Source organism: Coptis chinensis, chromosome 2, assembly GCF_015680905.1.
Source record: "Coptis chinensis isolate HL-2020 chromosome 2, ASM1568090v1, whole genome shotgun sequence".
Classification (NCBI taxonomy): domain Eukaryota; kingdom Viridiplantae; phylum Streptophyta; class Magnoliopsida; order Ranunculales; family Ranunculaceae; genus Coptis; species Coptis chinensis.
This window is the reverse complement of record NC_141457.1, coordinates 80,124,953-80,269,131: the sequence shown is the minus strand read 5'-3', so window position 1 is coordinate 80,269,131 and position 144,179 is coordinate 80,124,953. Positions and strand designations below refer to the sequence as shown.

At 36.7% G+C, this 144,179-nt stretch overlaps 1 protein-coding gene, 1 long non-coding RNA gene and 3 pseudogenes across 4 annotated transcripts; 3 read left to right on the top strand and 2 right to left on the bottom strand.

Moving 5' to 3' along the window:
- The first annotated feature begins 28,425 nt into the window (after window positions 1-28,425).
- Window positions 28,426-28,519, top strand: LOC147518144 (small nucleolar RNA R71; annotated as a pseudogene).
- A 22,590-nt stretch (window positions 28,520-51,109) lies between these two features.
- On the bottom strand, window positions 51,110-125,026 carry LOC147518143 (uncharacterized; annotated as a pseudogene).
- An 893-nt stretch (window positions 125,027-125,919) lies between these two features.
- Window positions 125,920-134,934, bottom strand: LOC147518140 (uncharacterized; annotated as a pseudogene).
- Window positions 127,239-129,535, top strand: LOC147518142 (uncharacterized). The gene is made up of 4 exons (XR_015214006.1): window positions 127,239-127,394; window positions 128,667-128,795; window positions 129,252-129,349; window positions 129,509-129,535. It is a non-coding gene; the product is annotated as an uncharacterized LOC147518142 (long non-coding RNA).
- Window positions 130,133-133,373, top strand: LOC147518141 (shaggy-related protein kinase epsilon-like). Of its 3 annotated transcripts, XM_086594735.1 has the most exons (8): window positions 130,139-130,526; window positions 131,043-131,209; window positions 131,298-131,339; window positions 131,514-131,646; window positions 131,968-132,042; window positions 132,166-132,222; window positions 132,303-132,443; window positions 133,072-133,373. In XM_086594735.1, the coding sequence occupies exons 4-8, from the start codon at window positions 131,644-131,646 to the stop codon at window positions 133,234-133,236; spliced, it is 441 nt and encodes a 146-aa protein (XP_086450861.1). In that variant the 5' UTR covers window positions 130,139-130,526; window positions 131,043-131,209; window positions 131,298-131,339; window positions 131,514-131,643; the 3' UTR covers window positions 133,237-133,373. The 3 variants fall into 3 exon arrangements, with proteins under 3 accessions (XP_086450860.1, XP_086450861.1, XP_086450859.1); XM_086594734.1 differs by lacking the exons at window positions 131,298-131,339; window positions 131,514-131,646 and having other exon boundaries at window positions 130,133-130,195; window positions 130,473-130,526; XM_086594733.1 differs by lacking the exons at window positions 131,298-131,339; window positions 131,514-131,646.
- Window positions 134,935-144,179: the final 9,245 nt, after the last annotated feature.

The following is a 144,179-nucleotide window of genomic DNA, read 5'->3' as shown; positions in this document are numbered from 1 at the left end:
ATTTTGCTAGAGATAAATCATCTTTGTCATTGGGAGATATTACTTCCTTTTACAGTCGTGAGTATGGGCTTAAGATTTCTAAATATATAAGTTATGTAGGCAAGAAGTTGGTATTGACAGAGTTGTATGGTGATGTTGCTTTATCCTATAATGAACTTTTGTGGTATACGAAATAGTTGAAGAGAAGAGATCATGGGAATTGTGTTGATCTTCAGTTGAATGAAGAGAGTGGGAAGTTTGAGAGGGTGTTTGTTATTTTTGAATCGAGTATTAATGGTTTTAAATACTCTTAAGCGATGGTGTATTTAGATGGAACCGTCTCGAGATCAGAGTATAAAAGGTGCTTGTTGGCTGATACTTCCAAATATGGAGATCAAGGTGTCCCCCTAATATTACTTGTATGTTTTTCCATTGAACATGTATTGTCCATATCTGCTTAAAGGTATGAACAATGAGTGTTCATACTCCAATAGGTATGAACAGTCATTATTCATATCTGTTGTGGGTATGAACAGTCATTGTTCATATTTATTTTAAGTATGAACATGTACTGTTCATACCTTTTCAGCTATCTTATATTTTGTTATTTTCTATTATTTTGTAGGATTATTCCATCTTGCTGTTAGTGTTGTTTATATTGAAAATGAATCCAATTGGTTTTGGTTTCTCGATATGTTTAAGAAGGCTTTTGGGTATGAGAGAAGGTATACCTTTTTGAGTGATAGACATCATGGTTTGCTTGTGAACATTCATCTTGTATTTCCTGGTTCATATCATAGTTTCTGCTTGTGGCACATAGAGAATGACCTTAGAACAGCTCAAAGACATGTGGTGTGTTCGAAAGTGTTGGTGGGCTTATTCAAGAAATGTGCTTATGCTTCCACGCATGAGGAGTTTCAGGAGCACATGGTTGAATTGTTGGATATAGGTGGAGGTGCGTTATCTAATTTTCTATCTAGGGCACCTTATGATAATTAGGCTAATGCATACTTCTGTGGCGCCCGGTATGGTGAGATGTGCTCTTCTTTGGCGGAGTATTTCAATAGCTGGTTAGACAAAGAGTGTCATCTGCCCATCATAGCCATGTTAGATGAAATTCACATGAAGATGATGAAAATGGCATCAGACCGGAGGATGGAGTGCAAGAATTGGAAAACTATTCTTTGTCCTAAAATGGAAATGAAATTGGCTGAGAGGTGTCACACCCTGAATTTCGACAGAATTCAGAAAAACATTATTTGTTCCCGACTCTTCGATCTCGAGGTGTGACGCACTCTCCACTTCCAAAAACCCATAAACAGTTTTAAATATGCGGATAATTAAAAACCAATAAAAATTTTATCTTAAACAAAAGTCATCTTTATTACAAAAATTAACAAATGAAAATACAAATAACCTTATCTCAACTGAAAATCTATATCACCTCAAAGGAAAACAAAGCCTATCTTGAAATGCGATGCTAACGCAATCCACAAGCAGCAACCAATCTTCTTCCACACTAAACCTGTCAAGACTTATCGGCTATGTTCATTTAATGAACACACCGATAAGCAAACTTGCAAATCGGGTCAGCATTATAAAAATGCTGGTGTGAGTAGCTCTAAAATAAAACATATACGTATACATATATATACACAATCTATAAGGCAGTTAGTTCCTCCACGAGGCGCCTTAACTTTCCACGACTAATACATCATCTTTAAGTACAATAATCTAGGCAGGTAGTTCCTCCACTGAGGCGCCTTAACTTCCCACTAACCACACCACAAACTATACGCATCATAAATAAGGCATGTAGTTCCTCCATCGAGGCGCCTTAGGTTATAACTAAACAAATAACCAACATATTACCATAATTATATTATTTAAGGTTTTCTTTATGTGTCTCTAAAATTCACGTCGTATCTATGTCTTACCTAGTTTCCCTGGCTACCCCAATCGCTTTCCAACGCCGAACATGTACATCCACATGCCTCCCCTTACATAATGAACCACTCCGTGCGTAACTACCCTGAGCGAGATGCCGCACACCAGGTAACCCTCACATGGAAGCCATTATGCAAGTACTGCCACTATTCGGCATAAAATATCGCGCGTCTCGTTCCAATATTTGCGAACGGAATAATCAAACCACTATTCGGCTACGCCAGAAGGGTCATTCAGATTTACTGAAACGCCAGAAGGGCCAATCACATTATTTACGCCCGAAGGCCATTCAGATTCACTGAAACGCCAGAAGGGCCAATCACATTACTTACACCCAAAGGCCATTCAGATTCACTGAAACGCCAGAAGGGCCAAATCACATGAGTTGTGGTAGCTAGGTTTTAGGATTTTCGTTACGAAATTTATTCAAGTGTCATACATTTATGACTCATAATCATTCCACTATATCACGTGCATGTCAATTACCGTATTGCACTAAGCCACAATATTTAGAAATATCTCAATATATCTCATAACCATTTTCATTCTTTCGCGTGCCAATATATTATTGCACTAAGCCATAATCCCGTGGGAAAAAATCCACACATACTATATGACCTCATAGTAGAATCTCACATATAAAATAATGGAGCATTTATACATTTATTTCTCCAAAACTATTGCATTTAATATATATATCCCAACATATTATATAATGTCACAATATCAACGTCAAATCTTAATTAGATAATGACAAACAACGTTATATAATGTTCGACAATATTTTATTACTACATTTGTCCATATTCTTAAATATGTGAAAAACTGGAAAAAGTCAACATTCTACAGTCAACGGTCAAAGGTCAAAAAATCAAAGTCAACAGTTAACGGTCAATGGTCAAAGTCAAAGTCAACACATCATGGTCAAAGTCAAAGTCAAAGTCAACACATCATGGTCAAAGTCAACGATCAAAGTCAAACTGTCGTTTCCATGTTCGACAGGTTCAGGGTCATAGCCATGGTTCATGGCTAAGGTCAAAGGTGCATGGCTCATGGGCTCATGACCAAGGTAATGGTTCGGACCCAACTGGCCAAGCCCAAACCTTAAAACCCGGCCCCAAAAGTCTAAACCAACTTATTATTCAACCTGACCCAATTGGGGTCATAAGGACCAACCCACATAAAATTAGAAACCGGCCCAAAGAAAACTAATTAGTTTTGGCCCATACAACCTAAATTAAACTGGCCCAAAAACTTTAAACCAAACCGGACCAAACAAAACAAATAGAACTGGCCCAAAACAGTTTAAACTAATATGGACCGGCCCAAGCAAAACAAAATAAGATCGGGCCCAAACAAAATAACCAAGGCCCAAAAACTAAAACAAAAAAAACTGGCCCAAGTAGCTAATTGGTTCGGCCCAAGGCCCAACCACAGCTACAGTGTCATCTCCTTCACCAACAGCCAAAATCGACCACCACCAACCACCACTAATCCACCTATTCCAAGCCCATGGTTTTGAACCCCGCAACAACCCCTACCACTTTACTAAAAGCTAAAACCCCAACTCTTAAACCCCCATGTTCTCCAAAACTAGATCTGGGAAACAATTCCCGCCGCCATTAATGGCTGCTACAAGCTTTCAACAGCCCCCACCACTCTACAACACTCAAACCAACATCCACAACCAACAATATCAACTAAAAACCGTTCAAACTGCTTTACTGCAGGGTTTGGGCAAGCCGCCATTAACAGTGAGCCGGCTCCCATCCATCCCCACACCCTACACCGACCCCATCACCAACAACTTAATCCAACCACAATTCCATCTGCCTCCAGCCAACAAACCAATCAACCAAATAAAATGAAATTCGAGTTTAAGCTGCCATTAGCGATTTCTCCAAGCTCGGACAGAGCTTCAACAGCCCCGACATCAAACCAACAACTCGAAACAACACAGTATACCTATTATACAGGTTCAAAACAATATATCCATACCATAACAAGTAAAGAAAGTTCAACAAGGCAATTGATAAGAGCCCAAAACTGTAGTTTTAACCCTGTAACAGTCATACTTTTAGACCAATTATGTGAGTAATAATTAAGAGTTAATACTGATTACGTGCTTTTATGCATTTCAGGCTTCAAAGTCCATTATGTGCAGAAATGTGCCACTTTAGCAAGATAAAGGAGCAAAGGTTGGTTGCTAAGGAGTTCTGTGATTAAAGGCCAAGATTCAAGAAGACAAAGCCTTTCTAAAGCCCGGTCAAAAGCTGAAAAGTCGACGCGGGCAAAAACAACACTTAAAGTCAGCAGAACTTCCGAAGGCCGTATCTTTGGACTCAGACCTCGGAATTGGGCCTACCTTATGTCAAAACGACCGGATCGGAAAGAGCTTTCCAATGGTCTAAGCCTTGACCCAATAAGAGGAGCAGAATTGGACGAAAAGTTGGTTCAAGCTAACTACAGCTGAAGAGCCCATTTTGGATTGAAAGAATTGGGTTTTGGGCCTGATTCTCTGGCCCAAAACGTGGATCCAAGCCCATTCACGATTTTTGGATCTGAACATATAAAAACCAAAGCTTAGCTCTTTGTTAATGGTAGCTAGTTAGACCTAAAACAATAAATAATTTTAGATCTAGTTTTCATTAATTAAATTAAGTTTAGTTTAAATTCAATTCTTGTTTTAGATTAAACTCTTAGAATCATTGTTCTTCATTAGTATTGATAAATAAAATAGCTAGTTTGTTAATTTCGATTTTTGTCATTTCAATTTATAGATCTAATTTTAATTCTTGTTAAGTATCATTTCTGAGTTGTTAAATTAGATTGAAGTATTGTTAGTTAAATTAGCCGAGTAGAATTTTGGTATGATGTTTAGTTTTAAATCAATGGGAAATGATAGTGGTATGAATCAAGGCTAAACCTCCATTAGAGGGGTTGAAGAAGCCTTGATGACGCTTGATCTTTGTTAAACTTAGGAATCGTCGTGATAATTATTCCACTCTAGAAACGATTAATTCACCATGAGAATGGGTTTAATCGCTCAGATGCTAGTTATGAATTGGTAGAAATGCCATGTATAATTAGGGATTAGGATTACTATTTTGATATGCTAAGCATTCAATTTGGATCACGACGAGTCTTTGTTAGTAGGATTAAGTCGCGTTAAGGTGGATTCAATTCCCTATAATTCTTTATCTAGATTCAAACCCTTAGCATTCTCTCTTTTCATTATTCGTAACTTGTTAATTTAATTCACCTCGTAGAATAGAATTCCCCTCGTAAAACTCTCATTAGACTTAAGACCGATTAGCTAACTATGAAATCATTCCATGCTAGAGAACTAGGAGTGGAACGAATTTGTTAATCCACTCTATTTCGATAGAATTGAGAGTAGAAAACTTGATAAACATAGACTCGTATAAGTTTAGGTTTACTTGCGTTTTGAGTTTCATCGTTCATTTTGTAGGTAAACTATCATTTTTACCATTTATCAAATGGCGTCGCTGGCATCTTAGTTACCTCATAGTATTGTTTTCATAGTATAATTAGTCATTTTTAAGTCCCATTAAACCCACCCACCCTTGTTTGATTCATACTGTGGTTGTCCTTTTCAGTATTGAAAAGTTCTGCGAAAAACTACACTGAGCGCGACCTGCGCCCAAACGCCTGGAACCTTGAGCGCGACCCGCGCCTAAAGTGAGCGCGACCCACCCTAAAACACTATAACTTGAGTTACACGGAGCGACCAGCTTCAAAAAGTGACCAGCGCAAAAGCTGAATTTTGCCGGATTTCAACAAGTTTGTTTCGAACTTCGAGTTTTTAAGTTTTTCAGTGTTCTAACTTGTTATATACACTGAACACGCGTAAACAAGACGCTATTCATAAGCGAAGCAAGGACGCAATCAGGTATTCCTTTCTTCCATACCTCGCATCTCCAGTTAGAGGTTTATACTGATAAATTAAGATTGTTTGGAGGGTTGTCGTGTTTAGACTTAGACTTGTATGAGATTAAGGTTTGGTCGGAGAAAAACACCGAACGTAATTAACTGTCAACGTCAACAAACAAGTCTATCGAGTATACCAATCACTACACCTCTAGCTATTATCCAACCCACCACACCTGACATAATGGCTGAAGAAAAAGAGACTCCTCTCTCCGACTTTTACAAAGCCTTGAGCGATAGCCCAAAATCTTGCATCGTTCTAGCAGACCCAGTGGGGGATTTTCGAATTCCCCCAAACATATTTAATTTATTACCCGTTTTCCATGGTTTAGATCATGAAAAACCTTATCAAGACATACGTAGGATTGAACAAGTCCTTACAACATTCCATCATCCTACGGTTGGTGCGGAACAAATTAAACTGAGGGTATTTCCCTTCACCTTAGCCGATAAGGCAGTGTCTTGGTTAACTGCCCAAGCGCCTAACTCTGTGGACTCGTGGGCTAAACTTGTTCAGCTGTTTATGGAACATTTTTACCCACCCCTAAAGACGAATGAGATGCTTTCCAAGATTCATTTTTTTTCGACAGAATCCTCATGAATCATTTTCTGAGGCTTGGAATCATTTCACCGATCTGCTTATAGAGTGTCCACACCATCACCTAGCAAAAGACACGTTAGTTCGTGCCTTTTCCAAAGGACTTCTACACCACCATAAAGAAGTCCTTGACATAATGAATGGGGGTAGTTTCCTAAGTAAGGGAGCCTCGGAGGCTTACAAATTTTTAGAAGATCAAACTAAGCGCAATAATAATTGGGGGGGTAGTGATGATATCCCCCGCTCTGCTAGTTCTTCTTCAACAGTTAAGGCCGCCGGCATGTTTGAGATGAAACCCGATCTAGAACTTAAAAATTTAATCGAATCTCTAACTAAAAAGGTAGAGGCTATTTCTGTTCAACAAAAGCCTATCCCCGTCATGAATGTCAACTCTAACCCATGTAATTTCTGTTTGAGTCCTGAGCACCCTGACTCCAATTGTCCTCTCGCCTATGAACAACAACAATTAGAGCAAGATAATGTTTGCTCCATTAATAGCTATCCTATTCCTAATGCCCCATGGAGACAACATCCCAACTTTAGTTGGCGAAACAATCAACAAGTTACACCTCCAGGGTTTAATAACCAAAATGTTAGGCAAGCAAACAATTATAACCAAGCTCCACCTAGACAAGGACAAGGTCAAGGGAATTATAATAATTATAACAACCAAGCGCAACCACGACAAGGTCTAGCACAAGGTCAGGGTAATTATAATAGTTATAATACCAATAGAGGTATCGTTCCGGTTAACAATAGTAACTATCACAACCCACCCATAAATAATCAACGTGAGATAGTTCCAGTCGCACCACCTGTGACTACTACACCTACACAACCGGATCGTATCGACGCCTTTATCCAGGTTACCCAACAACTTTTCCAATCAATGACTCAATCAAACCAACAGATCTTACAATCCATAAATCAGGGCATACAACAGTTAGCCCAAGAGAAAGCCCAACCAAAAGGCGTGTTTCCAGGACAAGCGATACCAAATCCTAAAATAGCAAACACAGCCTTTGAGGTAAACGGTAATACTAGTACGGAAACTACAATCGTAGGTGACCTAAATGCCATCACCACTCTCCGTTCTGGAAGAGTGGTTGATAACAAAGTAACTATGCCTATAGTTACCCCATCAGTACTCCCTACACCGGATACCGAACTAGATACCAAAATAGAAACTAAAGAGCCTACCACTATAGAGGTACCAGTTAAACAACAAACTAAGAAACAGAAAGCCAAGGTTACACATCAAGTCGAGCCATACGTTAAATATAGAGCGAAACCACCGTTCCCTCAGAAATTAGCCATGCTAACCAGGGATACAAACTTTGAGGAGATTAGGAACGTTTTCAAGAATCTAACGATAAACCTTCCTTTTCTCGAAGCTATTAAAAAGCTACCTAACCATGCTAACTTTCTTAAAGAGTTGTGCACTACTAGGCGTAAGACCAACATACCTAAAGACGCCTTTCTAACCTGAGCAGGTTCCCAACTTTATCCGAAAAATAATGGAATTGTTAAATACAAGGACCCCGGTCGCCCCATCGTAAAAATGCACCTTAGGAGATTCCCACACGACGACGCTTTTTATTAGACACGGGCGAAGTGTTAACTTACTCCCGTATTATTTGTATAAGCAAATAGGTCTACAGGAAATGCAACCTACAAGAATAACGTTGTAGTTAGCCGACAGGTCAATTAAGTATCCTAAGGGTGTAGTGGAAAATGTGCTTGTTAAGGTTCAGGATTTCTACTATCCTGCTGATTTTGTTATCCTCGATACAGAAGTCACTAACGACTCTGTACCGATCATCTTAGGGCGCCCCTTCTTGGCAACTGCAAACACACTTATAAATTGCCACGATGGTAAGATGTCCTTATCTTTTGGCCATCTTTATGTTGAAGTAAATGTTTTTAAAATGATGAAACAGTTACCAGAATCTTCTATAGATGGGGAGGTTAGCATGATTGAGAGCTTAGCTCAAGATTATTTTAACAACACTTTTCCAGAAAACAATATGTATAAATTCCTTTCTTTCGGAACTTTAGATTTTGTAAATGACTCCTACTTAGAGGAAGTCAACAGCATCCTTGAGTCCACACCAATTGTAGACCCTTTGGTTGCTCCATATACTGAGTATGAAGACTTGCTACCTAAGCAAGTATTCATTATGCAAAATGGGGACCCTGGTGAAACATCTATTGATTTTCCTTCCACTTTAGTGCTTAAACCTCTTCCCCCGGAGTTAAAATATATTCAACTTGATCCAGATGGTAGTCATCTGGTAATTATATCTTCTCAGTTAACTAAGGGTGAAGAGACACGTTTAATCCGGGTGATTAGGGAACATCGGTCTGCGATTGGTTGGTCCCTAGCCGACATTAAGGGAATTGACCCTAATGTTTGCACTCATCGCATCCATTTGGAGGATAACGCCAAGACTTCTCATGAACCTCGGCGTCGTCCGAACCCCGCCATGAAAGAGGTGGTTAGGGAAGAAGTCTTTACGATTACTTTCGACGGGTATCATATACCCAATCTCGATAGCGAATGGGTAAGCCCCATTCATGTAGTTCCTAAGAAATCGGGGAGTTACCATGGTATGAAACGAAAAAGGTGACTATGTTGTCACACAAGGTCCTATGAAATGGAGAATCTGTATTGATTACAGACGTTTAAATGCTATGACATGAAAGGATCACTTTCCGTTACCTTTTATAGATCAAATGCTCGAACGCCTAGCTGGTCATGCTTTTTATTGTTTTCTGGATGGCTACTCAGGCTATTTTCAGATTATTATTGATATTGATGACCAAGAAAAGACTACCTTCACATGTCCCTTTGGAACGTATGCCTATAAACGAATGCCTTTTGGCCTTTGCAATGCTCCTAGTACCTTCCAGCGGTGTATGCTTCATATATTTAGTGACATGGTAGAGCGCTTTATGGAAGTTTTCATGGATGATTTTTCTATCTATGGAGATTCCTTCATAGACTGCTTGTCTAACCTGTCTAAGGTTTTGACACGGTGTGAAGAAAAGAGCCTCGTTTTAAATTGGGAAAAGTGTCATTTCATGGTGAAAAAGGGCATAGTACTAGGTCACATTGTATCTAGCGATGGCATCGAAGTAGATAAGGCCAAACTAGATAAGATAGCGACTCTACCTAAACCACGGACTGTCCGTGATATTAGAGCTTTTCTAGGCCATGCAGGTTTTTATAGGCGATTTATTAAAGATTTCTCGAAAATAGCTAGGCCTTTAACTAATCTGCTTTTAAAAGATGCAATCTTTGATTTTAATTTTAACCGTAAGCAGGCTTTTGAAACTTTAAAAGCGCCATAACCTCTGCACCAATTATCTGACCTCCCGATTGGTCTAAACCTTCGAACTTATGTGTGATGCTAGTGATTATGCAGTTGGTCTTTGTCTCTTGGGACGTAAACTAGATAATAAGTCCATTGTTATTTATTATGCTAGTAAAACCTTAAACGATGCTCAACGGAATTATTCAACTACTGAAAAAGAATTCCTAGCTGTCATTTATGCTTTAGATAAGTTTCGCCCTTATTTGGTTGGTTCTAAAACTTTAGTTTACACGGACCATGCAACCTTTAAGTACCTTCTTGCAAAGAAGGATGCTAAGCAGAGATTAATCCGATGGATCCTTCTCCTGCAAGAGTTCACATTAGAAATAAATGACAAAAGAGGGGTTGAAAACGTAGTTGCCGACCACTTATCTAGACTTACAAACGACGATAATAGTGATTATGAGTCCATACGGACTCTTTCCTCGATGAGCATCTCAGATGCTATTTTTTCAACACCATGGTATGCCGACATTGTAAATTATTTAGCGGGCGGATGTTATGCCTTATAATTTGTCAAGAAATGAACGTAAGAAGTTCTTGGCCGAGTTAAGTTATACTCTTGGGATGAGCCCTACATTTTTAAGTATTGTGCGGTCAGATTATTCGTCGCGTTGCATTTCAAAGTGGGAATATAATGAAGTTCTATCATTCTGCCATGACAAAAAGTGTGGTGGCCATTTTAGTGGAATTAAAACAGCCGCTAAAGTTCTTCAATGTGGATTTTATTAGCCTACCCTTTTTAAGGATGCCCAAGTGCATTGCAAGACGTGTATTCGTTGCCAACAACTTGGGCGAATCACGAAGCGTAATATGATGCCATTAAATCCACTCCTGATAGTAGAAATTTTTGACATTTAGGGCATTGATTTCATGGGTCCCTTCTCTGTTTCCCACGGTTTCATTTATATTCTAGTTGCCGTAGACTACATGTCTAAATGGATAGAGGACATGGCTTGCCATAACAATGACCATAAGACAGTGGTATTTTTTATTAAGGAGTATATTTTATGTCGTTTTGGCATTTCTAAAGCTATCATTAGTGATGGTGGAACACATTTTTACAACAGAGTTGTTGCTTCCCTAGTGAAAAAGTATGGAGTTACACACAAAGTAGCAACTCCTTATCATCCACAAACTAGCGGACAAGTAGAAGTTTCTAATAGGGAAATCAAAAAGATTTTAGAAACAACTGTAAACCCTGATAGGAAAGACTGGTCGAAGCGTCTATCGGATGCCTTATGGGTGTATAGGATGTCTTTCAAAACTCCTATAGGTATGTCTCCCTTTAGACTTGTATTTGGGAAACCATGTCATTTGCCCATTGAATTAGAGCACCGTGCTCTGTGGGCTATAAAAAGCCTTAACTTCAATATTGATGAGGCGGGTGTCAAACGCAAGTTGCAATTGAATGAGCTTGAAGAAATCCGTAGAGATTCTTACGATCTCGCGAAGGATTATAAAGCTAACATGAAACGTGCTCATGATAAGCAAATCTTGCACAAAGAGTTTGTGGTTGGTCAAAAGGTTTTGCTTTACAACTCCCGTTTACATATTTTCCCAGGGAAACTAAAAACCCGTTGGTCTGGTCCTTTTCTGGTTACTGAAGTCACCCCTTACGGGGCAATTACCTTGGTAAATCCCAAGGACAATAGTACCTTTCAAGTTAATGGTCAACGGTTAAAATATTTTCAGGAACTTTTGTCCCCTGATGTAGAGGAAGTCCTTTTACAGGACCCTGTCTATGAGGATTGACCTTTGTCATTTGGTGTACTTCCTTTCACTTCCATATAGTGGTAAGTGCACCATTCAGGTAACCGGACCCTCCCTATGGAGTGTGTGGCTGTAAGTACCGGATCCTAAGTCCACGGTTAACATAGTTCACGTTTTCCACTTTTGCATGTTTTCTCGGTTTTTGAGTCATGCTCCTCTATGGGGTGAATTATGTATTTATTGTTTTTCGTTTTTCTTATAATAAACTAATAAAAAAATAAAAAAATTCTAAATCGTAGTAATAGCAATCCAACAAGTCTTGGGAATCTGACTTTAAACTACCCACGTTAAAACAAATTTTGTGTTTAGAAATTTGTTTGGGGGTGGGCAGTCGGTCTTTCCATCTGGATTGCTCGAACTTTCCATTCGTGTTGCTTATGCCCATTAGTTGTAGTTCAATTGGGTTGACGTTATCAAAAACTTAGATTTCCTTCGTTCGCATAACTTACATCACACACGCACTTCGAGGCATTTTTCCACCTTCTTATACATCACTTATGGTTGGAATTGAGTCTTTTATAGATCATTGGATTGGAAATTCTCTACTGATCATTTCCATAACTCATTCGCCAAAATCGGACCAGTAACGAAGCGGCAAATTGAATTTGAAATTGCGTGAAATATCGAAAAAGTTTGGAATTCAAATTGGGCTTGGGCCCAAACTCGCGCGCACTAGCAGTGCACTGCGCCCCCCCCCTTTGTTTTCACGAACAGTATCGCGTTCTAACCCACCACCGCCATTAACAAAGTTTCAACAAAAAAAAGGAAGGAAACCTAACTAAACCCACGCCAAGCAGTTAAACCAAACTGACATCTTCTCCAAACCATTACTACCACCAACCCCAACAATTTTAAAACTCGAAAACAGCCACCAATTCAAGCTTCAACCTACCACCGTACCCACCATCGCCACCACCGTTGTTTTTAGTTGTTTTACATCAAACTTCGCCTCCTTCACCGTCTACAAAACCATTGGTTGTTTCAAAAACTTCAATGGCGCTACGACGAAGAATTGTGCCGGAGCACGCGTTTGCGGCCGACCATTTCCCATCATTTTAGGACGCGGAGATGATTAGGAGAAATTGGAATGGACTGTGGTACTCGACTGAGGAGTTCTATCACTACGATTTGGTAGAACAGTTTTATAAGAAGCGAGAATTGGAGGGGGATAGGATTTTCATTAAGGTAGCAGGAACAAGGAGGGAAGTAACGAGACAGTTGTTGGCTGAGCTGTTAGGAATTACGCCTAAAAGCAACCTAGAAATTACCATTCAGGAATCCCAGTATACTGGAGTTCCTGCTTTGATGAAAGATACTATCGTGGAGGGTGAATACAATACGAGTTCTCATTGCGTTCGCCAGTCAACCCTGAGAACCAATCAACTGGCTGTAGCTCAGTGGATTGGTAGGAATGTCCTCGGGAAAGACAAAGTCAGCGATATCGGTCTGCAATGTCTGCACGTTCTCTGGATTTTGCAAACGAATAAGTATAATTTCTGCATCCTCGATTTAATTTTTAATGTGATTAGAGGAGTGGGAAAGAGCATGGCGCCTCTTCCCATATTGATCACTAAGATAATGCTGTCATTTAGAGCTATCACAAAATCTGCTCCTATTAAGATCAAATTGCATTCTAATGCAAGTATCTATACGGATTGCATTCAAGAGACTTGGCCGTTGTCCGAAGGAAATGTGGTTGAGTCGGAGGATGAAAGGGAGGATATGACATGTCTGGATGACGATGCATTAGATAGTTGTAGTTCTAATTTAGAAAGCATGCAAGTGTTGCAAACTGGCTTGCGTTGCATTTATGGTATTTGTGAAAATATCCGAGATAAACAGATTGTAGTTCGAAATAAGCAAACGAACCTTCAGACGAGACTTGAAATGCTCGAACAGGGTTAGGACGATATCTTGTCTAACTTGGAGACTATCCACCAGCATCACCAAGCCCAGTATGCAGTACTCAGGACTGAGATGGAAGCACAGCGGTTGTTCCAAATAGAGATGCTACGACGCATGCCACCCGTGGAGGATTCTGTTTTAGCCGAAGTCTAAGAGGCATGAGCGTCGCCGCCGAAGGACAGATGGCTCAAGCCATTCTTCATCCCAGGACCAATCTCCATCTCAGGGTCCATCTTCATCACATGGCTAGGTGTGCACCAGTAGTTTGTGTTCGCTGTTATTTCATTGTTTTGATTGTTTTATTAGTTGGATTTTAATTCAGTTGTTAAATTTAAATATTAATGTGTTTGTTTTATGTTGTTTGGATTTAAAATTTTAATATAAATAGTTATTTTCGAATTGTACGTGTTTTTATCATTAATCCCACCTTCTCGAATTGTTTGAAGGTGGTAATATTTATACCAAGCATAATTCGTTATATGATCATCTTCTGTAAGGTTGTCTTGGAGTAAAGGTTGAGAATTTGGCCGATATCGGCATATCTATGAATATGTATGGTGGTAGCATGAAACCTAGGAGAGTTTAGAAGTTACTATCTAAATCCAGTATAAAAGATACCAGGGTTGTTAGAAAATCAAGAATATGGTTTGTTTCCGTTTTCGGGTTTGGAATTTTTCTATTTCCGGAAATTGCCTTAAAACAATTTGGCAACTTGCCGATTCGTTTTGGAAGCTCAGAATCTATTTAAACTCCCTCCATTCTACACTCACAAACCACACTATACCCCACCATCATCCCTCACCTTTCACTCCAAGCTTTTCCTTCTTTTTCATCTTAAAACTTCGCCAAGACTTACGAGCTTACTCGCTACCGCATACACTTCCGAAATTTTACTTTCGAGTGCCACCCAAGTTGAGCACGACCCGGGCCCAAGTTGAGCGCGACTCGCGCCCAAACACTGTAATTCCAAAAACGCTGAGTGACCGACCGCCCTCCGCCTTACACATGAAAATTTCCAATTTTAGGGTCGTTCCAGGATTTTGGAAGCTGTTTCAAAAAGAGTAGTTGAGATGACATCTCCTATAGTCATACCTGAACCGTCTTTTCGAAGGCGTGTTGGGAACCGAGACCTATGGACATTGGTTCCGGCTACGGGATCCCGCGATTAGGATGGCGCCATCCATCGGGTAAGTGATGATGATTCATATTCAAAGCGACACTTTCGCTTATTTCTACGACCACGTTAGATTCTATTGTAATCGGGATGGAGAACAAGAATTCTCCGTAAGAGTCGATGACACGACACTAGAATTCAATAAAAATGTGGTCGCTTTAGTTTCGTGGATTACCAATACCGATCCTATTCACACATGGGCATATATGACCGATAATGCATGCCTTTATAATTATACATATTTCCATGAGTATTATGGAGGAGGGTATTTCGAGTAATGGACCGGGGCTTATATAGCATTGCCCCTTGGTAGCCTGTCCCTAAATGTAGGCACCACCATGTTATTCATCCCGATGAATATTTTGGGGAATGGCGGTTCATTTTCGCAAAACAGTATTCTTTGGTGACATTTTCCTCGCTTTAGCTGAGGGACGTCGCTAATATGACATTCCCCGAGTTTTAGTCGCTAGTCTTAAGAGAGCCCAAAGCATGAGGCGTAAGTATCTTCTTATGCCTGTTTTGGTAAGCCGCATCATGCGTAGTTGTTTACCTGTATTTTGTGCCCAATTCACAAATTGGAAAAGGGTTGAAGTTATGAGACCCACCAATTGGGTGGTTCGCTCATTGTGAATTATGACTTGGCCGGGATGGCAGGTGCAGCCTCAATTGGTCGCCCCGTACATCCCATCAGACATAATAACACTTAACAGGTTAGCATTAGTAGATGATAAATGTCGGCAAGCTTGGCAAGTTATAATGGCCTGGCAGGATGTGAAGGAACCTCATCTCTTTGATGAGGAGGAGGATGCTTAAGCGGGAGATAAGGTAAGTTTTTAGTTTTGTTATTGTCTGCTTATGTCCCAAGCAATTTAATTGCGTTAACCCCATAATGGGTGGAACTCTTATAGAGTTCGTCAAGATTTTTATTTCCTATATTAGTATGTTCTAACCTTGTTTTTGCAGATGTTCGAATTTCACGCAGCGTTTCCATGGTATTTTCCTACCCTCTTTATTTAAATGCTTTGAGGACAAAACATGCTTCTTATTTGGGGGCCTTAGAAACACGTGTAATTAAGGCATCTGTTAGGATATAGATATGTATAACATGCATTTGTTTTCAAGTTAAAAATTTCAAAAATATAAATAAATAAGTTTATGCTATACACTTAGGAATATTGGTGTTGTTTTCTTTCTCTATGCTCTTAACAATCTAGAAGTCTCAATGAGCTTTTTGCATCAGAATAATTGTTAGAAACTTAGGTTAATATGTAGGTAATAATCTTTGCATCTATCTATAAATATATTACATGAGTATCTATGATTGTTAGCAGTAAGTTTTTGAAATCTAGGCTAGAGTACTTAGGCTAGAGTACTTATTCTACAAATCCTGTGAGAATATATCCTAAAGCCTTATATGAGCGAAACATTTGAGAAATGACACAAGGGAGAAGTAAAATCCGGATAGAGAAATCACACGTCCACTTGCTTGATCACTATGCCATATCCTAAGCGAGAATTTAGGCCCTCTTTGGATCGATATAGCCAGAAATTCAAACCTATGAATTATTTTCCGCTAGTCGCCTCTCTGAGCCTTTCTCTAGCCTTTCATAAACCACAAATCCTTTACCCTATTACAAAAACAAAACAAAATAAAAAATAAATAAAAAATCAACCTACCCAATCTAGAATAAGTCTGAGAATAGAATGAGGAAGAAAGAAGAAGAGAAAAACCTGTGTAAACAAAAGTTAGTTAATTGCTTCAGAAAATAAAGAAAAGAAAAATAAAAATAGAAATAAAATAAAAACTCCAAAAAAAAAAAATAGAATAAAAGGAGTCAAAAGCGAAAGAAAAAGAAAAAAAATTGGCTAAGGATGGAAACAAAGTGTAGAAGCAAAAGTAAATAACAAGGTTTTCTCTAGTTACATAATATGAAGACTCTATTATCTCAGACTTGTCCTTTTGAATATCCATTTCCTTCCTTTTAAACCATCTCCTAATCCCGTAACACCTAATAAATACCTCTAGCTCAATTAGGAATAGGTTAGTGTGATAGTAAGTGGCAGATGTGTTTGATCGACTCGCTTCCTTGTTGTCATTGAGATTGTAAGGTAAAGTGTGCCCACTGCGCATTAATCGGAGTAAATAAAAACTTGAGTGGAAAAATTAGAGTGGTTTTCGATCTTGACATTTATGTGAGGACCTACTTAAGGATGCTATTCGAAGTTTTCATAAACGAACCTCGCTAGGCATTTCATAGTATTACTCATAGTATTTATATTTGTATCATAGATGATTGATTATTATGCATATATTAGCTTAGGTTTTTGACTTGGTTATTCTTATTCATTTGCTAGTGAGATGTATAGATAGTTGAGACATGAATGAGGAAACAATAGTTTTATTTCTTAGTCGTTGTAGTATAGAAGAAGTTTGTGAGTACCTTCACTGGAAAACTCTCACGAGGCTATAACTCATCCACTAGGGAATTCCTAGTGGTTTAAGGCCTTGTTGCATTTGGTCAATGTAATCGCACTCAGCGAAACGAGAGTAGATAGAACTCCATTTTTGGTCACTTATTCTAATTTCTCATATTTGCTTGAGGACAAGCAAAATGCTGTTTGGGGGTGGTTTCATAAGAGCCCAAAACTGTAGTTTTAACCCTGTAACAGTCATACTTTTAGACCAATTATGTGAGTAATAATTAAAAGTTAATACTGATTACGTGTTTTTATGCATTTTAGGCTTCAAAGTCCATTATGTGCAGAAATGTGCCACTTTAGCGAGATAAAGGAGCAAAGGTCGGTTGCTGAAGAGTTCTGTGATTAAAGGCCAAGATTCAAGAAGACAAAACCTTTCTAAAGCCCGGTCAAAAGCTGAAAAGTCGACGCGGGCAGAAACAGCACTTAAAGTCAGCAGAACTTCCGAAGGCCATATCTTTGGACTCAGACCTCGGAATTGGGCCTACCTTATGTCAAAACAACCGGCTCGGAAAGAGCTTTCCAATGGTCTAAGCCTTGACCCAATCAGAGGAGCTGAAACGGACGAAAAGTCTGTTGAAGCCAACTGCAGCTGAAGATGCCTTTTTGGACTGAAAGAATTGGGTTTTGGGCCTGATTCTCTTGCCCAAAACGTGGATCCAAGCCCATGCACGATTTTTGGATCTGAACATATAAAAACCAAAGCTTAGCTCTTTGTTAATGGTAGCTAGTTAGACCTAAAATAATAGATAATTCTAGATCTAGTTTTCATTAATTAAATTAAGTTTAGTTTAAATTCAATTCTTGTTTTAGATTAAACTCTTAGAATCATTGTTCTTCATTAGTGTTGAGAAATAAAATAGCTAGTTTGTTAATTTCAATTTTTATCATTTCAATTTATAGATCTAATTTTAATTCTTGTTGAGTATCATTTCTGAGTTGTTAAATTAGATTGAAGTATTGTTAGTTAAATTAGCCGAGTAGAATTTTGGTATGATGTTTAGTTTTAAATCAATGGGAAATGATAGTGGTATGAATCAAGGCTAAACCTCCATTAGAGGGGTTGAAGAAGCCTTGATGACGCTTGATCTTTGTTAAACTTAGGAATCGTCGTGATAATTATTCCACTCTAGAAACGATTAATTCACCATGAGAATGGGTTTAATCGCTCAGATGCTAGTTATGAATTGGTAGAAATGCCATGTATAATTAGGGATTAGGATTACAATTTTGATATGTGATAAACGTAAAATGAATAGTTTACCTACGAAATGAACGATGAACTCAAAACGTAAGTAAACTAAAACTATCGTAAGATCGTATAAGTTTATCAAAGATTCTACTCTCAATCCTATGAGATATAGTGGAGTAGAGTGATTCGTTCCACTCCTAGTCCTTCCGCATGCTGTGTTATCACGTGTAATTACTCTACTTAAGGTCTAATGAGAGATTTACGAAAAGGCAACTAGACTACGATGCAACTACCCACAAGATGCAACTAGTCAGTTATCAAAATAACTAAGGGAATGCTACGTTGATTCGATGATAAGGAGTTAGAGGGGATTGATTCCACCTTAACTCGACTTAATCCTATTAACCATTTAATCGTCAGTAATCCGAATTGAATCGCCATGAGAACAATTGGTTCTTCCTAATCCCTAATTACACATGGCATTCCTACCAATTCATAACTAGCATGTGAACGATTAAACCCATTCTCATGGTGAACTAATCATTTCTGGAGTGGAAAGGAAATTACGACGATTCTACGATAATCGGAATCAAGCTTTCATCAAGGCTTCTCACCCCCTCTAATGGAGGTTTAGCGAGAATCATTACGTAATCATTTCGATTAAAGTTAAACTAAACATGATATAAAGAATTGAAATTTACTAATCTAAATTAAACAATAATTAAAATCTAATTAATAACTAAGAATTGAATAACAAGTAGTAAATGAATCAGATCTAACACAAATGTAAATGACAAGAATCGAAATTTAACAACTAGCTATTTTATTAATCAAAATAATTAAGAGTAATGATTCTAATAGTTTAATCTAAAACAAGAATTGGATTTGAAATTAAACTTAATTAAAACAATTAAATCTAGATCTAGAAGCTATTCTAATGGCTACTTTCTATTCTAAGCTCCTTTATTTTCTAACCTAAAAATCTACTATTCTCTACTAAAAAATCTACCATTAACAAAGAGCTAAGCTTTTGTTTTTATACTTTCAGATTCAAAAATCGTGCATGGGCTTGGAGCCATGTTTTGGGCCAGAGAATCAGGCCCAAAACCTAATTCTTTCAGTCCAAAAAGGCCTCTTTAGCTGCAGTTGGCTTCAACAGACTTTTTGTCCACTTCTGCTCCTCTGATTATATCAATGCTTAGACCATTGGAAAGCTCTTTCCGAGCCGGTCGTTTTGACATAAGGTAGGCCCCATTCTGAGGTCTGAGTCCAAAGATATGTCCTTCGGAAGTTCTGCTGACTTTGTGTGCTGTTTCTGCCCGCGTCGACTTTTCAGCTTTTGACCGGGCTTTAGAAAGGCTTTGTCTTCTTGAATCTTGGCCTTTAATCACGGAACTCCTTAGTAACCGACCTTTGCTCCTTTATCTCGCTAAAGTGGCACATTTCTGCACATAATGGACTTTGAAGCCTGAAATGCATAAAAACACGTAATCAGTGTTAACTCTTAATTATTACTCACATAATTGGTCTAAAAGTATGTCTGTTACAGGGTTAAAACTACAGTTTTGGGCTCTTATCAAACCACCCCCAAATAGCATTTTGCTTGTCCTCAAGCAAAGATGAGAAATTAGAATAAGTGACCAAAAATGGAGTTCTAACTACTCTCGTTTCGCTGAGTGCGATTGCATTGACCATATGCAACAAGGCCTTAAACCACTAGGAATTCCCTAGTGGACGAGTTATAGCCTCGTGAGAGTTTTCCAATGAAGGTACTCACAAACTTCATCTATACTACAACGACTAAGAAATAAAACTATTGTTTCCTTATTCATGCTCCAAATTATCTATACCTCTCATTAGCAATGTATATAGAGTAATCAAGTCGAAACCTAAGCTAATATATGCATAATAATAAATCATCTACAATAAACATATATACAATGAGTAATACTATGAAATGCAATAGCAGGTCCGTTTCTGAAACTCGGAATAGTGTCCTTAAGTAGGTTCTCACAATAATAGTCAAGATACAACACTCTGATTTTTCCACTCAAGTTTCGCTACTCTAGTGCGCAGTGGGCACACTTTACCTTACAATCTCAATGACAACAAGGAAGTCGGAGTCGATCAAACACATCTGCCACTTACTATCACACTAACCTATTCCTAATTGAGCTAGATGTCTTTATTAGGTGTTGCGGGGATTAGGAGATGGTTTAAGAAGGAAGGAAATGGATATTCAAAAGGACAAGTCTGAGATAATAGAGTCTTCATATTATGTAACTTAGAGAAAACCTTGTTATTTTCTTTTGCTTCTATACTTTGTTTCCATCGTTAGCCATATTTTTTCCTTTTTCTTTACTTTGGCTTTTGACTCCCTTTTATTCTTTTTTTTGGAGTTTTTATTTTATTTCTATTTTTATTTTTCTTTTCTTTGGATGGAAACTTCTTTTCTTTATTTTCTGAAGCAATTAACTAACTTTTGTTTACACAGGTTTTTCTCTTCTTCTTTCTTCCTCATTCTATTCTCAGACTTATCTTAATTGGGTAGGTTGAATATTATTATTATTTTTTTTTATTTTGTAACAGGGTAAAGGATTTGTGGTTTATGAAAGGCTAAAGAAAGGCTCAGAGGGGCGACTAGCGGAAAATAATTCATAGGTTTGAATTTCTGGCTATATCGATCCAAAGAGGGCCTAAATTCTCGCTTAGGATATGGTTTAGTGATCAAGCAAGTGGACGTGTGATATCTCTATCCGGATTTTACTTCTCCCTTGTGTCATTTCTCAAATGTTTCGCTCATATAAGGCTTTAGGCTATATTCTCACGAGGATTTGTAGAAAAAGTACTCTAGCCTAGATTTGAAACTTTATTGCTAACAATCATCGATACTCATGTAATATATTTATAAATAGATGCAAAGATTATTACCTACATATTAACCTATGTTTCTAAAAATTATTCTGATGCAAAAGCTACGTGAGATTTCTATATTGTTAAGAGCATAGAGAAGGAAAACAATACCACTATTCCTAAGTGTATAGCATGAACTTATTTATTTATATTTTTGAATTTTTAAAATTTTAACTAGAAAACAAATGCATATTAACTCCATCTATATCCTAACAGATGCCTTAATTACACGTGTTTCTATGCCCCCCCAAACAAGAAGCATGCGTTGTCCTCAAAGCATTTAAATAAAGAGGGTAGGAAAAATACCATTGAAACGCGTGAAATTCAGGGATATCTGCAAAACAAAGTTAGAATGTACTAATATATGAAATAAAAACTGACGCAACTCTATACGAGTTCTACCCATTATGGGGTTAACAAGAATGAAATTGCTTGGGACATAAGCAGACACTAACTAGAATGAAAACTTACCTTATCTCCCCGCGATTCATCATCATCTTACTCATCCTCTTCTTCCATAAAGAAGTGAGGTTCTTTTAGCGATCTGCCATGCCTTGATAATTTGCCAGGCTTCCCGCCATTTATCATCTATTATTGCTAACCTATTAAGAGCCACTTGGTCTGATGGGGTGTAGGGTGCAACCTGATGAGGTTGTATCCTCCACCCTTGCCAAGTCATTGCACGGAAGGATCGATTAATACTATTGGTGGGTCGCACGCGGTCGGCCGTAATCCAATCCTAAAAGCGTGTACAAAAATAGGAAAGAAACATAGCATAATACGGGAAACTAGAATGGGCATAAGAAGGAACTTATGCCTCATGCTATAGGATCGAGCTAAACTAGACATCAAGGTTCGGGGAAGGTCATGACACATACGTCCCGTGGCTAAAGAAAGGAAAACGCGGCTGCAAGTGGCATCATTCACGTAAGAAAAACGCCATTCCCCTAAAATGTTTAGCATGATCCAAAACATAACAGTTCCTATGTTCATGGACGGGCTACCAAAAGTTTACATTATAGTCCCCTTGGTCCTCGATACGGAAAATGCCTGCGCCTGCATCGACTCATGTAAGAACTTCGTAAGTGTAGACATACATATTATCTACCCAATAGCACCATGGGTCTTGTATTTCAGCCGGGCATAGCAAGTCCAAGAACAAATGCTAGCAAGAACACGGTAATTTCCATTGGTTCATTATCAATGTTGATGGAGAACACTTGTTCTCCATCCGGTCTTTCAAAGAAAATGCAGTTATCGTAAAAATAAGATGCTAGTGTTGGAGAATAAAGGGCATCGGGTCTTACCATAAGCGGCTCCGGCCCAATGTATGTGATAAGCCTCCAAAACCAAGCACCATAAGTAGTGCTTTGGAACAAATCTTTGAAAGATTGTTCGGTATCAATGTTGGAGATGTCATCTCAAACTTACGCTCTGGAATAGCTGCGAATGATCGGATACTTCGTGAGAAAACTGGAAATTTTTTACGTCCACGGAAGTCGGTGAAAGTCTTTCGATAGGGAGCAATTGTGCTCTGAATAGTTGGAATTTCCAGTGTTTGAGCGTGGGTCGGGCTCAGCTTGGGCACGAGTGTGCTCTGACAAAAATTCAGAAAAAATATGCATGCGTGTGCGCTCTCTGTAGGGCTTGAGTCGCCCGAGTTCTTGAAACTTCGGAAAATGAGCCAAACGTGGGAATCGTGGGGAGTGAAAGGTGAGTGATGGAGTTTAGGTGTAGTGTGAGTTGTGAGTGTAGAATGTATGAAGTTTATATAGGTTTTAAGTTGCTAAAACAGATCGGGAAGTTGCCAAAACTAATTACGGCAGTTTCGAAATCCTAAAATTTCCAAACCGAAACCGAAACAACTCATTATCTTGATTCTAATTCAAACCTAGTATCTTTTAGGTTGAATTTATGATAGAATCTACCTATTTAATCTAGATTTCATCCTACCCTTATACTTATTCACGGATATGCCTAAACGGCCATATTTTCACCTTGACTCATAATAAATTCTAACACGAGGGTTATATAAAAATCATCTTTGGAATAGATAAAACCACCCCCAAACAATTTGGGAAGGTGGGATTAATATGAGACAACCACGCATAATAAAAATAACCGCATTATATTAAAATTTTCATTCGGAGTACATTTCACTACAAAATTCAAATTATGGAAATAAAACTTACATTAAAATAAATAACAATAATGAAACTACAAATAAACATAAAAACATCAAACGATGTTATCCCTAACTACTCGATCGGTAGCGGAGGGCACACGGTCCGAGATCGCTCACGGGCTCACGATGGGCCGGCACCATTAGCCCCTTGGCGGCGGCGCATTTCGTGCCTCGATGGTGTGTCCTCGGAAGGAGAGTCCCCGTGAGGTGGGAATCGTGTAAGCATCTCTTCCGGGCGGCGCCGAGCTTCTAGCTCGGCCCTTATCTGTTCCTACCTCTCATCCTCTCTGCGGTATGCGGATCTCGAAGTTATGATGCATCGTTGCTCGCCGAGTCCGAAGGTCTTCAGATGGTGAGCTTAACGCATGCCACGATGAATCACAGCCATGCGTTTCTGCGTCGACCAACACCTCTCCAAGGCATCCGTGATCAAAACAAGTCAAATCCTCCTCATCCTCCGAGGCATTCTGATTTCCCCCAGCCTCCTCGGCATTCTGATCTCCACCATCCTCTTCTTCTTCTTCTCTATCCTCAGCCAACCTCCAAACTCGTTGGACACACTCCTTATAGATCACGAGGGTTACGGTGTAGGGTGATGTAAGTCCTATCGCCTCGCTGAGCTGCTCTCAACTTCAACATGATCTTGGTTATCAACACGGGGAGAGGGCAAACGGACTTCCCTACTCCCCTAATCATGCTAAGTAAAAACTCCAAGATGCAGAACTCATACTTCTGCTCCTGGAGTATCCATAAGATGTGGAGGCAGTTCAGGCCGATGTCGCTGACCTTCTCCTTCCCCGGGGCGTTGACCAATCCATCGAAGTTACAAAATTTGGTTGGTCCTAAGGGAAGCTCGACGAACACAATCGACCTCGCATTGTAGTTCCCTTTCGAATCTTGTCTCGTTCATCAATGGCTCTACCCCATTATGTTGGGACTCCTGCAACGTGACATCAATTGGATTCTAGGCGGGATGCCTAGAATCTCAACCAACAACCGGTCGTCACTTCCTTCCTCCTCTTCGCCACCCACAACAAAGTCCTCGCCCCTTCCAACTCCCTCGTATTGTAGAACCGTCGGACTAAGTCCTCGTGGTAATAGGCTTCAGTCGAAAGTACCACAAGCTATTCCGATCTCGACGTGATCATTTTAAATCACCAGTAAAATGGCGAAGTGGTCGCCTATAAAAGCTTGCTCCGGCAAAATTCGGCGTTGTTGAGCCATTGGTGTTTGGAATGTAGTGGGGGTTTAATATGGGATGTGGTGGTGGGTTGTTAATCGACCAACTGAAACAAACAGTGGTGGTGGTGGAGTGGTGGTGCGGCAGCAACAAAATTTGGAATTTCCGGTGGTTTTTGCTTATTTAATTTGGTGGAGGTGGTGGTAGGGCGCGTTTGGAGTCGATTTGGGTTGGGTATTGATTGTGGGCGTGGGTTAATTTAGGTTTTCTTTTATTTTATTTTTATTATTATTATTTTTTTTGGTTTTGTTTTAAGCTTTGGGCGTTAATGGCAGATTGTGGAAGATGATCGCGACTGTTGGTGAAGGTAAGGGCGCGGGTTGGGCCCAAGCCCAAATCAAAATTTGTGATTTTTTTTCGATTTTTTGCGAAACTTCAAATCAAAATTGCCGCTTCGTTACCGGTCCGATTTTTGCGAATGAGTTATGGAAATGATCAGGAGAGAATTTCCAATCCAATGATCCATAAAACACTCTATTCCGACCGTGGATGACATATAAGATAGTGGAAAATGCCTCGAAGTGCGTGCATGAAGTACGTTATGCGAACAATTGGACTCTAAAATCATGGATTATGTCAACCCGAATCGTAATACAATTAAATGGCCTAAGCAACTGTAATGGGACATAAACATTCTAGGACGGAAACACGAACACCCCACCCCCAAACAAATTTTTTACAAGGGAGCTTAGAAAATTTGTTTTAGCGATGGGTCTTTTAAAGTCGATTCGAGACTTCCTATATTACTATGTTTATTCTTTATATATATATATATATATATATATATATATATATATATATATATATATATATATAAGAAAAAAGAAAACAATAAACAAGAAGGACATAATTCACCCCATAGAGAAACATGACTCAAAAAATGAGAGAAAACATGCAAGAGTGGAAAACGTGAATTATGTTTAAACGTGGACTTAGGATCCGGTACTTACAGCCACACACTCCGTAGGGAGGGCCCGGTTACCTTAATGGTGCACTCACCAATATATGGAAATGAAAGAAAATGCACCAAACACAAAAGTTGAGTCGTTTATAGTCAGATACTCGAGACTTATCTAAACATATGTATGAACATTCAGTTTATCATATATCAACAACTGAAATAGTTGTGGATCATTCCATAAATAAATATCACAGAAAACATATCCAAACACAATCAAGCACCAAGATTTCCTATGACGCAACCTAGTAAAATGAAAGCGAAGTCGGATAACCATATTACTTAACCTAGCGTGCACCTTTTTTTCATTTTTGAACGAGAGGGTGTCCTAGTGAATAAGTGTGGAAGAGTGAATGGTTAAGGAGAATATGGTGGATATGGGTAAGTTGTAGAAGGAAAGCATGGAAAAAATGAGGATGTGGGTTTAGCACAAAACTCATTCATAGTGTAGGTAGGGACTGTCTCAAGTCTGAAAATGAAGGTGTCACACGCTTTTGTCTTCTGAAGTATTTGTTTACTAGGTGAATTTAAAAAATTATGAAGCACAGAAGAAATAATAGGATCGAATGCAAACTCGAGATTCCTTTGAAAGGGTGGAAGGAGGGGAGATGAGGTGGATGTTGTGGAAAGTAGTTCTTGATAGGGTGAATTATCACCTGCTCTAAGAAACTCATCGAATTGCTCATCTAGATTGGTCATATCCTCGTTACTATGATAGTCCTCTACATCTTTGAGAAAGTCATCTATCTCATCCTCATCCGTAATATGTGTATCGACTAGTGTAGGGATGGAAATGTTGGAGTCTGAACTTCCAAAGGAAAGAAATTTGGGCATATGATTATCCGTGAACGTGTTGTTGAAATAATCTCGAGCAAAGCTCTCGATCATGCTAACCTCTCCATCCATAGACGAATCTGGTAACTGTGTCTTTGTTTTAAAAACATTGACTTCAACAGCAAGATGGCCAAAAGACATGGACATTGAACCATCGCGGAAATTAATGAGCGCATTGGCAGTTGCCAGGAAAGGACGCCCTAAGATGATCGGGACAGAGTCGTTAACGACTTCTGTGTCGAGGATGACAAAATCAGCCGGATAGTAAAAATCCTGAATTTTTACCAGAACATTTTCGACGACACCTTGAAGATACTTAATAGACCGATCAGCTAATTGCAACGTCATTTTAGTGGGTTGCATCTCGTCTAGACCTATTCTCTCTATACAAATAAAACGGGAGTAAGTTAACGCTAGCCCCCAAGTCTAATAACGCGGTCATCGTATAAGAATCTCCTAAGGTGCATTGTGCGATGGGGCGACCGAGGGTCCTTGTACTTAACAATTCCATTATGTTCGGGATAAAGTTGGGAATTGTTTCGTTAAAAAGCGTCTTTTGGTATATTGGTCTTCGCCTAGTAGTACACAATTCCTTAAGAAACTTAGCATGGTGTGGTAGCTTTTTATAGCTTCGAGGAAGGGAAGGTTTATAGTTAGATTCTTGAAAACATCCCTAATCTCCTCATAATTTGTATCCCTAGTTAACACGCTAATTTTTGTGGAAATGGCGGTTTTTACATTTTATATTTAGCAATGGTATCACCGGATGTTTAACCGTGGCTTTCTGTTTCTTAGGTTGTGTTGTAACTAGTACCTCTACATTGGTAGGCTCTTCGGTTTCTATTTCGGTATCTAGTAAAATAGCAGGTGTAGGGGCGACTGGTAGGGTAACTATAGGCATAATTACTTTGTTATCAACCACTCTGCCCGAGCGGAGTGGTGATGGCCTTTAGCTCACCTACATTTTCATATTCATTACTAGTATTATCGGTTACCTCAAAGGCTGTATTTGTTGTTTTAGTATTAGGTATTGCGTGACACGGAAACACACCTCTGGGTTGGGCTTTATCTTGAGCCAACTGTTGGGTTAAATTATTAACGGTTGTAGAAGTTTGTTGGTTAGATTGAGCCATGGTTTGGAAAAAGTTTTGGCTCACTTGTATGAAGGTGTCAAGGCGATCCGGTTGTGTGGGTGTAGTAGTCACGGGTGGGTGTGTTTGGAACTATTTCACGTGAATTATTTATGGGTGGATTTTGATAGTTATTATTTATCGGAACGATACCTCTATTAGCATTATAATTATTATAACTACCTTGACTTTGTGCTTGACCTTGTCGAGGTTGCACTTGGTTGTTATAATTATTGAAATTCCCCTGACCCTGTCCTTGTCGTAGTGGGGCTTGGTTAAAGCTGTGCGTAGGCCTAACATATTGATTATTGTACCCTTGAGGTGTGACGTGTTGGTTATTTCTCCAACTGAAGTTGGGATTTTGTCTCCAAAGGGCGTTAGGTTCACTATTAATAGAACAAGCCCTGTTCATAGGCTATAGGACGATGGGAGTCGGGATGCTCGGGCTCCAAATGAAACTATATGGATTTGAATTTACATTCATGACGGGGATAGGCTTTTGTTGAACAGAAATGGCCTCTACCTTTTAGTGAGTGATTCGATTAGAGTTTTAAGCTCGGAATCGTGTTTAATTTCAAACATACCCGCGCCTTAATCTGTATTTGATGGCTGGGGCGATTTGGATATCATCACTACCCCCAGGTTGTTTTTCGCTTAGTTTGATCCTCTAAAAATTTATAAGCCTCGAGGCTCCTTTGCTTAAGAAACTACCCCCATTCATTATGTCTAGGACTTCTTTATGGTGGTGTAGAAGTCCTTTGAAAAAGGCACTAACTAACATGTCTTCTGCTAAGTTATGATGTGGACACTCTATAAGGAGATCGGTGAAACGATTCCAAGCCTCTGAAAATGATTCATAAGGATTTTGTTGAAAGAAATGAATCTTGGAAAGCATCTCATCCGTCTTTAGGGGTGGGTAAAAATGTCCCATAAACAGCTGAACAAGTTTATCCCATGAGTCCACAGAATTAGGTGTTTGGCTAGTTAACCAAGACGCCGCCTTATCGGCTAAGGTGAAAGGGAATACCCTGAGTTTAATTTGTTCCGCACCAACCGTAGGATGGTGGAATGTTGTTAGGACTTGTTCAATCCTACGCGATGTGTGTGATAAGGTTTTTCATGGTCTAATCCATGAAAAGCGGGTAACAAATTAAAATATTTGGGGGATTCGAAATCCCCAATCGGGTCTGCTAGAACGATGCAAGATTTGGGGCTATCGCTCAAGGCTTTGTAGAAGTCGAGAGAGGAGTCTCTTCTTCTTCGGGCATCAGGTCGTGATGTGTGTGAAATAGTAGCTAGAGGTGTAGTGGGTGGTATACTAGATAGACTTGTTTGTTGACGTTGTTGTGTAATTATGTTCTGGGTTTTTGTTCAGCCAGACCTTAATCTCATACAAGGATAAAACCAAACTTAGCTAAACACATCAACACTCCAAACAATTATGATATACTAGTATAAAACTCTAACAGGAGATGCGAGGTGTGGAAGAAAGGAATACCTGATTGCGTCCTTGCTTCGCTTATGAATAGCGTCTTGTTTACGCGTGTTCAGTGTATATAACAGGTTAGAACACTGAAAATTTTGAAAAATCAAAGTTTGAGTCAAAACTGTAGAATTTCGGAAAAATTAACAAAGGGCGCGGGTGTGCTCGCATACAGCGTGGTCGCGCTTCGGGTAATTTTCAAATTACAGTGTTTTTTAGGTCGTCGCTCCACTTGGGGCGGTCGCTCGGTTCAGCTATAGAGTGTAAGCTCCTTCCGAGCGATTAAGATGCTTGTAATGTAATTTCTCGCTGAAATTTTTCAACGATGAAACGGAAAGCCACAGTATGAATCAAACACGGGTGGGTGGGTGAAATGGGACTTTTAAGAAAAGTACTTACACTACGAAAACAATGCGAAAGTGCAACTAAGATGGCAGCGGCGCCATTTGATAAACGTAAAATGAATAGTTTACCTACGAAATGAACAATGAACTCAAAACGTAAGTAAACTAAAACTATCGTAAGATCGTATATGTTTATCAAAGATTCTACTCTCAATCCTATGAGATATAATGGAGTAGAGTGATTCGTTCCACTCCTAGTCCTTCCGCATGCTGTGTTATCACGTGTAATTACTCTACTTAAGGTCTAATGAGAGATTTACGAAAAGGCAACTAGACTACGATGCAACTACCCACAAGATGCAACTAGTCGGTTATCAAAATAACTAAGGGAATGCTATGTTGATTTGATGATAAAGAGTTAGAGGGGATTGATTCCACCTTAACTCGACTTAATCCTATTAACGAATTAATAAATAATCCGAATTGAAATCGCGCAGAATAATTGGTTCTTCCTAATCCCTAATTACACATGCATTCCTACCAATTCATAACTAGCATGTGAACGATTAAACCCATTCTCAAGGTGAACTAATCGTTTCTAGAGTGGAAAGGAAATTACGGCGATTCACGATAGTCGGAATCAAGCTTTCATCAAGGTTTCTCAACCCCTCTAATGGAGGTTTAGCGAGAATCATTACCTTAATCATTTCGATTAAAGTTAAACTAAACATGATATAAAGAATTGAAATTTACTAATCTAAATTAAACAATAATTAAAATCTAATTAATAACTAAGAATTGAATAACAAGTAGTAAATAAATCAGATCTAACACAAATGTAAATGACAAGAATCGAAATTTAACAACTAGCTATTTTATTAATCAAACTAATTAAGAGTAATGATTCTAATAGTTTAATCTAAAACAAGAATTGGATTTGAAATTAAACTTAATTAAACAATTAAATCTAGATCTAGAAGATATTCTAATGGCTACTTTCTATTCTAAGCTCCTTTATTTTCTAACCTAAAAATCTACTATTCTCTACTAAAAAATTTACCATTAACAAAGAGCTAAGCTTTTGTTTTTATACTTTCAGATCCAAAAATCGTGCATGGGCTTGGAGCCATGTTTTGGGCCAGAGAATCAGGCCCAAAACCCAATTCTTTCAGTCCAAAAAGGCCTCTTCAGCTGCAGTTGGATTCAACAGACTTTTCGTCCACTTTTGCTCTTCTGATTGGATCACGGCTTAGACCAGTCGAACGCTCTTTCCGTGCCGGTCGTTTTGACATAAGGTAGGCCCCATTCCGAGGTCTGAGTCCAAAGATATGGCCTTCGGAAGTTCTAGCGACTTTGTGTGTTTCATTTTACGCGCGTCGACTTTTCAGCTTTTGACCGGGCTTTAGAAAGGCTTTGTCTTCTTAAATCTTGGCCTTTAATCACGGAACTCCTTAGTAACCGACCTTTGCTCTTTTATCTCGCTAAAGTGGCACATTTATGCACATAATGGACTTTAAAGCCTGAAATGCATAAAAACACGTAATCAGTGTTAACTCTTAATTATTACTCACATAATTGGTCTAAAAGTATGTCTGTTACAGGGTTAAAACTATAGTTTTTGGCTCTTATCAATATGCTAAGCATTCAATTTGGATCACGATGAGTCTTTGTTAGTAGGATTAAGTCGCGTTAAGGTGGATTCAATTCCCTTTAATTCTTTATCTAGATTCAAACCCTTAGCATTCTCTCTTTTCGTTATTCGTAACTTGTTAATTTAATTCACCTCGTAGAATATAATTCCCTCGTAAAACTCTCATTAGACTTAAGACCGATTAGCTAACTATGAAATCATTCCATGCTAGAGAACTAGGAGTGGAACAAATTTGTTACTCCACTCTATTTCGATAGAATTGAGAGTAGAAAACTTAATAAACATAGACTCGTATAAGTTTTAGTTTACTTGCGTTTTGAGTTTCATCGTTCATTTCGTAGGTAAACTATCATTTTTACCATTTATCACCAATATGATTTCGTTACTGTTCTGGGTGACCCCATTAGCGCCCATAAAGCTTGGACAGTTCCAATGTGGATTTCCTAACCTCAACAGAGTTTCAACAGTTCTATATCAAATCTGAGTTTCACTAGAGTTTTAACAACTCGACAACATGACGTCGAATAAAAACAAGACAATGAGCAGTATAAAAAAAACATTAGACAGTATACACCGATATACGTAAACTATAAATCGGTGAAATAGCAAAATAGCTACTCACCTTAATCCCAAGCTCCACGAATTTCTCCGAGTCCGAGTCGTCGCGCTCCAACGCTCGAGCCTCCATTTTTATCATTTTTTTATTCTCCAAGAACCCTATTCTCTAGAACAATGTGTTTATATACTTGGGTCTGAAACCCAAGCCCAAAACAGACTAGGGCCCAAAAACCAGGCCCGCGTATCTGATAAGAGCCCAAAACTGTAGTTTTAACCCCTTAACAATCATACTTTTAGACCAATTATGTGAGTAATAATTAAGAGTTAATACTGATTACGTATTTTTATGCATTTCAGGCTTCAAAGTCTATTATGTGCAGAAATGTGCCACTTTAGCGAGATAAAGGAGCAAAGGTCGGTTGCTAAGGAGTTCTGTGAATAAAGGCCAAGATTCAAGGAGACAAAGCCTTTGTAAAGCCCGGTCAAAAGCTGAAAAGTCAACACGGGCATAAATAGTGCACAAGTCAGCAGAACTTCCGAAGGCCGTATCTTTGGACTCAGACCTCGGAATTGGGAGTATCTTATGTAAAACGACCGGCTCTCGGAAAGAGCTTTCCAATGGTCCAAGCCTTGGCCCAATCAGAGGAGAAGAAGTGGACAAAACATCTGTCGAAGCCAACTGCAGCTGAAGAGCCCATTTTGGACTAAAGAAATTGGGTTTTGGGCCCGATTTTTCGGCCAAAACATGGCTCCAAGCCCATGCACGATTTTGGATCTGGAAGTATAAAACAAAAGCTTGACTCTTTGTTAATGGCAGTTAGGTTAGGAAGCTAATGTTAATGGAGTTTAGGGTTAGAAAAAGTTAGATCTAGATTAGTTAATTACTTAGTTTTCATTCCATTAATTAGTTTCATTCTTTGTTTTAGCTTAGTTATTTAAATCATTTAATATCATTCATTAGATAAATAAAATTGTTGTTATTCATTCAATCATATCTTGTTCTTATTGTTCTATTAGATAAATAAAGTTAATTAGTTCTCCATAATCTAGTTTCATTTTCATTTATTTATTAGCTTAAATCCTTAGATTTACTTATTTGTCATTATTAGTTTAATTCAATTAAATTGCATGAGTAGTTTCAAATTGAGTTTAAACAAATAAAGTTCAAATCTTTATATTATGTCTTGTTTAGATTCAATTGTTGGGAATGGTAGAATAGAAAATTCACATCAAATCATTACTCTCACCATTGTTCCTTTTGGGTTTGATTAGTTGAATTCAATTTAAGTCTTGAGGGTTTAAGAGTGGAACGAATCCTTACTCATTATATTGCATGATTATGACTTGAGAGTAAGAAGAATTGATTTAAACGTAAGAACGGTAGGATTACGTATTAGTGTTCTTGTAGCATTAATATTTAGGATTTTACTGTTTTTACGGTTATCAAATGGCGCTGCTGCCATCTTAATCTCGTTCATGACAAGAATTCAATTGCTTGAATCCAAGGGGCAATCCCCCATTCTCTACCCACCCACCCTTTTAATTTTTCATTCTTGTTTCTTGAATTTTCGGAACTGTTCACTGTTTCAGGCATAGGGGCTGCAGATTCACAGAGAAAAACACTACGGTGAAGGTATTTCTAAATTTTCGAAAATTCTGAAAATTTTCATACATAATATTTAATGTGTTGTTGATTTACTGGAATATTTTCAGATTTTTCAAAGTTGGTTTACCTTGTGAAAAAAATACGATCTTTACAGTGCTGCATTTCAGTTTTCACACCGTATGTTCTTGAAAAACAGACGAGTAAGGTTACTTAGGGAGTTCTAAAAATTCTATAATTTTTACAGAAGTATCTATCCTAAGTCAGTAGTTTGTAGTAAAAATTTGATGAGTTTTTGATTTGTTTTGACCTCCTAAATAGTAGAGTGTTTCCAGTGTGTTTCTGCAGTGTTGCAAACACTTAATATCTGGAACACCAGCCAATAAGGAGAGGTTGTAGAACTCCAATTGCTATAAATTTTTTACAGGAACAATTAGGATCTGTCAGGAGTCTCCTGTAAAGATTTGGCAATTTTTGGATTTGTTTTGATGGGTTAACCATTCGGTTGTTTGTATTGTGTCCGAAAACCGTTTCGCAAACTTTGAAGGGCTGTAGAGGGACTTTTACAGCTCCGATTGATCTGAAATTTTACAGGCTACTTGATAGACGTCTTAGCAAATTACTGTAAAAATTTCAAATTTTTTGGAGTACGATAAAAGGCCTAAAACTTGAAAACCCTGGAGCGCGACCCGCGCCCAAAACACTGGACATTCGAAAACCTTGAGCGCGCCCGCGCCCAAACCGAGCGCGACCGCGCCCAAAACACTGGACATTCGAAAACCTTGAGCGCACACGCGCCCAAACCGAGCGTGACCGCGCCCTCCAAGGAAAATTCAGCGTGAACAGCCCGATTTTCACAGGTTAGTTCAAATTTCTATTTCTTCAAGTTATTCAGTGTTTCTAACTTGTTAAATACACTGAGATCGCGTATACAAGCCGCTATTCAAACGCGTAGCAAGGAGGCATTCAGGTACTCCTTCTTCCACTCCTCGCCTCTTCTGTCAGAGGAGTTTTAATTATAGTATAATCAGGCTTGTTTTTCATAGAAATAAATACAACACGCCTATCTAGAATTTCACACACTACACTTGCATCAATGGCTAAAGAACAAGAGACTCCTCTCTCGATTTTTTATAAAGCCCTAAACGATGGCCCTAAGTGGGTGCATCGTTCTTGCAGACCTAGTGGGGATTTTTGAATCCCCCTAATATATTTAACTTGTTACCGGTTTTCATGGTTTAGACCACGAGAAGCCTTTACCAAACACACGCGTAGGATAGACCAAGTTCTCACTACATTCCATCATCCTAGCGTAAGTCCGGATCAAGTTAAACTTAGGGTGTTTCCTTTCACCCTAGCCCGACAAAGGCGGCGTCTTGGTTAACTGCCCAAGCGCCAAACTCGTGGACTCATGGGCTCAACTTGTTCAATTGTTCATGGAACAATTTTTACCCACCACTTAAGACGGATGAAATGCTTCACAAGATTCATTTCTTCAGCCCAGAATCCTCATGAATCCTTTTCAAAGGCACGGAATCGTTTCAATCGATCTTCTCATTGAATGCCCAAGATCATAATCTTCGAAAAAGACACGCTTGTTCGTTCTTTCTTCAAGGGGCTTTCACATTATCATAAGGAGGTTCTAGATATCATGGCTGGGGTAGCTTTCTTAGTAAAGGAGCCTTGGAGGCTTATAAATTCTTAGAAGATCAATCTAAGAAGAACAACAATTGGGGAGGAAACGATTCCTCCCGCTCCTCTCCTTCTTCTCTTGAGGTTAAACATGATCCCGAAGCTTAAAACTCTTATCGATGCCCTCACTAAAAGGGTAGATGCCATCTACGTTCAACAACAACCCACTCGGTCATGAACATTAACTCTACTTTCGTTGTAATGTCATTTGTAGTCTTGAGCATTCCGACTTCTATTGTCCTCTTGTCTATACACAAACACCACCACAACCATCACACTTCAACCCGGTTAACTCAACATCAAGGACAAGGGAACTTAGGTGACCAGAATAGAGGTTTAGTACCTATAACCTTAACTATCAACATCAAGACATGAAGCGCCAACAAGCTTTAATTCAATACAACCATCTACGGACAAAGTAGTAGTGACCTTGTTGGAGAAACAAAATCAAATTATGCAACAAAACTCCAACTTGATGAAAGATCGGCATGATCAAAACTCTAATATGATGAAACAAACGATGCAAATGATGCGATCTTTGTGCCAAAAGGTTATTGACATGTCTTCTAACCAAAATAATAACCAAACCGGCGTGTTTCCAAGTCAAAGCGATTGCCTAATCCTAAGTCAACAAACACGTTTTTGAAATAAAGCAAGTATTTACTATAATGGTAATATAAACCAAGGGGACCTACAGGTGATCCACTACCCGCCGTTCGAGGAGTAGTTGATAACCAAGTGACTATGCCTAAAAATTACCCGCCAAACTAAAAATGATACCATACCAAATACTATAATAGAAACTCAAGACCCTACAACCTGTAGAAGTACCCGGTTAAACCACAACCAAAAAAGGGAAAATATTACAAGACCCAATAATAGAAAGTGAAGACCCTACACTGTAGAGGTTCCAATATGGACACCTAGTTGGAAAGCGGCTAGAGATAAAGCAAAGACTAATAAAACATTTATCCCTTACGCTAAAAATAGCGATAAAGCACCATATCCCCAAAGACTAGTTGTGTTTAAAAGGAAGAGAATTTTGATGAGATTAGGGAAGTGTTTAAAAATTTGACTATAAACCTACTTTTTCTAGAAGCTATAAAAAGTCTACACGGACACGCTAAGTTTCTAAAAGAGTTGTGCACCAAGAAGAGGAAAACCAACATACCCACGAAGCATTCTTTAGCTGAACAATATCCCTCTTTATCGAACATAACGGAATTGTTAAGTACAAGGACCCGGTAGATCCCTATGTACAATGCACCTTAGGTGATACCTTCATAACAACTGCTTTATTAGACTTGGGGGAGTGTTAACTTACTCCTTTTTATTTATATAAACAACTAGGTCTAACAAAACTTCAACCAACCAAAATGACTTTGCAGTTAGCCGATCGTTCTATTAAGTATCCTAAGGGTGTAGTTGAAAATATTCTCGTTAAAGTTCAGGATTTTTACTATCCAGCCGACTTTGTTATTCTTGACACAGAAGTTGCTCATGATTCCATTCCCATCATCTTAGGGCGTCCTTTCTTGGCAACCGCCAATGCCCAAATTAATTGTCGGGATGGCTCAATGACTCTTACTTTTGGAAATCTTTCTATAGAAGTTAACATGTTTAGACAAACACAGGGACAACTAGGTTTGCCTGTAGAAGGGGAAGTGAAGTCCATTGAGAGTTTTGTACCTCACATTAGTGCGGCTGACACTTTAGTCCCCACACTAGTAGATACCCCTCTTATGGAAGAAGACAAGGATCACAATTTCTACTCCCTAGATGTATATAACATCAAGGAGGAATTCCTTCAACTCTTTTGCAACCCTTCTTTTCCGCCTCGCGAGTTCTCTCCTATTGACATCCATTCATCTCTTGACGCCATGACGGAAGAAGAATTTTTCGCCCTCTATCCCAGTGATTCTTCTTACCCACCTATTGAGGAATGTCTTGCATATCTCAAGGCCTCTGATGACATAGACCTAAGAACACTAGTTGAACACCATTCACCAACCTCACATCCTCATGTCACTCATTCACCTTCCATCACGAATGTTCTTCGCCCTCTACCTTTTCAAAGAACCATTGAGTTTGTACTTGACCTTGGCATTTCTCCTAGGCTTCATAACTATCTAAAACCAACTGGTGAAGAAGTAACACCCAAGGATAAGCCACCTGACACTTTTTCATTTTTTCCATTTTTCCCATTTTTTCCTTCTCACACTTATCCACATTCCAAGTATTTTCCAAAACCATTCATTTACTCACGATCATTCATTTGGACACCTTCTTATTCAACTAAGTTGCGTCGTAGAAAGTTTTGGAGCTTGATTCTGTTTGGTGGTGCATTCCATGTTAACTATTTATGGAAAGATCCACAATTGTTTAGATTATTGATATATGGGAAACTGCATGTAAATACATATATATCACTTAAGGTCTAGGGAATCTGACTTTAAAAGACCCACGTTTTAAAACAAATTTTTACAAACCTATTTTCAAAAATTTGTTTGGGGTGGGGTGTTTGGTTTTTCCATGCTTGATCACTAAACTTCCTATTCTTATCCCCACCTCCCTCCCTTGAAGGGTAGCTAGATTTCTTCTTGTTTGTTGTTTTGTTGTTGTCTTTTATTATTTTTAGTAGATAGGATGTTACGTTGTTAAATTCCGTAGTTAACTTTGAATTTGGTAGTTAAATGTTGTTTGAATTTCAATTTTAATATAATGTTGTTCTTTTCAAATTGTGCATGGATTTTATTGTTAATCCCACCTTCCCGAATTGTTTGGGGGTGGTATTATTTATTCTATCATGATTTGTAGAAGATCCTCCATTTTAGAGTTTGTCTTGGAGTGAAGGTTGAGAATATTGTCGTAATTGGCATACCTATGATTAGATGTGGTGGTATGATGAAATCTAAGAGAGTTTAGAAGTTACTAGTCTAAATCCAAATTATAAAGATATTAGGGTTGTTATAGAATCAAGAATATGAGTTGTTTCCGTTTTGGGTTCGAAATTTTATTGTTTTCGAAATTGCCTTAAAGCTTTTGGCAACTTACCGATTCGTTTTAACAATTCAAAACCTATAAAAACTTCATTCATTCTACACTCACAACCCACACTACACCTAACTTCCATTTCTCACCTTTCACTCCCACGTTTCCCATGTTTAAATTAGATTTTTCACGAATCAACACCTCGGGGCGCCGCTTCGGGAGGAGGCTTCGCGCTCAGCTCTACACTTTTGTCAAAAATTTTGTTCAGAGGCCGCCCGCTTCAAGGTCAGTAGCGACTTCGGGCCAAACACTGGAATTCCAAATACGAGCGCGACTGTCGCCCTAGTTGAAGGCTTTCTACCGACTTCCGTCGACCAGAAAAATTCCAGTTTTTCGCGGGTTGTTCCGGTTCATTCGCAGCTGTTCCAGAGCATAGTTCGAGATGACATCTCCTATAATAATCTTTGGAACAGTCTTTCAAAGATTTGTTTCAAAGCACTACTTATGGTGCTTGGTTTTGTGAAAGTGATCACACACGTAGCCGGGAACCGCTTATGGTTCTTGCTAGCATTTGTTCTTGGACTTGCTATGCCCGCTGAAATACAAGACCCATGGTGCTATTGGGTAGATAATATATATGTCTACACTTATGAGTTTTGCATGAGTGGTATGGGGCGGGCATTTTCCGTATCGTCGACCAAGAGGAATATAACGCATTAAGCCTTGGTAGCTTGTCCATGAACATAGGAACTGTTATGTTTTGGATCATGCTAAACATTTTTGGGGAATGCCATTTTTCTTCTCGTGAATGATGCCACTTGCAGCGTCTTCCTTGCTTTAGCCACGGGACGTATGTGCCATGACCTTCCCGAACTTTGATGTCTAGTTTAGCACGAGCCCATAGCATGAGGCATAAGTATCTTCTTATGCCTGTTTTAGTTTGCCATATTATGCTATGTTTCTTCCCTATTTTTTTGTGCCCGTTTCACGGATTGGGTTGGGGGGTAAAATTGTGAGACCCACCAATTATATTATCCGATCTTTCCCGCGTAATGACTTGGCAAGGGTGGAGGATACAACCTCATCGGGTTGCACCTTACACCCCATCGACCAAGTGGGCTTTAATAGGTTAGCAATCATAGATGATAAATGGCGTGAAGCATGGCAAATTATCATGGCATGGCAGGACGCGAAGGAACCTCACTTCTTTATAGAAAAGAAAGATGACGAGTTAAACGCTGAAGTGGAGGTATGTTTTTAGTTTCAGTTAGTGTCTGCTTATGTCCCAAGCAATTTATTTCTTGTTAACCCCATAATGGGTGGAACTCTTATAGAGTTGCGTCAGTATTTTTATTTCCTATATTAGTATGTTCTAACCTTGTTTTGCAGATGTTCCAGAATTTCATGCATTTCCATGGTATTTTTCTACCCTCTTTATTTAAATGATTTGAGGACAAAGCATGCTTCTTGTTTAGGGGGCATAGAAATACGTGTAATTAAGACATCTGTTAGGATATAGATATGTATAATATGCATTTGTTTTCAAGTTAAAAATTTCAAAAATATAAATAAATAAGTTTATGCTATACACTTAGGAATATTGGTATTGTTTTCTTTCTTTATGCTCTTAACAATCTAGAAGTCTCAATGTAGCTTTTGCATCCGGAATAATTGTTAGAAACTTAGGTTAATATGTAGGTAATAATCTTTGCATCTATCTATAAATATATTACATGAGTATCTATGATTGTTAGTAGTAAGTTTTCTGAAATCTAGGCTAGAGTACTTATTCTACAAATCCTGTGAGAATATAGCCTAAAGCCTTATATGAAATAAACATTTGAGAAATGACACAAGGGAGAAGTAAAATCCGGATAAAGAAATCACACGTCCACTTGCTTGATCACTATGCCATATCCTAAGCGAGAATTTAGGCCCTCTTTGGATCGATATAGCCAAAAATTCAAACCTATGAATTATTTTCCGCTAGTCACCCCTCTGAGCCTTTCTTTAGCCTTCCATAAACCACAATTTCTTTATCCTATTACAAAAACAAAACAAAATAAAAAAAATTCAACTTACCCAATCTAGAATAAGTCTGAGAATAGAATGAGTGAAGAAAGAAGAAGAGAAAAATCTGTGTAAACAAAAATTAGTTAGTTGCTTCAGAAAAAGAAAAGAAGTTTCCATCCAAAGAAAAGAAAAAAAAAAAAAAATAGAAATAAATAAAAAATCAAAAATAGAATAAAAGGGAGTCAAAAGCCAAAGAAAAGAAAAGAAAATATGGCTAAGGATGGAAACAAAGTATAGAAGCAAAAGAAAATAACAAGGTTTTTCTAAGTTACATAATATGAAGACTCTATTATCTCGGACTTGTCTTTTGAATATCCATTTCCTTCCTTCTTAAACCATCTCCTAATCCCCAGAACACCTAATAAAGACCTCTAGCTCAATTAGGAATAGGTTAGTGTGATAGTAAGTGGCAGATGTGTTTGATCGACTCGGCTTCCTTGTTGTCATTGAGATTGTAAGGTAAAGTGTGCCACTACACACACATCGGAGTAAATAAACTTGAGCAGAAAAATCAGAGTGGTTTTTGTCTTGACATTTATGTGAGGACCTACTTAAGGGCGCTTATTCGAAGTTTTCAGAAACTTGAACCGCTAGGCATTTCATAGTATTACTCATAGTATATATATTTGTATCATAGATGATTGATTATTATGCATATATTAGTTTAGGTTTTTGACTTGGTTATTCTTATGTATTTGCTAGTGAGATGTATAGATAGTTGAGACATGAATGAGAAAACAATAGTTTTATTTCTTAGTCGTTGTAGTATAGATGAAGTTTGTGAGTACCTTCACTGGAAAACTCTCACGAGGCTATAACTCGCCCACTAGGAATTCCTAGTGGTTTAAGCGCCTTGTCAGATATGGTCAATGCAATCGCGACTCAAATAAGCGAGTAGATAGAACTCCATTTTTGGTCACTTATTCTAATTTCTCATCTTTGCTTGAGGACAAGTAAAATGCTGTTTGGGGGTGGTTTGATAAGAGCCCAAAACTGTAGTTTTAACCCCTTAACAATCATACTTTTAGACCAATTATGTAAGTAATAATTAAGAGTTAATACTGATTACGTGTTTTTATGCATTTCAGGCTTCAAAGTCTATTATGTGCAGAAATGTGCCACTTTAGCGAGATAAAGGAGCAAAGGTCGGTTGCTAAGGAGTTCTATGAATAAAGGCCAAGATTCAAGGAGACAAAGCCTTTGTAAAGCCCGGTCAAAAGCTGAAAAGTCAACACGGGCATAAATAGTACACAAGTCAGCAGAACTTCCGAAGGCCGTATCTTTGGACTCAGACCTCGGAATTGGGAGTATCTTATGTAAAAACGACCGGCTCGGAAAGAGCTTTCCAATGGTCCAAGCCTTGGCCCAATCAGAGGAGAAGAAGTGGACGAAACATCTGTCGAAGCCAACTGCAGCTGAAGAGCCCATTTTGGACTAAAGAAATTGGGTTTTGGGCCCGATTTTCCGGCCCAAAACATGGCTCCAAGCCCATGCACGATTTTTGGATCTGGAAGTATAAAAACAAAAGCTTGACTCTTTGTTAATGGCAGTTAGGTTAGGAAGCTAATGTTAATGGAGTTTAGGGTTAGAAAAAGTTAGATCTAGATTAGTTAATTACTTAGTTTTCATTCCATTAATTAGTTTCATTCTTTGTTTTAGCTTAGTTATTTAAATCATTTAATATCATTCATTAGATAAATAAAATAGTTGTTATTCATTCAATCATATCTTGTTCTTATTGTTCTATTAGATAAATAAAGTTAATTAGTTCTCCATAATCTAGTTTCATTTTCATTTATTTATTAGCTTAAATCCTTAGATTTACTTATTTGTCATTATTAGTTTAATTCAATTAAATTGCATGAGTAGTTTCAAATTGAGTTTAAACAAATAAAGTTCAAATCTTTATATTATGTCTTGTTTAGATTCAATTGTTGGGAATGGTAGAATAGAAAATTCACATCAAATCATTACTCTCACCATTGTTCCTTTTGGGTTTGATTAGTTGAATTCAATTTAAGTCTTGAGGGTTTAAGAGTGGAACGAATCCTTACTCATTATATTGCATGATTATGACTTGAGAGTAAGAAGAATTGATTTAAACGTAAGAACGGTAGGATTACGTATTAGTGTTCTTGTAGCATTAATATTTAGGATTTTACTGTTTTTACGGTTATCAGTATCCTAAATCCAATCCAATCAAATATTAAATAAAATAATTCAATTACTAAATAAATAAATAAAATAAATACGTATTTTAAATACGGGCGTTACAAGAGGGTTGAGGAGGCTCATTCTATGACTGTGGCAAGGTCAGATAAGCATGTGTTTCAAGTTGTTACGTAGAAGCATGAGTATCGGGTTGACTTGCTTAGTAGATATTGCACTTGTAACAATTGGGGCATAGACGGGTTTCCTTGTCGACATGCAATTATGAGTATTTATTGCAAAGGGGATTCAGTGTATATATACATTAAAGTTGCATTTCTTGCCACTTCGTTCAGCAACACCTACTCTCATGGCATCACTACAATTAGCCGCAATGAAATCTGTTCGGATGTTTCTGGTGAAGTAGAAATTCTTCCTCCAGATGTGAAGAGGTCTCCGCGTAGACCATGAGTTAAGAGGATTAAGAGCACGGGCGCCATGCGTTATACTGCCCACATATGCAGAAAATGCCACAAAACCGACCGACACGACCAAATGACTTGCCATGGGAAAACTTCTGACACTGGTGATGTGGAATCTAGAGCAAGGGATGAGTTGCCTAACGGTAGTGGTGATATGGTATTAAGGTCTTGGCAATTTTTTGATGTAGGGAGCATTAGTGAGGCTGTTTGATGTTTTTGTATGAAATATTTTTTGATTGACTGATAGATATTAATACAGTTTTGGAATCCATTTTTAAAGTCTCTTATGATTTTATTCATTTATTTTATTTTTATTGTGTTTTGCAGAGTTATTGTAGAGTTCATACATGGATATGTATGAACAACCAATATTCATACATAGATAGGTATAAACAATCAATGTTCATACCTATTTAGGGTATGAACAATCAATGTTCATACATGGTACGAACAATCAATGTTGATATATCAATTCAAAGTTCAATGTTCATACATGGATAGGTATGAACAACCAATGTTCATACCTATTTATGAACAATGAACTTTGATTGATTATACATGGTGGGAATGAACAATCAATGTTCATACCTATTTAGGGTATGAACAATTAATGCTTATACATGGATAGGTATGAACAATCAATGTTGTCATAGCACCAAATATGTATGAACAACAGTTGTTCATAGCAAGTTGAACAGTGGTTATTCATAGCTAGCAGGTATGAACAATCCAAGTTCATAGCTAGAAGGTATGACAATATGAACAATGATTGTTCATAGCTAGCTGAGGTATGAACAATCCATGCTAATAGCTAGCTGAGGTATGAACAATTTATTGTTTGAGAAACACAGTGATTGTTTGGGTATGAACAATAAGTGTTCATACCTATTTCGTGTATGAACAATGGATGTTCATACCCACCAAATTTTGGGTATTACGTGTCATCCTAAACAAACGGTTGCATGTCCACTTTCAAATATGGTTCCAACTTCTAATTTTTAACACATTTCAAGTTGAAACAAAAACAGCGCAAGCAAAAAGAAAACTAACACTAAAACAGCAAAACAATAGATTTCTTTATAAACCAAAATTTTCTTCAAAATCAAAATCAAAATATATCAAACTGTCAAATTCTCCATTGCAAATGGACGAAACTTTGTGCAATACTAAAAATTGCAAGAACCCTAGGTATGAGAACACAATTTATTGTGAAGAACACAAACAAGAAATTTCAAATGTCTTGGAAAGTATTGTAAATGATACTATGGAAGAACACGGTGGTGGAGATGAGGAGGAGGAGAGAACAAAAGAAATAATTGGTAAGATTGAAGATGATGAGATAATATATACTGATGAGGATGTAAATGCAGAAGAAGATGAAGAACAAGAACAAGAACAAGGAAAAGAAGAAGAAGAAAAAAAAGAAAAAGAAAAAAAAGAAGAAGAAGAAGAAGAAGAAGAAGTAGAAGAACAAGGGAAAGAAGATGATGAAGAAGAAGAAAATGATGATGATTAATCAATAAAGGTTTTTTTTTTAATTCTTGATTTTATTTTTTGCAAGAAAGTGGTATAAATAATAAGTGTTCAAACGTCTGTTTTTGCATGATAGGATTTGAATATGTTAGGATTTGCACTATTGCATGAATAGGAAATAGGCATGAACATTCATTGTTCATACTCATAGTAGACTATGAACATTTGTTGTTGCATGTAGTATAGCATGATGGTAAATATGTATGAATACTGATTTTTCATAACTTTGTTTTGTATTTTAGGATTTGAATGCTGGAAATCAAGAAGCACAACAACAACAAGATGGAGGAGAAGAAGATTTGGATGTTCCATTAAAGGTACATTTACATTAGTGATTACTCATAACTCTGTATGAACAACAATTGTTCATAGTCCACTGGGTATGAACATTAATTGTTCATAGTTCTGTAGGTATGAACATTGATTATTCACTATGAACAATTATTGTTCATAGTCCCTGGGTATGAACATTGATTTCATACCTTTACAATAACAAAACTATGTTTATACTTTGCATGTCTGACCTTCAATTACTTGCAGGACTTGACCCGAGGAAGGAAGAAAGACAATAAAGAGAAGAAGAACAAAGTTGATAAGTCCCCTGTGAGTATAAGATTATGTTTGAGATCTGACACACCAAACAAAAATTATGTTTGAGATCTGCATCCAACAAAAGGAAACCGGAGTCGAGCAGCGCTACCATGCAATCTAAAAAACTTAAGACAAAGAATACTAGGAAAGGGAAGGTGGTGGGCAAGAATATGTAAAGAAATATGTAAAAGGGAAAAACAAGGTAGTGGAAAAGAATGAAGATGAGGAAAAAGGGAAAGAAAATGTTAAAGGTAGCACAGTAGCACCTGTGCAGCTACGAAGTACCTTATCATATATGATAAGTTTGGTACAAAAACTCAAAGAAGTGGGAATTCCAAAAGAACATGTTGATGAAATGAAGAAGACATGGTTCTAGTTTATGTTTGATGCATTATACAAAAGTGGGATTGTTGAAAGAAACAAATTCAAGCCAAACAAAGAAATATTCTATCTCTTAGACAATTTCAAATCAGGACATGAGGAGGCATTTGAGATTGGTAAAAGAATGGTGAAGCTAACTGTAGAGGAGGTTAGTTTCATGTTTAGGCTGCCTATCACAGAGACGTTGGTGCAGTTAAACAGGACAGTTGGAGATGATAAAAAAAACCATCTTCATTAAAAAGTACTTCAGTGGTGCCAATATCAAGTATTCCAAGTCTCCTATTGAAGACGCTATAATGAGGAATTTGGCAACCACTGATGAGCAATCTGCAGCTGAAGATATTTCAAGCCTGATGTCGCTTTCCATATTGATTACATGTTTTTTCAGCAATGCCAATTACAGAGCATCATGGCCATTGATTAAGGCTGTTGACAGCTTGGATACACTTAGAAATCAATCTTGGCCAACTGACATACACAAGGAGCTAATTGTTGCTGCAAGAGAATACAAAGAAGCCAAAAAATAGACGATCAATGGATGCACTATAATATTTTTGGTATCTTTCTTTAACTTAATATCCTTAATTTATAGTTGTTTGTCTATTTTATAACAATTGGTGGGTATGAACAAACAATGTTCATACATGGATACCTATTGGTAGGTTTGAACAACCAATGTTCATACATGGATACCTATTGGTGTGTATGAACAATCAATGTTCATACCTATTGGTGGGTATAAACAATTAATGTTCACACAAATTTAAGGTATGAACAATCAATGTTCATACATGGATATGAACAATTAATGTTCAATGTTATTGTTCATACATATTTGTGGGTATGAACAATCAATGTTCATACAAGGATAGGTATGAACAATCAATGTTCATACCTTTTTGTGGGTATGAACACTTAATGTTCATATCTATTATTAGGGTATGAACATTGATTGGTTTAATGTTTTGGTTAATTGGTGGGTGAACTAGTATGGCTTTCGTCACGTGCATTACAATTTTGGTTTTTTGAGCACTCTGTACTCATCAAGAAGGTAGAGAACCATGAAACCAAATTCCTTAGGTGTGCAAGGTGGAATTTGAAGACCTTGCTTGATGCGTTCTAAAAGACACCAATAACAGAAATAGCTACAAGTCAGATCATTGTCGATGCTGAAGCAGCAAAGGAGGCTGAAAGGACTTTACTGCGTGACATGTATAGTGATTTAGTCACAAATGAGGAAGTAACAAACGATGAAGTAACAATCCAGTCTAATGCAAAAGACATTGATGCACTGATACTGGAGAACAAAGAACTGAAGGAGAGAGTCATCGAGCTTGAAAAGCAACTTCTGTATTCCAGAGATGAAGTTGAAAGGTTAAAGGAAAAGTTGAAGGATTCCCCACCTAAAGAAGTGCAACAAGGGAATCCTGATGAAGTCACGGATGTAGTCCACCTGGCTGAAGTGTTGCAGGGGAATCCTGATAAAGTCACAAATGTAGTCCACCCAGCTGAAGTGTAGCAAAGGAATCCTGATGAAGTCACGGATATAGTCCACCCGGCTGTAGTGCATCAGGGTCATTCTGATGAAGTCACAACTGAAGTCCCGGCTAAAGTTTAGTAGAGGCAGCATGTCGCAGAACCCTTTGAAGGTCTATCATTCGAACTACATCTTACCTTGTCACCTCCAGACAAGGAGGGAGATAAAGATAAAGCTGAGGAGAAGGATGTTGGAGGTAAAGATAAAGATGAGGAGAAAGATGTTGAGGGAGCAGAGAAACCTTGTTCACTAGTAAATCGACTAAAGGAAAATATAGAAAGGAAAACTAAGATGATTGGCGAGGATTTCACTAGTGATGGGAGGAAAAAAAGAAAGAAATGTGACACTGGCATACAAACTCTTGCTAAAGAGAAGGGATTTGACGACACTAACAGTTGTCCTCTGCTTGACCCGAAGACGTGTCCATACAATGTGGGATTGGAAGAAAGCCATCGAGAAGTCATTGACACTTTCTTCAAAATTGCGGACAGTGGGTATGTTTAGGATACCAAAAAATGATATTTTGAGTAAATAACTTTTTTAACTAACGGTTATTTTCTTATGGTTTTTGCAGAGCTGTTGCTTGGTCAAATGGAATTTCACAAGTTCAAGGTGTTTTAGTTGAAGATCTTCTCTTTGATAGAGAAATCGATCACCATGTAAATTTTATTCATACCACAATTGGACTATGAACAATGATTGTTCATAATCGTGAGCTATGAACATTCTTTGTTCATACCACAATTGGACTATGAACAATGATTGTTCATAGTCTTTAGCTATGAACACTAATTGTTCATACCACAATTGGACTATGAACAATCATTGTTTATAGTCATAAGCTTTTTATGTGATGCCAATTTAAAAAAAAATTATCCATTCAATAGGTCATCGACTGGTGGTCGATAGAACTTCAACAGAGGAAGACTGGACAAGTAGAGACTTGTCTAATCTGTACAAATAGTAAGGTGAATTTTTTATTACAACAAAATACTGTTTCATCTATTATTATTGTCACATTCTTATTATTTCACACAATTGTTGACACAGAGACTGATGGAAGAAGGAGGATTGGAAACCATATTGAAGAGCATCGACTTTTTGTCAAAATTCATAGCTATTCCAATTAATTCTGACAAACATTGGACTCTGCTTGTGTTGGAGTTGGTGGAGGGACAACAAGCTAAATGGTTTCACTTCAACTCCCTAAGCCACACCAAAAAACTGTTGCAAGTTGCAAAAGAACTTGTGAGTTTGACAATAAACACGTAAATTACATAAAAGTTTTTATGTTGAAATATAAAGAAATGACTTCTTGTAATTTTGTAGAAGAAGGGATTAGTTGAGTCAATAAACAGTCTTGTCAAAAAGGAGGATTTGAAAATCCAGCTTCTCTATAATAAAGGAAGAATACTTTCTTAAAAATGTTCGCAACAAAGAAATAGGTAATTATTTATTTATTCTCCTATTTGAAAAGATTATGAACTCCTGTGTTACATGTGTGAACTATGATTTTTCACACCTATTGTTATGAACAATGAGTGTTCATACCTAAGATTGCTATGAACAATCATTGTTCATGCCTCAGATAGATATGAACAATTATGAATACAATAATTTGTCATATTTAGAATTGATGGTGATTTGATTGTGTATTATTTAAATTGACTGTGTATTCTCTAAATTGCAGCGTTGATTGTGGCCTTCATGTTTGCAAAATGATGCAAATTTTTTATGAAGAAGGTCACATGGATTTATTTAAAGAAGAAGTACACAACATGCATGCGCACATTGTATGCAGATTGATGTCAGACTTGCCAAGAAGCTAGAGTAAAGAAAAGGATTGTTTAGTGAATGAATGTGAGGAAAGCAAAAAACAATATATTTTGTGGTGTTTTTTGGTGCACAATGATTTTGTGTTTATGAAAGTGAACTATTAGTGTTTTTAATGTGTTCTCTTATTATTATTTTTTTTATTTTGCTTATTCATAACTCATGTTAATATTTTTAATCCTTTGTTCATAATTCATGTTCATATTTGGGGATATGAACATTTATTGTTTATACCAGCTTAAACGTATGACAATGAGTGTTCATACTCCAATAGGTATAAACATTAATGGTTCATCCCTGCTTAGAGGTATGAACAATGATTGTTCATAGCTCCAATATGTATGAACACACATTTCTTCATACTCATATAGGTATGAACAATCATTGCTCATAGCTCACATTCATAGTGGAGGTATGAACATTTATGGTTCATCCCTGCTTAAAGGTATGAACAATGATTGTTCATAGGTCCAATTGGGGGTATGATTGTTCATAACCCATGTCCATAATTGGGGGTATGAACATTTATGATTCATTCTTGCTTAAAGGTATGCACAATGATTGTTCATAGCTCCAATAGGCATGAACATGCATTGTTCATACTCTAATTGGGGGCATGATTGTTCATAGCTCATGTTCATAATTGGAGGTATGAATATTTATGGTTCATTCCTGCTGAAAGGTATGAACAATGATTGTTCATAGCTCCAATAGGTATGAACATGCATTGTTCATACTCCAATTAGGGGTATGATTGTTCATAGATCATGTTCATAATTGGGGGTATCAACATTTATGGTTCATCCCTGCTTAAAGGTATGAACAATGAGTGTTCATAGCTTCAATAGGGATGAACACATTTTGTTCATACCTATAGAGTATGAACAATCATTGCTCATATTTTACAATATATATGAACAATGAGTGTTCATACACCAATAGGTATGAACAATGAGCTCACATGTTTTGTATATGAACAATGATTGTTCATACTATATACACTGGGTCAGGGCAATACTTGACCTTTCATCTACCCGGTCCTTGAGAGTGATTAAAAAAAAAGGGTGGTGTTGAGAGTTACTTGTTCGGGCGATTTGTCCTTCAGAGTCGCTCTTTGATTTAGTTATAAGTCTATATCTTCTCCACGGGTGGAAAACCTTATGTTTTACATCTCACAGAATAATTAGGACATGTGTCCACTTATTTAACACCTAAAATGAAGGCAAGTAATGGAGTTGCTTAAAACCCAAAAAATCAAAATCAAAACAAATCACTACAAAAAAGGAAAATTCACTACTAAAAAAAAGACTTATAATGACGGCTAAAAACCGTCATGAAACAGGTTTAATGACGTGTTTTCATTAAAAAAACAACCGTCGTTATAGAGCCCGTCATAAAAGTTTACCAAAACCGTCATTAAATTTATGACGGATTTGCAAAAACCGTTATGTACTTCTAATATTTTATGTCAGAAATAGGGCTAAAACCGTCATAATAGGCAATGAAATATTGAGTGTTCCATAGTAACTGTCATTAATTTTAGTACAACTGCCATAATTTTCAGCAAAAACCATCAAGAAACATGTTCAATTTGTGATGGTTTTGGCAAAGCCGTCATAAAAATATACATTTTCTGGAAAAAAAAATATTTATTAAAAAATATTTTATACCCAGAAAATTGAATAAATCATTTACCACGTATACAATCAAACTCCACTGCAAACAACTGAATATGATCACAAATGTAACGAACTAGCCAGTTTGTAATCTATTCACAAAACATAATCCTTTACATTCCACCATCTTAAAAAATTACATACATTTAACCAAAAATATTCACAAAATGTCTAAAAAAGAACGGTTTGCATGGTTTGAGTTTCATTCATCGAACCTTGTCCAAAATTAACCTGCAAAAAATCAAAGTCCAAAGAGAAAATAAGAAGAGTATCATTCGAAGAAAACGACGAAAGGAAAAAAAAAATGTTACTTCTGACAAGATGAAAGTGATAAAAAAAATGTTACATTGCAACTTAGTTCCAGACCAGGAATAATGCAAACCATGTTATCAATTCGAACCAATCATTCAAAACTTCGACCACCTCTTACAAACATCCAGTAAAGCACTTTTGAAAAAAGCATATAACTCTTGTATTTAAGAGTAGTACCAACTGGAAAATGATTGCTTCTCATGTTAGGACAAATCCCAAAGAATAAAGTTCTTTGAACTAAGCCATAATTAATTCCAAAAGAAATAGAATATAATATGCCGAACACAAAATGGGAAAAAAAACTTGTCATGGAGATTAATTACTTGATTCAGTTCCAATCAAGAGAAAGGACCTGTCTCATATTTTTGACATGGAACAGGTTTGTGCCACACTCCTAATGCTTATGCTCTGTTTCTTTAGTCAAGTTTTAAACACTTCAAGTTGTTTCAGGGAACTGGGGAAACATCCAGAGAGATCAAAGTTCACCAACCTTTAAACGGGGTTTCCTAATTTTTCTAAATTGTGCCATCTTCTGAGATCTAGAACCCTCAAACAAGAGAAATTATTCTCTGAAATTAGGAGCAGAGCTAAGATACCTCAAGCTTTTTGGCAGCCATATATCCTGATAAACAAATTCAGTGTGATAATATAGTGTCATACTTCCTAGTAAAAGTAATGGCTTGTTTAATGGGAATAAAGGTTTTATTTCATGTAGCCTTAGCTATCTACAAGGTAAATGTTACCAGCACTAACTGGAATTAGACACTCAAAAAAGAAAACAATAATTATATAGATACAAAGAAAAAAATTATTGGAAACAATGTGGCCTGACCTTGAAAAATAAAATTAGGAGAGTCAGTAAAAAAAGGTAGGATATATTAATTAAGTGCGTTTAAGAAGCAAAACTAGTTAGTTCTTCATTATGTGAGAAGTTGGACAAGTACAAATGAATTCACTACACCATAACAACAATTTTGTGACACCATAACAACAAATGAATTCTCAAATGGGATCAAAGGGCACAATTCATTACCGGTCCGTTGGCTTCCCACTTCACGTTTAATAGTACCTATTGTACCTGGAAGCCGTGAGTCGAGAGATGGCACCAGGATGGGATCTGAAGCTGAGGAATACACTCCCAGCACAGATACATGAGATGCTACATGATCAAAACTAGGTGTGGGTTGTTCATGTCCAGTCTTAACTTTAAATGGAGGGGTTTTAGCAGTAACATGTGGTGGTGGTGGAAGAAGTGCACTTCCTAATTCATTAGCATCACTCACAGCATGTTTCTTAGTATTATTGGCACCCCTGCGCATAGGCACTTTAGGTACACGTCGAGGAGTGACTTTAGAAGAAACAGTAGCCACACCACTGAAAGAGCTACAAGAAGAACACACAATCTGAGATGATACATTCCAATGATATAGAAATAAGCTATGACTTAGTTCTTCGAATTCATATTGTGTTTAATCCTAGAAAATTAAAGGATGGCTTTGCATAAACATTGTTGTTCAAAATACAGTTATAAAATACATATTCAACAGATAATGATCACCTTGATACTGATGGCAACAGTTTACTTTCGGTTCCCTGAGAGGCTGGCAAAGAAGAATGTGTAACACCTCTCTCTAGCCCCTGAATTACTCCATTTTCCTTTCCAACTTTAGACATCCTCCTATCACCAGCATCTAAAAGGAATTAATGAGATAAGCCAAGTTGAGCATAAAGAAAACCTATATAAATGGCCCTTCAAGCAATTAGTCTTCAACTGATCTTCATCCAAGACCAACCATATAACAGTTTATATCAATAAATAACACTAAAACCTTATAAAGAAACCTCTAAACCTTATTCAGATGAGTGTTTGATTAGTGGTTCCAAATACCTATATCACTCTCAATATTGTCAATATCTCGTTATCTTGTACTTGTACTTCTCACATACAAATTAAAGCAATGTGATTAGAGAGAAGAAAATGGTGAGGAGACTTGATCTAGTTTAACCACTAGAATCCCAATTACTAAAAAGCTTCTAACACATCTAAGTTTGATAGTTTAGAAAGATGAGCGTGCATACCAGAAAAAGGAAATACACAAATCACGAAAAGATCACAACATTTTCTCAAATATATAAATACATAATACCCAAATACATAAATTAAAAAGCAAACTAAATTAATTTTGAAAATAGAATAAACTTGACCAACAAATATCTAGTATATGCTAATAAACTTTGAAACATTTTGCCCACTTATATTTCTCTTTATTTTTTGTATAACTTTCAAGCAGCAAGACTTTAAACTAGACATGACATTCTATAAACTCTAATTTATTTTGGTTTAGCTAATTGTTCATACACATTTAATGCTAAACTAGACATGACATTCTATAAACTCTGATTTATTTTGGTTTAGCTAATTGTTCATACACATTTCATGCAAGAAAACTACGTACCTTCATTTCCAACTGGTGCCCCACTTTGTCAATTTCACTATTCCCCAAAACCAAATCATCTTCAGTACCCAATACAGGTGGTTCACATACATAGCTTGAAATTAATCTAGTTCTTGATATCAGGAGCTTCTGATAAATTTCAAACAAATATAATAGAGTTAATACAAACCAGATGGTAGAGAGAGCGAGCAAGATGATCCAGGAATCTGGAAAATAAGAAGAAGATTTCAAGAATAAATTTTTAAGAACAAAGTCCCACAATTTTAATTAGTTCTTGCAGAAAAGAAAAAACAGACGATTTAACAAACAAACAAAGCCCACTACTTCATAAAAACAAATATGTCACTTTGGCGATAAACAAAATTGGAAGATTAAGCAAGAAAGAGAGGAAGGAAGGAATTGCTAAAAGAAGCATAACAGTAATGAAAAGGATAAAGTATATATACAAGTTACAAGAGTGTGTGACACCAGCTTCAAGTATAAAAAGGTGGGACACTCTTCTTAAACCAAGTTAGCTAGAGCACTTCACAAATCATGTTCAATGGAACTATAGACCACCAGGCATACTAGTAATCAATCTGTATATCTATTTGAACCTCCAGTTACCCAAATAAGCATGAAACATAAATGAGTACAAAAAACTAAACTTTGTCTGACATTTTATCAAATAAATATCATGTACCTAGCTTGCCTAGCCAGTACCTTAAAGAGTATACAACGCATGGGTTTGTCTGACATTTCCATTCATATACATGTTGTAACTCCTTCTCTACCTTCCAAAAGCATTCAATCCATAGAAGAATTGAATTCTACTGATCTGAAAAACTAACAAGATAGAAAAACCCATTTTTTTGGTTCATCAGTTTCTACTGAAATTAGATCAGCACTAAGTATAAATCAAATAAAACAAAAATCTTATCTTTCTCAATTGTTTTAAAATAAACTAAAGTTTTGATCTTCTACTGATTACTTGAACCAAATAACACAAAATTAGTTCAAGCCCATAAAAATTTTTACCAAGAGAGAGAAGAAAGAATATCGTACTTTGAGAGATCGAGAAGCAACGAATGATCCTAAAAACTTTGGGTTTCTCTAACTAGAATAAACATAAATCCGAGTTATCAGAAAATATTCACCTCCCATGAAAAGAATGAAATAGAGAGGAGGGTTCAGATGGATACGAATTAAAAGAGAAAATATTCCCGCCCATTCTCGAATTAAAAAGCTTCAAATTCACGACTTGAAGAAAAATGGTTATGGTTTAGTCGTTCATAGGAAAATTAATTAAGGAATCCTTCCTAGGTAAAATTTGCTAGGTCTTTAGTTAGAGTTTGAGAGATGAATATGGTCGAGTGTAAGAAGATGAAGATGGACTGAAAAGGAGATGATCGAAACAATAAAGTTTCAGGAATGAAGCCAGGTAGGGAATTAAGTCGATAAGCTGAGAGGAGTTTTTGAAATTTCACCTTAAGATTTATTCGATATTCTGAATAAGAGAAAAACGATTTGCCTCTTTTGCCATTTAGCCCAGTGGTAGGTCTGATTAATGTTAACGGTTCACTTTTTGTAGTCATGAATCACGATGGTTTTTCTTTTGTCCAAGTTATTGACGGTTGAATATGGTCCGAAAACACCAGGAACAAAAAAGCCAAACAAAAATGGGGAGCAAAAATTGGCCTATATAAAGCGTATGATCATATTGGCTGGAATTTCCTGAGGAAAGCCCTTTCTTCATTTGGTTTCAATGAACACTGGTGCAACATTATGATGTTTTGTGTGCAATCTGTCTCCTACTCTATTATTGTAAATGGCAAACCGTGCGGCTACTCTAATCCAAAGAGAGGCATACGTCAAGGGGATCCGCTTTCACCGTACCTCTTTATTCTAGGCATGGAGGTCTTGTCCACCCATCTCCTAAAACTCTAATAGGCCAAACTCATTAAAGTAATCTCTATTGGTTGGGGTGTCCCCTCGATACACAACCTGCTATACGCAGATGATCTTGTACTCTTTGGTAATAATGAGCTCAAAGAAGTTAATGAAATGGTCGAGGCTTTGAAGCTATTTTGTCAAGCATTAGGTAATCAAATCAACTTTGAAAAATCTGATCTGCTCTTCAGTGCTCATGCGACGAGAGAATTTAAGCAAAACTCTCGCACAATTTTTAACATCAAAAGACAGCAGCCAATTTAAAACTATCTGGGGAGCCCAACTTGCCTCAGTAGAGTAACAAGCAAGTCCTTCAACCCGCTACTTTTGAGATTACAAAACAGACTCAGGTTATGTAAGGCATCTATCTTCTCTCAAGCGGGTAGACTGACACTCGCAATTCCTAATCATCAAATGGGAGTTTTTAAACTACCAGAAGTGATTACTCATCCCATTGATGTACATCGGCATGCATTTCTCTGGGGACATGAACTAAACACTAAAAAAAATTTCTCGATTAACTGGGAAATGATCGAAAAACCAAAGCTATATAGTGGATTGGGAGTTCGAAATCTTCAGCACACAAATCTAGCTCTCCTCTCCAAGAAAGGTTGGGAAGTCATTGCAAGTGACAGGTCTTTATGGATCGATATTATCAAGGCAAAATACTTGCGAAATCAATATTTCTTGACTGTGTGTCCCAAACCACATGACTCTAGAGTCTGGAGAGACATCCTAAAGGCCCGTACAGTCCTCACTAAAGGATTGGGATGGGAAATAGGAAATGGTTCATATATCAACCTGTTCACAGAGAGATGGATTCCAAGTGAGGAAGGTATCACTGCTCTAATACACTCCAATCCCACTGTCAAACCGCTTCTCGTCTCGGACCTCATTGATAGCAACACAAGGAAATGGCGCTCCAACTAATCGTCAACCACAACCCCCCTCTCTTTGATTGGAGAATCATTTGGAAACTTCGGTGCCCTCCGGGAGTAAAGGTATTCATGTGGAAACTTTCGCTTGATGCTTTAAACTCATCCTCTAACCTATTCAATATAGGTTTAAACTTTAACCCAGACTGCATCTTCTGTAAAAGCCACCTAGACCTCACAACACCTGTTCCAAGAATGCCCTTTTACTTAGACAATATGGAGAATCAGCCTAATCCTCCAAATTGCTAACGCACCCTTCAATGACACATCACAGAGATGGATATCAAAGACTCAAAAATTATTAAGGGATCAACAGAGCGATATACCCTTTGTTATGGAACTCTTCGCAATCATGTGTTGGAACATCTGGAAGAGCAGAAATGAAATACTTTTTGAACAAAAAAGGGTGACTCCTTAAGGAATAATCAGAGCTAGTCTTGTTTTCTGGAGAAGCACAAAGGATGCCCAGACACTACTCCTTAAACCCAAGAGACCGAAACAACTCCTCCATCTCTAAGGGAAGCCTCATTCAGCTCCATATGTTACTCTAAACATTGATGGTGCGAGTCACGGAAATCCAGGCCCTGTGGGTTTGGGATGTGTATTAAGGAATTATGACGGGGGTTTTGTTGCTGCATCAGTGGATTATGTCCCTATCGGAACATCTTTCCTGGTTGAAGCTTTGGCCATGAGACTAGGTCTATATCTAGTAATCTCCTATAGCATCACCCACATACATATCCAAAGTGACTCATAGGCTTTGATCAATTGCATTAAGGGAGAAGACAAGGATAGTCCATGGGAGGTAGCTGGGATCATTGAGGATATTCGTCAACTTTTCTCCTTGTTCGAAAACATATCCATCATCCACATATACAGAGAAGGAAATGCAACAGCTGACACACTGACACAGTATGGCATTTCTTTAGCTCGTCACATGATCTGGCATGGTAGACCTCCATATATCATCTGTAAAGATCTCTTTTTTGATTGTATGGGTGTTCCCACGCCCCGTTTAGTTTAAATAATATGAAAAATATTTGATGAAAAAAAAATATGGTCTGAGAACTTGCACCAAAAAAATTGGAACAGTTTAATATACTGCTAACTTGACTGTTTTAGGAAATCTATCGTAAAATCATAATATTTTCTTGATGCCTGTGTCATACATGACATAATGTTGCAACAGCCATCATAAAATCATAATATTTTATTGACGCCTAGATCATACACGACATAATGTTCCAACAACCGTCATAAAATCATAATATTTTATTGACGCCTGTGTCACACACCACATAATGTTGCAACAACCATCATAAAATCATAATATTTTCTTGATGCCTGTATTATATACGACATAATGTTCCAAGAGCCGTCATAAAAATATCATGAAGACACCTATCTTGACGGTTAGTGTTTATATATACTATTCAGAATCTCGCTCTCTCTACTCTATTCAAACTATGGGATTGTATTTTTTTTGTATTATTTTGTGTTATTGTTCACTTCTTTTCAGTTTTAACACTTCAAATTCTGATCGAATATATTTATCCACCAGAACTTTTAACTAATTATGTATATCCATAATTCCTTATATATATTTCATCAAATTATCAGAATTTTTCTTTTAAAAAGATCCAATCCATGATAAAAGGAGATTAGATGTTAAGAATCTTTGGCATTGAAGAGGGTCACCAGGATGAACAATGATGTAAGCAAAATCCAATCTAATCAAGTACAGCGTAAATGAGAAGATCAAGCAACGCCAACGTCAATGTAAACTGCCAATAATCATTCCATTGCTCACATTGCATGTTGCAGTTATTTGGCAAATGCAACACACATGACATGTTCACATTAATCCCAATTGAAGATTGAAGAAGAATCAAAGAGAAAGAAGCTCTATAAAATTTTCAAGGGCATAAGTTTATGTAAACATGGAAACTGTTTAGAAAGAGAGAGGGCATAAGTTTATAGAATTTTCCATTTTTGGAGTGATTTGTTTTGAATTTTTTTTTTGGGTTTGGAGTAACTCCATTATCTTGGGTGTTAAATAAATGGTCACATGGCCAAATGATCTTGTGAGGTGCAAAGCATAAAGTTTTCCACCGGGGTGGAGAAGATTCAGACTCTTTAGTTATTATGTCTGAGGTTTTGAAAAATATTTTGTTTATTTTGCATAAGATTTGCACTCGATTATTACCCGATTAACATATTTGTTTAGTTAGGGCATCTACAAGGAGGGTGTAAATCATATGAGTTTTAAAAATTTACACCCCTTTGGCAAAAACTCTTATCTAATGGAGTGTTTATATTGTATATAATAGTTGTTAGTTGATAAATTTTGGGAGAAATTTCCATCTGACCCCAGTTAAAAACCCGAACGTTAGTTTAACTCACGTTTAAAGCTTTATTTTTTAGTTTGGCAAGTTCTTAGTCTGTAGCTAAGTTCTTTTAAGAGATGAAAAACTCAAACTTTGTTTAGAGTGATGTATGAAAGTGGACCAAAACATGTTTTATGCCTTTGTGAGGGGCTAAGACCGTCATTGAGTGATTTGCAACAATTTTAGTCCGTCGTTAGTTTTTTTTAAACATTCCATACACCTGCCATTGGAAGAGCCACAACATGTAAATATATGTAAACCTTATGTATTTAGGAGGTAGATGGGGTGTATAATCCCAATGGTACCAATGTGGATGTGGATTTTTACACTCTCCATTCGAAATGCTCTTAGTGCAATGACATTAGCTTGGTACTTAAGTGATCTGGCCTTTGTTGAGACCCCTAAGCTACGATTGACGTGCCAAATTCTTATATTTTAGATTTTCTAGTAGGTAAGCCTGAATATAGGAAATTGGGACATCACATTTCTCCTCTTTATACTTTGTTATTTTATATGTTTGTTCCGTCCCTTATATGTTTATGATATCCTCCACTCATTAATGTCTATTGATAATATCAAATTATTGTCAAGTTCTTTACGGTTCTGCTTGACAACCAAAAACGTTCACCAAAACTAGGCATGCCTTTCCCTTGTTTTAAAACAACACACACGTACACCTACTAAGTGACTATGTGTGTTCATGAGCTAGTGAGGTTAGTTTTCTTCATAACTAGACAAATGTTATGAATATTTTTTAATGACAACTACAACATATCACTTCTACTACTAGAAGTAATGAAATAATGGGCAATAAAATGATATCACACTGTTTTTATGGTAGACATCGTTTGTGTTTGATCACACATGTAACTAATGGACGAGGAAGGGCAAGGTTTATTTTCCGCAAACAATAATAGATCTAGTGACTGCCAAATATACCAAAAAGAGCAAGGTTTATTTTCCCAAAACAATAATCGATTTAGGAACAACCTTGGTCTAGCTAAGTAGCAGAGAATCAGCTAGCTAAAAGAGTACCATAAAAAATTGTGTTATGTAGGAAAATGACTCGGAAATGGTGTTATGTAGAACATGACTATTTGCACAGGCAATGGTAAATGCAAATTTGTGTATATATGATTGATAAGTACTCAAAAAGTGTTATTTAACCCTCGATTATGCCTTTTGTTTAGCCATCTTAGTGGACATTAGTGTTTGTAAGTTATGTTTTATAATTCTACAAGTGAAAGAGAGAGTTTTGTGGAATATTAGAGAAAAAGGATAAAACGAAGCAATTCGGAGCATTTAGGATTACATGGGAAGCCCGTGGACAATCATGGAGAAGGCCAAGGAATTAGAGCTATTAAAGATGCGACTTGGATCTATTTTAAAGCCTATTTGGAAGCCCAAGGCCAAAGGATTCGTTGCTTGGACCAAAGCTCGTAAAAGAGGATATAAGGATAGAGAAGAAGAGACAAAATAGGCTTACATGTCTGGGACGCATGGATCGAGCGTCCAGAAGCATGAATAGTGCGTCCAGATGCGCGGATTGACACTGTAGCCAATTTCTTCTCAGTTTTGGAGATGAAGTTGGACTCTGAAAAAAGTCTATTTGTATTAGGAAACAAATGACGGTTTGGAATGCTTCCAGAGCTCATTCACTTATACTCTTGTCTCCAGAGTTTGAGGCAGAGAGAGATTAATAATAAATGATCGGTTTTAACTAGCTGAGTCTTAATAAATTAGTCTTTCTAATCTTATGTTCTTCGACTCTTTTTCTTCTCATTCTTCGTGTTCTTCCTTCTTTATGAAAGGCTAATCTTCTCCTTCAAGGGAGGAGATGAAGCCGATGCTTAAGGTTTAATGATTCTTCTGGTTCATGGTGTTCTTCAATCAGGTTAGTTCTTTATGTTTTTAGTTATTAGTTCCATTGCCCACACCAGGGGATGGAAGTATAGAATAGGGTTTATGTTTTGCAATATTAATATCATGCTAGTGTTCTTTACTTTTCTTCTAGTAGTATAGTTCTTTAGAGTTAGGGAAGTATTCTTTGTCTTGCCTTAGAAGGGGTAGCTCAGGGAGTGACTGCCTAGGGGAAGTATTCTTTGTGTTTGCCTTAAGTGGTGATTCATTGAATGGCCGCCCTCTTAGGAAGTACTCCTTGATGTTGCTCTCGGTAATACATTGAATGGCTGCCCGAGCTTACATAAAAGGAAAGAAGATATTAATTGCATAAACATAGGAACAACCTTAAGTAGAGTTAATTGTTAACGATGTTTCGTCCAAGAGGGCATCGGTACTCGCTCGATTACCTAATTGTAGTATACTTGTAAGAACAACCATGAAGCAGAAGGTCATAAATTAAAAGTATTGGTGGATTCTAATATCTTGAATTCCCTCTCTTATAAATTCTGAATAGTTTAGTTAATTTAGTGTAGTTTAGCATTAGAATCTAAAGTCTCTACAATCATAGTTTTTAATCTCTTAAACCCCCTTTCCAGTCCTGTCCTTCATATAACATACACTTAAAAGTGAAATGATATCTTACTCATCCTTTACTTATTGAGGGATAATTAGGTTTTGATACGCTTCTATTTTGTTCAAAGACCATACAACATCTACATATACAAAAAGAGCGCGTGTCAAATGGCGCCGCTGCCATTTTAAGTTGTTTATGTTTAACGTTTTCTTTCAAGATTAGAATTTTGGATCTTGAGGTAATTTTAGCCGCATCATCCATCCTTTTAAGAAAGAAAGAAGCTTGAAGGACATCTCGAAGACAAGATCTACCATCCAGGTTAGTTGAATCTTCATTCTTTTTATTTTGTTCTTAGTATAGTTGTATCATAGTTTAGTTTTATTGGTTTCTAGTATAATTGCATTTAGGACCTTTTCAACAATTGAAGTTGTAAGCCAACACAGCGAAACATCAAACTCTAGTGTTTCTTGTCTGAATCTTGATAAACGAACTATCGTCTGTGGGCAGTGGTACTTAAGCAATCCAAGTGATTCACCATAACCCTAGAAGAGACAGTTTTAGACAACGGGCGAGATACTAGCTGCAAAGCCCAACCTAGTTGAAGGAAAGTAGTTTTACATTTTAGTATAACTTAGAATAATTGCATACTATTCAAGCATAGTAGGATAGTTTTTCGTTATTTTCGCATAGCATTTTCTAGTGTATGCCCCGTTGTCCATATCATCGTCCGGTAAGAACACAACAGTGGACAAGGTTTAACAACCGACTCACAAGAATACTAGACGAGATTGATACAATGGCCGCACGCAATGATGGAGGTGTTTTGGACACCAATAATCTTGAAGCTATCTCACCCATGCAAGCACAACAGAGGAAGAAGCTGAGTGATTTCTATTCACCAATCATTGGAGACCTACCCAGTAGTATTGTTTTTCCAGAGATAGAAGCTAACCAGTTTGAACTTAGAGTATCAGTAATCTCTATGCTTCCAAAGTTCAATGGTTCAGACAATGTTCAGCCTTATGTTCACATGAACAAATTTTTATTAGTCCTCAGAACTTTCAAGAACCAGAATATTAGGGATGAGAGTATCAAGTTAATTCTTTTTCCACTCTCACTCGAAGGTAAAGCATCCGAATGGTTAACTGCACAGCCGATCAATTCAATCAACAACTGGGAGAAGTTGAGAACAAAGTTTATGAACAAGTTCTACCCAACCCAGAAGACAGATGCCATGCAGTAAGCCATCAGCAATTTCAAAGGGAAGATGACTAAAGAATATCATCAAAGCTGGGAGAAATTTAATAATCTGCTAGTCTCATGTCCACATCATGGTTATGATAAGAGCACACTGGCTCATTTTTTCTTTCGAGGACTTTCTACTATGAACAAGCAGATGATATAATCAAAATGCATCAAGGTAAGTTTACACCATTGGATGGAGACGAAGCCTACAACTTTCTCGAGAATTTAGCTGAAGACACTCAACAATGGAGTACTAGCAATGAGGACGTAGCTAGAGTGGAGGGGGTGCCGAAGCAATTTCGCAACCAAATTCAAGAAGACCCAAATCAAGCGATGATATCAATTATGGCAAGCCTATCAACAGGACTTGGAACTCTGAACAAGAAGTTTGATCCGTTTTCCATGAATCCTCCAAAACCAAACAATTTCCAAGCTAAACCTCAGCCAACCAAGCCTTGTTATGCCATTTGTGAGCTATGTTCTGATGAAGGCCACACCACTAAAGAGTGTTCGTACTATCTAGATACTAATGCAGAGGCATGTAGTATCAACTCTTTAGGAAGAAATAACCAGTTCAATCAGGGACAGAATTATTGGAAGCCACAAAATACAAATCAGAGGAATTTCCCTCCAGGATTCCAAAATCATCAAAAATCGATTACCCGAATAAATAATGATCGGTTCCAAAACTGCAAAGAACCATACGAAATCAGCGGTCATACGGAACCGGCAATATCGGGGCCAACACAAACATAGAGTTAGTACAAGATTTTATGAGTGGATATATTGCCCATATGCCTCAGTCGAGCAAAGCAGTTATCCCACATATGGAAGAAGCTATCATCACCATTGTCAATGAGCTAAAACAGACAAATCAAAGAACCTAGAAGTTGGAGAGTAACTTTAGTGTCATTCAAGGCCAGATAGGGTAAATCACTCCAGCCTTGACGGAAAGATCGAAAGGAGCATTACCAAGCTAGCCGGAGCCAAATTCGAATGGAAGAGGTGTCCTGCAAGTGGATAACTTGGAAATTACTCATGAACAAGTTAATGTTGTTACCACTCTGAGGTCAGGCAAGAAAGTTGATAACAAGATTGTCTATGAACCAGGAAATGATTCTGCGGAGCCTAAGGTAACTTATGTCCCCACCATCCCACCCAGTTCTAACATTCCAGATATATCTAGTGTTGTGCCACCCACTAAAGTAACTGTTGAGAGAGAAGCTGAAGGAACTACTGTGGAAGTAAGTAAGAAGAAGCCACCACGAGTGACTCCACCTGTCACTCCACTATTTGTTACCAAGGCAACCGAAGTCGAAAGAAGAGCCAGCACCGTTTCCTTCGAAACTAGTGAATACCAGAAAGGATGACCAGTACAAGGAGATTTGCGATGTATTTCAGAATTTGCATATTAATATCCCATTTCTGACCGCCATCAAGCAAGGTCCCTCGTATGCCAAGTTCGTGGAAGATCTAGTGAAGAATAAGACCAACATTCTGAAAGAAGCTTTTTTCGCTCAAAGATGTTCATCATACCTACAAAATCAAGCGGTTGTGAAACTGAAAGATTCTGAAAGTCCAACTGTTACATGTAGAATTAGAGATTCTTTGGAGGAGCAAGCTTTATTAGATTTGGGTACCCGTGTGAATCTTCTACCATATTTTGTCTATGAGAAGTTAGGCTTGAAGGATCTAAAACCGACTGATGTTACTTTACAGTTGGCAGATATATCAGTAAAGATACCTAAAGGAATCATTGAAGACGTCATAGTCAAGATCGGAGATTTCTATTATCCGGTTGATTTCATAGTACTCGACACAACACCAAAATCTGGTAGGCAGATACCAATCATTCTAGGCAGACCATTCTTGGCCACTGCAAATGCACTCATCAACTGTCGAAACAGTAATATGACGTTATCCTTTGGTAATATGAGAGTCGAAACCAATATTTTCCATACGTTACAGCAACCACAGGAGGTGTGTGCTGTGAACGAGGTATGCATGATTGAAGCGTTAACACAGGATTATTTGACTCATTCATATCCTGCTGACGAGTTGTTGAAAGCTCAGACAGACTCATACTATGAGGAACTTAGTGTCGAGGAAATCAATGTAATTTTGGATTCATCACCTATCATGGATGGCAGCAAGTTCAAAGAAAAGTTTGAATCGCCTATGCCTGATGGACCATCTAAAGAGCTTAAGAAGGAGCCGCCTAAGCTAGAATTAAAGCCTTTGCCGTTTACACTCAAGTATGTTTTCTTGGGAGATTTGGGAACCTACCCAGTAGTCATTCCATCAGATTTGATTGAGGAGTAGGAATCCAGGTTAGTAGCACTTTTAAAGGAACACAAGTCAGCTATAGGTTGGACAATTGATGATATCAAGGGGATCAACCCTATGATAGTTCAACATAGGATTCATTTGGAAGAGGATTCCAAGATTTCTAAGCAAGAGGTCATCAAACTCCTTGACGCCGACATTATCTACCCTATTTCTGATAGTCAATGGGTTAGTCCAGTTCAAGTTGTGCCGAAGAAGTCCGGAACCACAGTAATCGAGAATGAGAACAATGAGTTGATTCTAACCAGGATTCAAACTGGATGGAGAGTTTGCATCAATTATAGGAAGTTGAATAGCACATTGAGGAAAGATCATTTTCCATTGCCTTTCATCGACTAGATGTTAGAAAGATTAGCTGGACAAGCTTACTATTGCTTTCTTGATGGTTACTCAAGATACTTTTAGATTCATATTCACCCTGAGGACCAAGAGAAGACCACATTCACATGTCCTTTTGAGGATTGTCTGCATCATCTCTCCTTAGTCCTTAAACGTTGTTATAATACCAACTAAGTTCTGAACTGGGAAAAGTGTCACTACATGGTAAAGGAAGGGATAGTGCTGGGTCACCAAGTTTCAAAGGAAGGAATTCTAGTAGATTGAGCGAAAATGTCTACAGGAAGTAAGCATGTTGTCGAAAGATCAGTTTTGAGATGGAAACCTATGTATTCCCCACCTGTTAGTTTATGGGATTTACTCCCTGTTGACCTTCAAAGGAAGATTATTTCTATGGCTCGTGTAGGGTTCGGTAAAAGTCCATTTGCACATAAGAGGAGAGTGCGTAAGCTAGGTTGCTATAAGAATTGCCATTCTGAAAGTTGTCCTGGGTTATAGCCATTAAGAGAAAATTGTTGGTACAAGGTATACTTTTGTCAATCACATGCTGAGAGAGATTAGAAGAATTCCTACAAAGTGGAACCTAGTGGGTGGGATTACTAGTCTTGAGGATGTGACTTTAAAAAACTCACATTAGGTCTTGGGGATCTGACGTAAAAAGACCTAAAAATTTGTTTCTTGAACTAATTCTGATATTTGGCATCAATGGTAATATCCTACCTTTTTCTCATCCATTTCATTTACTTCTTTATACATTGAGGTCAATGCATGCATAAGTAGGGGGAGGGTGCACTTGAGAAATGAATTTCGAAAATTAGTTTTCAAAAACAAAAATATTTTTGTTTCTATATCAATAGCATGAGAAAAATGAATTTTAATGATGAGTTTGCGATATATATTCTATACTGCTTAGTGTTGAGTTTGATAGATAGTTGATATTATTGATTTCATTACCGCTTAGACTATTTATTATGCTCGGACATAGTTCTTGTTGATAGAATTCTTTATCAAGGCACCACCATAATACTTGGTCAGTTTTGTGTACTTTTGCTAGAAGAGAGATTTAAACCCCTAGTAAAATGGAAGTAGAATTTTTAGACTTCGCTCGTGAGACTTGAGCTTTATACCCATTCTTTGGAGAGTTCTTATGAAAAATCCGAGTCTTAGTGACTCAACACCTTTCAGTTCTTTATGTCGCTGTAATATAGTTTTATTATTTGTTGATTTGGTTAATCACGAAGTGACATCAACTGGGGAGATAGCCATTAGGTCTTGTGTTCTATTCGAAACAGAGTATCATACTGATAAGTCAAGTAGTGAACCTATTCAGCCTTTATCCCACCTAGTAGGACCATCATGTTAAACCCTTTTGAGCCTTACAATAAGCCATTTTCTTTCATAAAACCCTTTACCCTTTACCCAACTCCAGACAAGGAGTATAGCTAAAATCTTTATCAGCCATACCCATATGTTTCTGAGAATACGAGGGGCACAAAGAGGAAGAAATAGCACAAAAGGAAGATTACAAGGAAATACTAGAGAGATACAATGAAGACCATCATTCTATTCTAAGTGAAAGAAGCTAGTGAAAAACAAGCATATCCAGTACTAATCAAGGATATACCACTGGGCTTTAACTAAAAAAAAAAAAAAAAAAAGTTGAACAGAATGGATGGAAAAACTAAGACAAAGGAAAAACTTTTTCTGCAATACAGAATTTGAAGAAATCTTTCAAAGAATGAAGCAAAACCCTTAGTGTTTTCAGAAACAACCTTAGAATCCTTTTTATCTTTCTTTCATAAACCAATACCCAAGCCAAGTTACAACCCATGACTTATCATTACAATATGGTACAAAGTCTATAATAGGTGAGAGGATGCTAAAGTGAAGGACCCGACACTTCATATGTGATTGACATTATTTCCATGAGACTACTTTTATTTAGAAGTCTGTTTTTCAAGGTAGTATGTGGGATGTTCGTATGCATTATTCTTTTCCCCACATACTTGAGGTAAAATAGTAGACCATCTTCTGAGAGATTCTTTTCTGAGAGTATGACTGGTGAGGATTGAAAGTCGAGATTATCTACCTATGGTAAACAAGGGATTCCGTTTCTTGGATAGGAGAGTATAGGAGATTGATTAAGTACACACATAAGCCTTGATTAAGAATTTTGTCAATTTTTACTATCTCCCATCATAATTTATGAGTCTTTGCAGCAATGTAGTTAACAATGGAGGCTGTCTGTTGGAGTAAGCACTAAGTGGGTAAGGAATTTCTCTCTCTGAAAAATACTATCATTCTTGAACACGCTATTGATTGCTTTTATGGGTATATCATCCTTTTTGGGGAACTTAAAGGTTTAAAGCCTTATTGCATATGGTAAATGCAATCGCGATGCCTGCGAAAATGAGTTAGGATTTTATTTTTGTTATTAGGGTGTGATTTTGATCACTTATCTATTTTTTTTATCTTATTTGCTAAGAGACTAGCAAAATGCTAGTTGGGAGTTGTGATAAGTGCTCAAAAAATGTTATTTAACCCTCGATTATGCCTCTTGTTTAGCCATCTTAGTGGACTAATAGGGTTTGTAAGTTATGTTTTATGATTCTATAGGTGAAAGAGAGAGTTTTGTGGAATATTAGAGAAAAAATGGTAAAACGGAGCAATTCGGAGAATTAAGGATTACATGGGAAGCCCGTGGATAATCATAGAGAAGGCCAAGGAATTGGAGCTATTAAAGATGCGACTTGGACCTATTTTAAAGCCTATTTGGAAGCCCAAGGCCAAAGGATTCGTTGCTTGGACCAAAGCCTGCAAAAGAGGATAGAAGGATAGAGCAGAAGAGACAAAATAGGCTTACGTGTCTGGGACGCATGGATCGAGCGTCCAGACGCATTGATCGCATTGAGATGCATGAATAGTGTGTCCAGACGCATGGATCGACACTGTAGCCAGTTTCTTCTCAGTTTTGGAGACGAAGTTAGACTCTAAAAGAAGTTTATTTGTATTAGGAAACAAATGACGGTTTGGAATGCTTCTAGAGCTCATTGTAACCTCTATAAATAGAAGACCTAAGTGCCTCATGTAAATTGCCAATTCATTTATACTCTTTGTCTCGGAACTTGAGAGAGAGATTAATAATAAAAGATCGGTTTTAACTAGCTGAGTCTTAATAAATTAGTCTTTCTAGTCTTATGTTCTTCGACTCTTCTTCTTCTCGTTCTTCGTGTTCTTCCTTTTTTATGGAAGGCTAATCTTTTCCTTCAAGGGATGAGATAAAGCCAATGCTTAAGATTTAATGATTCTTTTAGTTCATGGTGTTCTTCAATCAGGTTAGTTCTTTATGTTTTTAGTTATTAGTTCCATTGCCCACACTAGGGGATGGAAGTATATAATAGGGTTTATGTTTTGCAATATTAATATCATCCTAGTGTTCCTTACTTTTCCTCTAATAGAATAGTTCTTTATAGTTAGGGAAGTATTCTTTGTGTTGCCTTAGAAGGGGTAGCTCAGGGAGTGCCTGCCTAGGGGAAGTATTCTTTGTGTTTGCCTTAAGTGGTGATTCATTGAATGGCCGCCCTATTAGAAAGTACTCCTTGATGTTGCTCTCGGTAATACATTGAATGGCTGCCCGAGCTTACATAAAAGGAAAGAAGATATTAATAGCATAAACATAGGAACAACCTTAAGTAGAGTTAATTGTTAACAATGTTTCGTCTAAGAGGGCATCGGTACTCGCTCGATTGCCTAATTGTAGTCTACTTGTAAGAACAACCATGAAGCAGAAGGTCATAGATTAAAAGTATTGGTGGATTCTAATCTCTTGAATTCCCTCTCTTATAAATTCTCAATAGTTTAGTTAATTTCGTGTAGTTTAACATTAGAATCTAAAGTCTCTACAATCATAGTTTTTAATCCCTTAAACCCCCTTTCCAGTCTTGTCCTTCACATAACATACACTTAAAAGTGGAACAATATCCTACTCATCCTTTACTTATTGAGGGATAATTAGGTTTTGATACGCTTCTATTTTGTTCAACGACCATACACCATCTACATACACAAAAATAGGGCTTGTCAATGATGTGGTTTAAAACAAACACTAACGTACACTTAATTACATCAACACCTTACTCTCAAAACACATTATAGTTAAAATTCAAGTAAGGGCTCATTCCCATACGTAGACCTTGGGCATATTAATCAAATTATTGGGCTACTTATTAGAGAATCTTAGTGAGAGAGGAAGACTTTTTTTTTTGGTTTGATTGTTTTTAAGCTACGTTACACTAATTTCTTAAATTACAAGTTATGTACAAAGATTGATTTCATAAAAACTAAAGAAGAAAATGAAGGAGATTTGTGGAGAGTTAAATCCACTCATAGAAAGGGAAATCTCCACTGATGGAAACCAGTTCATTGCATCTCTAACCTTTCTTAGGATTGATAGGCAAACCCTAAGAAAGAATCGAGTTTCGATCCCTAACAATATAATATCATCTCTAAGATTATACTGCTAGCATGAGAAGTTTAAGTAATAACTCATCTCTGAGATGAATCTACACCAACTACCATTTTGTGGTAGGATATAAACTCTAGCCTATTTGTCCTAAACAATTGACTAGAACACCATTAACAGAATTTGTTCCTCACACATGAGTGTTTATGTAGAAAGTGGGAGTGTTGTGAGGTTCACCATAGAATGTTGGAGATGGATGAATAGGAGTTTAATGAAAGGGGAAATAAGGTAGTGATTCTTTAAAGTTCATAACTTGGTTTGTTTGTAAAAGGAAATGACTTGTATTGAAATGATGATTAAATGAAACTAATGAAATGAAAGTTGGTTTTGAATGGAAAGCATTGAGTAGAGATTCCAAAAACACAAGAATTTGAATGAAAACATGTATTGAAGAACTTGAACAACAAATTGAATTGAAGAACAAAAGGAAATAAAGCAATAAAAACTTGAAGGCAAAGGACTTGAAATGAAAATCTACACTACTCCTACATGACCATAGGTTAAGTCTAGGTGCTCTCTCTCCTCTCACATTTTGGTTTATATATTACACCTTTTCCAAGTTACAAATTTGCCCTCCTCCCTTGGATTTAAGCCACCTTATGAGTTTGCTTTATGCTTTCTCTAGATGCAAGGCACCTTATGACTTGTTTTTTCCTTTATGTTTTATGTTTTATGCTTTTTACTTTTTTTTTTGGTTTTCTTCTTGATCAAGCTTTGGTTATGCAAGGCTACTTTAGAGTCAAGGCCATAAGCTTTAATCTTTTGGGTTTGGGTCCTTGACCGCTAACCATTGATCTTGACTTTGACTTTGGCTTTTCGGCATTTTCTCATGCAAGCTGGAGTCTTCATAAGAAGCGTTTATGGAGCTCCTTTTGGTGCTAAAATGCATCTTTTAGGATAAGTGGTCTGGAGATGCATGTAATCTGCAAATGGAAGTAAAAGCTATGAGTTGTCTGTTTATAAAGCATAAGAATGACATATTTGCCGCATTGTAAAGGTAGTAAAACACATATTTGGGGTTTGATCAACAACCCCAAACAACATTTTGTTTGTCCTCAAGTAAAAATGAGAGAAATAAAAACTAAGATCACAAATGTGTGATTTATTATACTAATCTCGTTTCGCAGAGTGCGATTGCATTGACCATATCCAACAAGGCCTGAAACCTCTAGAAATTCCTTAGTGGACGAGCTTAAGCCTCATGAGAGTTTTCCAGAGAAGGTTCTCACAAACTTCTTCTATCTAGTACAAAGGGATTTGTCTCTTTATTTATTCTCAGAAGTCTATACATCTCATTAGCGGGGAATAAGGACTAAGGATAACATATGTACAATAATTAAATCATCTAAAGATAAATAATCAAACATGAGCAATGAAATGCAAAATGAGAGTCATTTATGAAACTTTTGGAGAGCGTCCTTTAAGGTGGGTTCTCACAGGAATGTGTTAAAACACAAAATCTCTGATAGATTCACTCAAGTTTTATTCTCTCAAATGTAGTGGGCATTTATATTCCTCACATACTCGAATGACGTCCAAAGAAAACCTGGGTCGATTGATCACAATTGCCAATTACTATCACACCAACCTATTCCTAATCAAGTTAGAGGTCTTTTATTAGGAATTACGGGACTAAGGTAATGGTTTATAAAGAAAAATGGAAGGGAAAAACAAAATCTGATAAGTTGAGAAACTAGGTCTTCGTGATACTTGTAAGTAGAGAAAAACCTTATTTTTTTCTTTAATTCTGAATTGTGATTCATTCTTTAGACCTTGGCTTTGTGACTCCATATGATTGTGATTTTTGGGAGTTCTAGCTTTGCTTTTGTTTCTTTTTGCTTTTGATTATGATATCGACTCCTTTTGATTTTAAACTTTTGGGAGATTCGATTTTTGACTCCTTTGATTTTTTTTGGAGTTTTGGTTTTTGATGGGTCTTTCTTTTCTTTTCTTTCTTTTCAAAGCAACTAACTGTTCTGTTTTTTACAAGGTCTTCTCTTCTCTTTTTCTGATACTCATCTAATTTTTAACTCGTTAGCTGGGTAAACTTTTTATTGTGTGTTGTAACGGGTGAGGGATTGATGGAGAAGAATAAAAAGGTTTTTAGAAATTTTTGAAGGCTAAAAAAGGGGTAACTAGAGGAAAAAAAATATTTTTTGGGTTTTTAACATTTATTTGGCTATATCGATCCAAAAAGGGCCTAAATTCTCTCCTAGGATATGGCGTGGTGATAAAGCAAGTGGATGTGTAGTCTTTCTATCCGTACATCCTTTGTGTCATCACTCAATAATCATTCAGATGAGGCTTTTGGCTAGATTCTTATAAGAGATGGAACTTACTTGTTCTAACCTTAGTCTCGAAAACTCACTGCTATATACAATCAAATGCTTATGCATGCCATTCATGAAAATATGCAGAAACTATTGTACGTATATTAGTCTAAGTTCAAAGAAAAAATCCTTACTCTATTGCTATAATGAGACTTCTAGATTATTTATTCATCATAGAAAAAGGAAACAAGACTTTTAGTACTAAACAACAAAATATTTTTGGTCTTTTTTGAAATTTTTTTTTAAGAAAGAATGAAATATATTACTATATCAAATATAAGAAATGCCTAGTTTTTACAAAATGTTACTATACCACTCCCAAATAGAAATATGCTTTGTCCTCAAAGTATGAAGAGCTAAGGAAAGAGAGTACCATAGAAACATGAGAAAAAATGGCAATACACTTGTACTCTGTTCTTCGTGTTAAAAATATTCCACCCCCAAACAAGTTTCAACCGTAGGTTGTTGGATATATAACGAGAAGTACATGGGCTATCTAACTAGTAGGTGACGTAATTATTCTATTATGAATTTTTTGTGTTTTTGTAGTTTTGAAAACATAAGTAGTGCAAAAAAATTGGAAATGATGACATGACATGATGTAGTTGTATTATCTTCTACTCATATACCAAATTCTATATAAAACATTAAACATATGTTCATGATTATTATTACACTAACAAATGAAGAAATAAAAAGTGCAAAATGTAAAGTATGGAAACAACTATCTAAACGGACACATATGAAATGTGTGTGTGTGTGTGTGTGTGTGTGTGTGTGTGTGTGCTTAGAGTAATTGTTTTTCTCAATCTTAATGTATCTCTAACCATATAGAGGGTTTCTACAAGAAGATAAAATCATACGTTTGACCAGTATCATTTTTGTTAGTCTGGGACGTATGATTTTCATTTTTTTTTTATATGCTCAAGTTTTTGAAAATCTATTTAAAGATGTTATAAAGATAACTCATATAAAAGCTGTGATTCTTAACTCTAAATTTGAAAACAAATCATAATAGGTGATTTTAGGCAACGTTCATGTCGACTCTTTATTGAACCCAATCTAGTTAGACTGTGGCTTCAGTTATGTGTGTTTTGGGATTTAATGTGCAAGACGTAAGATGTCTTGTGCGAATAGCATGGTGATATGAGTGACCCTTAGTAACAAATAACTGATCCTCAAACTGCCCTTAGAAGAATAGAGATTGTGTACTTTTAAGGGTTGGTCTATATGGAATCCATTGCCCGTGTTTTTGTTTTGTAGAAAATCACATCACTATTGTTGTATAGAGAATCTTCTATTATGAGAATGAGGAAAAACAACTAATTTGAAAAAGAAATGTAAAATAAAGAAATGAAAAATTGTATACTCGCTCTGTCACACCCCAAATTTCCAAAAAAATTAAAATAAGGAATTATCTAAGATATAATAATCTCAATCGTCACCCTATTCAATAATCTGAAAACCCAGGATCAAATGAAACCCTAATAACCTATAATCAAACACAACATTAAAATCTAAGATCAAATTAAAACAAAACAGGAACAATCCTTCAATCACGGTTTCAAGAATTACTAACCAACTCTATTACACCAGTTTCAAATCAAAACTTTACACTTTAGAAAACTTAAACCAATGGCTCTAAGAGTGAATCTAAATCAAACGTTTTCATCCACTAAATTCTACCATCTATGTTTCCAAGAACACACCCACGTTGCAAAAGAAAGCAAACAAGGGTTATCAAATTGAATTTGCTAGTATGAGTAAGACTAAAATAAATTAATATAGTAGTTTATACTATTATAATCATTTCAACTTGGAAAACAATTTAGTTTTATTTTCTCAAAACGGCACGTAGTTTCTTCCTAAGTAAGATTTAAATCCCAATATACATTTTCAAGAAATCTCATATAACAGTACTCATCATTCTCACTTTCCAAAATAACTCACAACATAAATACGACTTACATTCCACTTATTAAATGCATATATGATAACTTATTTAAATATAAGTTTGATACACTTTACCTTTAAGCCAGCACATCATCTTAGGGTAGGATATTTACGTCCTTGCATACAAGATTAATGGATCCTACCATCCTGAAAAAATAGAGTTAGACATCACAATAAAAGGATTTGTCTCAACCAGTTAAATTTCCATTCATAATCAAAACCTCATTTAAGACATTGAAGTCTAATTGATACCACATGGTTCGTCCTGCATATTAGGAAATATCACTTATCATTACACTAACAAGTCATTCATGACACATTCAATGAATACCTTGGGCCATTCCCTCCACATTTAAGGAATACCCATTTTTTTTTTTTTTTTTGATGGGCAAGTGGGGTTTTTTAATTAAGAGGTCCCCTACCCCTTTCTCATAGAGAAAAAAACTTGAGTTATTACAATCTTACAAACTTTACCCCATTAGCTTCTTCAAACACAATTTTCTTTATATCTTCAGAAAATGAGCTTGGGGTGAGTTCAATAAAGCTAACAGTAGGTACATTTTCTGCTAATTTATCCGCTAACCTATTACATTCTCTAAAAACATGAGCAATTGCAAAAAATTCTAATTTATTTATCTCTGTCTTTATGTCTTCTATCACCTTCTTTATTCTCCATGGTTTCTGCTTGTTCTTTATAAATGATACCACACTTGTAAAGTCGGTTTGGGCCTTAATCCTCTTTATGTTGTGCATGCTGGCTAGTCTCATTCCTTGCTACAGTCCTTCAAGCTCGATGAAAGCTATTGATTTGAGCTTTGAACTCCCCTTTGCTACTGCGATTACCTGCCCTTGTTCAAGGAATACCCATCATAACACCAACAGGTCATTCATGGCACATTCAATGAATACCTTGTGTCATTCCAGCCACATTCAAGGAATACCCATCATAACACCAACAAGTCATTCATGGCATATTCAATGAATATATTCGGTCATTCCCACCACATTCAAGGAATACCCATCATAACACCAACAAGTCATTCATGGCACATTCAAGAAATACCTTGGGTCATTCCTGCCACATTAAAGGAATACCCATCATAACACCAACAAGTCATTCATGGCACATACAATGAATACCTTTTTAAATAACCACTATCACTTACCCAATTTAATTCTAACATTGTACACATATAGTTATCACTAAAACTAATATATAATATATGATGTGGTGGCTATACTTTTGCCTAAAGCTGCCTACGTATCCAAATCTTTCAAGATTGGAATAAAGCCTTCGTAGTTCTTATCTAAAAGCATAATTCCCATACAGAACCGTGCTCAAATTAATCATTATTCTAACTTTAGAAAATGTTCATATTTAAAACATCATATATAATCCCAGGGCATATCTGTAAAAACTTGTAACACGTATTTATTTTATATCGTTGTTTGTGTTACGTATCTTTTCCAAATCTTACTTAGCCTATTAAATATTGATTAGTATAGTGGCTAGTAAGGTATCAATCCTACTCTAAATAATTAGTTGATTATAATAGAAACTTCTAATCTAAATTACTCTAATGGATGAAAGTAAAAGATGTGGCTAAGTAATAATGAATATATGTTTGATTTGATTTGAGATGTAAACTATGCATAAACTAAACTAAATTAAATATATAAATATGAATCAAGAGAGAGAATATCTTCGGAGAGATGAATCCACCAAAATCATAGAATTTGTTTAATAGATCTACCTATCATGCTTAATATAAATCACCAATAGAAACTCACCATACCTACAAACCTTATGTTCATAACCATAATGATAATATGTGGCTTTCAACGTGCTTTCTATCTTTCCATCAAATACTTCTTCAATCTCCAATGATATCTTATATCTAACCAAATCTCTACACAATCATGAATTACCCTAAGACCTCCTAACCTCCACAAGGAGCGTTAGATCAATGGATGAATAAGAAGAAACTCAATGAGGGATTTAAACTAAAACATGATAGAAGAAGAACTAAACTAAAATATAAGAAAAAAGCTTCATCTCCCCTTGATAAGTGCTCAAAAAAGGCATTTTAACCCTCGATTATACCTTTTGTTTAGCCATCTTAGTGGACTAATAGTGTTTGTAAGTTATGTTTTATGATTCTGCAGGAGAAAAAGAGAGTTTTGTGGAATATTAGAGAAAAAGGGGTAAAACGGAGCAATTCAGAGCATTAAGGATCACATGGGAAGCCCGTGGACAGTTATGGAGAAGGCCAAGGAATTGAAGCTATTAAAGATGCGACTTGGACCTATTTTAAAGCCTATTTGGAAGCTCAAGGCAAAAAGATTCATTGCTTGGACTAAAGCCCACAAAAGAGGAAAAAATGATGGAGCAAAAGAGGAAAAATAGACTTTCTCGTCTGAGATGCGAGGATTGTGCGTCCAGACGCGAGGACCGACACTGGAGCCACTTCCTTCTTAGTTTTGGAGATGAAGTTGGACTCTGAAAGAAGTTGATTTGTATTAGGAAACAAATGGCGGTTTGGAATGCCTCTAGAACTCATTGTAACCCCTATAAATAGAGGACCTAAATGCCGCATGTAATTTGCAAATTCACTTATATTCTTATCTCCAAAACTTGAGGCAGAGAGAGATTAATAACAATAGATTCGGTTTTAACTAGTCAAGTCTTAATAAATTAGTTTTTCTAGTCATATGTTCTTCGAATCTTCTTCTTCTCATTCTTCGTGTTATTCCTTCTTTATAGAATGCTAATCTTCTCCTTCAAGGGAGATGTGAAGCCGGTGCTTAGGGTTCGGTGATTCTTCTGGTTCATGGTATTCTCCAATCAGGTTAGTTCTTTATGTTTTTAGTTATTAGTTCCATTGCCCAGACCAGGGGATCGAACTATAGATTAAGGTTTTTATTTATTGCAATCGAATATCATACTAGTTTAGGGTTTTATTTATTGCAATTGAATATAATACTAGAATAGGGTTTTATTTATTGTATTGTAATTAAATATTATACTATTATTCTCTACTTTTCTTCTAGTTGTGTAGTGTTTTAGAGTAAGGGAAGTATTCCTTGTGTTTGCCTTAGATGGTGATTCATTGAATAGCTGCCCAAGCTCATATAAAAGGAAAGAAGATATTAATAGCATAAACATAGGAACAGCCTTAAGTAGAGTTATTCGTTAACGATGTTTCGTCCAAGAGGGCTTCGACACTTGCTCGATTGCCTAATTGTAGTCTACTTGTGAGAACAACCATGAAGCAAAAGGTAATTGAATCAAAAGTATTGGTGAATTCTAATCTCTTGAATGCCCTCTCCTATAAATTCTCAATAGTTTAGTTAGTTTAGTTTAGTTTAGCATTAGAATCTACAATATCTATAATAATTGTTTTTAATCCCTCAAACCCCCTTTCCAGTCCTGTCCTTCATATAAACATACACTTAAAAGTGGAACGATATCCTACTCATCCTTTACTTATTGAGGGATAATTAGGTTTTGATATACTTCTATTTTGTTCAACGACCATCATCTATCTACATTATCAATCTACATCATCCATATACCATCCAATAAACACAAAAAGAAGCGTGTGTCAAATGGCTCCGCTGCCAGTTTAACGTTTTCTTTCAGGATTAGAACTATGGATCTTGAGGTAATTTTAGCCGCATCATCCATCCTTTTAAGAAAGAAATAAGCTTGAAGGACATCTCGAAGACAATATCTACCATCCAGGTTAGTCGAATCTTTATTTTTTTTATTTCATTTTTAGTATAATTGCATCGTAGTTTAGTATTATTGCTTTCTAGTATAATTGCATTTAGGACCTTTTCAACAATTGAAGTTGTAAGCCAACATAGTGAAATATCAAACTCTAGTGTTTCTTGTCTGAATCTTGACAAATGGACTATCGTCTGTGGGTCGTGGTACTTAAGCAATCTAAGTGATTCACCATAACCCTAGAAGAGACAGCTTAGACAACGCAGGTAAGATACTAGATGCAAAGCCCAACCCAGTTGAAGGAAATTAGTTTTGCATATTAGTATAATTTAGAATAGTTGCATATTAGTTTAATTGCATTCAAGCATAGTAGGATAGTTTTTCATCATCTTCGCATAGCAAGAATACTAGACAAGATTGATACAATGGCCGCACGTAATGATGGATGTGTTATGGACCTGAATAATCCTTAAGCTATCCCACCCATGCAAGCACAACAGAGGAAGAAGCTGAGCGATTTCTATTCGCCAATCATTGGAGACCCACCCAGCAGTATTATTTTTCCAGAGACAGAATCTAACCAATTTGAACTTAGAGCATCAGCAATCTCTATGCTTCCAAAGTTCAATGGTTCAGACAATGTTCAGCCATATGTTCACATGAACAAATTTCTATCAGTCCTCAGAACTTTCAAGAACCAGAATATCAAAGATGAGAGTACCAAAATGATTCTTTTTCCGCTCTCACTTGAAGGTAAAGCCTCCGAATGGTTAACTGCACAACCGATCAATTCAGTAGACAACTGGGATAACTTGAGAACGAAGTTTATGAACAAGTTCTACCCACCCCAGAAAACTGATGCCATACAGCAAGCTATCAACAATTTCAACGGAAAAGTGACTGAAGAATATCATTATAGTTGGAAGCGATTCAACAATCTGCTAGTCTCGTGTCCACATCATGGATACGACAAGAGCACACTGGCTCATTTTTTCTATCGAGGACTCTTGATGATGAACAAGCAGATGATACAGTCAATGTGCAAAGGCAAGTTTACATCAATGGATGGAGAGGAAGCTTACAACTTTCTCGAGAATTTAGCTGAAGAAACACAACAATGGAGTACGAGCAACGAGGATGTAGCTAGAATGGAGGGGGAGCCAAAGCAATTTGGTTACTGATAAGAACCCAAAACTGTAGTTTTAACCCCTTAATAATCATACTTTTAGACCAATTATGTGAGTAATAAATAAGGGTTAACACTGATTACGTGTTTTTTTTATGTATTTCAGGTAGTAAAGTCAATTATGTGCAGAAATGTGCTACTTTGGCGAGATAAAGGAGCAAGGATTGGTTGCTAAGAAGTTCTATGATAAAGGCCAAGATTCAAGGAGACAAAGCCTTTCTAAAGCCCGGTAAAAGCTAAGAAGTCAAAGTCAACGCGGGCAGAAACAGCACACAACGTCAGCAGAACTTTCGAAGGCCGTATCTTTGGACTCAGACCTTGGAATTGGGTCTACCTTATGTCAAAACGACCGGCTCAGGAAGAGCTTTCTAATGGTCCAAGTTTTGACCCAATCAGAGGAGTTTAAGTGGACGAAAAAGTCTGTTGAAGACAAATCCAGCTGAAGAGCCCTTTTCGGACTAAAAGAATTGGGTTTTGGGCTCGATTTTTCGGAACAAAACATGGCTCCAAGCCCATGCACGATTTTTGGATCTGGAGCATATAAAAAAAAAAAGCTTAGCTCTTTGTTAATGGTAGCTAATTAGACCTAAACTATAGATAATTCTAGATCTAGTTTTAATTGTTTTTAATTTAGTTTAGTTTCAATTCAATTGTTGTTTTAGATTAAACTCTTAAATCATTTTTCTTCATTGATTAGATAAATAAAATAGTAGATTCTTGTTCATTTCGATTTTGTCATTTACAATTGTTTAGATCTAAATTCCTTTATTACTTGTTATTCATTTTCTAGTTATTACCTAAGATTTCAATTATTGTTTAGACAAATTGCATAAAGATATAATTTTTATATGATGTCTAGTTTTAATTCAATGGGAAATGATAGTTGTATGAATCAAGGCTAAACCTCCATTAGAGGGGTTGAAGAAGCCTTGATGAAGCTTGATCTTTGTTAAACTTAGAAATCGTCGTGATAGTTATTCCACTCTAGAAACGATTAATTCACCATGAGAATGGGTTTAATCGCTCACATGCTAGTTATGAATTGGTAGAAATGCCATGTATAATTAGGGATTAGAATTACTATTTTGATATGCGAAGCATTCAATTTGGATCACGACGAGTCTTTGTTAGTAGGATTAAGTCGAGTTAAGGTGAATTCAATTCCCTTTAATTCTTTATCTAGATTCAAACCCTTAGCATTCTTTCATTTCGTTATTCGTAACTTGTTAATTGAATTCACCTCGTAGTATAGAATTCCCCTCGTAAATCTCTCACTAGACTTATGATTGATTAGTTGACACGAAACCATCGCATGCTAAAGAACTAGGAGTGGAACGAACTTCCTACTCCACTATATCTTAATTTGATTGAGAGTAGAAAACTTTGATAAACTATGCACGTAATCTCGTTTAGTTTTACTTATGTTTTGAGTTTTATCGTTCATTTCGTAGGTAAACTAGTATTTTTACAGTTATCAGTTACTAAGCACATGAACAATCAGATCAAGAACTGAAGTCTACATTAGCAAGTCTAGCCACCAACATTGAAACTCTGAGTAAGAAATTCAACCAGTTCTCCATGAATCCTTCCAAGATCAACAAGTCTTAAGCTAAATCCCTCCCAGTCATGCAAGCTAGTCGATACTATGAAGTCTGTTCAAACTATTTCCATGCAACTCTAGAATGCCCTGGTTACTATTAACATGCATTAGTTGGAGAGTACAATATAAACTCATTTCAGAGGCCAACCAAGGTGGTAATAACTTTCAAGGCAATTATTAGAGACATAATGCTGGACCCCCAGGTTCTCAAGATCAAAGTTATATTCCAGAGACAAGTCAAGCTTCACAGTTGGTTCCTCAACAACAATTATACTCTCAGCAGAATTCCAATACAAGTGGAGAGTTATTGCTTAATCCTAGGAGAAATTATGTCGCACCCGCCAACCTGGTGAATGCTATTACTTTGCTATCATAGAAAAATTAGAAGTTTGAAAGTGTTATAGAGCTTCTTGCACAGTCTCAGCTCAATCTTCAGCAATCTCAGGCAAGTCAATGTTCTAGAATGGAGTCCCTAGAGGCTAAGGTCAATTAACTCACCACTGCTTTGTCTGTAAAGACACAAGCCACTCAACCTAGCTTATTGGAACTGATAAACGTAAAAAGATTACTTTTACTAATGAATAAAGCGATGAAACTCTAAACGTAAGTAAAACTAAACGATAGTTTACGTGCCTAATTTATCAAAGATTTCTACTCTCAATCCTATGAGATATAGTGGAGTAGAGTGATTCGTTCCACTCCTAGTCCTTCCGCATGTTAATGTTCTCTAAGTATAAGTATTCAACTCTTAAAGTCTAATGAGAGATTTATGAAAAGGCAACTAGACTACGATGCAACTACCCACAAGATGCACTAGTCGACTATTAGAACAACTAAGGGAATGCTACGTTGATTCTATGATAAGGAGTTAGAGGGGGATTGATTCCACCTTAACTCGACTTAATCCTATTAACGATTTTAATCGTTAAGTAATCCGAATGAATCGGCAGAACAATTGGTTCTTCCTAATCCCTAATTACACATGACATTCCTACCAATTCATAACTAGCATGTGAACGATTAAACCCATTCTCATGGTGAACTAATCGTTTATAGAGTGGAAAGGAAATTACGACGATTCTATGATATTCGGAATCAAGCTTTCATCAAGGCTTCTCAACCCCCTCTAATAGAGGTTTAGCCGAGAATCATTACGCAATCATTTTCGATTATATTTAAACTAAACATTATATAAAGAATTGAAATTTACTTAATTAAACAATAATGAAATCTAATTTAATGACTCAAATAAAATAAGGACAGGAATTGAAATTAGATCTAGAAATGGAAATGACAAAAATCGAAATTGATAAAAATACTACTTTATTGATCTAATCAAAATGAAGAATAAGATTCAAAGGTTTAATCTAATACAATAATTGAAATGGAACTAAACTTAATTAATCTACATGAAAAACTAGATCTAGAATTCATTAATGGAGGCTACTAATCTAATCTATTTCTAGGTCTAACTATCTACCATTAACAAAGAGCTAAGCTTTGGTTTTTATACTTTTAGATCCAAAAATCGTGCATGGGCTTGGAGCCATGTTTTGGGCCAGAGAATCAGGCCCAAAACCTAATTCTTTCAGTCCAAAAAGGCCTCTTCAGCTGCAGTTGGCTTCAACAGACTTTTCGTCCACTTCTGCTCCTCTGATTGGATCACAGCTTAAACCATTGGAAAGCTCTTTCCGAGCCGGTCGTTTTGACATAAGGGAGGCCCCATTCCGAGGTCTGAGTTCAAAGATATGGCCTTCGGAAGTTCTGCTGACTTTGTGGGTTGTTTCTGCCCGCGTCGACTTTTCAGCTTTTGACTGGGCGTTAGAAAGGCTTTGTCTTCTTGAATCTTGGCCTTTAATCACGAAACTCCTTAGTAACCGACCTTTTCTCCTTTATCTCACTAAAGTAGCACATTTCTGCACATAATGGACTTTGAAGCCTGAAATGCATAAAATCACGTAATCAGTGTTAACTCTTAATTATTACTCACATAATTGGTCTAAAAGTATGACTGTTAAAGGGTTAAAACTACAGTTTTGGGCTCTTATCAAACCACCCCCAAACAACATTTTGCTTGTCCTCAAGCAAAGATGAGAAATTAGAATAAGTGACCAAAAATGGAGTTCTATCTACTCTCGTTTCGCTGAGTGTGATTGCATTGACCATATGCAACAAAGCCTTAAACCACTAGGAATTCCCTAGTAAACGAGTTATAGCCTCGTGAGAGTTTCCCAGTGAAGGTCTCACAAACTTTATCTATACTACAACGACTAAAAAATAAAACTATTGTTTCCTTATTCATGCTCCAAATTATCTATACATCTCACTAGCTATGAACAAGAATAACCAAGTCAAAAACCTAAGCTAATATATGCATAATAATCAATCATCTATAATAAACATATATACAATGAGTAATACTATGAAATGTCTAGCAGGTCCGTTTCTGAAACTCGGAATAGCGTCCTTAAGTAGGTTCTCATAATAATAGTCAAGATACAACACTCTGATTTTTCCACTCAAGTTTAGCTACTCTAGTGCGCAGTGGGAACACTTTACCTTACAATCTCAATGACAACAAGGAAGCCGGAGTCGATCAAACACATCTTCCACTTATAATCACACTAGCCTATTCCTAATTGAGCTAGAGGTCTTTATTAGGTGTTGTGGGGATTAGGAGATGGTTTAAGAAGGAAGGAAATGGATATTCAAAAAGGACAAGTCTGAGATAATAGAGTTTTCATATTATGTAACTTAGAGAAAACCTTGTTATTTTCTTTTACTTCTATACTTTGTTTCCATCCTTAGCCATATTTTTCTTTTTCCTTTCTTTGGCTTTTGACTCCCTTTTATTCTATTTTTGGAGTTTTTATTTATTTCTATTTTTTTTCTTTTCCTTGGATGGAAACTTCTTTTCTTTATTTTCTGAAGCAATTAACTAACTTTTGTTTACACAAGTTTTTCTCTTCTTCTTTCTTCCTCATTCTATTCTTAGACTTATTCTAAATTGGGTAGGTTGATTTATTTTTTTTTATTTTGTTTTTGTTTTTGTAACAGGGTAAAGGGATTGTGGTTTATGAAAGGCTAAAGAAAGGCTCGAGGAGGGCTTACTTAGCGGGAAATCATTCATAGGTTTGAATTTTTGGCTATATCGATCCAAAGAGGGCCTAAATTCTCGCTTAGGATATGGCATAGTGATCAAGCAAGTGGACGTGTGATTTCTCTATCCGGATTTTACTTCTCCCTTGTGTCATTTCTCAAATGTTTCGCTCATATAAGGCTTTAGGCTATATTCTCACAGGATTTGTAGAATAAGTACTCTAGCCTAGATTTCAGAAACTTACTGCTAACAATCATAGATACTCATGTAATATATTTATAGATAGATGCAAAGATTATTACCTACATATTAACCTAAGTTTCTAACAATTATTCTAATGCAAAAGCTACGTGAGATTTCTAGATTGTTAAGAGCATAGAGAAGGAAAACAATACCACTATTCCTAAGTGTATAGCATGAACTTATTTATTTATATTTTTGAATTTTTAAAATTTTAACTAGAAAACAAATGCATATTAACTCTATCTATATCCTAAAAGATGCCTTAATTACACGTGTTTCTATGCCCCCTCCCCAAACAAGAAGCATGCGTTGTCCTCAAAGCATTTAAATAAAGAGGGTAGGAAAAATACCATTGAAACTCTTGAAATTAAGGGATATCTGCAAAACAAAGTTAGAACGTACTAATATAGGTAAGAAAAACTGACTCAACTCTATACGAGTTCTACCCATTATGGGGTTAACAAGAATGAAATTGCTTGGGACATAAGCAGACACTAACTAGAATGAAAACTTACCTTATCTCCCGCATTACTCATCATCTTTCTCATCCTCTTCTTCCATAAAGAAGTGAGGTTCCTTTGCGTCCTGCCATGCCATGATAATTTGCCAGGCTTCCCGCCATTTATCATCTATTATTGCTAACCTATTAAGAGCCACTTGGTCTGACGGGGTGTAAGGTGCAACCAGATGAGGTTGTATCCTCCACCCTTGCCAAGTTATTGCACGAAAAGATCGAATAATACTATTGGTGGGTCGTACAGTGTCGACCATAATCCAATCCGTTAAACGTGTACAAAAAACAGGAAAGAAACATAGCATAATACGAGAAATCAGAACAGGTATAAGAAGGTACTTATGCCTCATGCTATGGGCTCGTGCTAAACTAGACATCAAGGTTCGGGGAAGGTCATGACACATATGTCCCGTGGCTAAAGCAAGAAAGACGCTGCAAGTGGCATCATTCACAGAAGAAAAACGCCATTCCCCTAAAATATTTAGCATGATCCAAAACATAACAGTTCCTATGTTCATGGACAGGCTACCAAAGGCGACGTTATATTCCCCTTGGTCCTCAATACGGAAAATGCCCGCGCCATACAACTCATGCAAAAACTCGTAAGTGTAGACATACATATTATCGACCCAATAGCACCATGGGTCTTGTATTTCAGTGGGCATAGCCAGTCCAAGAACAAATGCTAGCAAGAACCTGGTAATTTCCATTGGTTCATTATCAATGTTGATGGAGAACACTTGTTCTCCATCTGGTCTTTCAAAGAAAATGCAGTTATCGTAAAAATAAGATGTTAGTGTTGGACAATAAAGTGCATCCGATCTTACCATAAGCGGCTCCCAGCCAATGAATGTGATCGCCTCGCGAAACCAAGCACCATAAGTAGTGCTTTGAAACAAATCTTCGAAAGACTGTTCCGGTATCAATGTTGGAGATGTCATCTCAAAATTACGCTTTGGAAAAGCTACGAATGATCCGGATACTACTCACAAAAACTGGAAATTTCCTGGTCCACCGAAGTCAGGGCGCGAGTGCGCTCTGATAGGGTGTGAGTGCGCTCTGAAGAAATTGAAATTTCGGTGTTTGAAAGCGAGCGACCAGCTTCGGCTTGTCTTGAAAGTCGCTCTCGACAAAAACTCAGAAAAAATATACATAGCGAAAGCGCTCTCAGAAGCTTGAAAGTCTTCGGAGTTCTTGAATCTCGAAAATGAGCGCGTGGGAATCGTGGGAGTGAAAGGTGAGTGATAGAGTTTAGGTGTAGTGTGAGTTGTGAGTGTAGATTGTATGAAGTTTATATAGGTTTTAAGTTGCTAAAATGGATTGGGAAGTTGCCAAAACTAATTACGGCAGTTTCCGGAAATCCTAAAATTTCCAAACCCGAAAACGGAAACAACTCATTTCCTTGATTCTAATTCAAACTCAGTATCTTTTAGGTTGATTTTATGATAGAATGTACCTATTTAATCTCGATTTCATCCTACCATGATACTTATTCATTTATATGCCTAAACAGCCATATTTTCACCTTGACTCCGTAATAAATTATAACATGAGGGTTATATAAAACTCATGCTGGAATAGATAAAACCACCCCCAAACAAGTTGGGAAGGTGGGGTCAATATTAAACAACCACGCATAATGAAAATAACCCATTATATTAAAAATAATTCATTCGGAGTACATTTCACTACAAAATTCAAATTACGGAAATAAACTTACATAAAAATAAATGATGAATGAAACTACAAATAAAACATAAAACATCAAACTATACTATCCCTAGCTACTCGAACAGGTAGCGGAGGGCACACGGTCCGGAGAGCGCTGCTCTGAGCTCCTGATGGACCAATACCATTCGTCTTTCGGTGGCTCGTGTCGAGAGGGTGTATCCTCGAAGGAGAATCCCGTGAGGTGGGAATCGTGTCGACATCTGTTCGGGCTGGCTCGAGCTTCTAGCTCGGCCCTCATCTGTTCCCACCTCTCGTCCTCTTTTTGGGTACGGACCTCGAAGTTATGATGCATCGTTGCCTGTCGAGTCCGGAGGTCTTCGCAGATAGTGTTGAGCGAACGCATGCCACGATGAATCACAGCCATGCGTTCTGCATCTTACCAGCACCTCCCCAAGGCATCCGCATCAAAACACGTCAAATCATCCTCATCCTCCGAGGCATTCTGATTTCCCCCAGCCTCCTCGGCATTCTCCTCTCCACCAGCCTCTTCTTTTTCTTCTCTATCCTCAGCCAACCTCCAAACCCGTTGGACACACTCCCTATAGATGCGAGGGTTACGGTGGAGGGTGATGTATGTCCGATCAGTCGCCTGAGCTGCTCTCAACTTCAGCATGATCTTTGTTATCAACACAGGGAGAGGGGCAACAGACTTCCCTACTCCCCTAATCATGCTAAGCAGAAACTCCAAGATACAGAACTCGTACTTCTGCTCCTGGAGTATCCATAAGATATGGAGGCAGTTCAGGCCGATGTCGCTGACCTTCTCCTTCCCCAGGACGTTCAGACCAATCCACTGAGCTGCAGCCAGCTGGTTGGTCCTAAGGGAAGCCTGTCGAACACAATGCGATCTCGCATTGTAGTCGCCTCCAATAACTGTCTCGTGCATTAATGGCTCTACCCCATTATGTTGGGACTCCTGCAGGGGGTGACATCGGATGGATTCTAGGCGGAATGCCTAGAATCTCAGCCAACAACCCAGTCGTCACTTCCTTCCGCCTCTTCGCCCACAACAACAAAATTCTAGTCCTTTCCAACTCCCTCAGATCGTAGAACCGTCGACTAAATCCTCGCGTGGTAATAGGCCCGGTCGAAAGTACCACAAGCTATTCCAGTCTCGACTAATCATTTCGTCACCGTAGAACGGCGCGAAGTGGTCAGCGGTAAAAGCTTGCTCTGGCAAAATTTGGCGTTGTTGAGCCATTGGAAGTTTGGAATGTAGTGGGGGTTTAAATGTGATGAGGTGGTGGGATTTTAATAGACCGGTTGAAACAACCAGTGGTGGTGGTGGAGTGGTGGCGCGGCAGCACCAAAATTTGATATTTTGGTGGATTTTTGGTGATGTAATTTGGTGGTAGTGGTGGTCGGACGTGTTTGGAGTCGATTTGGGTTGAGTATTGATTTTGCACGTGGGTTAATTTTTGTTTTCTTTTTATTTTGATTTTGTTTAGGTTTTGTTTGGAGCTTGGGCGTTAATGGCGGATTTGGGGAAGAAGATCGCGACTGTTGGCTAAGGTAAGGGCGCGGTCGGGCTGTCGGTGGGCGCGGGTTGGGCCCAAGCCCAAATCGAAATTTTTGATTTTTTTCGATTTTTCGCGAAACTTCAAATCAAAATTGCCACTTCGTTACTAGTCCGATTTTTGCGAATGAGATATGGAAATGATCAGGAGAGAATTTCCAATCCAATGATCCATAAAACACTCTATTCCGACCGTGGATGACATATAAGATAGTAGAAAATGCCTCGAAGTGCGTGCATGACGTATGTTATGCAAACAATTGGACTCTAAAATCATGGATTATGTCAACCCGAATCGTTATACAATTAAACGGCCTAAACAACTCTAATGGGACATAAACATTCTAGGACGGAAATACGAACACCACACCCCCAAACAAATTTTTTACAACGAAGCTTAGAAAATTTGTTTTTAGCGATCAGGTCTTTTAAAGTCGATTCGAGACTTCCTATATTACTATGTTTATTCTTTTATATATATATATATATATATATATATATATATATATATATTTATTTATTTATTTTTTAATTTTAAAAAAAAAAACAATAAACAAGAAGGACATAATTCACCCCATAGAGAAACATGACTCAAAAATCCGAGAAAACATGCAAGAGTGGAAAACGTGAATTATGTTTAAACGTGGACTTAGGTTCCGCAACTCCATAGAGAGGGCCGGTTACCTTAATGGTGCACTCACCAATATATGGAAATGAAAGGAAATGCACCAAACACAAAAGTTGAGTCGTTTATAGTCAGATACTCGAGACTTATCCAAACATATGTATGAACATGCAGTTTACCATATATCAACAACCAAAATAGTTGTGGATCATTCCATAAATAAATATCATAGAAAACATATCCAAACACAATCAAGCACCAAGATTTCCTATGACGCAACCTAGTAAAATGAAAGCGAAGTCGGATAACCCTATTACTTAACCTAGCATGCACCTTTTTTTTCATTTTTGAACGAGAGGTGTCCTAGTGAATAAGTGTGGAAGAGTGAATGGTTGTGGAGAATATGGTGGATATGGGTAAGTTGTAGAGGGAAAGCATGGAAAAAATGAGAATGTGGGTTTAGCACAAAACTCATTCATAGTGTAGGTAGGGACTGTCTCAAGTCTGAAAATGAAGGTGTCACACGCTTTTGTCTTCTGAAGTATTTGTTTACTAGGTGAATTTAAAAAATTATGAAGCACCGAAGAAACAACAGGATCGAGTGCAAACTCGAGATTCCTTTGAAAGGGCGAAAGGAGGGGAGTCGAGGTGGATGTTGTGCAAAGTAGTTCTTGATAGGGTGAATCATCACCTGCTCTAAGAAACTCATCAAATTGCTCATCTAGATTAGTCATATCCACGTTACTATGATAGTCCTCTATATCTTTGAGAAAATCATCTATCTCCTCCTCATCCGTAATATGTGTATCGACTAGTGTAGGAATGGAAATGTTGGAGTCTGATCTTCCAAAGGAAAGAAATTTGGGCATATGATTATCGGGGAGCGTGTTGTTGAAATAATCTCGAACAAAGCTCCGATCATGCTAACCTCTCCATCCATAGGCGAATCGGGTAAGCTGGTGTCTTTGTTTTAAAAACATTGACTTCAACAAACAAGATGGCCAAAAAGACATGGACATTGAACCATCGTGGCAATTAATGAGCGCATTGGCAGTTGTCAGAAAAGGACACCCTAAGATTATCGGGACAGAGTCGTTAACGACTTCTGTATCGAGGATGACAAAATCAGCCCGGATAGTAAAAATCCTGAATTTTTACGAACATTTTGACGACACCCCTTAGGATACTTAATAGACCGATCGGCTAATTTCAACGCGTCATTTTAGTGGGTTGCATCTCGTCTAGACCTATTTGTCTATACAAGTAAAATGGGAGTAAGTTAACACTAGCCCCCGTGTCTAATAATGCGATCGTCAGTATAAGAATCTCCTAAGGTGCATTAGACGGTGGGACAACCAGGGTCCTTGTACTTAACAATTCCATTATGTTCGGATAGAGTTGGGAATTGTTACGTTAAAAGCGTCTTTTAGTATATTATTGTATGCGCCTAGTAGTACACAATTCCTTAAGAAACTTAGCATGGTGTGGTAGCTTTTTAATAGCTTCGAGGAAGGGAAGATTTATAGTTAGATTCTTGAAAACGTCCCTAATTTCCTCATAATTTGTATCCCTAGTTAACATGGCTAATTTTTGTGGAAACGGCGGTTTCTGTTTATATTTAGCAATGGTATCACCTGGATGTTTAACCGTGGCTTCTTGTTTCTTAGGTTGTGTTGTAACTGGTACCTCTACAGTGGTAGGCTCTTCAATTTCTATTTCATTATCTAGTAAAATAGCAGGTGTAGGGGCTACTGGTGGGGTAACTATAGGCATAGTTACTTTGTTATTAACCACTTTGCCAGAACGAAGAGTGGTGATGGCCTTTAGCTCACCTACATTTTCATATTCATTACTAGTATTATCGGTTACCTCAAAGGTTGTATTTGTTGTTTTAGGATTAGGTATTTCGTGACCTGGCAACACACCTTTGGGTTGGGCTTTATCTTGAGCCAACTGTTTGGTTAAATTATTAACGGATTGTAGAAGCTGTTGGTTAGATTGAGCCATGGTTTGGAAAAGTTTTTGGCTCACTTGTATGAAGGTGTCAAGATGATCGGTTATTGTGAGTGTAGTAGTCACGGGTGGTGGATTTGGAACTATTTCACGTGAATTATTTATGGGTGGATTTTGATAGTTATTATTTACCGAAACGATACCTCTATTAGCATTATAATTATTATAACTACCTTGACTTTGTGCTTGACCTTGTCGAGGTTGCGCTTGGTTGTTATAATTATTAAAATTACCCCGACCACTGTCCTTGTCGTAGTGGGGCTTGGTTAAAGTTGTGCGTGGGCCTAACATATTGATTATTGTACCGCTTGAGGTGTGACGTTTTGGTTATTTCTCCACCCGAAGTTTGGGATTTTGTCTCCAAAGGGTTAGGTTCACTATTCATGGAACAAGCCCTGTTCATAGGCAATAGGACGTTGTGAGTCGGGATGCTTAGGGCTCCAACAGAAACTACATGGATTTGAATTTACATTCATGCCGGGGATTGGCTTTTGTTGTGAAATGGCCTCTACCTTTTTGTGAGGGATTCAATTAGAGTTTTAAGCTCGGGATCTGATTTAACCTCAAACATCTTCGTAGCCTTAAGCTGTTGAAGAAGAACTAGCGGCCGGGAGTAATCGTCACTACCCCAATTATTATTACGCTTTAGTCCGATCTTCCAAAATTTATATGCCTCGAGGCTCCTTTACTTAAGAAACTAGCCCCATTCATTATGTCTAGGACTTCTTTATGGTGGTGTAGAAGTCCTTTGAAAAGGCACGAACTAACGTGTCTTTCGCTAAATTATGATGTGGACACTCTATAAGGAGATCGGTGAAGCGATTCCAAGCCTCGAAAATGATTCATGAGGATTTTGTCGAAAGAAATGAATCTTGGAAAGCATCTCATCCGTCTTTAGGGGTGGGTAAAAATGTTCCATAAATAGTGAACAAGTTTATCCCACGAGTCCACGTAATTAGGCGTTTGGGCGAGTTAACCAAGACGCCTTTATCGGCTAAGGTGAAAGGGAATACCCTTAATTTAATTTGTTCATTACCAACCGTAGGATGGTGGAATGTTGTTAGGACTTGTTCAATCCTACGTGATGTTGATAAGGTTTTTCATGGTTTAATCCATGAAAAGCGGGTAACAAATTAAAATATTTGGGGGATTCGAAATCCCCCCAATGGGTCCGCTAGAACGATGCAAGATTTGGGGCTATCGCCGGGGCTTTGTAGAAGTCGAGAGAGGAGTCTCTTCTTCGTCGGGCATTGTGTCAGGTGATGTGTGTGAAATAGTAGCTAGAGGTGTAGTGGTTGGTATACTAGATAGACTTGATTGTTGATGTTGTTGTGTATTTACGTTCGGTGTTTTTGTTCGGCCAGACCTTAACCTCATACAAGGCTAAGACCAAACTTAGCTGAACACGTCAACACTCCAAACAATTCTGATATACTAGTATAAACCTCTAACAGGAGATGCGAGGTGTGGAAGAAAGGAATACCTGATTGCGTCCTTGCTTCGCTTATGAATAACGTCTTGTTTACGCGTGTTCAGTGTGTATAACAAGTTAGGACACTGAAAAATTTGAAAAATCAAAGTTCGAGTCAAAACGGTAGAATTCCGGAAAAATTAACAAAGGCTGGATTAGCTCGCGATAGAAGCCTTGTGGTCGCTCGGGTAATTTTCAAATTACAGTGTTTTTAGGGCGGGTCGCTCCACTTGCTCCAGTATCTTTGCTCCAGCTATATAAGCAGTGCGCTATACTAGGGCGCGGTCGCTCTCAGTGTAATTTTTCCCGGAATTTTCCAACGTTGAATTGGATAACCACAGTATGAATCAAACACGGGTGGGTGGGTGAAATGGGACTTTAAGTAAAGTACTAACACTACGAAAACAATGCGAAAGTGAAACTAAGATGGCAGCGGCGCCATTTGATAAACTTAAAAAGATTACTTTTACTAATGAATAAAGCGATGAAACTTTAAACGTAAGTAAAACTAAACGATAGTTTATGTGCCTAATTTATCAAAGATTTCTACTCTCAATCCTATGAGATATAGTGGAGTAGAGTGATTCGTTCCACTCCTAGTCCTTCCGCATGTTAATGTTCTCTAAGTATAAGTATTCAACTCTTAAAGTCTAATGAGAGATTTATGAAAAGGCAACTAGACTACGATGCAACTACCCACAAGATGCACTAGTCGGCTATTAGAACAACTAAGGGAATGCTACATTGATTCTATGATAAGGAGTTAGAGGGGATTGATTCCACCTTAACTTCGACTTAATCCTATTAACGGCGAATTTTAATCGTAATCCGAATTGAATCGGCTTGCGAGAACAATTGGTTCTTCCTAATCCCTAATTACACATGACATTCCTACCAATTCATAACTAGCATGTGAACGATTAAACCCATTCTCATGGTGAACTAATCGTTTATAGAGTGGAAAGGAAATTACGACGATTCTACGATATTCGGAATCAAGCTTTCATCAAGGCTTCTCAACCCCTTCTAATGGAGGTTTAGCCGAGAATCATTACGCAATCATTTCTGATTACATTTAAACTAAACTTGATATAAAGAATTGAAATTTACTTAATTAAACAATAATGAAATCTAATTTAATAACTCAAATGAAATAATGACAGGAATTGAAATTAGATCTAGAAATGGAAATGACAAAAATCGAAATTGATAAAAATACTACTTTATTGATCTAATCAAAATGAAGAACAAGATTCAAAGGTTTAATCTAATAAAATAATTGAAATGGAACTAAACTTAATTAATCTACATGAAAAACTAGATCTAGAATTCATTAATGGAGGCTACTAATCTAATCTATTTATAGGTCTAACTATCTACCATTAACAAAGAGCTAATCTTTGATTTTTATACTTTCAGATCCAAAAATCGTGCATGGGCTTGGAGCCATGTTTTGGGCCAGAGAATCAGGCCCAAAACCCAATTCTTTCAGTCCAGAAAGGCCTCTCCAGCTGCAGTTGGCTTCAACAGACTTTTTGTCTACTTCTGCCCCTCTAATTGGATCACAGCTTAGACCATTGGAAAGCTCTTTCCGAGCCGGTCGTTTTGACATAAGGTAGGCCCCATTCCGAGGTCTAAGTCCAAAGATACGGCCTTCGGAAGTTCTGCTGACTTTGTGTGCTGTTTCTGCCCGCATCGACTTTTCAGCTTTTGACTGGGCTTTAGAAAGGCTTTGTCTTCTTGAATCTTGGCCTTTAATCACGGAACTCCTTAGTAACCGACCTTTTCTCCTTTATCTCACTAAAGTGGCACATTTCTGCACATAATGGACTTTGAAGCCTGGAATGCATAAAATCCATGTCGGTGTTAACTCTTAATTATTACTCACATAATTGGTCTAAAAAGTATGATGTTAAAGGGTTAAAACTATAGTTTTGGGCTCTTATCGGGGAACCAAATATTGAAGATGTATGAAGATGTATGCCACATTGGGACAACTTCAAATAAAGTTAAAGAAAGTGGGATCACCTCTATGATCATGTCAGCTCAATTACTACTTTCAGATCAGGATTGAAGATAGACAACAAGATTGACTTACCTTCTCATGATGACATTGCCACAGAGTAATCGGTCAAGATTTCAAATAAAGTTCAAAAGAAAGTGGGAGAAATCCTTTCCACTCCCATTTGTCAAGATAACCAAGACAAGATATACAAGAATGCCAAAGAGAAGAAGAGCGCATTTACGCTGATGTATGCATGCATGAACCTTTTCCTATGTTTTTTTGCTCAAAGAAAAAAGGACAAGCAATTTTTAGAGATGAAGAAGGCATTTGAGAAAGATAAAATCAATATCCCCTTTCTAACAGCCATCAAGCAGTTGCCATCATATGCCAAATTCTTGAAGGATGCATGCAACATAAAGAGAAGTACTCATGTTCTAAAGCGAGTATTTCTTGGTAAAACCACATCTATTATCCTTCAGCAAGCTCTAATCAAGCTCAAAGATCCAGGAAGTCCTACAATATCATGCAAGATAGGAGAAAAATTTACAAGTAATGCTCTTTTAGACCTTGGTGCTAGTGTTAATCTCTTGCCATATCATGTGTACCAAGCGTTGAGTCTGGAGAACCTAAAGCCTACAGAAGTCAAATTAAAGTTGGCTGACCGTTCTACCAAGATTCCCAGAGGCATAGTTAAGGATGTTCTTGTTCAAGTAGCCGATTTCTACTATCCAGTGGATTTCATTGTGATAGACACCTAGGAGGCCTTTGATAAAATTCCAATTATTCTAGGCCAATCTTTCCTCGCTACCGCAAAAGCTTTGATAAATTGTTACAACGGTGAAATGAAGATCAACTTTGGTAAGATGTCCATGGACATAAATATCTTTCACCTATTACATAAGGATTATGATGACGCCGAAGGTGGAGAGGTGTACTTCCTTGATAGCATGATACAAGAATCCTTCCCATTCGAAGATATAATTGAGAGTGCTCAATTTATAGAAAGTTGTGATGGACTTGAGAACCCCACCACAGAGGCATTGCTAGCCATGTTCTTGGAATCTCTACCGAAAATTCAGGATTTAAGTGAGCAGAATGGAAAATTGACAAAGAGAGTATCATATCTTGAGAAGATGAACTCTACATTTCAGGATGAACAACAGACTTCTGCCCAGAAAAATTAGTTGCTAGAGAATCAGCATAAAGAAGTTTTGGAAAAACAACAGAATCTAAAAACTGAAATGAATCTTCTGAAATAGAAAGTGGACCATATTGATAAGAAGCATTGCACTATTGAAGCTTCTTGTACACCATCATTATCTGAACGAGAGAAGTATGTGAACCAGTCTACCACCCACCTTGAGCGTAGTCAGCCAGACATCCATTATCATTACTATGGTGGTAAAGGGCATATCAGATACTATTATCCTGTTATAAAGAAAGATTTTCATCAATCTTTACACAAAGGAACCACAAGACCTATCACACAATCATCATACCTAAAATAGTTCAAGGTAGAGAAGCAACTTCACTAGCAATCTTTCCAGCATATCAAGGAGTATTTTTGACAACCCACAAGGTGAAACCTCCTCGTCCTCCAAACATTCGTCAGATTTTGGTAAGAAAATCTGATATCCTCATTCCAAATTGATAATGCATGATATATAGTCTTAGGGATCTGACTTAAAAAGACCTAAAAAAAAAATGAAAAAAAAAATCTTAGTAAAAGGAAATGTTCTTATTTTTGGGATTAATTTTGATTTTGACTAATTACATATGATTTTCTCTATTTTTTTAGCTTAACCTTTATTTGACAAAGAAAGATGATATATACTAAAAGTATTACTTTTGTAATAACTCTATTTCTTTATATTTTGAATGAGAATCATATGGGCAAATGTTATGCATATTATATATGTTATTAGTTATATGCATGTGTCTAATAATTTATGTTGTAGATGATATGGTATGTGGTGACACACAAAAGATCATATCATCAGTACCTTATAAAGTATAAGTAATCGTTCACAACCTAGATGGATTTGGACAAACCATTGGTATGGTTGTAGTATAATCTGGTATTAACTTGGTCTATCTTGACTATAGGATTACACTAGTACACTTTATGTGTATTGAACAGGACCAAGTGAAGTTGTTTCTCTTTATACTGACTATATAAGAGAACAAACGCCTCTATTATTATGGATGCTTGTCCTCTTAATCCGGATATAATAACGGCACTTACGTGCATTGTACATTGCTTTAAATCATCAATGAGTTAGATTCATTTGTGAATTAACAAACTTGATGGATTGGGTAATGACATTGTACGTAAGGTGTGTTGTTGATTATAGAAGGAATTCGTGTCCCACAGGAAGTCGGGTTGATGATGTCCCCTTGAGGAGCTCATAAGGATTGTCATGTAAACCCTGCAGGTGGATTTATTTCGACATGACGGTGAGGTTTAGTGGTACTAATCAAGGACATAAGAAGTTGATTAATGTAGTTGTCAGTAACTTGACTTAATCAACGGACATTCGATAACTTAAACACGGGGAGATCAACGAGCATATAATATGGAGCCCATAAATCTGACACGTAATTTGGGATTAGGGCGGTAGTGCAACAATGACCTTTAGTGCAATAAGCCATTTGTTGACGGACTTGGGCAGTGTGTTCTGGGCGAACATGCGAAGCCCAAGCCCGTTAGGAGGCCCAACCCTAATTTCTACTCATGGTCCCTGTTGTAGCCTATATAAAGGAAACCTCTTTCTCTAGCCGTTTTCTGCACAAGAAAAATCAAGGTTTTGCTCAAGAAAAATAGATCCAGAAATCGGATCCAATTTTGTGAGTGAGAGAGGCCAAGAGAGAAAGAAGAGTTTGGAAGATCGTTGCCCACACAACGTCCACTCTCTTCTTAGGAATATAACAGAAGATCAAGAGGTTGTTGATTTCATAAAGCTTGGATTCTTAGAGTTATCACAGCTGATCTAAAAGGTAAATTTCTAACCAAACCGTGACACCCCCTTATTCCGTTGTGGGTGGGTGTTTCGCGGTTCGTAGTAAATCATTCGGCGAAACCATAACGGTTACTACAAAAGAATCATGTAATGATATTCGGCATCAATGATAACATCTTCCCTTTTTCTCATTCATTTTATTTACTTAATTCCTATACATTAAGGATAATGCATATGTTAAGTTGGGGGAGGGTGTACTAGAGAAATGAATTTCAAAAATTAGTTTTCAAAAAAAAAAGTATTTTTGTTTTATCTACATCAGTAGCATGAGAAAAATGAATTTTAATGATGAGTTTGGGATATATATTCTATACTACTTAGTGTTGAGTTTAATGAATAATTGATATTGTTGATTTCATTACCTCTTAGACTATTTATTATGCTCAGACATAGTTCTTGTTGATAGAATTCTCTATCAAGGCACCACCATAGTACTTGGTCAGTTTTGTGTACGTTTGTTAGAAGAGAGATTTAATCCATAGTAAACTGGAAGTAGATTTTTTTAGACTTAGCCCGTGAGACTTGAGCTTTATACCCATTCTTTGGAGAGTCTTATGAAAAATCCGAGTCTTAGTGACTCAACATCTTTTAGTTCTTTATGTCCTTGTAATATAGTCTCATTATTCGTTGATTTTGTTAATCACGAAGTGACATCAACTAGGGAGATAGCCATTAGGTCTTGTAGTCTATTCGAAATAGAGTATCATATTGATAAGTCAAGTAGTGAACCTATTCAGCCTTTATCACACCTAGTTGGACCATCATGTTAAACCCTTCTGAGCCTTACAATAAGCTATTTTCTTTCATAAAACCCTTTACCCTTTACCCAACTCCAGACAAGGAGTATAGCCAAAATCTTTATTAGCCATACCCATATGTTTATGAGAATACGAGGGGCACAAAGAGGAAGAAATAGCACAAAAGGAAGATTACAAGGAAATACCAGAGAGATACAGTGAAGACCATCATTTTGTTCTAAGTGAAAGAAGCTAGTGGAAAACAAGCATATCCACTACTAATCAAGGATATACCACTGAGCTAAAGAAAAAAAAAAAAAAAAAAAAAAAGAAAAAAAAAAAAAAAAAAAAAAAAAAAAAGAGAAGAAGTTGAACAGAATGGATGGAAAAGCTAAGACAAAGGAAGAATTTTCTCTGCAATATAGAATTTGAAGAAATATTCCAAAGAAAGAAGCAGAACCCTTAGTGTTTTTAGAAACAACCTTTGAATCCTTTTTACCTTTCCTTCATAAAGCAATACCTAGGCCAAGTTACAACCTATGACTTATCACTACAGTATGATACGAAGTCTAGAATAGGTGAGAGGATGCTAAAGTGAAGGACCCGACACTTCATGTGTGATTGACATTCTTTCGATGAGACTACTATCATCTAGAAGTTCATTTTTTAAGGTAGTATGTGGGATGTTCGTATTCATTATTCTTTTCCCCACATACATGAGGTAAAATAGTAGACTATCTTCTGAGAGATTCTTTTTTGAGAGTATGACGGATGACGATTGAAAGTCGAGATTATCTGTCTAAAGGTAAATTAGGGATTCCGTTTCTTGGATAGGAGAGTATAAGAGATTGACTGAGTACACACATAAGCCTTGATTGAGAATTTTGTCAATTTTTACTATCTCCCATCATAATCTATGAATCTTTGCAGCAATGTAGTTAGCAATGGAGACTATCTGTTGGAGTAAGCACTAAGTGGGTAAGGAATTTCTCTCTCTGAAAAATACTATCATTCTTGAACATGCTATTGATTGATTTTGTGGGTATATCACCTGAAAACCCTCACGAGACTATAACTCATCATTTTTGGGGAACTTAAAGGTTTAAAGCCTTGTTGCATATGGTAAATGCAATCACGATACCTGCAAAAGTGAGTTAGGATTTTATTTTTGTTATTAGGATGTGATTTTGATCACTTATCTCTTTTTATCTTATTTGCTTAAAAAGGGTATTTTAACATAGGAACAACCTTAAGTAGAGTTAATTGTTAACGATGTTTTGTCAAGAGGGTATCGACACTCGCTTGATTGCCTAATTGTAGTATACTTTTGAGAACAACCATGAAGCAAAAGGTTATTGAATGAAAAGTATTGGTGGATTCTAATCTCTTGAATTCCCTCTCCTATAAATTCTCAATAATTTAGTTAGTTTAGTTTAACATTAGAATCTACAATATCTATAATAATAGTTTTTAATTCCTCAAACCCCCTTTCCAGTCCTATCCTTCATATAAACATACACTTAAAAGTGGAACAATATCCTACTCATCATTTACTTATTGAGGGATAATTAGATTTTGATACGCTTCTATTTTGTTCAACAACCATCATCTATCTACATCATCCATCTACATCATCCATATACCATCCAATAAACACAAAAAAGAGCGTGTGTCAAATAGTGCCCTCCCAAGAGAAGGGAGATTAGCTCTTCATACTATGCTATGAACACAATATGAAAAGAAATAATCTTTATTGACGGTAATGGTTAAAAAGGTCTGAACTTTTTTCTCTCTTAATTCTTTATCTAATATGCAACCTAAATTTCCTAGATGTTGTAAACTGAGGTTTTTGTGCCTTATATATTGGCTTACATGTTCGTTTAGATAGAGATTTGAATCCTATGTTTATTTGGTGTCAAACTCTCTAGAATATTTCTAGAAGTAATCCTGAAAAGGTTGGATTCGGTTGGACAAATGTGGGACGTGGCCCACTTTACCCTGCAGGCTATTTGATAAGCACATAAATATTATTAATTTTATATCAGTTAGTTCATTTACTTTATTTATTTGATTTAATTAGTACATTTTTAGTGATTTTGAAGGAAGTGGAGTTAAGTTGATTAAAAGTGTCAAAACTATTGAGAATGCATGAGTTCGTGATTTGCTTGGTGTTAGTTGTTCGCCAGAGGTAGCCAAAAGATTATTTGTGGACTGAATTATTATTTGCAAATGGATTCCTGGATGTTTTGGTTGGGCCATTTGAAATTGGGCCGAACTAATCAAAAGAGGAAATAAAAGAAATAAGGTTTTGGGCTCATGGGCTTGAGTTGCCACGTGACTAAAGTTACTAAAACTTGTAGCTTTTGTTGAAGTGATAAAGAGAGCAACCCATGTACCGACCCAATAATTAACCAAAGCCCACATAACTAACTAATGGCCACACCATTTCTTGTCCATCCGAGAAGCACCGTAGCAACCCTTAGTTTCCTTCTCCATCCAATTCCCACCAAACAGAAAACCCATCCCTCACATTTCAGCGACCAAATCGAACACTCGAACTAATCAAGCCAAACCATCTACCATTCACCCCATACATCCAAGACCACCTAAGCACTATCGATTATTCCTTACCTAACAGGAAACAAAAGACCGACACTTCGCAATTTCTACTAAATCCCAAATCTCTCGGGTAGCTTGACCAAATTAGATACTTCTAATTCAAATCAAAACCGAATACTCAAATAATGAAAGAAAACCGATATATGAACAGGAGACAAAGAGTTGAAAGGAGGAGCTCTCCAAAACGTAGGAAAGAAATAGTAGAGAAAAGAAATAGTAAAGCCAGAGAGAGCTCGAGAGAAAAGAAAGAGAGAAACATGAGAGGCATCTCACAAAACCGAAACAGGTTACATCTTTTGAGGCCGGGGTTTGGAGCAGTACAATGGACTGGATTGGTGATCAGAAACCGAGACTGCGGAGAAAAAGCTCACCGTGACAATGAGTTATTCTATCCTTTGTTTCGTTTACTGTTCGACTATTATGTGCAGCTAAACTATTAGCTAGGGCTAAGATGAAGCCCTAGCCTTGATGTTATTATTTTGAGTTTGGGTTTTGATGATTTCACTTAGATGTTAACCGATTAATCTTCTTTCAGTATATTCACGATTGATAGTAGTTTATTCTTTCACTTTGTATGTCATGCATCCTTAGTCGTTTGAATATATATTGTTATTGATCAAAGCTTGATTTAATTGCAAATATTAAATTTAGATATTATTCGTGCCGTAAAAAGACGAGTAATCTTTTACGTTTGATCTTTAGTGTTGAATTTTGAAAGATGCTTTTCTGTAAGAATAGCGTTGTCATGATAAAATCCCGAGAAACACTTAATGCTCATTCGGATGTTTCTCGTATTAATTTGAAACATTGAAATCTAATCTTAAAGTATTTACTAAAACGTTTAGTGGCAAAATCTAAAGTCCTAGTATTTCTCTCCAATCGTTCGTTTAATTTCAATTGTTTAATTTATTATTTTTGTAAACATAGTTAAAATAATTAGCTTTAGAAAATAGTTAATTCCAAACTCCATCAACAAATATTGTTCGAATTAGGTTAGGTAATATTTTAGTATTCAATTGTCCCTAGATAGCAATCCCTGTGGGATCGACCTTGTTCTTGCACACCTATTACAATAGACCTCGTGCGCTTGCGAGTATTATTATTATTAAAATAAGATTTAATTAGCATGTTAATTTAGGACGGTTAATTTCCTATCAAGTTTTTGGACCAATCCTGAGCGCGTGTTAACTAAGTTAGGTTTGCATCCTAATTTCCTATCATATTGGTGATCATATGATTGAGAAGGCATTACTTGATTTAGGAGCTAGCGTTAATTTTTTGCCTTATTCGGTTTATTTACAGCTTGGTCTTGGTAAGTTGAAACCTACGCCAATTACTCTTCAATTGCCAGATAGGTCTATTAGGATTCCACGTGGTATTGTTGAGGATGTTTTGATTCAGGTTGATAAATTTTATTTCCTTGTTGATTTTATTGTTCTAGATACACAACCTGTTCAAGATCCTAAACACCATATTCCGGTCATCTTAGGTTGTCCCTTTTTAGCCACTTCTAATGCTATCATTAACTGTCGTAATGGAGTGTTAAAGTTTTCTTTTAGTAATATGACTACAGAACTTAATGTGTTTAATGTGGGTCAAGAACCTCCTGAACCTGATGATTTTTGGGATGTTAATCTTATTGATAGTATAGTTCACGACACTTTCTTGGAAAGTTATTCTGATGACCCTCTTAAGTCTTACTTAACTAATTCTGGTAGTGGTTGTGATGTAGATGATGTCATTTGTGAAGTTAATGCGTTGGTTGATGCAACCCCAATTTTAGACCGGTTAATTTCCTATCAAGTTTTTTTGGCCTAAATTAGCTGGCCTAAATTAACAGGCTAATTAAATTCTATTTTAATAATAATAATACTCGCAAGCGCATGAGGTCTACTGTAATAGGTGCGCAAGAACGAGGTCGATCCCACATGGATTTCTATCTAGGGACAATTGAATACTAAAATATTACCTAACCTAATTCGAACAATATTTGTTGATGGAGTTCGGAATTAACTATTTTCTAAAGCTAATTATTTTAACTACGTTTACAAAAATAATAAATTAAACAATTGAAATTAAACGAACGATTGGAGAGAAATACTAGGACTTTCGATTCCCCCACTAAACCTTTTAGTGAATACTTTAAGATTAGGTTTCAATATTTCAAATTAATACGAGAAACATCCGAATGAGCATTCAGTGTTTCTCGAGATTTTATCGTGACAACGCTATTGTTACATAAAAGCATCTTTCAAAATTCAACACTAAAGATCAAACGTAAAAGATTACTCGTCTTTTTACGACACAAATAAGATCTAAATTTAATATTTGAAATTAAATCAAGCTTTGATCAATAACAATATATATTCAAATGACTAAGGATGCATGACATACAAAGTGAAAGAATAAACTACTATCAATCGTGAATATACTGAAAGAAGATTAATCGGTTAACATCTAAGTGAAATCATCAAAACCCAAACTCAAAATAATAACATCAAGGCTAGGGCTTCATCTTAGCCCTAGCTAATAGTTTAGGTGCACATAATAGTCGAACAGTAAATGAAACAAAGGATAGAAGAACTCATTGTCACGGTGAGCTTTTTCTCGTCAGTCTCGGTTTCTGATCACCAATCCAGTTCACTATACTACTCCAAACCCCGGCCTCAAAAGATGTAACCTATTTCAACTTTGTTGACGCCTCTCCTGTTTCTCTCTTTCTTTTCTCTCGAGCTCTCTCTGGGTTTACTATTTCTTTTATCTACTGTTTCTTTCTTACGTTCTGGAGAGCTCCTCCTTTTAGCTCTCTGTTTCTCTTTGTATATATATGGTTTGTGTTTGATTCCTATTGGAAAGACGGAGTTCGGTGGAACATATACGAGTGATTCAGAACTGAATTGGAAACCCCGAGATTGACCTGCTCACGTCTCTTATTAGGAATTGGATCCTGTTTTTCTTACCAAAGGGGGATTGGAATTAGAAGGGATTCGATTATTGTTTGGTTGTAATTGGACTGGTTTTCGCAAGCATTTCAGTGATTGGGCGATTGAATCGGCAAAAGCAAGTGATAAGTACCCAAAACTGTGATATTATACCCCATAGAGACATAGCAATTTGGTTAATTATGTATTTAATAATCAGGAAATAATCGCATTTTCGTGCTTTTACAGGTTGGAGCAACTATCGTAAAAATGATGATAAAGCCAGCATTTAAGCATGAAATGGGGAGTATATAGAAGCTTTCTGATTAAGCCCACGTGAAACCAAACAAAATCCGGACTAAAGCCCAAAGACTCAAACAGTACAGAATCCAGTCAGAAACCGGATTACGTGCACAGAAGCGTCAAACTTCCGAAGCTCATATCTCTTGAACCAGGACTCCGAATGCGACGAGTGAGATGCCCTGATGATCAGTGCAACGAACTCTATGCATAGGCGGGAAGTTGTAAAAATGCCAAAAGACCAGACTGCCATTGGACACTGCACATGGACCCACTAGGCAGGCCTACAAGATTTGATGAATCATGATGCAAGTCAAGACAAAGGTGCAAATAATTTGTGCAAATTTGACACCTTGCATGAAGTTAATGAGTTGGTTGGATTTAGGTGATGATTGTCTAAAAAAATGAAAGGTGCCAAATGGGGGTTAGTTGTGGATAAGAGAAAAATAAATGAGATGGGAGTGTTTCACGTGGAAGAAGAGAAAAAGACTCTTATGTAAAGGGGGGTAGATTTTGGGGAGTGGGTCAGCTTTTACTTCCTTGACTTTTATTTTTTTTTACATTCCTTGTCTTTACTTTTTAGTTTTTAGTTTTTAAAGAAACGTTTGTAACACTTTAATGGTGGACAACACTTCTAGTTCTAAATAAAAAAACTTCTGTTTTCCTTAGGTAATTGGTTTTTTTTGGTATTCATTTCTTCTTTCTCTCTCTCATTTACATATATATTTTGTAACTTTCATTTTAATTCCAAGGATCATGATCTAGACTCTCCCTTTGTGGAAGGTTAATGATGCTCATGTGAGGAATAACCCTTTTTGTTTAATTCTAGTAGTTGTTTAAAACCATAAGCTAGACTCTACATCCTACCCCAAAATGGTAGTTGGTGTGAAGTTTAGTTAGGAACTAAGGTGATGACTTAGAGATAAGTCATTGTTTTAGTTTCTAATGCTAGCAACATAATCTTGGAGATGAGTTATGTTGTTAGGGATCACAATATAATCTGATTTAAAATTTGTCTAGGAATTTTAAGGAAGATTAATATGCAATAACTAGAGTCAGGCAATAAAGGTGTTTCAAAACATGAGTGGATTTAATCCCTCCACACTTTTATAAATCGATTTTCATTTTATTGTAGTTTCCATGTTAAGTAACCCTAAAAATCTAGAAGGAAACTAAGTAGTATAGTATAACCAACCATGTTTGTCATAAAGTAAAATAAGAAACTCATTCATTATGTTTCCTAACTTAGAGTAATAATAAAAGTTGTAGGTTGTCCTAATATTTAGGTTGGTTTGAATCCCTACTCTAGCTAAACGAACGAACGAAAATACGTGAGTAGGAACTTGTATTTACACCAAACGGACAATAGAAGCATTAAATCTAAAGACTTCAAAGTGTAAAGATCAAATGGCGCCGCTGCCATTCTAAAGACCCAAAGACCTGTGCTTACAAACTGGAATTGCTCTACAGGGAAACCCCCCACTCTCATCCTTTCATTTATTTCATTTTCTTGAGTTTCTTCATTTTTTTTGAAATTTCCTGTGTTTTGCTACTGATCCGCATACTTCTTTTGGTTGCACTTACAGGTTCCAAATCTATCGACCTGGAAACTAGGCTACAATTAACACTAACCTTACTGTGAAAAATTTGGTGTGCTGTGCACATTTCTTTTCTTTGGCGGACTTGTGGGAAGCTTGTAGGTTCCAAATTTTAAATATTTTTGCATGATTCACATGTATATAGTAGTTATGTCGTATCATGGACTATTATTTGCGTATTAGATTAGAAGTATGCATGAGTCATGTGAATACGCCTGTGAATATCTATATACGGTTAAGTGACTATGAACTGCATCTAAATGTATATGTACATGTACGTGGTACTGTTTTACATGGTTATGTATATATATATATAAGTTGCATGTTTAGCATATATATAAATATGGCTCTACGGGGAAACCCCGCACTCTCATCCTTTCATTTATTTCATTTTCTTGAGTTTCTTCATTTTTTTTGAAATTTCCTGTGTTTTGCTACTGATCCGCATACTTCTTTTGGTTGCACTTACAGGTTCCAAATGCATCGATCTGGAAACTAGGCTACAACAAACACTAACCTTACTGTGAAAAATTTGGCCTGCTGTGCACATTTCTTTTCTTTAGCGGACTTGTGGGAAGCTTGCAAGTTCCAAATTTTAAATATTTTTGCATGATTAACATGTATATAGTAGTTATGTCGTAGCATTGACTATTATTTGCGTATTAGATTAGAAGTATGCATGAATCATGTGAATATGCCTGTGAATCTATATACGGTTAAGTGACTATGAATTACATCTAAATGTATATGTACATGTACATGGTACTGTTTTGCATGGTTATGTATATATATTTATATATAGATATATATATAAGTTGCATGTTTAGTATATATATAAATATGGATGGAATATAATTGAATGTTGGCATTTTTAACTTTTGAGTTATACATAGTAATTAGGGTGTGTTTTGGTATTTTGGCCATAACTTTGGCTACGGTTATCTGAATCACGCTTGTGAGCTCAATTCGGAAAGATCTCGACAGCGCACACGCTGTCACCACCCAGCTATGCTCGATGGAGGTCATTTTTGAGGTCAAAATCAATTGTTTTCCACTTTAAAATCTTCATTTTAGAAAATTGTCTTGTTTAATAAGTCGATTTTGTCATGAAAGAGGAGAACATTCCAACGAGGGTTAAAATATGAGTTGGGTAAGTTGTTTATAAACCCTCCGGAGTGAAGTTGTGCTCTATATGACACTCGCAATCTCAATGAGTATTGACGAAATCGAATTATTATGCAATACAAAAGTCGTATTTTAGTATAATATGTTACATGTTTAGTACGTCTTTGCCTAGTCGTATATATTTGTGTATGTATAGTATATTCGCATGCTACTGTAACTAGATACGTATGAGTGGTTACAATTTACATATTACTATAGATTTATATATCCGTAATATATATCTACCTATTTGCCTACATATATGCATTACCGATATGTATTTGCCTGTACATATCGAAGTATTTATTGATGATACAACATTGCCTATTTGTATTGCTATACGTATGAGTAGAGTATCTTCACATGCTACTGTATCTAGTAATGTATTAGTAGGTTGTATTTGCATGATTATACTTTCTCCCTTGCATAAATTTTAAATAAAAAAATAATAATAATAAATTAAGTAAGACCTTGCATAAATTTTAATTCCATAAATCTTAATCATATTCCAACAGTGTCTAGGGAACTTGAAAGATTGAGGTTACTTAATTAGAACCGTGCTTACATGGAAAGCCTCCCTCATATCTCTCTTGTGACCTGGTTGCTGGTTTATGCACACATATTCCTAGCTTCACTACTACGTTAGCAGCATCTTAGGCCTATGTTGTTCAACTTTAATGCTTGAAGATAATCATAATATTCAAGAAATAATAAGTTCCTTCTATCAATTAGATCTAATTTTATGCTTGCATATATTAGATTATGGTCAAGTTCTACTAAAGAATTTGAACATACTTATCGTAGGAGAAAATACAATAAGCATTTGCATAAGTTTTCACCTCCACAAAGTTCTTCATCTATTAATCCAAATCAAAAAGATTCGTCACCATTCCTATCATTCATTATGGCCGATGAAAATCCACCAGCTGAGAAGCCCCTTTCGGACTTCTATACAGCATTACAAGAAGGACCTTTTTCCTGCATCAAACTCGAGGACATTGTCGGTGATTTTTGAATTCTGCCAAACATTTTTAGTTTGTTACCTATATATCATGGTTTGTATCTTGAAAAACCATACAATCATCTTCATAGGCTTCAGCAAGTGGCCACAACATTTCACCATCCAGCCGTCTCTAAGGAACAACTCTTGCTGCGGCAGTTTCCATTCACTTTAGCGGATAAAGCATCAATTTGGCTAGCTGGACAACAGCCACAATCCATAGACACATGGAATAAACTTGTTCAAGATTTCATGCTTCAATTTTATACTAAGAAGAAAAATACTGAAATGCTTCAGAAAATTCAATTCTTTCGTCAAAATCCTCATGAATCCTTTACGGAAGCATGGAGTCGCTTTACTAATCTTCTTTTAGAGTGTCCTCATCACCAACTAGACAAAGCTGTCCTTGTTCATTCATTCTTTAATGAACTTTCTGATTATTAAAATGAAACTCTTGATATAATGAACGGCGGTTGCTTCATAGACAAAGGTGCAACTGAAGCATATACTTTTCTAGAAAAACAAGCGAAAAAAGGTACACATTGGGGTAACACTGATTCTTCTAGGTCATCTAAGGATATTGTTACAAAAGCTACACCTATTTTTGAAGTAAAACCCAACCCCGAATTAAAAAATTTGATAGAATCCCTCACTAAAAAAGTAGATGCCCTTGCAGTTCAAGTAAACGATCAACTCCCAAAACAGGTCATGAACGTTGACATATCCCCATGTGTTCTTTGTCTCAGTCTTGAACATCCTGATGCTTATTGTCCCTTGTTATATGCCTCCCCTTCTCAACCATCAGAAGAGGCATGTGCATTCAACATTCCTAACGCACCTTGGCGACAACATCCAAATTTCGCTCGGCGCCCACCTCCACCACAGATGGCTCCTCTAGGTTTCACTAATCCACCTGTTCGACCACCCAACAACTTTATTCCATACTGCCAAGGAAATAATCAGCAATACCAACAAAGTCAAAATTAATTTTAAAGTAATTCTAATGCTAACTATCACAACAACCGCAGTCTTGTTCCCGCAAATCCCAATCCTGGCTATAATCAACAACTTCTCAGCAATAATCGCGAACTAGTACTTGTTGCACAACCTACGCCACTCGTTACGGATAGGACAAGCGAGACTTTCTTTGCTTACATGAACCAACAATATCAAATTTTGACGTCTATCCAACAATCATTTCAATAATTGGCGCAAGAAAAGAGTAAAAAAGGCGTGTTTCCTGGACAAGCAGTTCCAAACCCTAAGCTAGCAAACACTACCTTTGGACTCACCAATGCACCTAGTATAAGTACTCCAAACCAAGGTGAGGTGCATGCAATCACTACTCTTCGATCTGGCAAAACTGTAGACAATCAAATACGTATGCCAGATGATCAACCAAAGGAATTCGAAGGTTCTAATGAATCTATTTCCAATAATGAAGCTACGGAGGATTCACCAAATCCAACAAAGTCAACATCTCAGAAATTAGGAAATAAGCAAGTGGACCCCTTTGCCAAATTTCGCCCTAAGGCACCATTTCATGCACGCTTGGCAAAGAATAAACCTGATAAGAATTTTGATGAAATTTGAGAAACTTTTTAGAATTTGACAATCAACATACCTTTTCTTGATGCTCTAAAGCTATTGCCAAAACATGCAAAATTTCTGAAAGATATGTGCACCACAAAAAGGAGAACTAATGTTCCTCAACAAGCATTCCTCACCGAACAGTTTCCATCCATCATCGAACACAATGGTATAGTCAAATACAAGGACCCTGGTAGACCAACAGTTCCATGCACCTTAGGTGACAAATATACGGCTACTGCGCTACTAGACCTAGGAGCTAGTGTGAACTTACTTCCATATTACTTATTTAAACAACTAGGTCTTCATGAGCTTAAACCTACCACCATGACTCTACAGTTAGCCGATCGTTCCATTAAGTATCCAAAAGGAATTGTGGAAAACGTCCTTGTAAAAGTCCAAGACTTTTACTATCTTGTAGACTCTGTTATTTTGGATACAGAAGTTGCATGTGATTCCATTCCTATCATCTTAGGACGTCCGTTCCTAGCAACTACTAATACTCTCATTAATTGTAGGGATGGTTCCATGACCATGTCCTTCGGAAATCTTTCAATCTAGGTGAATGTGTTTAAGTTGATGAAACAAATTCCAGAGCCTGACATTGATGGTGAGGTGAACAGGGTTGACAACATTGTGCAAGAGTATTTATCAAACTCTTTTCCTGGAGATGAAGTATACCAATTTCTTTCCTTCAGCGATTCTAAATTTGAGGACGATGATTATACACAAGAAGTAAACGAGTTATTAGAGTCAATACCACTATTTGACCCTACAACTGTGATGTCCAGTGACTTGGATGAATATCAATCTGTTTACTCCATGGAAGACGACTTTCCTCAAGAATCTTTATTACCCACTCCTCCCACCCCTCACTTAAAGCCTCTTCCTTCAGAATTAAAATACGTACATCTTGATCGAGATGGTAGTCATCCAATTATCATATCATCACAATTGACTGACGATCAAGAATCCTGTTTAATAAATGTCATTCAACAACACCGTTCTGCTATTGGATGGTCCCTCGATGACATTAAAGGCATTGAGCCTACTGTGTGCACCTATCCATACACCTTGAAGAAAATGCTAAGACGTCGTGCAGACCACAGCGTCGTCTAAACCCAACCATGAAAGATGTGGTACGGGAGGAAGTTTTAAGATTACTCGATGCGGGTATTATTTACCCTATCTCTGATAGTGTTTGGGTGAGTCCAATACATGTTGTTCCCAAGAAATTTGGCATTACAGTTGTGTGAAATGATAAAGATGAATGCATTTCTGCTCGTATTCCAGTGAAATGGCGAATATGCATTGACTATTGCAAACTTAATGTAGTCACTCGTAAAGATCACTTTCCACTTCCCTTTATTGATAAGATGCTTAAACGGTTAGCCGGTCATGCATATTACTGTTTTTTTTATGGTTATTCAGGATATTTTCAAATAGTCATAGCAACTTTTGATCAAGAAAAGACCACGTTCACCTGTCCATTTGGTACATTTGCATATAAACGAATGCATTTCGGCCTTTGCAATGCACCTGGTACTTCCCAACGCTGCATGCTCCATATTTTCAGTGATATGGTTGAACGTTTTATGGAAGTATTCATAGACTATTTCTTAATATATGGTGATTATTTCAATAACTGTTTGTCCAATCTGGATAAGGTTATCACACATTTTGAAGAGAAAAACCTCATTCTTAACTAGGAAAAATGTCATTTCATGGTTACAAAAGGAATAGTTCTAGGACATATTGTTTCAAAGGACGGAATAGAAGTCGATAAAGCTAAGATTGAAAAAATTTCTTCACTTCCTATACCAAAAACAGTTCTCGACATTCGCACATTTTTAGGACACACAGGTTTCTATAGAGATTTATTCAAGATTTATCAAAGGTTGCTCGACCTTTAACCAATCTCCTGCTTAAAGATGCCGCTTTTGACTTCACTTTTAATAGCAAACAAGCTTTTGAGACCTTAAAATCAGCCCTAACTACCACTCCAACAATTCAACCACCTGATTGGTCTAAACCTTTTGAATTAATGTGTGATATGAGCGACTATGCTATTGGAGCTGTACTAGGGCAACGCCAAGAATATAAGCCAATTGTCATTTACTACGCAAGTAGAACCCTTAATGAAGCTCAACGTAACTATACCACCACTGAGAAAGAGTTTCTCGCCATTGTATATGCCTTGGATAAGTTTCGTCCGTACTTAGTGGGTTCTTCCACAATTGTCTACACTGACCATGCGACGCTTCGTTACCTATTAGCGAAAAAAGATGCAAAACAGAGGTTGGTCCGCTGGATTCTCCTCTTGCAAGAATTTACTCTAGAAATTAGAGATAAAAAAGGTTGCAAAAATGTGGTTGCAGACCATTTATCATGACTCGTCAGTGCGGTCGATAATGATATAGAACCCATTTGTGATTCCTTTCCCGATGAACACTTGTATTCTGTCTTTTCGTCTCCTTGGTACGTTGATATAGTAAATTACCTACTTACCGAAGAGGTTCCTTCATCTTGGTCTCGTAATGACAGAAAAAGTTCTTATCCATTCTGAAATTTTATTTTTGGGATGATCCTTACCTATTCAAGTATTGTTCCAACCAATTAATCCGTCGTTGCATTCCCGACTGGGAACACAATGATGTGTTATCCTTCTGCCATGAACAATCTTGTGGTGGTCATTTCAGTGGAAATAAAACAGCGGCCAAGAGTCTATAATGTGGATTTTATTGGCCAACATTGTTTCGAGATGCACATGAGCATTGCAAAGCATGCAACCGCTGCCAGCAGCTAGGACGCATTACTCAATGCAATATGATGCTCTTAAATCCAATTTTTATTGTGGAAATCTTTGATGTATGGGGCATCGACTTCATGGGTCCCTTTCCAAACTCTTATGGCTTCCTATACATATTGGTAGCTGTTAACTACGTGTCAAAATGGATTGAAGCATTGGCATGTCGTGCTAATGATCATAAAACGGTCGTTTTGTTCGTAAAGGAAAATATTTTCTCTCTATTTGGTGTTCCCAAAGCTATAATTAGTGATGGGGGAAAACATTTATGTAATAAAATTTTTGAATCATTAGTAAAGAAACATGGAGTCACGCACAAAGTGGCAACTCGGTATCATCCTCAGACCAGTGGCCAAGTAGAAGTCTCTAATAGAGAGATCAAATAAATTTTAGAAAAGATAGTTAATCCATCTAGAAAAGACTGGTCTCTAAGATTATCTGATGCCTTGTGGGCATATAGAACAGCTTTTAAGACACCTATAGGGATGTCTCCTTATAGCCTCGATTTTGGAAAACCTTGTCATCTACCAGTTGAACTTGAGCATCGTGCTCTATAGGCCATCAAAAGCCTCAATTACAATACCAATGCGGCAGGTGAGACGTGAAAATTGTAGTTAAATAAGATTGAGGAGATTCGGAGTTATGCCTATGATCTCTCGAAATCCTATAAAGCCAACATGAAAATAGTGCATGACAAGCACATATTGAGAAAAGATTTCAAAGTTGGTCAAAAAGTTTTGTTGTACAACTCAAGATTACACATTTTTTCAGGAAAATTATAAACTCGATGGTCTGGTCCTTTCACTATCTTTCTGCTGTCACCCCTTATGGGGCTATATCTTTGAAAAATTTAAATGATAACAACGAATTTCAAGTAAATGGCCAACATCTAAAACATTATCATGAGTTGCGCTCTCCAGATGTCGAAAAGACTCTTCTCCAAGATCCAGTCTACACAGACTAATAGATTCGCTGGTGTACTTCCTTCCATGTGATTAAAACTGAGAAAGTACACCATTAGGGTAGCCGGGCCCTCTTCTATTTTCTTTTCTAAAAATCCCTAGAGTATGTGGTTGCAAGCTCCGGAATCTTAGTCTTTAAAAACTCCAATCAGAACTGAGTATAAATGTCTTCTGTTAATCGAGCAAACGTGCCTTCTGGTAAACAACGGGTTCCAAAAATTTCCCCTCCTTCATTCTCTTTCCTTTTCTATTCTCTCCCTCGCGAACTTCAGCTCACATTTGGTGTAAGTCTCACCCATCTCGAATAGGTAATGGTCATAGTACTTTTGCTCGAAAGCGACGTGCACGAAAGATGGGATGGTATATGAATTGTCAAACATCTTTCTGTCCAGGTCTTGAACTACTATCCAATATGAGCCGGTATAAGGTATATTATTGTCTGACACCAGCTCAGCAGGATAAACTTTGTCGTCGTCCCGTTGCTCCCACAGGTTGGGATTCGTCTAGAGGATCTGATGTTAAAAGACTCACATTCGTCTTGAGGATCTGACTTTAAAATACTCACATTCGTCTTGAGGATCTGATGTTAAAAGGCTCACATTCGTCTTGAGGATCTGCCGTTAAAAGACTCACATTCATCTTGAGGATCTGACGTTAAAAGACTCAACATGTATATACTCATGTCTTTCATCTTTCCCTTTGCACTAAGCATGGTGCCCAAAGAGAGTCATGATATGCAACATCGAACATTCCCTAGTTCGTACAGGCAATGGATTCCACCAGGCCAATCCCAAGCAGTTTTCTATGTGACTGTATTTCGGGGAGCTTTGAGGCTATACCATATGTACTAAGGGTAATATTATTACTAGACCATTGCACATTGGTTAGTGATGGTACCATCCTGAACCCTAGACCCCCAAAGCATAAAGGTTAAGCCACAGTCTGGCTGGATTGGGTTCGCCCCAGAGCCGACATGACAGTTGCCTGATTTAGCTGTTTGCGGTGTTTCTTCTGGACTACCAGTGTTGTTGACACGTTCCTCTCGCCTTGTACATTTGTATATAAAAAAAATAAAAATAAAAAACCCAAAAATAAAAATAATAGTAATAATAAAATAATAAAAATAAAAAGGTTTGAATGTTCCTTTGTCATATTCCATTGGATGGCATTTTTAATGCTGATCGTTTTGACATCTCATTCGTTCAATTTGGAATTGAAACGAATCGAAATTCCACTATAAAGGGACATTTCGGAACATAAAGGGAATTTTCGTAATTCATTTGGGCTTGGGCCAAAAATTAGAACCGACCCAAATCATGTGTCCGGTCAGATACCCAATGGTCAGATTTCTAAACGATCAGATTTTCCACTATAAATCCAACTCTCCTCTTCGACCTTCACTCATCCCTTCTCTCACTCTCCACAAATTCCAAATTCTCATTTTCTTCAACATAATGGATCCAATCGAGCGATTGGAAACGGAGCAACGCGAATGGGCTATCACATTATTCGTGATAACAGTATTTATCATTGTTCTACTGTCGATCATGCATAACATCCTCCAGAATATCTAGATCTATGTAACCAACATCTCTCTTTTCCTTTGTCATTTTGTATATTAGTATGGTATGATAAATAATTCTCACACATTTGTACGGTTTACGTATTAAATGGAGAAGTTCCCTATTTTATATTTGTGCGTATTAGTTATATTTTTACCTTCTCAAAAAAAAAAAAAAAATAAATATATATATATATATATATATATATATATATATATATAATAAAATAATAATAATAATAATATAATAATAATAATAAAATAATAATAATATATAATAATAATAATAAGTAAATAAATAAATAAAGCAACGATCAAAACCATAACAAAGAAGAAAAATCTATAACTCACCAAAATAATTCAATCTCAACTTATTGTTTTCAGAATAGATTGTGCACGCTACACGGTACACCTAACACTTGTCATGAACGCAGCTCGATAATTATAACCAGCTTCCTTTATTGAGTTATGATCATCAATTCTAAAATTACGTGTAGGTCTAACTACCCTGTGAAACCTTCCTCCATACTTTCTATCATTTTAATACCTCATTAATTGTTATTGGACATCTGACATGAAAAGAGATACTATGGATACCCATAGTTTTTGTAAATAATTGTGTGTACCAACACCAGATGGTTCACTTGTGTTTTCATATATTAATTATGGACCTAACTGCACTTGGCATCCTTATTCGTACAAGATCATATATTGGCTATAAATCTCTTCGTTTCAGCCATTTTCATTTCAGGGTTTCTCCACTATCCCTCCATCACTTACACTTTCAAATTGATCAACCAAGAAAGATAGTGCCCGAGAAGAACTATCGGAAATTTTATGATGATGGCCAATTTTCTCCTTTTTATGACATAGAAATTGTACGTCAAGGATGGATGCCTCTTCTATATCATGCAGACGCAGCTTATTCCAGAGACTTGGTCTTGATGTTCTACCAATTTAGCAGACCTGAAATTGGAAAATTCTATTTCCATGCCTATGGACAACGATTTGAATTGACTAAGGAAATTATCTCCGACATACTTCAAATTCCAATGAATGCACAGGAGTTCCACCTTCCAGAGTCATCATTTGATTCCGTCAAATCTTTACTACGTGCCACTGTATCTCGTGGCAAAGTCGGAAATAAAAATCACGTTGTTCTTCAACGCTCTTTGAAACAGAATCAACGAGTTGTGCTCCACTGGTTGGGACACAATGTGGTGGGTATGTCACACCAATCTAAAGTAACCAAGCCTCAACTCTACCTACTCTGGATTATGTAGAATCAAAGAGATGATTTTTGCATAATCCAACACCTCTGGAACGCGATCACTAGGAAAACAAAAAGGTTAGCACCTCTGCCTACTTTTGTCACGAAAATTATGATGTGTTGGGGTTATCCAGCAATTTCCCCAGAAATACCTCTTCAAAGAGCAGTTGTTAATGTACTTCACAAAGACTGTGCCGGTGGTTCTTGGACGCCAGATACTCTGCCAGATGAAATGGAAGGCCAAAACTCAAACTCTGCACATTTCTTTGATGAAAATGCCGTGCAGAACATTTTTAACCCCATGGAAGGTATTCAATTTCTTCATCAAGGCATGAGGGAACTACACGCACATCAGGAAATTCTCATCAACTCTCTTCTGAATTTCCAAGAACGTCAAGCAATGCACGATGCTCAACAGGAGGAAATCTTGGAAAATCATTCTCAGTTCTTGCAAAATCTCGATCTCCTAATGGAGAATCAAACTTCACTCTTTGTCAACCAAGGCAACACTCAACTGCAGCTAGGCCAACAAATTGATGCACTGACAAATCTTATGCACGATCTGCATCTCCATCATCATCATAATAATCCATGATTTTCTTATTGAATAAAAATAAAATAATAATACTAAGTTAATAAATAAATAATTGAATATATTATTACATTTTTCGTCATATTATGAATTTTTTGTTATCTTTGTGTCTTCTTTTGTAAGAAATGCCTACTGGAATTGTCATAATTCACGTTGTGACAAGAACAATTTTAATATGTGATTTTCAATGTCATTATAGGAGGGTCTATTTTCTACGGCCAATGAGGCTGCCTGCATAGTATTCAATGCACTGGCTCAAGGTCATACATTATTTGATATCTTAGGTTGTGTTATCTCCAATCTGAAATGAGCTCGCACTCTTCAGGATCAGTATATACTTTTACCTGTAACCGCTTGCCGAATCATGAAGACACATTTTCCACAGTTTTCAGCTACTTTTCATGACAGGGTCAAGGTAGATTCTATGTGCCCAACAAACAGAATCATTCGTTCATTAAGGTTTAGGCAATGGAAACGTCCCACTCGGTACCTGAGGCAAGTTCGTTGTTACCAGAAGGATGAAAAAATGATGACACATTTGAACAAATCCGGAGACAAAGAATGGGCAGAAATTTGGCAGACTATTATCTTTTGGCGTGATGCTAAGGAAATGCATTTCATTTTTGAGGACACCAGACCAACACATCCTGCTAGATGGTAAATTTGAGCATGCCATTGTACATATATCTAACTGTAAATAGTTATGTTTCGTGTGCTACTATTTTTATTTGTTTATTTATGTATAATATATTAGGTTATCCAAACTTTGTGTTCCAGCAATCCAGCCCTAATTTTGCTCATGGTTCTCAGGTAATTTCTTTCTTTATCTATTGATACTTCGAGGACTAAGCATCATTCAGTTTGGGGGTGCTTTAAACATGTAACAAAAAATAGGCAACTTGTAGGCTGTATATACCACTTTCTTGTTAGTAAATGTACTTAGTGACAAAGTCTTGTTTCCTTTTCAATGATGAAAATTGTCTAGAAATCTCACATTAGCATTCGAATTAGGGTTTCCTTTTAAGAAACTTAAGATAATACATACGCAATAGTTTTAACCTCTTTTCATGAGTATTCATGCACTGAGTATCATCAATTGTACATAGTAGTAAGTTTCTAGAACCCACATTTAGTTTACTTAAACTATCAATCCTATGATAATCTAACAAAAAGCCTCGATACTTGTGATATGTGAGTAATGACACAAATGAGTAGTGTTCCAAGTAGAGAAAATCACGTGTCTACTTACTTGATCACCATCCGAACCCCAGGCGAGAATTTAGGCCGTCTTTGGATCGACATAGCCAAAAATTCATACTTATTACAAATTCTACCACTAGTCACTCCACTAGACCTTTCATCAAACCTTTCATTTTCACCAAAAATCCCTTACCCATCTAGTAACCCTAAATAAATTAAACCTACCCAAATGAGGAGTATGAGAAATAGGATGAAATGTAGAAAAATAAAGAGAAAGGCTTGTCCCAAATAAAAGCCAATTACTTGGTTTAGGAAAGAAAAAATAGAATTATGTTCTTAAGCCTTAGGTAAAAGAAAAAAAAAAGTTTAAGTACAAAGGCTTAAGAGCAAAGTAGGAAACTCAGGTAAAAGCAGGAAAAGAAGACAAAGATTTCTCTAGTGTAAATATCTTGAAAACCCTATTCTCTCATACTTGTCATTTTTTATTATCCATTTCCATTTTCTTCTAAACCATCACCTAAGCCCCACAATACCTAATAAAGACATCTAGCTCAATTAGGAGTAGGATGGTGTGATATTAAGTAGTAGTTGTGATCGATCGACCTCGAACCCTTTGTTATCATTGAGATGTGAGGAAAAGTGTGCCAATACACAATGGAGTTAGCAAAACCTGAGTGGAGAAATTATGAGAGAATTTGTGTTTCGACACATACCTATGAGAACCCATTTAGGGAAGCTCTCCAAAGGATCCAGAAATGGCCCTGCTTGTACATTTCAATGTAAAGTTCACTGTATGCATGTTCATATGTAGATGTTTTAATTATTGTATGCATATTAACTTGAGTTTCAAGGGAACTAATCCTCTTTCCCTACTAAGGAGATGTATAGATATTTGAGATTAATTTAGGAAACAAGCTTTTGTTACTAAGTCGTTGTAGTATAAATGAAGTTTGTGAGTATCTTCTCAGGAAAACTCTCACGAGGCTATAACTCGTCTAGTAGGGAATTCCTAGTGGTTTAAGGCCTTGTTGCATACAGTCAATGCAACCGCACTCTGCGAAACGAGAATTAGTTAGGACTACACACTTTTGGCCACTTATCTGTTTTAATGTCTCTTCTTTGCTTGAGAACAAGCAAAGTGCTATTTGGGGGTAGTGTAATAAGCACCCAAAACATTGATATTACACCCCATAGAGACATAGCAATTTGGTTAATTATGTGTTTAATAATTAGGAAATAATCGCATTTTCGTGCTTTTGCAGGTTGGAGCAACTAACGTAAAAATGATGATAAAGCCAGCATTTAAGCACGAAATAGGGAGTATACATAAGCTTTCCGATTAAGCCCACGTGAAACCCAACAAAATCCGGACTAAAGCCCAAAGACTTAAGCGTACAAATCCGGTCGAAAGCGGGATTATTGCATCAAATAGCTCATATCTCTTGAACCGGGACTCGAATGTGAAGAGTGAGACATAGATTTAACTCTACGCATAGGTGGGAAGTTGTAAAAATTTTAAAATACTGGACTGCCACTAGACACTGCACATGGACCCACAAGATTTGATGAGTCATCATGCAAGTCAAGACAAAGGTGCAAATAATTGGTGCAAATTTGACACGTTGCATGAAGTTAATGAGTTGGTTGGATTTAGGTAATGATTGTCTAAAAAAATGAAAGGTGTCAAATGGGGGTTAGTTGTGGATAAGAGAAAAATAAATGAGATGAGAGTGTTTCACGTGGAAGAAAAGAAAAAAGCTCTCTTATGTAAAAAGGGGCGGATTTTGGGGAGTGTTCTAGCTTTTACTTCCTTGACTTTTATTTTCGTTTACATTCCTTGTCTTTACTTTTTAGTTCTTAGTTTTTAGAGAAAAACTTGTAACACTTTAATGGTGGACAACACTTCTAGTTCTAAATAAAAAAAACTTCTGTTTTCCTTAGGTAATTGGGTTGTTTGGTATTCATTTCTTCTTTCTCTCTCTCATTTACATATATATTTTGTAACTTTCATTTTAATTCCAAGGATCATGAGCTAGACTCTCCCTTTGTGGAGGGTTAATGATGCTTATGTGAGGAATAACCCTTTTTATTTAATTCTAGCAGTTGTTTAAAACCATAAGCTAGACTCTACATCCTACCCCAAAATGGTAGTTGGTATGGAGTTTAGTTAGGAACTAAGGTGATGACTTAGAGATAAGTCATTATTTTAGTTTCTCATGCTTGCAACATAATCTTAGAGATGAGTTATGTTGTTTGGGATCACAATATAATCTAATTTAAAATTTATTTAGGAATTTTAACGAAGATTAATATGCAATAACTAGAGTCAGGCAATAAGGGTGGTTCAAAACATGAGTGGATTTACTCTCTCCACACTTTTATAAATCGATTTTCATTTTATTGTAGTTTGCATGTTAAGTAACCCTAAAAATCTAGAAGGAAACTAAGTAGTTTAGTATAACCAACCATGTTTGCCATAAAGTAAAATAAGAAACTTACTCATTATGTTTCCTAACTTAGAGTAATAAAAGTTGTACGTTGTCCTAGTATTTAGGTTGGTTTGAATCCCTACTCTAGCTAAATGAACGAACAAAAACACGTGAGTAGGAACTTGTATTTACACCAAACGGACAATAGAAGCATTAAATCTAAAGACTTCAAAGTGTAAAGATCAGCTAGTGTCGGTCCTTTGTTTCCTGTTGGGTCATGAACCATCTAAATAAAGGATAATCGATAGTGATCAGGTGGTCTTGGATGTATGGGGTGAATGGTAGATGGTTTGGCTTGATTGGTTCAGGTGTTCGATTTGGTCGCTGGAATGTGAGGGATGGGTTTTCTGTTTTGTGAGAATTGGATGGAGAAGGAAACTACGTGTTGCTACGGTGCTTCTCGGATGGACAGGAAATCATGTGGCCATTAGTTAGTTGTGTGGGCTTTGGTTAATTATTGGGCCAGTACATGGTCTGCTCTTTTTATCACTTCAACAAAAGCTATAAGCTTTAGTAACTTTAGTCATGTGGCAACTCAAGCCCATGAACCCAAAACCTTATTTCTTTTATTTCCTCTTTTGATTAGTTAGGCCCAATATCAAATAGCCTAACCAAAACATCTAGGAATCAAAATGCAAATAATAACTCAGTCCACAAATAATCTTTCGGCTACTTCCAATGAACAACTAACGCCAAGCAAATCACGAACTCATGCATTCTCAATATTTTTGACACTTTTAATCAACTCAACTCCACTTCATGCAAAATCACTAAAAGCGTACTAATTAAATCAAATAAATAAAGTAAATGAACTAACTGATATAAAATTGGGCGTATAGAATAAAAAATTTACGTGCTTATCAAATACCCCCAAACTTACATTTTGCTAATCCTCGAGCAAAACTAAAACTAAACTACTAAGAAAAACAAAATTTTAACTCACTTTCGTAGGAATCACGATTACACTCAGCATGTGCAACAAGCCTTTTAAACCCCTAGGTTTACCCTAGTGGACGAGTTTAGTCTCGTGAGAGTTTTCCGAGAAGATACTCACAAACTTCATCTATACTATATTGACTAAGAAAAAATAGTAATGTTTCCTTAATTTAATCTCAAGTATTCATACATCTCACTAGTAACGAATAAAGAATAATCATAAGAAAACCTAAGTTAATATATGCATAATAATCAAATCATCTAAAAATAAACATACATGCAATGAACAATACTATGAAATGCAATGGTAGGTCCGTTTCTGAAACTTTAGAATAACGTCCCTAAGTAGGTCCTCACAAATGTCTCAAGACAAAAATACTCTGATTTTTCCACTCAGGTTTCAGCTCACTCCAGTGTGCAGTGGGCACACTTTTCCTCTCAATCTCAATGACATCCAAAGGAGCCAAGGTGGTTCAAACACATTTGCCACTTACTATCACACCAACCTATTCCTAATTGAGCTAAAGGTCTTTATTAGGTGTTATGTATGGCTTAGGTGATAGTTTAAGAATAAATGGAATGGATAAACAAAATAGACAAGTCTGAGAAAATAAGGTCTATAAATTATGTAAATAAAGAAAGCCTTGTTTTTACTTTGCTTCTACACTTTGTTTCTATCCTTAGCCATTTTGTTTTGGCTTTTGACTCCTTTGATTCTGCTTTTGGAGTTATAACTTTTTATTTTGTTTAATGTCTCTTTGTTTTTCTATTCTTTAGATGGAAACTTTCTTTTCTTTTTCTTTTAAAGAAACTAACAAATTCTTGGTTTTCCACAGGTCTTTCTCTTTTCTTTTCTTCATTTCATCCTATTTCTCAAACTCATCCAGTGGGTAGGCTATATTTATTTTTATTTTATTTTTATAAAGGGTAAGGAATTTGTGGTTTATGAAAAGGCTAATGAAAGGCTCAAGGAGCAACTATCGGAAAAAATATTCTTTAGGTTTGAATTTATGGCTATATCGATCCAAAGATGGCCTAAATTCTCTCTTAAGATATGGTATGGTGATCAACTAAGTGAACGTGTGATTTCTCCACTAGGAATTTCCTACTCCTTGTGTCATCACTCAGATATCAACTCATACGAGGCTTTTAGGCTAGATTCTCACCGGATATGTAAAATTAAGCACTCTAACCTAGGTCTCAGAAAAGTACTGCCAACTACACTCATGAAATTCATGTAAGACATTTATGAAAAGATGTAGAGACTATTACCTATATATTAACCTAAGTTTCTCATAACTACTCTTAATTCTAATGCTAACTGAGATTTCTAGAATATAATCATTATGGAAAAGGAAACAATACTACTACCCCTAAGTGCATAGTATAAATAAGTTTTATTTTTCGCTAAGCAAAACATTTTGTTCCCACCTCCAAACTTATTTTAGACATTGTCCTCAATGTTGACATAGATGCTCAATTCCAAAAATCAAATAGATGGACAAGTAAAAGAATAAGGGAAGAAGTTACCAATAGCTCCATAAACGAAAAATAAAACTCGAGTCACCTGTAGAAATTTGTACCTTACTAAAGATAGAACAGTGATAATATAGAAAAAGGTACCAATGTATTACGACGACTACAATGTGTCACGAATCTCATTCCATAGAGTTACATGTCTCCAAAAAGGCAGAGAAAAGGTGCTAAAGTGGAATGCATGAGATATGTGCACATAAGACATAACAAAAATAAAAACATGGGTTGCCTCCCACAAGCGATATAGTTAACGTCTCTAGCAGACGAATGCTTCACACAACTGATCAGTGCTATGAGTTGGAGTCATCAACAGCAGCAAAATTAGTTTTTATTTTATTTTTATTTTTTTAAGAAGCCTGAGCGCTCAGTTTTCTCCAGCATAAGGCACACTCCGCGCTCATGCCTTGACCAACTTACAGTACTTTTAAGACGCCCTGAGTGCACACGCGCTCAGTTTTCTCTTCCATAAGGCGCGCTCCGTGCCCATGCCTATTTTTGTGAAAAAAAAAATAGAGAAAAATATATTTCCATTTCGTGCTCTCAACCCTTAATTTGGGCTAAGTAAGACGCCAACAACACTTAAAAAGAAATGAAAAGCAATAAAACATACATGATACTCAATCAGTCATGATAAATAGGATCAAGAAGACTTACCTTTTCCACATCCTGCCCGGCCAAACCGTCAAGGTATAGTTTCAAACGTTGACCATTTACCTTAAACACATGACCATCCATAGGATCTTCAATCTCAACGGCACCATGAGGAAAAACAGTTTTAACAATGAAAGAACCAGTCCACCTAGAATGTAACTTACCAGGAAAAAAATGCAAACAAGAATTATATAGCAAGACTTTTTTATTAGGTTCAAAAGACTTGCAAAGAATAGATTTATCATGATAAATCTTAATGCTCTTTGTAAATCTTGGCATTCTCATATGCCTCATTCCTTAACTCAGCTAACTCATTCAACTAAACTTTACGTTGTGAACCAGCCTAACGAATATCAAAGTTAAACGTTTTAATGGCCCAAAAAGAACGATGTTCCAATTCTACAAGCAAATGACATGCCTTTCCAAACACAAGCCTATAAGGAGACATATCAATAGGAGTCTTATAAGCAGTTCTATAAGCCCAAAGAGAATCATTAAGACGTTGAGACCAATCCTTACGGTCAGTACAGTCTTTTCTAAAATCCGATTAATTTCCCTATTAGATACTTCAACTTGGCCAATAGTTTGAGGATGGTATGGGGTAGCAAGCTTATGAGTAATAGAGTATTTTTTTCATTAAAGATTCAAATGCTCAGTGTGTAAAATTAGTACAATTATAACTTATAATTGCACGAGGAGTACCAAAATGAGAAAATATATTATATTTTTAAAAGTTAACTACGACTTTATGACCAAAGTCTTTTTAGGACCAAAGTGACCACCACATGCATGGTCATGGCAAAAAGAGAGAATACTATGAAACTCACTCTCAGGGACACATCTCCTAACAATCTGATCAGGGCATGACTTAAACAAGTATGGATCATCCCAGAAAAAATTCTTAACCTCATCAAGAAACTTAGATTTATCCTATTATCTCCAATGAGAGGGAAACTGTTTCGTTACAAGATAATTAACAATATCTACATACCAAGGTGACTGGGATATAACAAAAAATTGCTCATCAGGGAAAGATTCATTCACAGGCAAAATATCAGTAGAAGATTCTACTATAAATCTAGATAAGTGGTCAGCTACCATGTTCTCCGTACCCTTCTTATCCCTAATCTCTATATCAAACTCTTGCAATAAGAGTACCCAACGAATCAAATGCGCTTTAGCATCCTTCTTAGTAAGGAGATAATTCAAAGCCGAATGATTAGTAAACACGACAACCTTAGACCCTATGAGGTAAGACCTATATTTGTCTAAAGCAAACACAACAGCTAACAACTCTTTCTCAGTTGTAATGTAGTTCATCTATGCATCATTAAGAGTTCGACTAGAATAATAAATAACATGGGGCAACTTGTCAAACCATTGACCTAAAACAGCCCCAACTGCATAGTTAGACGCATCACACATTAACTTAAAAGGCACACTCCAATCAGGTGGCTGTATGATAGGAGCGGTAGTCAATAAATGTTTAAGCTTTTCAAAAGCTTTCAAACAATCATCATCAAAGACAAAAGCAACGTCCTAACCAAGTAAATTGCATAGGGGACGAGCAATCTTACTAAAGTCCTTAATGAAACGCCTATAAAATCCAGCATGACCTAAAAATGACCTAATGTCTTCCATAATCTTAGGTGGTGGAAGACTAGAAATGACATCAATCTTGGCCATATCAACATCAATTCCATTACTAGAAATAATATGACCAAGAACAATACAATATTGAACAATAAAATGAAACTCCTCCCAATTCAACACAAGATTCTTCTCCTTGCACCTAATTAACACTAATTCTAGATGGTGCAAACCCTCATCAAAAGAATCACCAAACACAGAGAAGTCATCCATAAACACCTTAAGAAACCTTTCTACCATATCAGAAAAAACACTAAGCATGCATCGCTGGAAGGTACCAGGTGCATTACATAATCCAAAAGGCATACGACGAAAGGCAAAAGTTCCGAAAGGGCAAGTAAAAGTAGTATTTTCTTGATCCTTAGGTGTAATACATATTTGGTAATAACTGGAATAACCATCAAGAAAACAGTAGTACTTATGACTAGCTAACTTCTCGAGCATTTGGTCAATAAACAGAAGAGGAAAGTGATCTTTCCTAGTGGCCAAATTCAACTTACGATAGTCAATGCAAAAATGCCACCCGGTAGTCATACGGGTGGGAACTAACTCGCCCTTTGAATTCTCAACTACTGTAAGCCCAGACTTTTTAGGGACAACCTGAATAGGACACACCCATTTACTATCGGAGATTGGATAAATGATACCCACATCTAACAACTTGAGAACCTCGGCTCTCACTACCTCTTTCATGTTAGGATTAAGCCATCTCTGAAACTCACGGGTTGGTTTAGCATCCTTCTCAAGATGAATTGATGCATACAATCATTTGGGCTTATACCATTAATATCAGCAATATTCCACCCTAAAGCTGCTCTATGCTCTTTAAGAATTCTAATCAATTTACCCTCTTGTTCACTATCAAGATTAGAAGCAATAATAATAGGTAAAGAATCATCAGGTCCTAGAAAGACATACTTAAGAGTATCAGGTAATGGTTTCAACTCTAGCTTAGGAGGACTCTCAATGGAAGGAACTGGGGTAAACTCAGATGGAGTCAGAGGCTCTAATGTAGATCTCCACGTATCAGTTTCTAAAATTGGGGTTTCATCAAGCAAAGCATTAACTTCACAAATGACATCATATACATCACAACCACTACCAGAATTAGTTAAGCAAGACTCAAGAGGGTCATCAGAATAACTCTCCAAGAAAGTCTCATGAACTATACTATCAATAAGATTAACATCCCAAAAATCATCATGTTCAGAAGGTTCTTGAACCACATTAAATACATTAAGTTCTGTAGTCATATTTCCAAAAGAAAGTTTTAACACTCCATTACGACAATTAATGATAGCATTTTGATAAAAATTGATAACACAACCAGACCTAATATGTTCAGAATTGTGTAGTGGCTAAAAAGGGATGACCTAATATGACAAGAATATGGTGTTTTGGATCTTGAACAGGTTGTGTATGTACAACAATAAAATTAACAGGGAAATAAAATTTATCAACTTGAATCAAAACATCCTCAACAATACCACGTGGAATCCTAATAGACCTATCTACCAATTGAAGAGTAATTGGCGTAGGTTTCAACTTACCAAGACCAAGCAGGCAACAAATTAACGCTAGCTCCTAAATCAAGTAATGCCTTCTCAATCATATGATCACCAATAACACAAGATATAGTAGGGCATCCTGGATATCTAAACTTAGGTGGGGTTCAGTTTTGGATAATAGAACTCACTTGCTCAGTAAGGAATGCTTTCTTGCGCACATTCAACTTACGTTTTTGTGTACACAAATCTTTAAGACACTTGGCATAGGAAGGAACTTGTTTTATAGTATCAAGTAATGAAATATTAATTTGAACCTGTTTAAACATCTCCATTATCTCATTAAGATTAGAACCGTTCTTAGTCTGAATCAAACATTGGGGAAAAGGAGCTTTAGGTATATAAGAAGGCACAGGGTTAGTCTCCACTGCAGTAGGAGGTTCTACACCCTTCCTTGAAGTATTATGACTATTACATTCACTTACATTACTCTCCTCCTGCTCACACTCTATAGGGTCAGATCTGACCTCAGAGTCCCTAGGCATCTCAACCCTATTATCAATATGTTTACCTCTCCTAAGAACAGTAATAGACTTCGCTTGCTCCTAGTGAGCTTGGTTCAAGTTAGAACCTATTTCCAACTAACCCCTTCGGTTAGCCACTGGTTGAGTAGGAAACCTACCCTTATCCCTCTCATCCAAATTACTAGAAATCTGACCCATTTGAACTTCTAACTTGGCAATTGATTGCGAGTTTGAAAGCAATTGTTGTTGGATATCTTTTTGAAATTGAAAAGTGGCATGTGTTAACTGAGCTAGGTTTTCCTCTAAAGGTGAGGGTTTATCGGTGGTTAGGGTGCATACTGTTGCACAGGGTTCGAGTTACCCACGGGACCTCCCTGATGTATACCTTTAGACCATGACAAATTGGGGTGGTTACGCCACCCAGGGTTATACGTCTTAGAAAAAGGATTATTGCCTGGATTTTGGTATAAATTCAAACCATTGACTTGTGCAGTTATGCCAGGGCAATTATCTATAACGTCACTACACCATAACAACATTTTTGTGATAGGGGTATTTTTGGTTTTGTGACGCCAAAGTGGCGTCAGAAAGGATGTGACGGCATGTAGGCGTCAGTTTGTGGTTTTAGCGTCACTATAATTCAAAAATGTATTTTAGTTTATTTAAAAAATGGATAAAAAAATAGTGACGACAAATAGGGGTCAGAGTTATTTTTATAAACTGTCACAACTAAAACACGTGCTAGGCATGTGACATGAGATGAGGGCATCAAGTTTCACTTCTCAACAGTTTCATCTTTTTTCTCGACCTCATCTCTCTTTCTTCTCAGTCTCAAAACCCTAACGCAGAATCAATCTCTTTCTTCTCGACTTCACTCGCTAGCCATTTGTTTGAGATAAGGTCTTGAACAATCTCTTACCAAAAAACTATAAATAAATAAATTAAAATAAAACACTACACCAGAATTGTTGAATTAGGACGACCCATTAAGACATAAATCCTCGTCTTAAATTTAAGACGGGATTTTGAGTCTCAAAATTAGAAAACCAGTCGCCAGGCTTTGGCCAAAAAAATAAGCGAACCACGTTTTTTGTCCTTAATCTAAGAAGGGCGAAAATGTCTCTAGTTTGCTTCAATGTCATCGCTACTCAACTGAACCCTATTTCCCTTCAAAAATAAAGTTTAGCATTAATTCTTCGTTCAGCTCCAGAAACCAGTGTGCTTCATCTCCTTCTTATTGCTTCAAGGTATACTTTTTCTTCTCAATTAATTGGAGACACTCTATTTAATTGTTAATAGCATTTGGATTGATTTTTTCTTTTTAATTTTTGTTTGTTTGTGGGTTAGGGTTCAAAAAATTGGTTGAGCGGTGCTGAGAAATTGATTTTCGTGTTGGGGTTGACAAGAAAATCCTAGATGTGTGTTCGTCACACACTCATTTGGAGCAGAAAATTCCAATGTTGAATTATACTCAGATTAGCTTAACATGATGTATGGCCTTGTAGTAATTATTAGCAGGAAAAACAACAGCTGCAAATAAAGATAAGGATAAGAAGAAGCTTGTTTCTCATTCATCACGAGCTGGTATTCAGGTACATCTTATTTTCTTTTTTGTTTTTATGGTTTATTTGAGTAAAAACTGGTAAAATTTTGAATTATTTACTTTAAGTAAGTAATTTAGGGATTTTTTGAAGGAATTAGGAGTTGGGGATTGAGTTGTTAGTGAGTTTATTGTGGTATTTGTTATAAAGGTTGGTTTTTATTGGTGAACTTGGTTGGAGAGAAGCTAGGTGTTGAGATTGCTGTCAAGGAATTGAGAACATGTGGTTTATGTTGAGGCATTTTTTACTTAATTAGCATTTTTGCAACTTTTGTCAAGTCGGAATGCATACAAACATATCTAAATTCATACATAAAGATTTCGAATTTTATTTATATAGATTATTTTTGAATGCATTACGTGATTTTGCATCTAAATACAGTTCTGCAATCTTGATTTCAGAGCTCAATTCGATGAGGCTCACTTGATATATTAGATACGTCTCAAGCCTTTGTTTATGGTTTTCCAATATACACAATAATGGAATTAGTATTGTTATTAGTAGTATGGTCTTTAAGGGGTGAATGTGGTAAATGTAACTGTTCAGATGGAGGACATGGTTTAGAAAAGAGGATTCACACATTATGATTTGGTTGCTTATGATGATATGATGGAATTAGGAAGTAACTACTAAAGAGTTTCCATGTAGGCCTTAATTTAACCCTTTTGTTTATGTTTAGATAATTTTCAAGTATCCGGTCTACTTTGCTAGATCAAATATCAAAGCACATGGTGCTTGGTTAGAACTTAGAAGTGAAGTTAGGAAAGAGTTGTCCATAGAAAATTCAGAAGTCAAGGCATGACTCTTTACTATTTTGGTAGTTAGAGCATTCATACAGGATAGATTCTGATTGAGGTAGGTTTACTAATTTTTGTAACACAGTAGTGGAAGTTGGTTGTAAAAGCAAGAGGGAGCTTAAATTCCAGTAGTTAGGATGCATATAGCTGCCTAGTTTTAAGTTTTAACTAGCTTATACCACGAAAGGTTTAAAAAATCCTTTGTGCCCAGAACTTCAATTGTGCACTTATCATGTTAATTTAAAATTTTATTTATTTACTTCTTTTAGTTGAAGAAATCCTTGAAGGGAAGGAAGAAGAACTAGAGAGGGCTTCTAACACCTTCCTCTAACAAAATTCCACTTTAGGGAGCCATTTTGTCTTATTAGTGAACTAGAGAGGGCATTCTTGTATTTAACTCTTTAAATATCATCATTACTATTGTTGCTTTGCTTTTCCCATCTGTTATCACATGTAATTGTGTTAGGTATCTTCAGTTACTGAAAAATCTCTCTTAAAGAGTTAAGTAATGGTACTTCTCATCCCGGACTTAATGAAAAGCCAATTGAGAACATTTCAGCTATTCGAATTCAAACTACATTTCGGGGATACAAAGGTAAGTCACAATGTTTTTATCAACCTTCATTCTTTTCGTTACATCCTATTAATTATTCAAGTCGTTTTACTCAACAGAAGTCATAATTGTACTTTGGGTCTTTTTTTATTTTCTATTTTTTAAGTAAGGCCCAACAGCTGGAACTTGAGAACCAACGACTAGGTACTAAAGCCGTACTAGTCCTTGTTAGCTTGGTACATGTCTGAGTCTCCGCGCAAATAGCCTCTAACTAGTAGTTAGTGCTTCCCCATATGCTGCTATATTCGCCGGCTTTCATAAGTATGTCTGAGACTCCTAGTATAGGTCTGACTTACCCTACCGGTCGGTGCCTTTAGGTAAGGATAGCTGAAAAAGAAACCCATTTCATATAGATCGAGACTTGTAGCTTGATTCTTTACTCATTCCATACTGGTAAGAATTGCAGGAAATCATTCTATAACACTTCTTCTTCTCCAGGATATCCGACGATCAAGACAATTCTCGTCAAACTCTTTCATTTAATAGAAGTGAATTATTATTCTTACAAAGCTGGTCTTTCAGAAGAGTTTATTAAGGTATGTAGATACAATTTAATGTATTGTCTCTATTGTTTCTTAGTGTGTTGAGTTAATTTTAAGTTCCAAATGAAATGCTTCTAGGATTAGTATAAAATTTTATTGTTAGAATGGTGGTTTTCTCTAAATGAATATATGATGTGCATGTGATTCCTTCAGGTGGCAGCACCTTTCGAGACTTTAGGCGGCGTGAGAGTGAAAAAAAAAAAAACCAACTTATATTGGTAATGAGTAAATACCCTATTGTTAATACCTTTAATGTCTGTCTATTGGTTTTAGACGGTTCTTTGTTTTGATGCACTCTTGCAATTGGTTTCAAGAATGGATTTACAGTTTGAGTGGGACGAGGTTGAAGCGTTTGTGAGACAGCCTGATGGTTCATTGTTCAATTGGTGTGAGCGTTTTTGTTGCTTTACTCATCTGCTTTATGGAATTGTGAGTACTCATGTGTCATTTAGTTTCAATAGTTTTTCTTATGCCATTCGTGAAAAGTACGTGCTTTTGGTTTGTTCAAATTGTTCCATTCTAACCTTTTGGTTATGCCATTTTAGACATTCATTCTAACTGTTTTTTGTTTTTCTGGCCGTGTCTTTGGGTGGAGTGTGTCTTTGGGTGCTACTACTTGTCATTCTTTGGGTGTTTGCCGCCGCCATCGCCGCCATGGACTTCTTCGCCGGCCGGTGTTCTTCTTTGCTTTGCCGGGTATTCTTCTTTGCCGCCATGGACTCGGCTTGGTGCTTGTTGTTGTTGGAATGGTTGTAACAAAAGACACGCAGCCAGCAATATGAATTGAGGGATGCCTTTCCTCACTGTTCACAGTTAAACAAATAGTATCCATCCTTTTCCGTAGGGATTCAATTATATGAAATTAATTTGTTCATGTAATGTAGGATGAGCTCCTAAAACTTTTTATTTTGTCGTCCATCTCCTTTTCTCATGTATTTTCGGATAAAATTAGTTTTGCTTGGAAGTGTTGCTCTCAGGCATTCTAAGTTGATACCCTTAATGTAGTTTTAATTCCAATGCCAGACATTAGTATAAAGAGAAGTTTATGTACAACAAGTTGGAACTAACTCTTATGTTGAAGTTCATATTTCATTTAACTGCCTTCCAAATGTTGCAGGTTTTTGTGTTTCTGGCAGCTGAATATACAACTCCACAGAATTCTTTGAATCAAGTAAGTTCTGGCAACGTTAAGTTTTTAACTTTATGAAGTGCACAGAACTGTAGCTAAGTTACTAAACTGGTATTGAGCTTTACTCTATATTGTTTTCTTTTGAATTCAATATTATTGTTGGTTGTGATGATTTAATTTTTCTGATCTTTACTTTTAGTTGTGAACCTTTCATTTCAATGAAGTCTTTTAGCTTGTTAGCATTTTAATCGTTTGAACTTGAATTTGTTTGTTGGTTTTTGAGTAAGGGTTGTTCACTCGTCTTTTTTTTCTTGGACTTTCTATTATGGCCAGAGAGAATGAATTCAGGTTATCACCAAGTTGGATATTACAACATGGTTTAGTTAATCCTAAATTGATGAACTTGATTTCTAGATGGGTTAGTTTGTAGTTTAGAGTAGTATAATGGATAGCAAAAGGGTTGAGGAACCTTTACATCATTTTTATTGCATGGATATGTACCTTTTTATGGTGAAATAGCCCTCACTAAGTCGAAATATATTACTTCGTTGTTTTCAGGTTGATTATGTAGCAATGTATAGAAAGATTGTTGCCCATGCTACACACCAAACTATCTAGTAAGCCATGTATTTTCATCCATGTACCTACACAACCACTCGGAGTAGATGGACTGATTGTTTTAACTAGATGGGACAATGGATGCTCATCTTCGATACTTCAAACAGGTAGGTGATTTAGTGTTGTTACATTCTACTGTAAGGAAGCTTTAACACGTTTAGGCTATTGAACCTTCGACTTTGGTTGTGTACTCAGGGTTACGAGTTATTACATCAAATGGAGTCATATATTAACCAGGTTTGTTATGCTTCCTTACTAGCTACTTGGTTCAGTTTGGTTGCAATTATAATTTGGATTCACACCATGATCACTTTTGTTCATTGTTGTTATCGTCACCATCATTGTTATTTGGTTCTATGGGGTCAGCCCGGCCTGGTTTCTCAAGAGTCACTTTTGTTCTGTTATGGTCAGTTACCCTACGGGGTTGGTGATGTTAGTCCTCCAGCCAGGTTGACTATGATGTGGACGCTTATGTGGTTATGTGGAACAAAGTTTATCTTTATAGAGGTGGTAGCTCGTGTGATGTGACGGGACAACACACATGGTAATGGCATGTCATGTTTCTTGTTTAATAACTGTTCCTTGGGTTGTAACTTGTTAGCAACAATGTCTACTATTTTTTCTTTTTATTTTTTTATTTATTTTTTTGATAAGAATTGGTTGCAAATATTGTACTTACCTCTCATATCTACCTAAGAAGTTTTTGGATACACTTTTGTATGGTTCAAAGATACACCTTTATATATATGATTTATTTAATGTCTATTTGAAAGCTGAGAAACACTTGAATGCAGTGATACTAACACTTAGCTGAATTTTTTGTTTATCATATTATTTATTTGTTCAACATTTTTATGCTTTGTAGATCTGTCGAGCACTTGCTTATGTACATGGTGTTATTGGAGTTTGTCATCGTGACATTAAACCACAAAATTTATTGGTGAGATTCTGCTCCTCAATGTTTACCCTTTACTTTAAAGGATGTGTATTGACTGCAATTTATGTTAGTTTTAGTTGGGTATAATTGTTTCCAGTCTGACCTTTGAAGTACTGTTTGTTGTAGGTTAATCCTCACACCCATCAGCTTAAGATATGTGATTTCGGAAGTGCAGAGAAGATGGTAAGTTGTCAAACAATAGTTTTATAGCCCTACTGGGTTATGATATGATAAGGCTTGACATTGATATTTTTGTTATATAGGTACCTGGCGAACCCAATATATCATACATATGCTCAAGATATTATATAGCTCCAGAACTAATATTTGGAGCTATAGAATACACGACAACCATTGATATGTGGTCTGTTGGATGTGTCTTAGCTGAGCTTCTCCTTGGACAGGTTTGTGTACTTATTGACTTGATTAAAAAAAAGGGCAAAAAAGTTATTTCTTTCCTCTTATGTATTGCTTGCAATTTAGTACGCAACATCAACTTTAATGGAAATTTGATGGATTAAACATGATATTTGTCCAAATTTCAACACTAGGGTGGGCTGAAAACATTGGCATATTCCTGATTTTGGGTAAAAATATTGTGTCTACTCTTGGAGAAATGATGTTTTTGGTGGTATTTATTGGCTGAGTGTTTATTCTGAACCACATACTGTTTTATTAATTGTTTGATATATTCAGAAAGGAAACAAAACTAGAGCCTTTTCTTGTGGTATTCTTGTATGATTCACATTTTTAGCTGTGATTAGTATATCTGGGCCATTCTGAGGCACTTCCTTTATAAATTTTTATCCCATTATGGATTTTGTACATATATTTGCACAGAAATCTGTATGGCCATGACAAAGTTGTAGTGGGTGCCTTTGCTCATTGACAGACTAACCATCCTATTGACTTGTTTTGCTGCTTCCATGGATCCTTAGCGTGTATATTGACTAGTCAATAGCTTGTTTTAGTGGTTCCTTAGCTTGTATTGACTAAGGTATAGTTTAAATGAATCTTTTTCTTTTTATGAAGGGAAAATGCACATCACCGGAGATCTGTAGCTGCCAGCTTGGTCCAGGGTGTGTATGTTTTAGAGCGAGACCGCCTGGAGAATCGTCAAGGACCCCATGCTCTTGCTTCTTAGGATGTGATCTTGAGTTGTTATATAGGGATTATATTGAAATAGTATGTTGGTAGATTCTGCTATATCCATACATCTATATCTTTTAAATGTTTTTCATTTAGTGATATATATACTTAGTCAAATTTTGGTGATGGTTATGACTAAGATTTTCCTTGTGTATAATTGTTTGTCAAGTCTTAATTATATTATGTGTTTGGGGTATATATGGTTGTATTTATGTAGGCGATTTTAGGGAAAAAAAAATATAAATATTATGATGGAAACCAAAAACAAATATTATTTTTTTTAAAATAAATAATATTTTGTGACGCCTGACAGGCGTCAGTAAGCATTTCTAAAAAAAGAGAAATTTATAATTACTGACGGTATATAGGTGTCAGTAAGTATATCTAAAAAAAAGACAAATTAATAATTCCTGACGGTACAGAGGCGTTAGTTTGTTTTGGCGCCAAGTTATAGCGCCAGTTTTTGGGGGGATTTGAAAGTTCAATAGTGACGACAATACACCAATTTAGTGACGGCGTGGAGGCGTTAGTAATACAATTTTAATGACGGCGTAGAGGCATTAGTAATGCATATTTAGTGACGGCGTAGAGGCGTCAGTAAATATTTCAATTGTGACGCCATATTGGCGTCACAAATATTTCTGACATCAACACAGACGCCTAAATTCCAACGCCTCCTAGGCGTCACAAAAAATAATTCTGACGCATCCTAGCCGTCACAAAAGTGCTGTTCTGTTGTAGTGCGTGATCAAGACTATCACACAAAAGACACTCAGGGGCCTCGATATTGTTAACCGGAGCTAGAGACTTTGTCTCTTTTTCTAGCTCGAGAGCTTCAACTCTTCTAATTAAAGCGACCATCCTAGCATTCGTGTCGAATTCTCTGTCAACACGGAACAAACCATTATGTGTAGTACTACTAGCCACCTTCTTTGGCTCACGACTAGTTTCCCATTGTTAGACCTTCTCAGAGACTTCCTCTAAAAAGGTCCACGCTTCTTCTACAGTCTTATCATAGAAATATCCAGTACTCATGGTCTCAATCATAGCCTTAGAATTAAAATCGAGACCCTCATAAAGAATCTGCACTAGCCTACCCTTCTCTAGGCCATGGTTAGGACACTGCAAGAGCATGTCCTTAAACCTCTCTGTACACTTCCATAATGACTCTCCATCAGTTTGGCAAAAAGATGATAAGTCTTTTCTAAAAGCAGTCGCTTTATGATTAGGGAAAAAGTTCGTTAAAAACACAATGCATAACTTTTCCCATCCCATTATGGAATTCGATGGGAGATTGTGAAACCAACTATTGGCTTTTTCTTTAAGAGAAAATGGGAATAATTTTAATTTAATAGCTTCATCACTAAATTGTTGAAGCTTAATAGTCCCACAAATATCCTAAAATTCTCTCACATGAAGATATGGATCTTCCTCCTCCGTTCCCTAAAACTTAGGAAGGAGCCCCAGCAGATTGGGCATCAACTCAAAGTGATTAGCATTGGTTGTAGGGTGAACGATGCAAGATGGTCAGGTTGTCCTAGTAGGATATATATATTCCGTAATAGATCTAGGTACTTGGGCAACCACGTCATTGTTATTACCCTCCGTGTCAGTAAAAATTGGTGTATTGCCAACAAAAGTGACAGGTACCTCTAAATCGAGATTTCTACTTCTCCTATGAAGAGCGCGTTCAATCTCAGGATCAAATCGTGCAAAAAGTGTGTTATCAAACCGAGTTTCTACCATAAACTACTTCTAAAACCTAAGATTCTAATAAATGATGCACACGATGCACACACAAACAATATCAAACAAATATTTCAACCCAGATTGAATTTTAAATATTGTTTAATATATTGGTTCCTAAACCCAAATAACATGATTCCCTGTTCTTGTGCAAAAGCACCATCACTTGATCCACGTGTCAAAAAGACTTTCCTAGTGAGTGGGCTAAAACCTGTCCTAATGCAAAATGCCTAACGCTGGTCAAGGTGATTTAACCTTCCTAGATGCAAGAAACAATGAAAACAAGCAAAGTACACAAAACAAACAAATTCCAAGCCCACAAAAGAAAGAGACGTACCTCCGGTGTGAGACTTCGAGGGCTACTTGCAACGCTGGGTGACGACAAGCAAGCAACTTCACAAAGTCCACAACAAAATCACAACTATCAACCTTGTAAGAAGAAATCTTTGCTTAACTATCTGCAAAAATAACTAAAATTAGACACGTAAACTATGAATTAATATAATTACGACTAAACTTAAACTACGAATCACGATAAATAAGACTTTAAAACTCAATTGTGCCACTACAATCCAAGGCAGCGGCGCCAAAAACATGATAGGAAATTAACCGGCCTAAATTTACAGGGTAATTAAATCCTATTTTAATAATAATAATACTCGCAAGCACACTGGGTCTATTGTAATAGGTGCGCAAGAACGAGGTCGATCCCACAGGGATTGCTATCTAGGGACAATTGAATACTAAAATATTACCTAACCTAATTCGAACAATATTTGTTGATAGAGTTTGGAATTAACTATTTTCTAAAGCTAATTATTTTAACTACGTTTACAAAAATAATAAATTAAACAATTGAAATTAAATGAATGATTGGAGAGAAATACTAGGACTTTAGATTCTGTCACTAAACCTTTTAGTAAATACTTTAAGATTAGGTTTCAATGTTTCAAATTAATATGAGAAACATCCGTATGAGCATTCAGTGTTTCTCGGGATTTTATCGTGACAATGTTATTGTTACATAAAAGCATCTTTCAAAATTCAGCACTAAAGATCAAACGTAAAAGAATACTCATCTTTTTAAGGCAGGAATAATATCTAAATTTAATATTTGCAATTAAATCAAGCTTTGATCAATAACAATATATATTCAAACGACTAAGGAAGCAAGACATACAAAGTGAAAGAATAAACTACTATCAATCGTGAATATACTGAAAGAAGATTAATCGGTAAACATCTAAGTGAAATCATCAAAACCAAAACTCAAAATAATAACATCAAGGCTAGGGCTTCATCTTAGCCCTAGCTAATAGTTTAGCTGCACATAATAGTCGAACAATAAATGAAACAAAGGATAGAAGAACTCATTGTCACGGTGAGCTTTTTCTCCGCAGTCTCAGTTTCTGATCACCAATCTAGTCCATTGTACTGCTCCAAACCCCGGCCTCAAAAGATGTAACATGTTTTGGCTTTGTGAGACGCCTCTTCCTATTTCTCTGTTTCTTTTCACTCGAGCTGTCTCTGGCTTTACTATTTCTTTTCTCTACTGTTTTTTTCCTGCGTTCTGGAGAGCTCCTCTTTTCAACTCTCTGTCTCTTGTTCATATATCTGTTTTCTTTCCTTATGTGAGTATTCGGTATTGATTTGAATTAGAAGTATCTAATTTGGTCAAGCTGCCCGAGAGATTTGGGATTTGGCAGAAATTGCGAAGTGTCAATCTTTTGTTTCCTGTTGGGTAAAGAATAATCGATAGTGATTAGGTGGTCTTGGATATATGGGGTGATCTTGGATATATGGGGTGAATGGTAGATGGTTTGGCTTGATTGGTTCGGGTGTTCGATTTCGTCGCAGGAATGTGAGGGATGGGTTTTCTGTTTCGTGAGAATTGGAAGGAGAAGGAAACTAAGGGTTGCTACGGTGCTTCTCGGATGGACAAGAAATGGTGTGGCCATTAGTTAGTTGTGCGGGCTTTGGTTAATTATTGGGTCGGTACATGGGCTGCTCTCTTTATCACTTCAACAAAAGCTACAAGTTTTAGTAACTTTAGTCACATGGCAACTCAAGCCCATAAGCCCAAAACCTTATTTGTTTTATTTCCTCTTTTGATTAGTTCAGCCCAATATCAAATGGCCCAACCAAAACATCCAGGAATCCAAATGCAAATAATAATTTAGTCCACAAATAATCTTTCGGCTACCTCCAATGAACAACTAATGCCAAGCAAATCACGAACTCACGCATTCTCAATATTTTTGACACTTTTAATCAACTCAACTCCACTTCCTGCAAAATCACTAAAAGCATACTAATTAAATCAAATAAATAAAGTAAATGAACTAACTGATATAAAATTGGGCATAAATAATAAAACATTTACGTGCTTATAAAATACCCCCAAACTTACATTTTGCTAGTCTTCGAGCAAAACTAAAACTAAACTACTAACTAAAATAAAAATTCTAACTCACTTTCGTAGGAATCACAATTACACTCAGCATGTGCAACAAGCCTTTTAAACCCCTAGGTTTACCCTAGTGGATGAGTTTAGTCTCGTGAGAGTTTTCAGAGAAGATACTCACAGACTTCATATATACTATAATGACTCAGAAATAACAGTAATGTTTCCTTAATTTAATCTCAGGTATTCATACATTTCACTAGTAACGAATAAAGAATAATCATAAGAAAACCTAAGTTAATATATGCATAATAATCAAATCATCTAAAAATAAACATACATGCAATGAACTATACTATGAAATGCAATGGCAGGTTCGTTTCTGAAACTTTTGAAATAGCGTCCCTAAGTAGGTCCTCACAAATGTGTCAAGATAAAAATACTCTAATTTTTCCACTCTGGTTTTGCTCACTCCAGTGTGTAGTGGGCACACTTTTCCTCTCAATCTCAATGACATCCTAAAGGAGCCGAAGTCGATCAAACACATCTGCCACTTACTATCATACCAACCTATTCCTAATTAAGCTAAAGGTCTTTATTAGGTGTTATGTATGGCTTAGGTGAGAGTTTAAGAATAAATGGAATGGATAAACAAAATTGACAAGTCTGAGAAAATAAGGCCTTTAAATTATGTAACTAGAGAAAGTCTTCTTCTTACTTTTCATCTACACTTTGTTTCCATCCTTAGCCTCTTTTGTTTTAACTTTTGACTCATTTGATTCTATTTTTGGAGTTCTAACTTTTTATTTTATTTCTATTCATATTTCTTTTCTTTGGATATAAACTTTCTTTTCTTTCCCTTATTTTTCTTTTGAAGCAACTAACAAATATTGGTTTTCCATAGGTCTTTCTCTTTTCTTTTCTTCCTGTCATCATATTTCTCAAACTTATCTAGTGGGTAGGCTATATTTAATTTTTATTTTGTTTTTATAAAGGATAAAGAATTTGTGGTTTATGAAAAGGCTAATGAAAGGCTCAGTGGGGTGACTAGGGGGAAAAAAAAATAAAAATCTTTAGGTTGGAATTTCTGGCTATATCGATCCAAAGAGGGCCTAAATTCTCGCTTAAGATATGGTATGGTGATCAAGCAAGTGGACATGTGATTTCTCTATTCAAAATTAATTTCTCCCTTGTGTCATCACTCAGATATTAACTCATATGAGGCTTTCATGCTAGATTCTCACAGGATATATAAAATTAAGAACTCTAACCTAGGTCTCAGAAATTTACTGCCAAATACAATCATGATGTTCATGCAAGATATTTATGAAAAGATGCAGTGACTATTACCTATATATTAACCTAAGTTTCTAATAACTACTATTAATTCTAATGCTAAATGAGACTTCTAGACTATAATCATCATAGAAAAGGAAACAATATCACTATCCCTAAGTGCATAGTATAAGTAATTTTTATTTTTCGCTAACCAAAATATTTTGTTCCCAACCCCAAACTTATTTTAGACATTATCCTCAATGTTGACATATATGCTCAATTCCAAAAATTAATAACACAGACAAGTAAAAGAATAAGGAAAGAAGTTACCAATAGCTCCATGAACGAAAAATAAAGCTCGAGTCACCTGTAGAAATTAGTACCTCACAAAAGATATAACAATGATAATATAGAAAATGATCCAATTTACTACGACGACTAAAATGTGTCACGTATCTCATTCCATAGAGTTACACGTCTCCAAAAAAACGGAAAAAAGGTGCTAAAGTGAAATGCATGAGATATGTACACATAAGACTCAACAAAAATAAAAACATGGGTTGCCTCCCACAAGCGCTACAGTTAACGTCACTAGCAGATGAATGCTTCACAGAACTGATCAGTGCTATGAGTTGGAGTCATCAACAGCAGCGAAATTTTTTTTTTTTTTTTTTTAAATAAGCCTGAGCGTGCACGCGTTTAGTTTTGTCTTGCATTTGGCGCGACCCGCGCTCATGCCTTGACCAACTTACAGTACTTTTAGGATGTCCTGAGCGCACACGTGCTCAGTTTTTGCTTGCATAAGGCGCTCCGCGCCCATGCCTATTTCAGTGAAAATTTTTTTTTAGAGAAAAATACATTGTCGTTTCGTGCTCTTGACCCTTAATTTTGGCTAAGTAAGATGCCAACAACACTTAAAAAGAAATGAAAAGCAATAAAACATACATGATACTCAATCAGTCATGATAAATAGGATCAAGAAGACTTACATCTTCCACATCCTACCCGGCCAAACCGTCAAGGTATGCTTTTAAACGTTGACCATTTACCTTAAACACACGACCATCCGTAAGATCTTCTATCTCAACAGCACCATGAGGAAAAACAGTTTCAACAATGAAAGGACTAGTCCACCTAGAACATAACTTACCAGGAAAAAGATGCAAACGAGAATTATATAGGAAGACTTTTTTATTAGGTTCAAAAGACTTGAGAAGAATAGATTTATCATGAAAAATCTTAGTCCGCTCTTTGTAAATCTTCGCATTCTCATATGCCTCATTCCTTAACTTAGCTAACTCATTCAACTGAAGTTTACGTTGTGAACCAGCCTTACGCATATCAAAGTTAGACGTTTTAATGGCCCAAAAAGCACGATGTTCCAATTCTAAAGGCAAATGACATGCCTTTCCAAACACAAGCCTATAAGGAGACATACCAATAGGAGTCTTATAAGCATTTCTATAAGCCCAAAGAGAATCATTAAGACGTTGAGACCAATCCTTACGGTCAGGTCGTACAATCTTTTCTAAAATCCACTTAATTTCCCTATTAGATACTTCAACTTGGCCACTAGTTTGAGGATGGTATGAGGTAGCAAGCTTATGAGAATAGAGTATTTTTTCATTAAAGATTCAAATGCGCAGTGTGCAAAATGAGTACCATTATCACTTATAATTGCACGAGCAGTACCAAAATGAGAAAATATATTATATTTTAAAAAGTTAACTACGACTTTATGATCATTCGTTTTACATGGCACCACCTCAACCCACTTAGAAACATAGTCTACGGCAACCAGGATATAAAGATAACCAAAGGAAGTAGGAAAAGGACCCATGAAGTCTATACCCCATACATCAAAAGGCTCCACAACTAAAATAGAGGAAAGAGGCATCATGTTCCTATGGGAAATATTACCTGTACGCTGGCATCTATCACAACTCAGACAAAACTCATGTGCATCCCTAAACAAAGTAGGACAATAAAAACCACACTGCAAAACCTTCGCAGCCGTCTTTTTAGGACCAAAGTGACCACCACATGCATGGTCATGGCAAAAAGAGAGAATACTATAAAACTCACTCTCAGGGACACATCTCCTAACAATCTGATCAGGGCATGACCTAAACAAGTATGGATCATCCCAGAAAAAATCCTTAACCTCATCAAGAAACTTAGATTTATCCAATTGTCTCCAATGATAGGGAAACTATTTCGTTACAAGATAATTAACAATATCAGCATACCAAGGCGACTGGGATATAACAAAAATTTGCTCATCAGGGAAAGATTCATTCACAGGCAAAATATCAATAGAAGATTCTACTATAAGTCTAGACAAGTGGTCAGCTACCACGTTCTTCGTACCCTTTTTATCCCCTAATCTCTATATCAAACTCTTGCAAAAAGAGTACCCAGCAAATCAAACGCGCTTTAGCATCCTTTTTAGTAAGGAGATACTTTAAAGCCAAATAATCAGTAAACAGGACAACCTTAGACCTATGAGGTAAGACCTATATTTGTCTAAAGCAAACACAATAGCTAATAACTCTTTCTCAGTTGTAGTGTAGTTCATCTGTGCATCATTAAGAGTTCAACTAGCATAATAAATAACATGGGGCAACTTATTAAACCGTTGACCTAAAACAGTCGCAACTGCATAATCAGACGCATCACACATTAACTCAAAAGGCACACTCCAATAAGGTGGCTGTATGATAGGAGCGGTAGTCAATAAATGTTTAAGCTTCTCAAAAGCTTTCAAACAATCATCATCTAAGACAAAAGCGATGTCCTTACCAAGTAAATTACATAGGGGACGAGCAATCTTACTAAAGTCCTTAATGAAATGCCTATAAAATCAGTATGACCTAAAAATGACCTAATTTCTTTCACAGTCTTAGGTGGTGGAAGACTAGAAATGACATCAATCTTGGACTTATCAACCTCAATTCCTTTTCAAGAAACAATATGACCAAGAACAATACCCTGTGGAACAATAAAATGACACTTCTCCCAATTCAACACAAGATTCTTCTCCTTGCACCTAAGTTTCAATAATTCTAAATGGTGCAAACCCTCATCAAAAGAATCACCAAACACGGAGAAGTCATCCATAAACACCTCAAGACACCTTTCTACCATATCAGAAAAAACACTAAGCATGCATCGCTGGAAGGTACCAGGTGCATTACATAATCTAAAAGGCATACGACAATTGGCAAAAGTTCCAAAAGGACAAGTAAAAGTAGTATTTTCTTGATCCTCAGGTGTAATACATATTTGGTAATAACCGGAATAACCATCAAGAAAACAATAGTACTTATGACCGGCTAACCTCTCGAGCATTTGGTCAATAAACGGAAAAGGAAAGTGATCTTTCATAGTGGCCAAATTCAACTTACGATAGTCAATGCAAAAACACCACCCGATAGTCATACGGGTGGGAACTAACTCGCCCTTTGAATTCTCAACTATTGTAAGTCAGACTTTTTATGGACAACCTGAACAGGACTCACCCATTTACTATTGGAGATTGGATAAATGATACCCGCATCTAACAACTTAAGAACCTCGGCTCTCACTACCTCTTTCATGTTAGGATTAAACCGTCTCTGAAACTCACGGGTTGGTTTAGCATCCTTCTCAAGATGAATATGATGCATACAATCATTTGGGCTTATACCATTAATATCAGCAATATTCTACCCTAAAGCTGCTCTATGCTCTTTAAGAATTCTAATCAATTTACCCTCTTGTTCACTATCAAGATTAGAAGGAATAATAAGAGGTAAAGAATCATTAGGTCCTAGAAAGACATACTTAAAAGTATCAGGTAATGGTTTCAACTCTAGCTTAGGAGGACTTTCAAAGGAAGGAACTGGGGTAGACTCAGATAGAGTCAGATGCTCTATTGCTGCTCTCCACATATCAATTTCTAAAATTGGAGTTGCATCAAGCAACGCATTAACTTCACAAATGACATCATCTACATCACAACCACTACCAGAATTAGTTAAGCAAGACTCAAGAGGGTCATCAGAATAACTTTTCAAGAAAGTCTCGTGAACTATTCTATCAATAAGATTAATATCCCAAAAATCATCAGGTTCAGGAGGTTCATGACCCATATTAAACACATTAAGTTTTTTAGTTATATTACCAAAAGAAAGTTTTAAAACTCCATTACGACAGTTAATGATAGCATTAGAAGTGGCTAAAAAGGGACGACCTAAAATGACCAGAATATGGTGTTTAGGATCTTGAACATGTTGTGTATCTACAACAATAAAATCAACATGGAAATAAAATTTATCAACCTGAATCAAAACATCCTCAACAATACCACGTGGAATCCTAATATACATATCTGCCAATTGAAGAGTAATTGGCATAGGTTTTAACTTACCAAGACCAAGCTGTAAATAATCCGAATAAGGCAACAAATTAACGCTAGCTCCTAAATCAAGTAATGTCTTCTCAATCATATGATCACCAATAACACAAGAAATAGTAGGGCATCCTATGGATCTCTAAACTTAGGTGGGGTTCGGTTTTGGATAATAGAACTCACTTGCTCGGTAAGGAAAACTTTCTTGTGCACATTCAACTTACGTTTTTGTGTACACAAATCTTTAAGAAACTTGGCATACGAAGGAACTTGTCTTATAGCATCAAGTAATGAAATATTTATTTGAACCTATTTAAAAGTCTCCATTATTTCATTAAGATTAGAACCTTTCTTAACCTGAATCAAACGTTGATGAAAAGGAGCTTTAGGTATATAAGAAGGCACAGGGTTAGTCTCCACAGCAGTAGGAGGTTCTACACCCTTCCTAGAAATATTATGACTATTAGATTCACTCACCTCACTCTCCTCCTGCTCACACTCTATAGTATCAGATCTGACCTCAGTGCTCCTATGCATCTCAACCCTACTATCTACATGTTTTCCACTCCCAAGAACAGTGATGGACTTGGCTTGCTCCTGGTGATGGTCTTGGGTCGAGTTAGAACCTATTTCAAACCGACCCCTTGGGTTACCTACTGGTTGACTAGGAAACTTACCCTTCTCTCTTTCATTTAAATTTCTATCAATCTGCCCCATTTGAATTTCCAACTTGTTGAACAATTGGGCTAACTGGGCAAGGGATTCCTCTAAAGGTGGATGTTTCGGTGGTTGGGGTGCATAGTGCTGCAAAGGGTTTGAGTTACCCAAGGGCCCTCCCTAATGTATACCTTTAAACCAAGATAAATTGGGATGGTTACGCCATCCAAGGTTATACGTGTTAGAATAAGGATTATTAACTAGCTTTTGGTACGAATTAAAAACATTGAGTTATGCATTTACTCCAGGGCAATTATCTATAACGTGATCAAGACTATCACACAAAAGACACCCAAGGGCCTCGATATTGTTCACCGGAGCTGGAGACTTTGTCTCTTTTTCTAGCTTGAGAGCTTCAACTCTTCTAATTAAAACGACCATCCTAGCGTTCGTGTCGAATTATTTGTCAACATGGAACAAAAAATTATGTGTAGTACTACTAGCCACCTTCTT

Bases quoted from the DNA above. Each gene is read 5' to 3' on its own strand.
- LOC147518141 (XM_086594734.1), top strand. From the start codon at position 131,180: ATGGATGCTCATCTTCGATACTTCAAACAG. The intron at 132,223-132,302 runs GTAAGTTGTCAA...TTTGTTATATAG, and splicing joins TCGGAAGTGCAGAGAAGATG to GTACCTGGCGAACCCAATAT. The intron at 132,444-133,071 runs GTTTGTGTACTT...CTTTTTATGAAG, and splicing joins CTGAGCTTCTCCTTGGACAG to GGAAAATGCACATCACCGGA.